Below are 121,292 nucleotides of genomic sequence, written 5' to 3'. Positions count from 1 at the left end.
CAATCTCTGATATCGGAATATATTCAATGTCTACCCGACAATATCTCAGTGCAAACTCCAAAATTGTTCGTCTATTAATTTTCTACGGTTCAACACATTAGCCTATAGAACATAGTTTGGCTGGCTTTATTCATTTCTGCCAGTTAGTGCTTTTTCCCCTGTGTATAAGTTACACTACATGCATTATTGTGTTTGACACTGAGGATAGCCTATCTGAGACAGTGGTCTGGTTTAAATGAGTTACGTTGTGAAATTGAGAATGGCAAAGACTAAATCGTTTAGTCTATTTCTTTGTATTGTGAAATTGAAATGAGATATGGACTATTACAATCAATAATATGTTGAAATTAATTAAAAGTAATCCATTTGCCATTTGCGCCTAGGCTATTTCATTGTATCGCCTTGTTAGGCTATGCGCAGGGTGTGCCAACTTTTTATGAGATAGAGAGACCCCCTTAAAGACAAAAAGATAATTCGAGCCCTGGATTCAGTTGCACAGAATCAGCTGTAAGGGGACATTCTGAGACCGCTCTCTGAAAGTTACACAACACAATATTGTAGCGAGATCTTGAAAAGATGCGAGTCAGATAATTTTAATTTTCAACCCTTGCGACGCTGACAAGGCATGACCACAAGATGTACTTCATTTATTTAGACTCATGCATGCAACACACATACATTCACAGTAATCCTACGTATGACACATACTCACACAGTAGACAGATATACGCATGCATGCACATGCACACACACACAGGCACATAAACTGGCAAACACACAAGCACATGCACATGCACGCACACACACACACATAAACATAAACATGTACACGCACACATGCACACAATTCAAGAATTTCTCAGAATTATGAACAGGCAAGATGGGGGTGGGGTTGTATAAAATGAATATTACATGTGAAATCTATGAACTAATCATGTTTTGGTACTTGTTATCTAGCAGATACCAGTGAGAATTGAGTGTGTATAATGCAATTCAGTGAGACAGTTAGAATCATATATGCCTTTCAGCGTGACTTATTTTTGTGGAAAACATGTGCTGGACTGGGCGGCGGTCATATTTTGTACCGCTCTGTGGTACATCTAGTTATAGGCTACATTTGCAAATGCAGCAAACTTATTTAAGTTTGCCATTAAACCATTGATCAAATCACAGCACTGGCACCTTAACATAAATGTTAATGTTACCGTTAATGTGGGCAAATATCATCCCTCGTCCTCCTCATCTCTCCTCACTGTTCCTCTCCTTCTGCCTCTGTTCAGGAAGAATTTTCTGATGTCCATCTCTGAATAGTTTATCAGAAGGCTATGTTTAGTTTTACAGTAGGACAGCTTCACAAACAGTATACTGTAGGCTACTTTTACAGGACTCTCTCTACACTATACAGGCACTTGCAGAGAAGGGGGGCTACAGGGGCTCATATATGGATGCGCTGTATAAACTACGTGGCGGGCCACTTCTAATAAAGATTGAATAATGACCTCGTGGGCCACAAATAAGCAGCATGCGGGCCAGAGTTTGATATCCCTGACATAAAGCATACTTGTGCTTCATTTATCCACACATCCAGCTAAAGTTTTGACAAGCATTTCTACCAATTGACCTTGTTCCTAGCTTTGCTGTCTCCATCCTTTCTGTTTTTGTTGTTTGCAAAAAAATATATAGTGAGCCCTATTTATTGGTAACCAGCAACAAGTGCAATTTGTTAATCGCTGTCATTCTCTCTCCTGCCAACAAAAATGTGTTACGTTCCAAGTAGCAGTGCGTAATTCTGCTTCATAAAGTTGAACAAATACATTGGTCATATAAATAGCCAGTTTATGGTCTACAGTGTAGAGTTGGTGAGTTATGGTAGGCCAACTTGGAGTGAATATACAGACGGAATTCTTTGTCTACTCGTAGCCTGGCAGGTGCGCACGTAGACATAGCCTACGGCCGAACACTGCAAGCGCCAATGAATCATGCTCTCACGACAACCACGTTAACTTAAAGGAGAATTCCGGTGTGATATTGACCTAAAGTGTATTGAAACATGATACCGAGTGTGAACGTATGTCTCATAGCCCATCTCGGCTTGTCCCCTGCACTCAAAAATCTGGCTGGTTAGCCGATGCTACCAACAGCTTTTTCAATAGTGGTGCTTCGGCATCGGGTTAGCCATGCAAATAAATCACTGTTTTACACCCATTTACGAGGCTCAATGTATCTCCACACTTCATTGGTAGACTTCCGAGGGCCCTGACATTTAAAACGAGACATTGAGAACTTTGAAAAAGCACTGGTAGTTTACCTACAAGACGATTTATACAGACAGTATCCAGACCTCTCAAGTCTCACGCATTGAGCGTGAGACACACGCATTTCAATGGCTTCACACACTCACACGCCACACATGGCATTTCTCACTCCGAGAAATTATTAACTTGCCCGCACAGAAATTTCTAAGAGCTATATTTTACAAACGTGTCACACAAACATTTACAAACGTTGCTGTCTGTGCGCTCATTCAGCTCAGAGAGCTGCTGTTCAGTTACTAACCTATCGGCCAATCAGAAAATAGGATTTCTCAATCAGGTAATAGTTTTGTTTTGATGTGGGTCCATAGCGGGAGACTGCTGGTCAGCTGGAGTCGTGGAGTGAAATTAGCCCCGGTGCTTCGTCTGATAATTTGCTGCGCAGATCAAGATACCGCGGACCGACAAAAAAAGAAAATAAACATTTCTGCTATCGATGTCATTAAACATGGAGCCATACAATAAAGTGGTGGTATGAGCGTTCATTCAATGCAAAGGCTCTGCGCCAGAGAAACTGAAACTAATCGATGCGTTGGTATCAAAGCTCGCTTCAACCTGTTGAATGCTATTTAATTGTTTAACGACACTTAATAGAACAACGTTGATCTTTGGAACTTCCATAGAAACAGAGCAGAGACTGTATAATACACTGTATAGCACTGAGTATTGTATAGTCAAATTTGAATATAACGTAGCTAAAAGCTATTGTAGCCTTCTTTCTATCTGTTAAAGATCCAAAAAAGCTGGTATTGTGTTTCCTGAATCCTTACATTCAGGCATTCAAATTAAACTTCATTAAAAAACATGTATTTATTTTCTCCATTTCCTACCAATGTATGATGCTTGCATGAGGGAAACATCCCAAAACAATAGCACCCATATAATTGTTGCTGTTTTGAGAAGTATTTATTTTCTTATGCAAGCATCATGCAACCATGCAAAAGCAATGAAACTAATTATATCTTAGTCATAGGCATACTAATGATTGTGATAATGATAATGACAATTTGATTTGGAGGGAGTGGGGTTGGGTACGTGTAGATGAGCCCTATGACCCCAAAGTCTGCCATGACTGGGCCTCAGGTCAAAGAAGTTTGAGAAAGGCTGGTCTACATAACCTGCATCAGATTGAGGTTTGCAGTGATGTGCCTGAAGGCACGGGTTGAGGACCCAGTCAGTTACGTCACAATATGCACATTTGTTTAAATTCATACCTACGTAATCACCATGACTAAAATTTTACTTTTTTTTTTACTTTGAATCTTGAAAAAAAAAATATTGACCTACCTACCGACCCATTTTTTTTTTTTTTTGGCTATTACTGCAAACAAGAATATTTTTAAGGATGGCCTCATGACTGTGAAAATGGCTGACATTGAACCACAGTGCTTTAAATGGGAGCCCCCAGTATCAGTCATCAAGGCATCAAAATCTGCAGAAACACTTACAACACACAACATCACTCATAAACACACACACACACACACACACGGACAGAACCACCACTGTTCAACAGACCATTTTGGGGCTAAATGTGCTTTTTCTCATTTGGTTGTTTTCTGTTTGTTTAGAGCAGAATGAGCCACTGCTGTTCAATTTGTGTGAAATTATTATTATAATTTATGTTATTATTATTTATTATTATTTACAATAGGGTTCTAGAATAAATAAAACAGTGTGTTTGAAATAATGGAATTTGTGCTCTCTCATGAAGCTGGGTCGATGGGACATGGGTCTGTTGATCGGGGGGAGGTGGCGTGGCAGAGTTCAAGTAGTTCAAGCAGACGTAGGACTTTCATGTACTTCGATCAGGGGGGAGGGGGCGTGGCACTGTGCCAATGCCTCACTCCTTGCAAACTTCAAAACTTGAGAGCCCTGCAGTATCTTCACGAAGTTTAGCGTTTGCAGCCATCTTGAATTTAGTCACGATAAGTCGAGCAACGAGTAAGAATGAACAGGTATGATAAGGGATCAGATTCCAAAAATAATTCAGTGGAAATGCATGGATTCCAGTTTCTTCCAGTAGCAGCAACTGGAATCCATGCATTTCCACTGAATTAAACTTCAAAACTTCAAAGGCTGTGATGTCATAATGGCCTAAAGGCAGCTGCGCTTGTTAAGCTCCCAGAGTAGTTCCCGGGCTAATTAGAACACTGACACAGGTGTCACCTGTGAAATCAACTGTCTCAGCTTCTAATGCATACAATCTGGTGCTCCCTAAAACTACACATCCTGTTTAAGTGTTTCCCGTGTGTCAAAATAAAAGTCACAGCCATATCTCATGCTTTGTGCATTATATCTCCAGAACGGTTTGACGCATGTGCTTCAAATTTGGTACAAGTGTTTGTATGACTCAAAGATGAAGTGAGTTGATGTTGGAGGTCAAAGGTCAATGGTCAAGTCAATGAACACTCTGAGTGCGATATCTCAAGAATGCCTTGACATACATGCCTGAAATTTGGTATGAGTATTTGTATGGATTCAAAGATGAAGTGAATTGATGTTGGAGGTCAAATGTCAAGGTGAAAAACACCTTGAGTGTTATATCTCAAGAACGCCTTGACACACAAGGTCTTTTGGTACGAGGGTTTGTATGAACTCAAAGATTAAGTGATTTAATGTTTTTTTTTCAGGAATTTCCCCACCAACTTTAGCAGCTTTCCATCCACTATTGTAATTCCTTTGGCATTACATTCTAGTTATTTGTGAAATTGTGCAAACAGACTTTTCAAATCATTTGAGAAGGAAGGAGTGTAGCAAGCTCCCAAATTGACGCCCGTCTGAGAAATTGAGTTTTGGATAATGTTCAGCTTCGGCAGCTTTACAATGACTGAGAAAGCCTAGAGACGATAGCAACAAGTTCATGTGTTGAATTTGTTATTACCCAGTGTACTTTGTTGAATGGTCTCAATGTTTTATTGTTTTATTTCAAGTGAATACTTACTAGAGGAGTAACTTATTTCAAGTAGGCTATGCAGTTGCAGGAAGTGTGCATTTAGTTTCCATGCTTATTGTGTTTCCAGTGAATAAATCTACTGAAATGGCCACCATCTTGGTGAAGTGTGATGTGTGAGATCAGAAAGCAGAGGTTGATTTTAGAACGGTAGCCTAAGTCGATGTTAATGACGCAGCGCGGGCGGAAGGTTTCGACAATTGACCGGGGAGGGTCATGTCTTTTTTGAAAATACAGCCGGAGGGTCGTCGAAAATGTTCTTTTCTTGCAGGCAGGGGAGGGTCATGCAACTTTTGATTGAAGCACTCAAAATCCCTCCGGTGGCCTCGTTTATAAATAACGAACAGTCCCTTACTAAGGCACGTGCCCCAGTGAATAGGTCTAGTGACGCCCCTGCCGCCCATAAACGCAATTTACGAATGTCCACAACTGAATGGCAGCGCCTACATACAAGCGCAGTCGAATGAAGTTAACTGATGACAACATTAAAAAGAATCAAATGTTCAGCGATCATGAAATAATACCATACATGATAAGATGTAAACAAGCAGGGAGATAATGAAGATCAGTAGTTCTACTCAAACTACTTGTGCTCGTATATATGGAAGATTGGTCAAATCTATTTTTTTTTTTTTTTTTTCTTTTATTAATGCAATAACAGTATATACAAAAATTGAGACTAGAGACAGTAGAACACAGACATAAAGGAAAACATCAACAAAAATAAATAAACAAATAAAAATAAATAAAATAATATTATAAGAAAAAATAAATACAAGACATAATACAAATCATATGTTATGATTACAATGAGAGGAAGAGATCAGTCTTTCCACACTGTGTGAAGGACACATAGGAGTCTGTCATTTTTTTTGTTGTCTTTAACCACTCTGAGTGAACTGATGAGCAGGTTTACTTCTGCCGTAAAGGCACAAAAGGAACGTCGTGCCTTCTGCCATTTTTGTTTATGGAGAACAAATTTAGAGTGCAAAATAAGGAAGTGATACAACATATTCAAGTGAGCTGTTATCAGGGTTTTCATAATAAAACAAAACATCTTTAATAGTTAGAGAGTAGGAGTCAAAAAGATGCCTGGATAAGTTGTTGATAAACAATGTGGTTTCCTTACAATAAAAAAAAAGGTGTTGCAGTGTTTCATCCTCAATACCACAAAAAGAACAAATAGCACTGACATCTGCATATTTAGCTATGCTTTCACTGGATATACCTTATGAAGAATTCTGAAGTGAACTTACTTAATTTTATTAGTGATACAATATTTATAAGGTAACAGCCAAGCTTTATGCCAGTTGATGTCCTGAACAACAGATTGCCAATAGAACTTGCCCCTTGGTGTAATTCTATTTTTAACCTGAAGGACCTTGCGAACATGTTTATTACTAAACTTTCTGTCCATTATATCTATCCCATTCAAAACTAGCTTATGTTGTATTATATCATCTCCTCCAAAAGATAGATGATTCTTTATCAATTGGATTAATTATTTTGGAATAGCCTTTATAAGCAAGCTAAATTCCCTAAACGGGACAGGGAAGTTATGACGTGACATAAATTGTTCATAAGTCAGAATTGCACCAGATCTGTCAAATAAAGAGATAACATTGTAGATTCCATGATCATACCATTTAGAGAAAAATATGGACTTGTTTTTAATCAGAATGTTAGCATTATTCCAAATAAGTGTTTTATGAGGTGAAAAATTGTGGCTATAGCATAGTTTCCAGGCTAGAAGGCATTGCTGATGAAATTTAGATAGCTTAAGGGGAATCTTGGATGGGAGATAATTACATTTTAAAATAAAAGAAAGGCCACCAACTTGGTTAAATATGTGACTCGGAATGAAAAACCATAAAGAGTTGAAATTAAATAAACACCTCTTGATCCAACCAATTCTAAAAGAGTTAACAGTATCTGTGAAATCCAAAACATCTAAACCACCCTGGGCTTTGCAGTCTGAAAGTATCTCTTTCTTTAGTTTGTGGGGTTTATTTTTCCAAATAAAGTCAAGAAAAATTTTATTGATTTATTTTTAAATTTTATCATTAATGAATAAAGAGAGGGCAGGATAGACAAAATGTGACAAACCATCTGCCTTAGATAATAGAGTTCTGCCAAATATACTTAGGTCTCTCTGTAACCAAGAGTTAAAGATACTTTTTGACTTGATCATCTTAGACGTAAAATTTAATTGTTGCCTGTCTATTATATTCTTAGTTATACTAATTCCTAAATATTTAACAGTGTGTTTTACTGGGATGTTGTTTATGATTGTGTCATAGATTGGTCAAATCTAGCAAGTAGGAAAGTTTACGTGAATGACGTGAAAATAAAACATGCGAAAGGCCAACGAAAGTTAAGGTTGATTTTGGTAGTAGCCTACTTTCAGCTCCCGCGACAGGCAGTTTGCACTTTTACATCATTGCGGCCTGTTTGTACATACCTCGCAATGATTTTACACGCACATTGCGAAACAAATACGCCTGAAGTGGGCGCAAAAGCGTTAGTACATCTAGCCCTCAGTCGCGGTGGTTAAAGTACTAGTAAAGTTAACATGAACTTGATACTATTATCAGTCACACACACTGGAAACCACAGAAGGCAAGTTAACATGCAACAGTTGCCATATGGTGTGCTTATGGGGGGTTAAGGGTTAAGGCTGCCAGTCTTATGACATGTTATTTTCTATATTTTTGATATGTTGCTGAGTGGATCATAAACGGCCCCAGCAATGAAGAAAAGTGATTGATAATGATTGACTGACTATTATTGTGTTACATGCTTCAAATGTAAAGCACTTTGAGCTGCATTCTGTGTATGAAAGGTGCTATACAAATAAAGCTTATTATTATTATTATTATTATTATGCACATAACAACACTAAAAACATGACTTTTATTTCAACCATAAACAGTCCCATGAGACTTTGTGCTAACTAGCTCAAATCAGAACGATGTCTCCCCCTTCTGGTCGCTACAATACCTTTAGAGGACGTTCCCAGAACGTCTTTTAAAGGTTTATATTTTGTGACCTTCAGGGAACCTTTAGAGAACGTTCCTGGAATGTTGCGTGTTTGCTGGGTACTGCTGACACCCTGTTTTATTCCATGAATTAAAACACTTCAAGCAAGAGCATGCAACGATTTTCCATATTATTTCCTCAGCAGACACACACCAGACACCAGAAGTAAACAAGAGACTCAGACACAAAAGAAGTAAGGACGACTCTAAGGAATGACGGCCCTTCAAATTCTCACACTCTGCCTGATTGCAGGTAAGATTGATGCATAGACAAAAGAGAATGCAGCTCTGTCACAATTTCTCTCAGTGGAGTGTCTTTCCAACATAAATTATGTAATTACCTTATAATGGGTAGTGTATTTTATAACTTTATAGTTAACAGCTATGTAAAGCTGGGGGTTAATCGACAAGCATGCCATCTGACAAAATAAAACAACAACATGACCGTGCATGTCATCACCAGCTGTGGTAAGCTGCATCAATGTGAAAGGTTTTGTGGGAGGAACCGTCAAGATCAAGTGTGAATACGACACATCGTACTCAAGCAACGCCAAGTACTTTTGTAAGGGCCAGAACCCTGCCTGTCAGGATCTGGTCAAGACTTCTACTCAACAGTCATGGGTCAAGCATGGCAGGTTCTCCCTCAACGACAGCAGTATGGGTCACTTCACAGTTCAGATGACTAACCTCAGCCTGCAAGACAGCGGGATGTACCAGTGTGCTGTGGACATTTATTTGTCCTATGATCAGTACACTGAGATAAACCTGGTGGTAAATGGTAAGAGCTCTACTATGGTTTTAAATTTCATTTATAAACAGGCTATTTAATAAATCAGCTTTAAATATGTATTCATGTTATATTAATGTGATGTGAAACTAATCAGCATCAACCATCATTAAAACTTGCATGGTTGTAAAATGTTACTGATAACTTTGCGATGTAACTAGGACTGTGTAATCTGTACTGTTACGTACTGTGTTGTTGTTTTTTTTATATAATATTGACATTTACAGGAGGTTTGACATTTTCTTGACAAATTCTTGAATTGATCAGACTCATTACCACATTTATATTTCCAGAATATTTATTGTTGTTTGTGTTGCTTCTGTTTCAGATAAGGCTAGAGACTTGAAAGAGACATGCAAGGTAATGTTGAGGTGTTGGAGTTTTTTTTTCTTAAAAAGTTGAAGGTGGACTTATTATCCTCTCATATTTAATATATATAAATATATATATACCCTTTCAACAACAAAAAACAGTGCTTGAACACTTGAACATTCTATTTGGTTCCTAATCTACTTCCTCTGCATTAAAGCAACACCAAAGAACTTTCCCTCTGTTGCACGCACGCTATTTGTTTATCCAGCACCGGCTTTGCAAATAACAATGTCCACAGACAAGGTAGAATATGTTGCATGATTTATGAAAGTATGATGTATTGCGACATCAAACGCAAGTGAAATTTGTAGTTTCTTATGTCTAATTCCATCAACTACAGATCCGCTACCCGATCTGGCAAACTTACATAGTGCGGTTATAGCCGATAGAGGGCTGCGAAGCGAATACAGAAGTGCCGTTCACCCTGTTACAAGTTGATGACCACTGAAACTATTTTGGAAACATTATTTTAAGGTACAAAAAACTCTTTGGTGTTGCTTTAAGATAACATATGGAATGTTAAAACGGAAGCCTTATGGGGCCAACTATGATGCTGATTATGGAACTCTCTTGAAGGGGTCTATCAGAGCCTTATAGATCTATATGACTCTGGGGTCTATGTTCTGTATACTTTTGCATTCAGAAATCACTCATATAACCATTGCAATAATGTTAAACTCAGTTTTAGAGTAAAGTCTGATAGTCACTTTATCATGAAAGTAGAGACTTCCATGTATGTTATATTTGCAGTGTAGGATAAGGTCAGTTTCACACTGTCAAATGCTAACTTACTGAACCCCCATACAGTATTCCATGAATTAAAACACTGTTTACAGGGCCCAGTTGGGTGTTGCCCCTATGAACTTGCAAGTTTAAAATGCTGAAGGATTTATTAGTGTTTTGAAATTGAATAAAGAGTTGCACTGTTGGGCATAAACAAGATGTTTCATGTCAGAGTGATCATGGAAGGAGCAGAATATAACAGCAGATGCCATTGCTAATGCTCCACCTGAGATAAATGTTCTGGCTGGAACAGCCTTCTGTGGCATATAGTCCATTGTTTTTTGCTGTCACTCTGTAGCAAAGTTCTGGTGCAGAACATTAGGTCGGAACACGGACCCAATGACCTTCAGTGACTTTTGTTATCCTTGTTGTAGGAGTATGACGTGGCGTGCATACTGCAATTTCTGAATGAAATGGAGCAGGAGGCTTATGAAACAGCAACTCTTCCATTAAAGGTAAGGGCCGCCTTCAAATGATGCCCCAGGTAGTGAGCATAAGAGAGCATAAGATACCATAAGAACATACATATAGGTTGCGAGTTTGACAACGTACTGTATTTTGCAATAGTGCATGCAGCCAACAGTGCACTGTGGTCAGAGCGAAGTCAGATGCACTAAGTGGGCAGTCAGGCCAAAGTTAATTAATAAAAGATAGATAGATAGATAGATAGATCAGAATTTAAAACTGGTTGCATGTGATTGGTTTATTCAGTTTCATTTCTCTTGAGAAGTCTTGGCAATTTCAGAGTCCCCACCTTGACGCAGCTTCCCGCTACATATCTGCATTAAAACACATCAAATAAGCCGTGGAGACAGTGTTTTTCATTGATCAACTACTACAGAGCTTGCTGCGGTCTACGCTTTAGCCCCATATCGCAGTTAGCTAAACACTTCCCAAATAGCATTTTTTTAACCAGTAATATTGTTCAAAACAGCACCAAACCTCGTCAGTAGCTTGCTCAGGGTCCCTACACATAAAACGAAGCACCAATAACGTAGTTAGCGAACCCGGAGTTTATTACAGAAGACTGTTAAAAACACTTTTGTCCCTCTACCAGGATTTGTTGTACTGTCACGTTTGGTTAAACTATTATGCGTGCTGGGGTTGGAGGAGCTGGTAGGGGGACAGTAAGTCTCCACGGCTTATTTAATGTGTTTTAATGCAGAAAAAGTCCCTGGGGTCAATTTTTGTCGGAGTTACACTTTAAGCCTTCACAGTTTTGAATTTCTACAATGGATCATAAAGCTTTTGTTTGACCTAGCAATTCTTTCTCTGCATTGGCCTCCTCCCTCCCTTGGGACAGGAGGTGTCCAGTCTGCTGGACAGTTTGCTGGAGGCTCCCCGAGAGAGTCTGGCCTCGAGGGGAGAGGACGTGCTCCAGTCCACTGAGAAGCTGGTGTCCAGACTGGTGGAGCCCACTCACACTCAGTCCCGCAGAAACCTCAGCACCAACACCACAGGTACGGGAAGGTGTGTGGGGTGTGTGTTTGTGTGTGGGGCAAACTTTTAATAGTTCAAGTTAGTTATAGTTGACAGGGATTGAGCACATGCTTTTATTCAAAGTGACATGTTCTCTCAAAGGGTTCGGAAATCGAACATGGGTCGATCGATTGTGAGCCGGTGACATTGCAATGCTGACTTTTCCTCTGTTTCCCACAGAGGTGGGGATCCTGAGCATCGGGACAAACACCACCCTGACAACACTCCGTCCGCTGGTACACTCCGACGCCTCTCTGGATATTGACCTCCTCGGAATCGCCCAGAACAACAACGGTACACCACACACCATCTCCACACTGCTATTGACAGGACTACAAGGCTAGGTCCTCTGAGACAAACGGTATACAGCTGCTCGTCCTCTGACATGATGGAGCAGTGGAGGTAACATCAACACCTGATCGGCCAACCTGCGGGCTCGATTCTTGAGTCTGTGTCCCTTTAAATAAAAGTGTCTGCTAAATACTAGTGAACTTAAGGACAATTCTGGCACAAAATGAACCTAGGGGTTAATAACACATGTGTACCAGGTTTGACCATTCTCTGGGATTTGTTTTCATGCTAATGGAATGTGACCAGCTTTATTGCAAACTGCTAATTAACGCTAGTCTTTGGGGCGAGGGTAAAGGAAAAATAAATCGCTATTTCTATACCACCAATAAAGGCTCAAAATAGCACCACACTTCAACGGTAGCATAATGAGGGTCCCTACATGTCAACCGAAACATTGAGAACTCTGTAAGTGTACAGACAGTTTATTAAAAAGATTGGGTAACACTTTACTTGACACTATGGACATAAGAGGGACATGACATTGTAATGAACACATGACACTGTCATGACACATGAAACCTAACCCTAATCCTAACCCCAACCCCAACCCTAACCCTAATCCTATCCCTAACTTGTTATGACAAAAAACGATTGTCACTTAATAACAGAAGCGTTATGTCATAAATGTTTATGACTTGTTTATGACACGTTCATGACAGTGTCATGTCACTCTTATGTCAACACTGTCAAGTAAAGTGTAACAAAAGATTGTTTAGAGAGACAGTAGCCTACCATTCACGTAAACATGCCTGATCAAAACAGTTAACTTTGTTTTGACTCTGGCCTTTAGGTGCTGCATCTGTGGTCTTCATGGTCTACAAGGACATGCAGGAGGTCCTCAATGCCAGCTTCTTCAACACAGGGCCAGGCCACAGTACATCCGCCATGTCTAATGTGGTCTCTGTCGTCTTGCCCCATATACTTAACAAGACCCTCCTGAGTCCAGTGAACCTCACCATACATCTCAGGGTTAGTTTTTCTAATATAATGAATATTATTATAACCAGTACTCACTGCTAACACCTTGGGTTGAATTACATTTGTTTCCCATTGTTATGCTGCTAAATGATGTTGATATCAGACATTAGAGATCAGGGGCCGTATTTATAAAGCCTTTTTTCTTACCACTAGGAGTACTCCTAAATCGCACTAAAAGATTTTAGCTAGGAGTTTTCTCTTAAAAGTTATTCACAAAGCCTTTCAGACCTATTCTTTAGTAAGAAAAAATAACAACTCCTAAACTAAGAGTGAGTCTTCGTTGCTATGGATGACGTCATTACTCATGCACGAGCTTGACTGAAGTGACCACCTTGATTGGCTGATGATTGTAACGCGGGATTCCAAACACCTCCCTTACGATGATGAGTGACAGGTCTGAGAATGCATGCGCTACAAAAAGCTGTTTGTGAATAGGTCTTAGTGAGTTAGGAGTCCTCTCGACTTCTTTTAAGCTGTCCCAGACTTAGGTGCTACTTTAAGGTCTAAAATGCTTCGTGAATTACTTTTAGTGAAAATAATTAGGAGTCATAAAGTTAGGAGTGACACGCCCTTATTTTTAGGAGTTGCTCCTAAATTCGCCACTTAGGAGCTACTTTTAGCCTTAAAAGAGTGACTGTTTCAGTGTTTGGTTAGGGGGAAAAAATGGAGTCACAGAATAGTATTTTACAGTTTTACTAGTCTGTGTCACTCACATTTACAACGTATGTGCACACAATCCCAATGCCAAGCAGCTGTTCCCATAACAACAACAACACTGCTAGACTAAATCTTCACAATAATAGTTTCCTTACTGTAACAGTGTGTGAATATGTTTGGTAAGGTAGACACATCCACCGTCCTTTAATTTGATAATTTGTCTTATTGTGAAATTTATTGGGTTACACTTTACTTGACAGTATCGACATAAGAGTGACATGACACTGTCATGAAAGTGTCATAAACAAGTCATAAACGTTTATGACATAACATTTCTGTTATTAAGTGTCATTCGGTTTTTGTCATAACAAGTTCGGGTTAGGATTAGGAAATTTAGAATTATGTTTTTTGAGTTAGGGTTAAGGTTAGGGTTAGGATTAGGGTCAGGGTTCATGTGTCATGACATTGTCATGTGTTCATGACAGTGTCATGTCCACTCTTATGTCAATACTGTCAAATAAAGTGTTACCATTTGTCCATTGTTAAAAAAAATGGTCCTTGTTTTTTGCAAATATGTTGGGGTTGTTTTTGTCAGCGGACGCGCCCCAAAGACAAGCTCTCCTGCGTGTACTGGAACGTCAGTGCCTGGATCGAGGACGGCTGCCACGTCAGTGAGACCAACCCCACACACACAGTCTGCTCCTGTGACCACCTCTCCACCTTCGCCCTGATCATGACAGTTGATCACACACAGGAGGTAATATATTTAACCAATAATCCCAGAGAGGCCGTTGGTTACACTGATTTTAGAACAGCTATGGGGCGTTGTTAGGCATGACACACAAGCGGAGTAAAACCCTCTTAGCTGTTCAAAAATCAGTATAACCTACAGACTCAAGTGGCTTATTGCTTTTAACGTTTACTACATATACTGTATCTGACAAGATTTCATAAAATAAAGGCACAGCAATGAGAAATGTAACAATTTATTAATAGATAATGATTATTCCGTCAAGAAATATATTTCCTCTATATGAATATACTGTAGATGTTGAGACGCAGCTACTTAACTTTTGTATCAAGTTATTGTAGCCCAGTAATATAGAACGAAATGTGGTCAAGGTGTATGTTTATGCTGCCTTTTATAACGGCAGGATTTCATTTGAACAGGATTCAGTCAATCATAATCAAGAAACTATCCGTTTTAGAATTACATTTTAGCAATATGTATTCCCATATGTCAGAGTGCACATGGCAGCCCGGGTTCGATTTTCAGCCAAGGTCACTCCCCATCAGTTTTAACACTTTATAATGCAAGATCAACAGTCTCTCTCAGAAAATGGCAACAATATAGCTACATTTCAAAACTCAGTAACTGTATGCATTACAGATAAATACATTTTACTACATATCTGGCACAGTGAACGATGACACGTGTGCTTCTTTCCCAGAAACACCCTGTGGTGGACGTGCTGAACACCATCTTGGTGCTGATCAACCTGGTGTTCCTGACCCTGGCTGTGATGACCTTTGCCCTCTGTCGCTGGAACCCCAGGGTGTCCAACGTGTCTCGTCTCAACCTCTGTGTGTGTCTGCTGCTGGCTCATCCCCTCTTCCTGCTCACCCAGAGCTTCCTCCACCTCATCTGGCCCCATGAGGTGCTGTCACTGTCAACCCTACAGATTTCTTAGTGCTCAATTAGGATTGTCTCATAGGCAGTAAACTGAAGATCTCACCCTCTCTCACTCATGTAGACATTGCAATCTTGATGCTGTCTTACAGTATTGTGTCTGAATTTGTCACTACAGAATATGGGTTTAGAGTCTGGAGACAGCCACAGGCATCAAAGCATAGACTTATCTCAACATCTTGTTTAGAAACTTTATTATTATTATTGTTGTTGATGTTGTTGTTGTTGCTGTTGTTGTTGTATGATCCTCATCCCTACCACCAGATACATGACAAAGTTCTGAAAAATATGGTTTATATATGTTGGACTCACCTTTACATCATATCTCTCTCTCTCTCTCTCTCTGTGTGTCTCTCTCTCTCTATCTATCTATCTATCTATCTATCTGTTTATCTCTAGGTGTTGTGTAAGCTGGTGGCGGGAGTCCTGCATTTCCTCTTCCTGTGCTGTTTTGTGTGGATGTCCATAGAGGCCACGCTGCTCTTCCTGTCTGTACGGAAGCTTAGGCAGGTCAAACCTAACGAGCGGGCGGGTCTACATTGGAAGCGCAGCATCCTGATTGGCTATGGGATCCCATTGGTCATACTGGTAGTGTCTGCTGGAGTAAGACCTGATGGATATGGCAGTGAGGAGTGAGTAGGAACTTTAACGTATTATTTTTTAACAAACGGTTTGGTAATAAGCTCATTAACCTTTCTGCATTGGTAGAACCATGTACTAACTTTGTGCAAATACTATTTTCTTTCAAATGCTATATTGATTTATATGTGACCCTGCAAGGCGAAACCAGTCGTCTTGCGCACAGAAAATCCACGATAAACAAACGTACCGGTTAAAATGTCGAATTTCACGTTTTTGCATAATTCGACAGTATACAGTCTACACTTTCATATTGTGAACAAATTTCATGGATAAACATACGTTTTGACTGTTAAACCCTGACTATATTTAAGTGAAGATTAAAGCATTAGCAGTCATTCCATTTGTCCACGCCGCTATAAGGTTTTACGGTAGAGCTAAAATGTTGCCTACTGATTAGGCTACTCGTTACTCAATGTGTAAGCTCTCTATCGTTCTTGGCAGATGTAACCGAATATGAATGTGAAAGACTTGCCTTTCAGGGCACGAACGGTCAAAAGCACAAACTTTTAGAAATATACTGGCGTCATTTTACGGACCAGGAGAAGTTTTCCATTGACTGAGCAGTAGCACACTTTAAAACTTAAAAGTGGGCCTATAGCCTACACAATCTGTGTACATAGAGCTTCTTCTCGCCTTACTTCCCCCGAAATGCATTAATTATATTCTATAGTATAAACTTATGACCGTCCCTGGTATTAACTAGGGGGCAGTCGGCAGAAAAAGACACTCACTCGGTTGATAAAACTGGACATAATCAGTCATCCGCTAAGTCAAAGTCAATAGTAGCTGTGTCCTCACACTATCGCACGTGACAATTTACTTAAAAAGGTGATTTTCTCCCCTCTGGCGTATCATGCCAACTTTGGATGCGGTTATCTTAGCGATACTTTTTGCAATACCCTCGATATACATATCGTTGCAAAGCTTAGTCAATGGCCGTTTATGTGAACACATTAACTTAATTTTGTAAATTTTACCAAAACGACTGGTTTCGCCTTGCAGGGTCACATATTTTTAATCTTTTTTCTATTTTTACGATAAGAAAATGATATTGTTTATTATTTGTAATTTTATTGTGTGTCAATGGCTGTGTTTTTCACATAGTTGCTGGCTCAAAACAGAGAATGGGTTCAACTGGAGTTTTCTTGGTCCCGTGTGTTTCACAATTGTTGTGGGTATCAAATTTAGAATAATAACCAGTACAAAACAAAACAATTAGTATATTAGAAAGCTATCCTACAGGTAGGTGAAGTTGAACAATTCTGAAACGCTATTCTCTCTCTCTCTCTCTCTCTTTCTCTCTCTCTCTCTATCTCTCCTAATGTAATTCTAGGGCAACATCATACTCTTCCTCATCATCTTCATCACTATCTACTCCACCCTGAAGGAGGCACGCAGTGATGCGTCAACGGTCAAATACAACAGGTAACATTATGCAAGGTGTCACCTATGAAAACACATGTACACAATCACACACACATACAAGATATAGCCCACCAGTAGATGTATAGCATATATCCAAACAGACGGACACAAACATACACACACACACACACACACACACACACACAAACACACACACACACACACACACACACACACACACACACAATAATTGTTCACCTCTCATTCGCACATCTTCCTTTCTCCCGCAGAGTCCTGCTGTTTAAAATCATGATGCAGTTCGTCATCCTCGGTTGCCCCTGGATACTAGGCCTGTTAGCGTCCCGCAGTCATGTTCTAGAAGTTCTCTTCCTGTTCCTCACCTCACAGCAAGGAACCGCCATTTTCGTGATCCACTGCCTCCTCAATACAGAGGTACAGTATGGGGACATAAAGAAATATGCAGAAAACTTGACATGGCAACTCACAGGGAATGACACATGTTTATGATTATTATGGGTTAAGAACAAGGCACTTAACTCCAAGTTGCTCTGGGGACAATAGCCCTTATAATATAAATGTTATGCAACAGGTGCAAATGTCTCAAAAGCGTAGGGGTTACAAGTAGAGGGGTTTAGCAGTGACAGGGGTTACAAGTAGAGGGGTTTAGTAGTGACAGGGGTTACAAGTAGAGGGGTTTAGAAGCAATAGGGGCTTAGTAGCAAACAATCATTTTTGCAATTAGGCCTTTATGAGTGTCCCACTATTTATTTTTTGCTATAATAGAGGATAATGATGCTTCAGACACGCATAATCAATCTCCCTGTGAGTCTGTGCTCAGTCTAAGTGGAAGGTGATAGACGGTGAAAAAGTTAAAATGTGTGTGTGTGTGTGTGTGTGTGTGTGTGCAGGTGCGTAACCAGTACAGGACATGGTGGAAGAGGTTTGGTCCAGCCGGTGAGCAGAAGGGCTCCTGCAGTGGCACCTCAGGGTCCGTCAACCTGAGCCAGCAGGCCAGTGGAGACACCGCGTTCAACACACATGCCATCACGCTCACCACACTGTCACTCAGACCTGTGGGAGACGGCATGGTCTCATGGGGCAAGACCGACTAGCATTCACACACACACTCACACACTTTCTCTCTCTCACACACACACACACTCACTCTCTCTCTCTCTCTCTCTCTCTCTCTCTCTTTCATACTCGCACACACACACACACACACATGTACTCATACACAGACACACACAGTCAACACACACACACACACATGTACTCATACACAGACACACACAGTCAACACACACACACACACATGCACTCATACACAGACACACACACACACTCTCTCTCAGTTACAGTTGTCTAACAACATCAGAAGCTTTCAATGAGAGGAGAGCAATCATTTAAATTTGACATGGTTATTCATTGCAAAACAAGTTACACAAGAATATTTTTAGAAATTGGTATATTTGCAACAAAAACCTTAATTATGCTTATTACACGGCTCTTCATAATGCTGCACTTGAATGGGCCTTCCCAACGTTCGGTGGTCTGCTATTTCTCGATAACAGATCGTTGCGAAGTATATCAGACTGCTGTCAAGGAAAATGGGTTTTGTGCTTCTAATTCACGTCTTTCATATCACTATGCATGGGCTGGAACTTCATTCAAAAGTGAAAGCAGACGGTTGATCAGCTGTGCTCTAAAGAATGTTTGATTCAAGTTCAGCGTGTGCTGTTACAAACTATTTGTTTCTCAGCAAAAGCCACCATGAAGCGGTAACAAAATAGGCTATAGCCTAGGATATGTAGGCTAAAGAGTCACATCGTGGGGAGTTTATGGTTTCGTTTTGGCAAGTAGCCGTGTAATAAGCAGGATAATGTATAGAACGGCGGTCATTATCGGGAAATAGGTCCCTTCAGGGCGGAACAAGACCCCTCCGCTGTGCGTCGGGGTCCGGTTCGCCCTGTCGGGACCTATTTCCTGATAATGACCGCCGTTCTATACATTATCCCTTACATATCATATCCCATATACTGTATACATAAAATTCCTGCATTTTCTTGCAGTGCAGACTGTGTCCTACCGATCATTAGGATTCAAAATGCTTCAGATGGGATATTTACTCATATAGACAGATGATAGGACTTTTTTTCCAATATCATCCCTTCTTGAGTGTTTTCTTCAGAGTTGTCCATGCGCTGATGCTTGTTTTTATCATTCTACATACATATCAGGGCTTAAAATTCATTTTTCAAAATAGGGGGGAGTCCCCCCCTTAGGTTATTCATATAGGGGGGATTTACACAATTGGGAGGGAGGGGGGGGTTCAATTCTGATACCAAGTCAAGAATTGCGATTTCGATACTTTGTCGATACTTTCTTAAAGATTTATTTGATTTGGGGGCCCCCACCACCTTGACGTCATCAGTAATATTGAATATACTGTAGTGGGATCATTCACAACAGTGGCCATCCTAGATTCTGCTTGACTCTCTCCACACACACAAACACACACTGAAAATGATGGCTTATGTAATATGTTTCTATTTCATATCTTTTTAAATTCATATAGAGTGTATTTAGTTAATAATGTATAGTATTTTACTAGTAATTACTAGTAGCTAAACATATTTAGTAATTTGAATGCTTCATATTGATTTTTAAACTATTACACTTAGGCATATCTTTAATGTGGTGTGTAGGTATAATTGAGTGCACATTGGTGATGTGTAGGTGTAATTGAGTGCCTGTCACTTTAAGAAATATACGTGAGAGTAATTAGCCTCCATCCTTACGGTTTTAGGCTAGTGAATAATAGTTGCGCATTGAGCGTAAGGATATGTAGATGAAATTCATTATGTCTTCTATGTCATTAGATAAAATAAATGTTCAAAAAACTAACAAGTCGAAGACAATCTTTCTGGGATCAAGTGTTTTGCAATGTTCACTAATGATTTTAATGAGCATTACTGGCAGACGTGACCTGAGCTAGCAGGATAGTTACCAAGGAGCTCTCTCCAGATGTAAAAGTTTGCCATGGTTGCGTAGCCTATTTGCGTAAGCGCAAAGTGGTTCTCTCTGTGTGTGTGTGTGTCTGCGTCTGCATGAGGCTATGTTCAATTCAAATCGGTAGTTGATCCGTCCAGTCAATAGCACCGCATTCACGCCACTTCATGATTAGACAGGCTCTAAAAGTGTATGCGGGAATTTCTCGCATTATGATGACTAGAGTTGCGGGACTTGAACAAATGATGTGCAATAGCCGCAATCCCGCAGTGAAGTTTAGGCACTGACTGTATAAAACCCAAAGAATGACATTTTTAGATACTTTTAATTTTTGAACCTTTTGAAACAATGCGCACACCCTGATTCTGAAATTACCCACACAATGTTGTCTAACGGCGTAGGGGTTGGGGCAAAGCAGAGTCAAACATGAGTGTGTGACCAAAGAGTGTGATGCTATGGCTTCTAGGAGTCTGGGTGAGGAGGTGAGACATGATCAGGATGTTATGAAGCAAAGATGACAATCATGATAGCACACACAGCCTCTCTCTCTCTCTCTCTCTCTCTCTCTCTATCTCTCGTAAAGAGAAAAAGACACTGTGTGTGCCATCTGTCATCATATGTTTTCTTTTCACTCTATCTCTATCTATCTATCTCTATCTATCTATCTATCTATCTATCTATCTATCTATCTCTATCTATCTATCTCTATCTATCTATTCTATCTATCTATTCTATCTACCTGTCTGTTTGTCTGTCTATATATTATTACTATAATAAACGTTCTGGCTCGTTCACTCTTATTCAGTTATGTTGCTTGTTATTAGTTTGTGCGAAATAAATAACTCTCATGGTGCATAACTTGAGTTGGGGTGTTGTTTATTTATCATGAAATTGGTGACATGTTTTTTGTAACGTGTAATTTTGTCTTTTGCCTTATCTGGTTTCAACATAATATCTGTAGATGACAAGACAGCATCAGTTCCTCTTTCTCTCTTGTTCTTGAAGCTTGTGTTCTTATACAGATACAGTGTAGTGTCTACTGTAGGTGCAATTGCTTAGAGTTTTTTATCCAGATAAAAATGGATATTAAAGTGAGGTTTCAATTAAAAAAAATAATATATATATATATTTTGCAGCTGATTAATCTTTAAAAGATCTGGTCAAAAAGGGGATCTTTTGAAAGTAAAGGTTGTCAGCCCTGGTCTAGGTCAACTGTTTGTTGGATTAAAATCAGGGACCTACAGGCCTACACTTTGATGTGAAAAATATTCAGAGAAGGCTTGCATTTCTCACCACACTTGAGCACACCATGCTTTCATATTTAAGGCCTAAATTTTACGAAGAATATTTATTTATGACAATAAAATACTCTTTCTTTGATCAACTCTGTTGTCCAGCTTCATTTTATGTTACGGCTTCTTAGCCGACCGTAACACTAATAAGGAGCCTGTCACTGCCGACCATAACGGCAACAGTGATGGTGCATTTCTTCATTGGCTGATGACTGACTGATGCGTATATCCTCGAAAGGTCAAAAGAGTGTTATCCTTTGTCTCTACTTCTCTGTGTCATGCACTTATAATCGGCAGTTGCTGTGCGATAGAAGGCAGTTTTAAGAATGCCGGTTTGTCTCAAAGCTGGGGGAATGACCACCAGTCACCTCTTCTGTAAGTAACTTTTCACAAATGAGTGAAGCCATTTCATCATGGGAGTAATTGAGACTGTAAATCAATGAACGAATGAACAAAAATAATTGAATGAGTGAATGTCTATTGGTTGCAGGAATCGGTTGTGTTTATACAATATGATCTCATAAAATGTAATACCTGCTAGTACTTAATTCCAAGTACTGTAGGATTTTTCCTATCTTTGAAAATTAAGTTAAAACAGGACAAGCAGTTAGGATATTTTTATGTAATGAGGCCCCAGGATGCCATTGTACAAAAGAAAAAAGTCCATAATGTTTTCAAGAGAGTGATTTAATGTGAGGAATAAAAAAACATGCATCTTTTAGATCTGTAAACATGTTAAAGGACCAAAAAATAACACTCGTTGGGAGAGAAATACCCAGTGACCGACATAAGCAAAAAAAATTGGAGCGGGAGCCAAATGTAACCCCTGTGGCATGCATACAAGACATGTATCGTAACTGTACTTCCTGTCTTATAGCCCATGGGCCCCTAAGTGGGCACGCCTGTGACATACAGACAAGACGTGTATCGTAACTGTACTTCCTGTCTTATAGGGGGTGTCATGCTTCTTCTAAAAGTCGGAGAAGTCACCCTTTCTACTGAACTTGGTAAGGAAATAAGAAAACCATCACAGATCATTTGCCCATGAGGTTTCAATTAATATAAAGAGATATAACAATGGATAGATAGAGAGAGAGAACAAGATAAACATATGGTTTGATAAATGCATCAAATTAAGTGTGAATATGTATGGACCCTTTCAAGAGAGTTCCATTATCAGCATCATAGTTGGCCCCACAAGGCTTCCTTTTTAACATTCCATATGTTATCTTAATGCAGAGGAAGTAGATTGGGGCCCAAATAGAACGTTCAAGCATTGTTTTTGTTTTTATTGTTGAAAGGGTCTATACTGTTAACTTTTCAACCTTGTTTTTTACTCTGCCATACCTCTCTACCTTGTCCTTATGCTATGCTACGGTTTGTTGTTGTTGTGTTAATGAGACTAAAATGTGACACCATTTAGGGATTGATCAATACATAATGGTGACAGATAGTCGGACAGATAGATTCATTTCCATCTATGTTGACAGCCTCTTCTAGAAACTCAATACACGGGTTGCTTTCAGACATTTGCAGGTCCTACCGCAACCTCTCGGACCCATGGCGCAACTACGCCTTTTCCTCAGACAGCTTCCCGGGCTATCCCAAGTCCGACTCAAGCCTGGCCGCGGGCTGGTACCGCTTCACCGGCGTCGGCGGCAACGTCCTGACCCAAACCTGCTCCTACAAGAGCACCCTCAGTTTGGGGGGATCACGGAAGTCCCTTTGCCTGTGCGAGGGTCAGAGCTACCCTAGAGTGGGCGAAGGTGTGAAAGCCATGAGTCTCTGCAACCGTGCGTGCAGCACACCACACTGCAGCCTCTCCATAAACGTGACTGCGTGCACTGGCGGGTTCTATCTCTATCAGCTTTTCCCCACAGATGGTGTGTTTGTCACAGGTAAGAGTTCACTACCTCCATTAGATTGGTGTGCTGTGTGTTGTTGGGTAGTGTTTCTTTAAAAGAGTAGCTTTGGAAACAAAGGAAGAAAAGCTTACACGAGTTTTGTTTACAAGAATGTTAAGCTTACAAGAATCCAAACACAAGTATGTTTTCCTCTCTCCAGTTGCATTTTCCTATATTTGTACTTGTCTCACTAAAAAAGCTAATAAAACGCAAACTCACTTAAAAGAGTCAAAACTGTTAAAAACAAACAAATGTTTTTGTTGTTTTTCAGCATCCTGGTTTTGTTTCTAGTGAAAGCATTTGTTTGCATTTACATTTTCTTTTGGTCTCCAGCTTCACTCTTGACGTGTTTGTTCTTTTTTTATACATATTGTTTGTTTTTACCTCTTGTTTATAATATTTTGAGTTGTCTTTGCCTCATGTTGTTTATTTTTTTCTTTTTCAGATCACAGTTCGTGTGAAGCGTCCTCTTGTGGTGAGAACGCTGTGTGTGACTCGGTTGGCTGCGTCTGTCGGCCTGGCTTTGGGATTCCCTCCAAGTTCCTCCCCACAGGAGACTCTTACGGTTGTCAAGGTGAGGCCATTGTCATCAGGGCCCTCCAGAACCCACAACTCACTGGTGTTGGACCAGTTGTCATTTATCTATCTAGATATTAGTTATTCTTCTAGATTCAGAGGGAAATAATGATGGTAATAGGATATATTTTTAGATACATTTAGGATACATTGTACTAATTGTGTGTTAGAATAAAAAATGTTATCAACACCAGAGAAAGAGAGAGAGAGAGAGAGAGAGAGAGAGAGAGAGAGAGAGAGGAAGACAGATGGATTTCACAACTTTTGGTATGTTTGCATAAATGCAATTTCCTGTCATATTGGGCAACTTATACCACGGCACAATATCAGTGGGATCAGCATCTAGCACGTCTGCAATATATGGCACTCTAGTGGACAAAAGTGGACATTGCTCATGATCATTTTGTTCAAAGAAATGGCATAGCAGCAAAAAAATACGAACCTGTTTTTGTTTGTTAGTTGTGGCCTCGGCATGCCCACAGCCCTGCGAAGCAAACGCCCGATGCCAGTACATCCGAGACCAGTTCAAGTGCGCATGTGAGCCTGGCTTTAGAGAGTCTGGGTCGGGCTCTTTCACCTGCACAGGTGAGCAACAAAAGAACATAATTTCTTCACTCTAACTTTATCTATTTCACCTAAACATCACCTTGCCTTTTGTAATCATGGAGTTCACATTACCAGATGCAAGTTATAGAAGTTATCAGTACAAGCTAACTCAAATTGATAATTTTTTTTTATGTTTATAGGTTATCAAATCAGTTGAAATGCTTTTAGGATTATGAACATCATGTAAAAATGCCTCTCCTGTGCTCCTCTTTAGATGCGGATGAGTGTGTGGAGAGCCCTGAAATCTGTGGTCGTGATGGATTAGCCTTGTGCATCAACACACCTGGCGGCTTTCACTGCGAGTGCCCCAGTGGGTACATCCCTACCCCTGACCTCGACTGGAGGACAAATATCACTGTGTGCAAAGGTGAGAAGACCATTAGAACACAACATAACATAGGTAAGGGATAATGTATTGTCCAACAGGTCATTATCGGAAAATAAGTCCCGACAGGGCAAACAGGACCAGTACATTATCTTATTACACGGCTTCTTGCTTAAATGAGTCAATGAGCCGTGTAATAACACTACATAACACAGCACATCATAACAGCATATCCTAGCAAATCATTGCAAAACATAATTGAACAATCATACAAATAAGAAAATAATATAACATAACAACATATAAATAACATGTTGTAGCATAATGTAAAATAACCTAATATGACAAAACATCTCATAGAGTAAAATATAAAAAAGAGATGAATATAGATAGAATATAGGCAGCAGGTTACACTAAACAGGAAGAGATGCACTCATGACCTGCATCAAACCCAGATCCAGGCCCACAGCTATATGATTTGTCTTTGGCCAGAGGTTGTTGTGGTTTTCTCAGCATGTTATGTCAATGTGAATTATAACAACCCCTTTTTCTATTTCTCTTTATTTCTAGAGTTGAACCTGTATATACCCATAGAGAAGGTAGGCTACATGATGTTATTGATTTGCTGTTTTGTATCAGACACAATTAGCATTGCACATGCTATATTGCATGTTTACTAAGGATTTCAATTTGGTGAGGGTAGGAGAGTGTTGACCACTTGGCATTGTATCTGGGTTAGGGTTAGGGTGTTGAACTAGCATGGTTTAATGGGACCCACTGTAGGTCTGCTCTATATCTGGGTTAGGGTGTTAAACTAGCATGGTTTAATGGGACCCACTGTAGGTCTGCTCTATATCTGGGTTAGGGTGTTGAACTAGCATGGTTTAATGGGACCCACTGTAGGTCTGCTCTATATTAGGGTTAGGGCAGGGGTGGGCAAACTGCGGTCCGCGGGCCGGATCCGGCCCGCCAAGCACTTTCATCCGGCCCGCCGAGCATTTCATTTAGTTATCAGGCTCGCTATTTTTTTCCTGCGACGACGTTGGTTAGCTTTACTGCAAACTGCTTTTCACTCTCCTTAGAGAACATTATGTCAATGTCAAAACATCATGTTAAATAGAGATAACATCATGTTAAACTAAGTTAACTCTTAGTTATCTCCTTTGCAGCAGATCTAACGTGAACATTATGCGATCCATTTAATTGGGAACGCGTCTGCACTCACGAGAGGGAGAGAGAGCCGCAGGTTCCAGCTGGCTTGTCATTGTTGATAATTGATATCTCCTTCTTATAAGAAAGTTTTAAAAGGAAATCATGAAGGCAACAGTAGTTCCCACTACTGACCATTTAAAAACTGTGAGAGGGCCCAGCTGTAGGTAGGCCTACAGCAGTGTTTCTCAAACTTTTCAGACCAAGGACCACTTAACCAATAAAAAAACCCTCACGGACCACCTAGCTAAAAAAAAAATAGTACCTACTTCAAAAGTATATCACACAATAGCCCTACTCACTGAACCACCTTGCTTTTTGTCTTTGCACCTTGCTTATTGTGTCAGAGGATTAATATGATTTAAACTGGCATAGCTTACATAGGCAATATTGCAGAACTGTTTGGATTTACATACAAGTTGGTTCAAAATTGCATCTATACTATATTTTACCACGTCTGCTCGCGGACCACTTGGGATAGCTTGCGGACCACCAGTGGTCCCCGGACCACACTTCGAGAAACACTGCCCTACAGCACTAGCCATAGCGGAGCAGGCAGAAGATCATTGAGAAATAAACGTGAATTAAAGCGACTGTCTTAAAGCGACAGTGCACAATTTATACATTTGTTAAACAGCATAAAATTAGCAGCATTTTTAAGCAATTCATATTTTAAAACAAATACGTTTCATACTAAATTATAGGCTATAAAAAAAATATTTTTTTATGTGTGTGTCGTGGGGGTTGTTGTGCGGCCCGCCGGCCAGTTTTCAAAACCCAATGTGGCCCTTGAGCCAAAAAGTTTGGGTTAGGGTGTTGAACTGACAGGGGAAGAGCCTGTAGGTCTGCTCTATATTAGGGTTAGGGTGTTGAACTGACATGGGAAGAGCCTGTAGGTCTGCTCTATATCTGGGTTAGGGTTAGGGTGTTGAACTAACATGGGAAGAGCATGTCTGCTCTATATCTGGGTTAGGGTTAGGGTGTTGAACTGACATGGGAAGAGCCTGTAGGTCTGCTCTGTATTAGGGTTAGGGTGTTGAACTGACATGGGAAGAGCATGTAGGTCTGCTCTATATCTGGGTTAGGGTTAGGGTGTTGAACTGACATGGGAAGAGCATGTCTGCTCTATATCTGGGTTAGGGTTAGGGTGTTGAACTGACATGGGAAGAGCCTGTAGGTCTGCTCTGTATTTGAAGGGGAAGGCAAAGGGAGTGGATCACCTGCTTGGGATGATAGAGAATATGACATCAGATGGACTGCCTGTTAAGGTAAGACGCAAATGCACACATTCACACACACACAGACACACATACACACACACACACACACACACACACACACACACACACACACAGATAAAGCTACCGTCTGTAGCATCTAGTGGTGAAGCTGATTATTGTCAATGCATTTTAAAAGGAGAATTCCGGCGATTTTTCACATTGATCTCTCTTTCTTGAGGTCACAAGTACTATCAGTATAAAAAAACAATTGGTTCTACCAAGCTCAAGTTGCTGCAGCCAACAGCTAGAGCTACACAGCTACAGTTCTACACATTCTTCATGAGCCCTCATTTGTATACCCCTAGAGTAGCATTGTAGCTGCAGTTGTACACGTTCTTCATGAGGCCCCATCTTCATACCCCTCAGTGTAGAATTCTAGCTGTCTGGCTGCTCTAGCTGTTGTATGCAGTCAGAATTAAGCAATAAACCCCGAGAGGCCGTAGGTTACACTGATTCTACAACAGCTAAGGGGCGTTGTTATGCACGACGCGCTAGCGGAGTGTAACCTATGGACTTGAGTGGCTTATTGCTTTTCTAAAACTGTTACTTTAAATACCTGGCAAAGTTTCATAAAGTAAAGGCACATCAACTAGAAATATAACTATTATTTCTAGATAATCATTCTTCCACCAAGAAATACATTTCCTCTATTTGAATGGTTGCCAAACAAAGTCGAGGCGCAGCTACTTTAACTTTTGTATCAAGTTATGGTAGCGCAGTAACATAGAATGAAATGCGGTCAAGGTGCATGTTTATGCTGCATTTTACAACGGCATCGAATGTGATTCAGCCAAGGTCCGGAACTATCAGTTTTAGAATTCGCTTTAAGGTTATGTTGTCCTGAAAGATAGTCATTTTGTGACAATATTAATTTAGATTCATATTTGTAGTGTATCTATACCTTGTCAAGCTTTCATGTGGGCAGCCCTCACGGGATCAAAAAAGTATATATACTATACTATACTATGTTCATACGGCATGCTACTTTCTGCAGACAGAAAAACTCTAAGCGTCTTTGTCAAAATTTTGAACAGGATGCAGGGGACCTTCCAATGAAGCCAAAAAAAGTGCATCAAAATGTGTATATTCAAAACCCAGAGAGGAGAGAGAGAGAGGGGGGGGGAGAGAGAGAGAGAGAGAGAGAGAGAGAGAGAGAGAGAGAGAGAGAGAGAGAGAGAGAGAGTTGGTTTTCCTCTGGCCACCTTTCCCCATATTCCCAACAGACAGTGACCTTACTGCTGGACCGGTTGGCGGACGATGATCACAGCCGCCCAGTGCTCCACCGGAACAGCGTGCTGGACTCCATGAAGAAGCTTGTGTCCCAGCTGGTGACCGGCCCTCTCGCCTGGAGAAATGCCAACTTCACCAGCAACCCCACAGGTGGGCACCCCACTCAGTATGTTAGCACAGGTGTGCACCCCACTCAGTACAGTATGTCGGCACAGGTGTGCACCCCACTCAGTATGTCGGCACAGGTGGGCACCCCACTCAGTATGTTGGCACAGGTGGGCACCCCACTCAGTATGTTAGCACAGGTGTGCACCCCACTCAGTACAGTATGTCGGCACAGGTGGGCACCCCACTCAGTATGTTGGCACAGGTGTGCACCCCACTCAGTATGTTAGTACAGGTGTGCACCCCACTCAGTACAGTATGTCGGCACAGGTGTGCACCCCACTCAGTACAGTATGTTGGCACAGGTGGGCACCCCACTCAGTATGTTGGCACAGGTGTGCACCCCACTCAGTATGTTGGCACAGGTGTGCACCCTAATCTATGAAGCCCATAAGGGGACATAAGCACAAAAAAAATCTAAAGTTTAGTTTCATGTGGGCATGCCACAGTCAGCAACAAGCTCCTGTTCATTAGATGGGCAAGGATGGCATCAAAGGAAGGAGGGAAACAATATAATGGTGACGACTTTCAAGCAAAGCAGCAATGTTCTAATAATGAAGACTTAGATTAAATATAGTACAACTAACTCCTGTACTGTAGTCATTTCTCTAGCTGTCACTCCAGTATGCCCTATAGGCTACATCAATATACAGCAGGCTTTCATGTGCGCACACTAAAGTTTTGCGTGCTCAAACAAAAAAAGTTTTGGGTGAGCACCTGAAACTTTCATGTGTGCATGCAAAACTTTCATGTGCGCACATGAAAGTTTTGTGTGAGCACATGAACTTTATATATTGTTTTGCTCATGTCCCCTTAGTTCGGGACTCCGCACCAATCAGTATGATAATATAAGGAAACGTAAACAAGGTTGTTGTCCCTGAAAACAATTATTTCTAAAAACAAAGTGATTTGGGGAAACTCTGGTTTCACATTTGCATGTAAACAGGGGAAAACAAACTGTTTGCATTGTGACATGTAAACAGGGGAAAACAAACTGTTTGCATTGTGACATGTAAACAGGGGAAAACAAACTGTTTGCATTGTGACATGGAAACAGGGGAAAACAAACTGTTTGCATTGTGACATGTAAACAGGGGAAAACAAACTGTTTGCATTGTGACATGTTGTTCCCTCCTTTGTTTGAAATCTCTGATTGGCTACCCATTTGCTTGAGGGGTTCAAGACACTGTTCCCCAGGAGGAGGATTTGGCCTTGGTATCGAAAAAAAAAAGTCCATTGAAATAAATGACAGTCAAAATGACCCTTCTTATTCTAATATTTCCATGATGTGTAGGCAGCACGCCCACACAGGTCCCATTCAGTCCTGACTTATCCTCCCTCTTCCCTCATTGTAATTTCAGAGGTGCAGATCCTCTCTGTCGAACCAAATGATGATCTGAAAGGACCGTCTGTACTGAGGACATCAGGCGTTTCAATGGACATCAACCTCCTGGGAGTTGCCAGGAACAATGATGGTACTAATGATCTCCCAAATCAATGGAATTAACTCAAATGTCTTGTCGCCACATTGGAGCTGTATTACATTAAATACACCAAATATTCATACTTTAATTTGTGTCACAAATATGCTATAGATAATGTACTCATATAGCTAAGAAAGTGGAACTACGATGTGAAGCATTGTGGCTTGCTTTAGACCTACTCAAACTTAATCGGGCAAAACTTGACAGTCAAACATCTGATGGATGTGTTTTAAATGTACAAACCCTTTTTGTCGTCTAGTGGGCAATTCCACTATTGTGTTGGCGTTATGAATGTGACAGTTTTACGTGGAATTGCCCTAGTACCCCATATCATAATATTGAATATGTGTCATTTGTTTAAAAGAGATATTATATATCTCTAACGTTTATACTGTGTAATGTTGTAGGCATGGCGACAGTGGTGTTTATGGCGTATAGTCACATGATGAACGTCCTGGATGCCAGCTTCTTCCGCACGAGGAGGAACACCACTAAGACCATGATGTCCAGAGTGGTGTCCGCCACACTGCTTGGTACAGTGAACACCACACTGCCCAGTCCTGTTCAGTTCACGTTTGAACACATCACCGTGAGTGCAGCACTTATTTTCCTCAAAAAGCCTTTTATTTATTTATTTATTTATTCATTTTATTATTTATATAAAACCTATACATACATCTACCAACTCCATTTTATTGATTATTTAAGAGTAAAGCAGAAATAGACTTAGAGATAGACAATAGGCTCTGAGACATCAATGCCAATGTCAAACCTCAGTGCCTTAGTAATATTTTCCTGTTTTAAAGGAGATATGTATGGTTTTTGTAATTGATGTTGTTGTTATTTAAAGCACCCAAAATGGCCTAGAAGTGAATGTGAAGCATTAACAGTTTTCACATGATGTAAAACATACACGCTCTGTGTTGCTTGGAAACCGTTCTCCTTATTGTGAGTCAGTGAATGAAAAAAAGATTGAAGATGTTATGTTAAGGTTAAAGAGCTGCATTGTGTTGCGTTACTGTACACACATGGTGCTTAGATAGGAGCCATAGTGGTACAGTGGATGATATAGTCATATTTTTGATCATGTGAAATTTGTTTGTCATTCTGATCAAATTATTAACATTTTGTGTTGTCTGTTTACATGGGGTTCCATTCCGATCAGATACTCTCAATCACTTTAGAATATTTGATTAGAAAAGCCGTTGGTGGTTTGCTTTTGCTTGATAAGCTACAGCGGGCAATCGAATTGACCAAATATGTCGGAATACATCGGAATAAGAACGGAAAACATCACCTCTATCGTTCCGATTAAATTTATAATCGGATTGGCATTTTTATTCCGATCAAGGTGTTCATAATATGAAGTGTCATTTCTATTCTGATTGAGCCATTATTCCGATTCTAATTGGAATAAAAGTGTCCATGTAAACTGACCGATTGAAAAAGTGAAGTTAGAGGACGTCTCTGTTTTGGCCTGGTTGACGACAGGCCTCAGAACACAGAGGGAAGCCCTCCTGCGTGTACTGGAACGTCAGTGCCTGGATTGAGGACGGCTGCCACGTCAGTGAGATCAACCCCACACACACAGTCTGCTCCTGTGACCACCTCTCCACCTTCGCCCTGATCATGCAGACAGTCGATACATTCCTGGTGAGTTTTTTATATTGTTTTTCACTATGTTATCCACCATGTTTGCTTCATGAGTAGTCATTACATAGTCTCTAGAGACAAGGGTTATTTTAAGTTACTGTATGCAAAGGATGTATATTTAAACACCTGGAAAAGCTGACCGTTAATAACCTTCACTGTATTAACTCCATTGACCAGCATGCTTTGTGTTCATGTTGTGAAATGATATTCTGATGGACACCAATCAAATGTCTTTGTTTGTTTTGCTTTTATTTGAATTGTATAAGCATCCAATGATTTTTGATTATTTGATTATGATTACACGAAACTGCGTGGAATCTGAAGGTTCCATCTCCTCAGTGAGGAGAAAGCTTGTCAGTCCCAGTTTGCCCTTAGATGCTATAATTGTCCCTTTGGGGGATCTGTAGGTTTTCTATGCTATCTGACTTTTTTCCCCAGAGTGATCCAATCTTGGACATTCTGAACACCATCTTGGTGCTGATCGGCCTGGTGTTCCTCACCCTGGCCGTAATGACTTTTGCCCTCTGTCGCTGGAACCCCAGGGTGTCCAACGTGTCTCGTCTCAACCTCTGTGTGTGTCTGCTGCTGGCTCATCCCCTCTTCCTGCTCACCCAGAGCTTCCTCCACCTCATCTGGCCACATGAGGTGCATTTCTTACTGCCACCTTCACTTCCGATTGTTGAACATTTGAGGTTTAACATAATGCATTTTCACTTCAGATGATTGGGTCATTGCAGGTTCAATTGGATTGTTGTAGGGTTAACTAGTGTTAATTAAGTGTTAATTAAGTGTTAATTAGTTACATTTCAGTTTTATCTGGGGCATCACTTTGTTCACTACTGCACAGTCATATAATCATTTAGTGTAAGAACTGCAACGGTACATACTATTTAATCTTAGTGACATTTAGCTTTGATACTTAACAAAAGGCTTGTAGCTTCATGACAGTTTCATTCTTTAATTTGAAGACGTTAAAATCTTAGTGGAAAACCTACTGTCACTCTCTCTCTCTCTCTCTCTCTCTCTCTCTCTATCTATCTATCTCTAGGTGTTGTGTAAGCTGTTGGCTGGAGTCCTGCATTTCCTCTTTCTGTGCTGTTTTGTGTGGATGTCCATAGAGGCTGTGCTGCTCTTCCTGTCTGTACGGAAGCTCAAGCAGGTCAAACCTAGTGAGGGGGTGGGGCCACACTGCGCAGCTCTCTACCTGATTGGCTATGGGGTTCCCCTCTTCATTGTGGCTGTGTCTGCAGGTGTAATGCCAGAGGGATATGGAAGCCTGCAGTAAGTGGCCTAGTATGCGGCATTACAAATTAATAGAGAGTGGGATTTTGAAACAAAAGCATTATATCATAGCTATATACTGTAATGCAATTATTCTGAAGGTAGTGGCTACACGACACCATATACCATAAGGTGACATTAAGATTCTTTTAAAAAGCAATATGGAAGCTTGTGTTGTCCCTGCCAGTTGAAAAAAAAACAGATACTCAGAAACTCAAACCGCAATACTAGTTATGACTTTAAAATGTCTTTGAACTACACACAACTTTGTTTATTTGTTTGTTTGTGTGTGCAGGTGTTGGCTGAGCACTAAGGCAGGCTTCATCTGGAGTTTCCTTGGCCCTGTGGCCTTCATTCTCACAGTAAGTAGGACATGGTCATCAGGGTTGTCTTTAGGCTGATTTAGTATTAGGGCAATTCCATGGAAAATTATTTTTTTTGTAACATCCATAACACCAATAAAATGTGATGGTATAGTATGATGTGAATGATTGCATGACATTTTAACATTTGCTATTTTTGGCTGAAAAATGTACATGAGAAAAAATGCACAAAAAATGAATGTTATCATTCACATCATACAAACGCCAAGGCATTTCACTGGCGTTATGGATGTGATAACAAGTCCAAAAGGCCATTTTCCATGGAATTGCCCATTAGCTGTTTCAATATGTTCAAGATACTTTGAAATGAAAATAAATTGGACTAGCGTAATGCTCTACAAAATTACTTTTTTTTTTTTTTAATTATTATTATTTATTTTGTCCCCAAATTACCATTAGCTCAATGTTGTTTTCTGTCCCACCGGAAATGCTAGGGTCTATTTGTAATTTATTTGAGAATTTGATCATGTTGTGATTCCTTGTTATTGCTGTGGAATCTATGGAAACAGTATGACAGTAAGATACTTCCTTCTCCTTCTCCTCGCCTTTTCAGGGAAATATAGTGCTCTTCTTCATCATCCTCCTCACCCTCTTCTTCACTCTCAGGGGGGCGCAGAGTGCAGGGTCAAAGGTCAAATACACCAGGTGAGATACGATCAGCCTTACTGTACACACACACAGCTGAGGAAACACACACAGCTGAATGGATGCTGAAAGACACTGGGCCTGTGCATGACTTCCATTCAAATTTCTAGGAAATCTTTGATAAGCAGGCAGGCATTTACATTTTGATGTGTTTGGCATGGTTTGAAGCACTCTAAAATCTTAATCTTCTATGTGTTTGCCATGAGTTGAAGCACTGACATGTCATAATTTCAATGTGTTTGGCATGGGTTGCAGCACTGTAAAATCTTGATTTTGATGTGTTTGGCATGATTTGTAGCACTGTTAAATCTTGAAAACATTTCAATGTTTTGTTTCTTGAATTGCTGGATCAAACGTATAACCATAAAGAAAGGAGCTCTTTGCATAAATTGATTTTATTGCACACGTGATGCTTTTTGGCATGACCAAGTGAAAAAGCCAAGTGACCCATGTACTCACTACAAGCTACGTTACACAGCAGCCAGCATGGTAAACAAACAAAAAAAATGTCAAACTCGTTTGTGTGTCAATGCAGGATCCTGGCAATTAAGCTCCTGTTCCAGTTTTTCTTCCTTGGCTGCCCATGGGTGCTGGGGTTCTTCGTAAGGTCGGGCCCAGCAGTGGAGGTTCTCTTTGTGATGTTGAACTCCCAGCAGGGAACCTTCATCTTTCTGGTCCACTGTGCCCTCAACAACGAGGTGAGAACTGGACCTCAAGAGTTCACTCACCATTGGGTGTGTTTTTGGGGGGCGGATAGGCCTGTAGGTGGAAGTTTGTTTTGTTTTGTGTACGATGTGGACCCCTTTGCACACAAAGACACACACACACACACACGCACAAACAATATTCTTGTGATTAAAATACTGACACAACTAGCTGCATATAAAATACTGACATAACCAGCTGCATATAAATATAAATATGTGTGTGTGTGTGTGTGTGTGTGTGTGTGCCCAGGTCCGGCTCCAGTACCGGAGCTGGTTGCAGGGCTTCCTCCGCCACAGGGAGTCGTCCGCCTTCACCTCCTCCACCACTGTGTCTCCGACCTCCAAAGACGGACAAGCTTCCGGCGTCCAAGACACTCCCATATAGAAGCTTCCGGCGTCCAAGACACTCCCATATAGACTGTCCTTGTTGCCCCTCTCTCTCTCTCTCTCTCTCTCTCTGTCTTTTGTGTCCCCCTGCTCTTTCTCTCCTCTCTATCGGGCACATTTGCTGTGAAATTATGGGATATTACATATGTTTTCTGAACCTATACTTTCATTCATTTAGAGGTTCATTCACATGGAAAATAAAGCATGCTCATTATGTTGATAGATGGATGAATGAATTGGTCTGATTTTGACAGTCTGTCTGTAGAATTGTCCTAAAATTATCTGAGTGTCTGAATGTCAAAAATCCTAATCTTTTCAATTATTTACATATTATTATTACTTTTGTTATTATTATTGTTATGGTTCTGGTAGACACTTTTGTCCAAAGCAACATACAAATAACAACAATACAATAGTTGAATTTAACAGTAAACAATTAAAAATTATGGTACACTACACCAAACAGCAATAATAAACAGCAATGTAAATTCAAGCGATAGCCTAATGAAAATAAATAAATGCTATATACAAACCATAACGCATAAGAAACGCTTAAGCTTAATAAACTAAGTGCATGTTGAACAGATATGCCTTTAGACCCCTTTTGAAAGACCCAAAACTATCACTATGGTTGTTATGAAGAAGAAGTAAAAGATGAAAGGCTTATTTCTGCATAACTGTATAACATTTTGGAGGTCTACAGTATGATACTAAAATAAATTTAAATAAGTATATATACTCATTTGATCCCGTGAGGGAAATTTGGTCTCTGCATTTATCCCAATCACTAATCCCGGCGCAGTGAGCTGCCTGCAACAACAGCGGTGCAGCGGGGGAGTAAGGGGTTAGGTGCCTTGCTCAAGGGCACTTCAGCCGTGCCTACTGGTCGGGGTTCGAACCGGCAACCCTCCGGTTACAAGTCCGAAGAGCTAACCAGTAAGCCACAGCTGCCCCTGATGATCCAATGCTCCACATATGATCCAATGCTCCACATAGCCTACCTTAGTCAAACATACACAGCAGTGGATTTCATTCCAGAATATATCAAACTTGTTGCTAGGGCAATAGGGATTGTGATGTCAAGATGTCAGTAGGCTTCTAATGGCATCTAGGAAGGGATTGGAACTCTGCTGAAACTCAACGGGGTGTTTCAGTCTGTTGGGAGAACCGGTTTCTTTTGAGCGATGTGTCTGTGTCTCATTATTGTAGTGGCAGCATGGTACTTCATCTCACAGAGTGCAGGTGCCAGCCCTCTCTCACCACTAAGAAGTGTTGGCACCCAGAGGACGATGTGAACGAGTGCGTCCGGAATCCCCGCATCTGCGGAGACGAGCACGCCATCTGCACAAACAGACGCAGAGGATTTCTTTGCGAGTGTCCAGACAGTTTCATCCCATTAGTATAAATTGGAGAGTCAACGTTACCATCTGTAAAGGTAGGCTAAAATGAGAACACTCACAAAATAAAGTTAGCTTGTGTTTCAATCTAACCAACACTATTCGTTTAATGAGCACATTTGTTACAAATGTAATTGGTGATGTAATTGGTGATGAAACTCATGAGATGATTTTATATTTGTGATAGCCTGATATATTGCCTAAATATTAAAACACGATTGTTTTGCAAAATGTTATCAACTATTAAAAGAGGACACAGAATTGAAGGCAAAATAAAGAGTGTGTTGCACCTGGTCTCCATCAAGATTTTTTTTTTCATGCTCACCACCTTTTTTTCTCTTACAGAATTAGACAAGGTATTTTATATTTTATATATTTATAATATCCGATTTTTTTTTTTTTTTTTTTTTCGCATGTCCAAATTCAAGGATTCCCGGGACACTGTAAGACCGGGGTACACGAAACTTGGTGGGCATGTAACCCCACATGGATAGCATGGAACCTCCTTTTTTCGTTTTGATCTGTAGCCCCCCCGCTGGACTGGACCCCCGAAAGGAGGGTAGGGCAGACACAGTTTTCTGTGAATATCTCGAGAACCGTAGGGTTTAGGAGAACCATTTTTTTTTGTATGTTGATCTCAAAGGGCCATGTCAACCCATTCCATAACCACTCATTTCATGTATATAGCCACCTAGTTAAACACAAAAAGTAAAAATGAGGTGTTGTAATCGCAGGTATCTGTGACCTAACATAGTCAAAACTGCACTAAATTGGAAGTGTAGGATCATTATGACACCCTCTGAATGCACGCCAAGTTTCGTGGAATTCCGTTCATGGGGGCCACACAATAAATTAATTTATGTTACTATACACCAACTGGCCTGTAGGTGGCCGGAGACAGTTTTCTGTGAATATCTCGAGAACCATAGGGCCTAGGAGGTCCACCTTTTTTTTTTGTATGTTGGTCTTAAGGGGCATGTCAACCTATCCCATTACCACTTATTTCATGTATAGCGCCACCTAGTTAAAAATTAAAAAGCAAAACGTTAGGTGTTTTCATCACAATATCTCTGGCTGACATGGTCAAAACTGCACGAAATTGAAAGTGTAGGATCATTATGACACCCTCCGAATGCATGCCAAGTTTCGTGGACTTTCGTTCATGGGGGCCTTACAATAAAATAATTTATGTGTACATTTAGTGACCGTGACACCAACAAGGATTCCGGGACACTGAAAGACCGGGGTACACGAAACTTGGTGGGCATGTAACCCCACATGGATAGCATGGAACCATCGCTTTTCGTTTTGATCTGTAGCCCCCCTGCTGGACTGGACCCCCCGAAAGGAGGGTAGGGCAAACACAGTTTTCTGTGAATATCTTGAGAACCGTAGGGCCTAGGATGACCAATTTTTTGCGTATGTTTGCCTCCAGGGGTCATGTAAACCCATTCCATATGCACACATGTGAATAAACAGATACACACGCACACACATACATTCACAGTAATCCTACGTATGACACATACACATACTCACACAGTAGACATATATACGCATGCATGCACATGCACACACACAGGCACATAAAACAGGCAAACACACAAGCACATGCCCATGTACACACACACACACACACATAAACATAAACATGTACACGCACACATGCACACAATTCAAGAATTTCTCAGAATTATGAACAGGCAAGATGGGGGTGGGGTTGTCTAAAATGAATTTTACATGTGAAATCTATGAACTAATCATGTTTTGGTACTTGTTGTCTAGCAGATACCAGTGAAAATTGAGTGTGCACAATGCAATTTAGTGATAGAATCAAATATGCCTTTCAGCAAGATTTATTTTTGTGGAAAAAATGTGCTGGACTGGGCGGCGGTCATATTTTGTACCGTTCTGTGGTACATCAGTTATTGTTGTCTGTGTTTAATGTTCAATGTAGCTCCCATGAATGCAAGACAAATTCCCTCCAGGGCAGTAGGTTCATTCATAGCTTTGTACAGGTTAGAGTAACCTACTCAGTATGACAGCCTGCAATTTCAATCCTAATACACATCACTATAGTCTACCTCCTCCACACTGACCAGAAGAAGAATCGCTTGCCATATTAAAAATAAATAAATAAAAGTAGCTCTAGCTCTTGTGTCTGAATAGCCGGCTTCAGACCATCTATTTGAGGGCCACCTGGTGATACTAGCAGGCTACAAGCCTCAAAGCCCCGCTCTAGCACCAAGTGGCCCAATGTTTAGGGTGGGCCAGAAATCAGGTGCTAGTAGCACCAATATAGACCCCAAGTGGCACCAGTTAGCACCCGCACCTGAGGTGTGAAAGCAATTAGCCCCCTGGCACGGCCTGGCCTAGCTCGCTTTGGCTTGACGGTCTGAAGGCGGCTATTGTGGGCTCGAGGAGCAGAAACAGAAAGAAAATGTTTTGAACAGAAAAACAAAACAAACAAAAAAAACACAATTTTTTGTTTTTTTCTGTTTTGGTTTGGAAACGATAAAGAATAATGATAAATGTGCTTGAGTGTGATGATGATGAATGATGAAGTGCTTGAGATGGTCAAGAACATAACATCCGAGGAGAGACTACCACTGAAGGTTGGTCTAGGGCTGTCACCGATGTTCACAAGACCACCTGGACATCACCATTGGTATAAAGATAAATGCATTTAGCTGATGTGTTTATGTACCTAAATAAGCGCATATATAATGAAAAGGAATAAGTAAATAGCAAGACACACGTGAACATCAACAACATAATTATAACGCAAGAACATACCATCTGAGTAGAGACTACCACTGAAGGTTGGTCTAGGGCTGTCTCAGTCCCAGTGTGCTCCAGAGACTTGTGTGGTGGTGTAATAAAAGAATGAAGTTGTAGGTTCTACTCCTGGCTGCTACTGTTATGCTCCTGAGCAAAGCACTTCTAACCCTGAGTTTGGTCTGTAAGTTGCTTTTGGTATAAGGATCAGACATTAACTGATGTGTTTGTGTACAGTAGGCCTATACCTAAATATGTGGATAAAAGGGATAAGTAAGACACATGTGAGTGTGGCATATTCTGCATAAACTGAAGAAAGTCTGAGGCCGAGTTATTATAAGCAGCGCTGGTGCTGCATGGGTCATATTGTCAAACTTACTTTCTTTTTTCCCCCACTGATTTTTGGTTGACCATTCCTGGGACACTGAAACACCAAAGCAATTGTGTGCTAATGTTTTGTGATGTGAAGGTTCAAAGTTGAAATGAATTTGTATCACTACTACATTGTTTAGATGTACACCAAATTATGTGAAATTGCAGTACACATTTCACCATCTCAAGAAATACATGTGTCAATGTCTTGTGATGTAAAGGTTCAACTTTATGAAGTTAGACATGCTGAATCACTGCCTCAATCTTTGTGTGCACGCCAAATTTTGAGCAATTCCATCCATTGGTGGGGCTGCAACTTACACTCTTTAAAATGTTCCTGCATTGCAAGTACATAATTTAGGTGTCACCAAAGTGGAGATGCGTAGGCGTGGTATCGTATCGAAGTCATAAATTTGGCACTGTGACAACACTCAGTTCCTACTGTGTATTTCTTCTCTCTCCCTCCCGATATGCAGACGGTCTCCTTGCTGCTGGATATGTTGGGAGACGACGATAAGCAGCGCTCGGTGAAGCACAGAGACGACGTCCTCCGGCCAGGAAGAAGCTGGTGGCCAAGCTGGTGGAGCGCACCTCCACCCAAAGCTCCATGAGCTTCACCACCAACAGCACCGGTGAGGGCGCGACTGCTGTTGTACATACAGGCTAAATGAATAGAGACGCAAGCTAGATAATAAAGGAAGAAATATACTGTATATAAATAAGGGACCAATTTATTATTTTAAAACATACTATTACTATTTTATTAAGTGTGCTTGCAAAGCAGCACACTTATTGTTCTTCTTAAGTTTTATTATTATTATTTTTCCCGTCTCCCTAATTTTTTGTCAGCCCTAGCACCTAGGCCCTTTGAGACAGAGACACCGTTCCAACTTTAAAACGTCCGGTCAGTACCGGTGTAAGTTGGTCGCGAAGATGACGTCAAATTTGGTCCGAACGCCACGAAACTTGACATACATTATCCTTGGACCAAGCCTCACAAATGTTAGCGGAAGGATTTTTGATTTTCGAAAAGCTGCGTTTGTCCGTCACAGCCAAACTAAATCGGGCGGCTAAGTTCAAACAGGAAGTCGCCCATATCTCAGGAACACTGTCACATATCGATACCAAATTTTGTATATGAACTGGGGACTCCAGTGTGAGGGTGCATAGACAAAAAAAAAAGAAATATTCCATAAGTTTCCATCATTTGGCAAACCACCCACGGGCATTTGGTAACTCACACCATTCACCTTCTATCACAATGCCTTCAATGTATGCACAATGTCTCAGAGCAGACACAATGTCTCCAGGCAACCTTGCCCAATCATGAAATCCTTGCTCTGCCATGGGATAGTATGGACTTACGAACTGAAATAGCTAAGAGAACAGTAGCTATATATAGCTTACATAATAGAGTTGTTTTCACATTGACGGTAATCAAATTAAATTTTTCATTATTGTTACATATCATGATGGGAGAGTATTATTAAAAATGTTACAAGTATGCAAATGCATATGTTTACGGCCATTTAGGTTTTACTGTGTTGTTTTGTTGTAAAGACATGCAAGGCATTCTGGGCCGTAATGAACAGTGGTCGGCAGCACTCCATAGGCTACGTATTAATATGAATAGGTATTTCTGTAAACCTAGGGATAATAAACAGCTATCTCTGTTACAAAAACGAGCTGGTAATCGCTCATTGAAGAGGGTACTATGATAAAAAGATTGTTTTCCTAAAAGCATGGAGTTGACGAAAGAATAAACAATCAATGTCACGCTAATGTTAAATAGCCTAGAACTATCTGAACGCTTAGGTGGCAACGTTGTATTACATTTCACTAGTGTAGCCTACTTGAAATACGGTGTGAGATTCCCAAGTAAGGAAGGTGCAAATATTATGTAATTTATCATGGGAAATTATTGGAAATGTTATTTTGTTTATTCTAATTGCAAACCACACACATCCATTCGAATCACACGCATTACACATTTAATACTGAAAGACTATCATTTCGTTTATTTGATGTTGCCTTAGCAACACAGCCTTCAGAGCAAAGATTCTAGAACAGGGCGTCAGAGAGAGACGTTTTGAGTTTGTGGCCAAGAACCTAAAATATCGGTTTCCATGTGCTGGATGGTGTGCGTCCTTTATGAAAAAAGTAAGTGTTTTATACAGTTAACGTTACAGACATAATGAGTCATGTTGTAGTGGTCAACATAAATGTGCCCCTTCTGTTATTAGAATGCTAAGCGGAGAAGCATGCTAAGCAGAGATTTAGTATCATTAATTCCTTGTGTGGCTAGCTATAGGGAGGAGGAGATGTAGCAAAGATTGTTAAGGTGGAGCAAGATGTTTCATCAGGAGCCACTTCCGGGAACCCGGATCGCACGAGGGGGGGGTCAAAATCCCCCTTTATGCAGAGCAGAGGCAGCGACTGCTCCATTGAAGTCTATGGGCATAGCTCAGAATTTCACCACATATGCTAAGGTCTTGGTTCTATAGAGTTAGGGAATGTGAATTTCGGGCACGTTTTCATGATCCTCAAACCCTTCTGAACATTTCAGGTACATTTTTTAGCATTTTGAGCATTCCAGTCTGGAGAAAATCAACCTTATATCAGGTGTGCGCCGGTTATTTATGCAGCTGCTGTTGGTCGGTTGCAATGTATGGCACAATACGTCATCGACACGCCTCTTTATGCAGACAGGATTCGATCCCTATTTCGCGCCCATAGACATGAACTACGACGAAGTATCTTGCTCCGCCTTAACAATCTTTGGATGTAGTGCTATGTTGCTAATTGGGATTTATGTTATTTAGCGTAATGCCATGGTCATTTGATATGAGATGCTTGCACTCAGAATCTCGTCCACGCGGTAACTTTTTTTACTAACAGTAATTCACGAAGCACTTTAGCCCTAAAAGTAGCACCTACGTCTGTGACGGCTTAAAAGAAGTGGCAAGGACTCCTAACGCGATGTTTTGAAATGCGTCTACTATTGTCTACAGGAGCTTCCAATCACGAGGGAACTTGCATTGTAGGCATAACTCAAGCGGCAACATTCTAATCTGAACGATGAAGCCTACCCGGAAGTTCGAAAAACTGCAATACATCGAAAATCCGCTAGGGACTGGTCCCAAAAGCGAGCAAATGTCCATAGACTCCCATGTTAAAATGTCCGTTTTCACAGCGTAAATACATGTTTTTAAAGCCTGGTCCCATGGACTTTTATTGTACTTTTCGGTAGTTTCCCAGTGCCTGACAACTGTGAGGGGGGTGAATTTTTTTCTAACTCATTAGTTTAGATCACATTTAGATATAAAATATATGAATAATTAAGGGCGTGGTCGGCTTGATTGACGGCTGACGTCGAGGCATACAGCAGCAGACGTTGCCAGCTGAGTGGAAAGTGGAAACCCTGAAACTTTGACGTCTCAGCCATGATTATACACAAAGTTACCACATCCTTTCTGAACATCTTTATTCAAAAAGCTGACATAAAATGGTTTGCTAAGCTATTAATTGAAGCCTACTAACCGACACTTTCAGAAGACTTCGTTCCAGTTTTTTCAGGTAAGTGACATTCATTCCACTACTATTTCACGTAGCACTAGATGTTAGCATTATTTAGCATCGAGTGGGCACTAACGTTAGGCTAGGTTAGCGTCATATCGCCTCAAATAAGTTAATGTCGAAAATGATGACCGAATGGCAGAAGCACACACATACATTTAGTTAACTTGAATAAAGTTAACGTTAGTGAAAACCATTGTGCTCCCTTTATGAGTTAGCTTAATGTTGGTCATACTAGCCAGGTGTGAGTCAATGAACAGACAGCTCTAAAGTTAACGTTAGTTTCACAAAAACATACATTGGGGCAACAAAGCATGTTGTCAAAAAAACCTTTTGTAAACACGCTCTGTTGGAATGCTTAGTCCATTGACAATTTATACAGTCTTTTGGGTTGTCACGTTTAAGATAAAAAAAAAAAAAAAACTTCTTCAAGCATTAGCATTAAAAGGCTTGTTGTCGGCTAGCTGAGGCAAAATTGTGAACCGCTATGAACCATTGACCGTATACTTTGAACATGGAGCTGTGATAACAAGCGATAGTTATAACTGACGTTTGAAACTCTTATTGATGCCATTTATTTGTTAAACACAAATTTGAACGAACACTTCTTGTCTATGCAAAGTTTCCCTGTAGGTAATCCAGACAGGCTGGGTGCTGGAGGGCTCTGGACTCCTAACTTCAATTCTCGTCTGTGCAGTCGACACTCAGAAGCATGACTTCAGCACTGATTCCATGGTACTTTGACATTTTTCATACATTTAATTGGAGCAACCTACTGGTTGTATATTCCAGACATCGTTACCATATACTGAACAAACATGAATGCATTTCAGACATTTAGAGTGGCCTTTTATTTTGAGCAGTCCAGGGCACATCTGTGCAATAACTATCAAAATAATTTATCATTAGCATCTTTTGATAAGTCACACACAGAAAGTAGTTGTATTATGCCTTCAAATCAGCAGGTTTTGGTTGGATACAGATTGCATAATTAAACAATATGGCACCAGTGGCTGGCTACTGTTTGACTGGACCTTGGCCTAACTGTTAATAACTACCTCAATAGGGTGTAGATATGAGCTTACACTGTTTCACTGAAAACACAAAAATAAAAGAAATATTTATTCTACATTACTTTAAATACACCACATTTGTTTTTGCTTATTGCCCGCATAAACAGGGAATGTGCAATAGTTGAATACGCGTGTCCTGTCCCCATTCAGCTAAGTGTTCTGTGAGTTTGTTGTTCATTATAAATATTGGGAGTGAGTCTGCAAATCTTACTTTGTTATATATATTGCCTCCTCAGTCTATGATTGCCACATAAAAAATATATTTTTTTAGCTTAATTTGTGAGCACTTGTTCATAGTTTACAGTAAGTTCAAGAATGTGACATATACCAATATTTCTGTTTTCAGATCTGGAACATTTTGAAATCCTACCAGATGGGGCAGAAGTCATTGAGCAGTGGCAGCTTCTGATTTCAAGGACTTTGTTCACCTTTATTTACAGCATTTGCATCTGTGTCTTTAAAGTGATCTAATATGTATTGACTATGTACTAGCTTAGAACATATTAGTTTTTGTTATTTTAGTTTCACAAATTCAGTGGTTACCTGTAATGCTCAAGATATACAAGTAAAAAAATCACCTTTACTTCTGCATCTGGGTCTTCAATTCAACCTACTGACTGAAGCTGACGGATTTGTATAAATGTTTTTGAAAGCACAGGCAAATTGGTTTGGCATGAGTTTTAATGTAATTCACAGTTCAGAAAAGTTCCATAAACATTTCCAAGTGCAAGTTCATTGCCATCAACAGTAAGTTTGCTTTCTGATATGTAAAGAACAGAAATGGGTTTGGCATAAGTAAAGGGTAGGTGTAACAGTCCATCAATAGACATAAAGTGAAATGTACTGTATAGTCTCAATGGGTTCAATATCACCACACCCCAGCCAAACCACTTCACCTGGACCTCTAGTCCCAGGTTAGAGCCCATGGACCTCCTTGCCGCCTCCTCCCCATGGCGAACTGCCAAAATAGAAAGGTAAACTTTTCATTAGTACCTATATATCTTACAAGATAATGCAAACCAACACTACTTGTTGTAATCAACAAAAGTACAGTTATTGTACAATGCTGTAGTACTATTGTGCGATTTGAAATGGGTCTTCAGTGACAAACTACACTAATATTGGCATTGTTATGCCAAACACCGGACACTAACTGGATTTAACGTTTTGATAATAGCCTGAAAAGAAGGAAATAAGGCAAGCTAACCGAACATGAACGCTGGATCGTGAAATGGCCACCGATGAAAAATTTCAATGTCATCTTAGACCAAGCTACCACTGACAACTTTAGAGCTTATAGCGATTTCAAAACGTGATATTAAGAGTTAATCAAAATGAATTCATGATGTACAAGTTAACTAATACCCTACTACGATTTTGTTATCAATTCACACCACACGTTGACAGAATACAGCGAGCTGGCTGATGTTATCGTAAATTAACTAACGTTACAATGATGGCTGCCACTGAGGATATGAGATGCTAACGTTAATCACAAAACAATAAAGGCAAAGATACATTTTTGTCAGTATGAGTTGCTGAACCTGTAACGCTAAACTGCTAAATTACTCTACGTTATTTTACCGTAACTTCAGCAAGGGAGGGATAGCTAACGTTAGTTTATTTTACCTAGAAGCTAGAATCTGCAAACTCAACTCTTCATTGAGAATGAAGAGTTGAGTTTGCAGATTCTTTTCAACCGTTCACCCGAATACCTTTCAGCATACAAAATTAAAAAGTGTCTGAACATGGCATTAAGAAACATACATGAACTTCACGTTAGCAGATCAAACTTACCAGCAAATTATGTTACAGCAACGTCTGTGCCAGTCCATCTTGTAGGCCTAACGTTACAGATAGCTTAGCTGAGGCTGCTCGGCTGACGACGAGGCGGGTTCACCGGCTTGCTCAGGAGGTGGGCGGGTTAGATTTCCAAAGGTTTTCCAAGATGGCGCCGCCCATACCCCCCATAAACGGCTTCATAACCGTTCTTCAGAAAATCTATGGGTGACGTCACAGACGCTTTGTCCATATTTTTTACAGTCTATGGCATAACTAAGGGATGCAATAACACCACCAACAACCAAAACTAGCCTACTCATTGTCAACATGTACATGAAATGTAACGTTTCATGTGGATCAAATTAAAATGTTTTCTTTGCAAACGTAAGCATAGGCATATGGTGACAGATTAATTTATTAATGCTGCTGTGTGAATCACGGTAAGCGCGAATGAAGTGGCCACTTCTTAATGGGACCCACTGTATGGAAGTGGGATAAGTAAAATAGAGATGTTTTAAATAAGATAAGGTTAATCAGAATTCTACGATATGCCCGCTTGACAACGGCAGAGATAGAACTGGCCTTTGGCCATAGCAACCATCCATTTAGAACGACTGGCCTTCATAGCAACCAAAGATCTGAGCTGTGTTGCAATGTGAGGCAAAGTATAGAAAGGTGATGAAACATACAGAGACAGGTCAAGAAATATAGTGCAATGTAGACAGTAGTATACAGTTGATTTACAGACGGTGGTTTAGAGTAATATGAAGTATTCCTTTATTCTGAGATAGGCTACATCAATAGGCTCTCAAAACAACCCCAGGCTCACAAAACAATCCCAAACAGACATACATGCACTGTATTCCTCGGGCTTCTTCCGACTTATTACAGTGCATGCAAATGCATTGTATTGTTATTCCACGGGCTTCTTCCGACTTATTACAGTGCATGAAAATGCACTGTACTGTTCTTCCTAGGCAACAACTTCTTATTATTATTATTCCGCTTACCACTTTTTCCGTACGCTATTTCTCTTGAACAGTTTAACTTAGAAACTTCATTCAAACTTTGTAACGTGAGGTATTCAAACGGACGAAGCTGCTATGTCTTTTTCAACTTTGAAACTTTTATACTTTTTAAACTATTAAAGAAAAAACGTTTTAAAAATCCCCATAGACTTAACATTGCCGACAGACATCATAATAACGGCCGTTAAGCAATTAGAATCCTATGGCAGGTGTTCAGGCCACCTGGATCAACTGCCAGTCTCAGGCTTTAAGCATACAAACTGGCCCTATTAAGACTACACATCCTGTTCAACTGCTTCCTCTGCCAAAAACTGTTTCAAAATAAAAGTCCTCACTACAACATTTCACTGTTAAACAATTTAACCCTTTAAACTACTGAACTTTTTAACTGTTCAGCCATTGTAACTGTTACTTGTCATCAACTATGACTCCTACCCACTGTAGCTAGTTAGCATTGTTAACATTTTTAGCAAAACTGCTAAAAATGATTAGCTAAGTTAGCTAAGTAACATGGTTAACATAGTTAGCATGTTAGCATTGTTAGCATGCTAGTTAGCATAGTTATCATAACTACTAAAAATGATTAGCTAAGTTAGCTAAGTCGCATGGTTAGTATAGTTAGCATGCTAGTTAGCATAACTACTAAAAATGATTAGCTAGGTTAGCTAAATCACATGATTAGCATAGTTAGCATGTTAGTTAGCATAGTTAGCATAACTACTAAAAATGATAAGCTAGGTTAGCTAAGTCACATGGTTAATATAGTTAGCATTGCTAGCATAGTTAGCATGTTTAGCAAAACTGCTAGAAAATTTTTGCTAAGTTAGCTAAGTAGCATGGTTAGCATAGTTAGCATTGCTAGCACTGCTATAAAACATTAGCTAAGTAGCATGGTTAGCATAGTTAAAAATCTTAGCATAACTGCTAGCAAACATTAGAGCCATTCCAACTTTCAGTTATCGTCAAATATCTACTTATACACAGCCATTAAACTATTTGAATATCAACATTCATTAAACTGCTAGAAAACATTAGCTAAGTTAGCTAAGTAGCATGGTTAGCATGTTAGCATTGCTAAGACTGCTATAAAACATTAGCTAAGTAGCATGGTTATCATAGTTAAAAATCTTAGCATAACTGCTAGCAAACTATAGAGCCATTCCAACTTTCACAAATTATCGCCAAATATCTACCTATACACATTCATTAAACTTCCAGTCTGTCAACAACTTTTAAACTATTTACCTTCAACTTTTAAACGGTCTACTTTTAAACTATCTATTAAACTAGCTGTCTATCAACAACTTTTAAACTATCTACTGGCTATCAACAACTTTTAAACTATCTACATTCAGCTTTTAAACAGTCTACTTTTAAACTATCAACTTTTATTAAGCTATGCAGCCACCATGTCTATCCTAGCATCACCGTAGTAACCATCTCTGTATTATCTATTTTAACTATGATACATGATATTTTACATCACAACTTTAGCATTTTCATGCACTGGTAATTCCTTGGAATTGCATTTCTAGTTATTATTGGTTAAACTTCAACACGTAGCTCTTGCTGCAAATTTTCGTTCTATGACTTTTCATATTTCTACGACTTTTACTTTTTGAGATATTCAATAAAAACTAAACTTTAAAATTCTCCATAGACTTAACATGGCTTTATGACATCATAATAGGCTATTAAGGAAATAGAATGCAATCAACTGCACCTGTGCTCTCTCACTGACTGCCTGCAGCAACTTGAATGGAACCTCTTCCTGTGTGTCCCTCTCCATTCAACTGAATAGCTCACTTCTCATCCTAACTTTCTTTCACTTCTTTTTCTTCACTTTCTCTGACTTTCTCTATCTCTCTATTTCTCCCAATTTCAATAACTTTTAACTATTCTTACTTTTTTTTCACTATTTACACATTGAATAGCATGGTAACCCTATGACCTTATGACCCTAGCAACAGCCTAGCAACCACTTTTATAGCATAGCAACCACTATCATTATCCTAGCAACAGCCTAGGAACCACCTTAAATATCCTAGCAACAACCTAGCAACCACTTTTATAGCATAGCAACCACTAAAATTACCCTAGCAACAGCCTAGCAACCACCTTAAGTACCCTAGCAACAACCTAGCAACCACTTTTATAGCATAGCAACCACTATTATTATCCTAGCAACAGCCTAGCAACCACCTTAAATACCCTAGCAACAACCTAGCAACCACTTTTATAGCATAGCAACCACTATAATTACCCTAGCAACAGTGTAGCAACCACTTAAGTACCCTAGCAACAACCTAGCAACCACCTTAAGTACCCTAGCAACAACCTAGCAACCACTTTTATAGCATAGCAACCACTATAATTACCCTAGCAACAGTCTAGCAACCACTTTATAGCATAGCAACCACTATAAATACCCTAGCAACCAACCCAGCAACAACTTCGCATGCACTGTATTTCTTTCAGGAAATGCTTTTCTAGTTAATATATTAGTATATATATATATATATATATATATATATATATATATATATATATATAATATATATAAATATTAGTCAGACAGTGAAGGGACTGAGACCAAAACTGGCTTATCACATTTATTCCTTTAGGAAATGTTTAAACAAAACATGCCTTCAGGCACTGGCATACATAAAACAGCATCTGCACAAGCAAAATAAAAAGAAGTAGTTGAATGGGCTATATTACATGCATGATTTCTATACCATCACTGTCAGCCCTACTAGCAAGGGAGCCGTGCGACATGGAATGTTCAGGTGCACAGAACGAGTTTATTAATATTCTGAGACTCACTAAACACTCACAGACGTAGACCATACGGAGGTAATGCATAAACATAATGCTAAACAAAATGTATATTAATTTCCTGCTAGACTGAATTGCACTTTCCATGAGCACTAAGCTAAACTACACTGAATGCATGGAAAGTTGCTAGCGGAGTTTACAGCTAGTCACGTTAGACTCGTGTATGAACTCGTGGTCATAATGAAAACATTAATAAATGTTCTCTAAGTTGCTAGAATTGCTACCAAATCCTAACAATACATGTAAAGTAATATAATACAGGTGGTATATCAAAGTTTTCAACGTAAACAACATTTTACAGTTACAAAATTAAAACAAAGTGGAGAGTGCTTTATACAGTCAACCTACCCAATGCAAAGCATACCGCTTCTGATCAGCTATGGCAACAATGCAAGGACAAAACGCAGCAGAGCTGCAGTATACCGTTTCTCCAAAGGGGGCTCTAAAACACCAATCTCAAAAAAGCTGCTTAATTACGGCGAAAATCACATACAAACACTAAACTATATTTCTAACTCTGTTACACCCCTCCCCTGAATTTCACTAAATTCAAGCAGCAACCAAATAGTACTTCCAAAGGCAAAGAGTACACTACTTTCAAACACTAGACAGAGGGTCACCAATTACAGGACAGCCAACCACAAAGGTATCCAATAAGGATGAAGTGGAAGAAGAGGTGTGCAAACTCTCACACAACCAACCACTGGCAGTAGGGTGCCCTATACACCCCACAATACCATAAAGCCATAAACCATAAATTCCATAAATTCTCCACAAAGCTAATCAGAAAAGCTAGATAAATAATAATATGTCATTAACTTTTATATTAGTATATAGTTTGTAAATAAACAGTTAACATTTATATGATGTAAGAAATAACTGTTAATTAGTGCCAAAAAGACATTTAGTTAACTATTAACCAGGGCTTTGAACTGGTTCAAAGAACGAAAACGAAAACCGGGAACTTTTTGTATTTTACAGGGAACAGGAACGAAACCGGAAACGTTATTATTTTTTATGTTCTGGAACAGGAACACTTATTTAAAAATAATGGTAACCGGTTAATACCGGTTTTTATTTCGTTTCTCAAAGTTTTCGTTGCCTAAAAAAAAAAAGTAATTATTTTCCTGCGCACGTTACCATGACGGCTGAGGTTCACTTCCTGTGTGACATCACATCAGACATTCGCTGACTGTATGGAGAGAGAGCGGTGGATTACAAAGTCTCCACTCCACATCTTAAATAAGGGGTAAATTACGATCCATCGTTAATTAAAACGCTCATTCCAAACACAATAACAATAGCTATATTTGTTTAACTCCACGTTAATGATGGACTAGCTTAACATTTGGCTAAATGGTGCCAAAACCTCTGTTTGCCTAATGCACAGGTGGCTTGTTACGGTATGAGTAGGCCTACTGGATGGCCTTTCCCCCCGACAGTTGGAATTTGTTGTTGCCCGAGTGGCATAACCACGTGTCTTAATCATGTTGTTACGTTTGTGACATTTTCTCTTTTAACAATAAACTACACATTTGAAATAATTGTAGGCCTATTTAATTATTAATATTATTAATAATATAATTATTATTATTTAATAATGGTTGTAATATTATTACAGCTGACAGGAACGAAATTAACCGTTCCGGGAACAGTATTTTTTTGTTCTAACCGGTTCGGGAACGTCAATTTATTGGTGGAACTCATAACCGGAAACGTTATAATTCCGTTTCTGTTCGGAACGAACCGATTGAAAAAAAAAATCGGTTCAAAGCCCTGCTATTAACACATATTAATACAATATTAGTTATATCATGGCCTAGGGCAACCAGACAGCGATAGAGGACGGAGGCGTGAAATGTTTTAACAATAACGAGGGTTTATTTTATAAACCACAACGAAAATGAACGATAACACTAGACTAATGTATAAGCAGGTAGTAGTCAGTTCTCAGTAGTGTGGTGCGGGCGTGTGTTGGGTGTAGGAAATGTAGCGTATGCATGTTGCGTGTTAAGGAAATATAAGGATCAAAGGAAATATAAAGTAAATAGAGCAGCGGTAGCCGGCACAGCAAGCAAGGCGCAAAGCGACAGAACAGCGGGACCGAGAGCGAGAAGTAGGCCGTGATCTAGGCGACCCCGCCCACTTCATCAGTTCTAATTGGGGAGACACATGCAGACCATTACAGACAAGGCCTGGCGGCCGTCACAAGTTAATAGATTTGTTAAAATATTAACATACAGATTTTATGCAAACAACTAATATTGAATTAATGATGAAAAAACTATTAACTTGTGCCAAATAGATATTTTAGTAACAATTAACAAATATTAACAAAGGGTTAGGTAATTACTAGTTTTCTATTTATTATGGCACCTTATTATGGAGTGTTACCCCAGATTGGTGTCGGCTACGCTAGAGGACGTTGAGGATGCAAACCCAACAAATCTAATCAAATGCACCCTCCAGCACAACTATGTCAATGGTTCTCTTGCACCCAGATGCTCCGTATGCAACCAAACTGATCGTCGAGCAGCATTTACAGGGTGTTGCGTAGATCTGGAAACGCAGATCTAGAAATGCAGGGAATTATGAAATATTCTTCAACACTTAAGTATTGAAATTTGGGTGAAAGTCCTAATTAAGTGTTGTCCATAATCATACATTCATAAAAAAAAGTAAACAAAAATCAAACAAAAATAGAGATCTTGAAGAAAAATGATCAGTATGGGAAGTTTTTAATGTGGGAAAAGGGCAAGCACCCTAATTAACACGAGTAGAAACGATTTCTAAGCAAAAAATATTGTCCACAGTTGTGCACTTAGCCCTTGTTGCTTTGTATTTTCTCTATTGTAATATAATTGACATGCTTTGGATAAATGTGTCTACTAAATGAATAAATTTAGCCTAATCAAGGAGGCCTGTTCAAGTTATACCTGAATTTGAGTTGTGTGTTTACCATCTGTATACAGTGTACATCTGTATACTGTGTACTGGAACAGCTCCAGATGGGAGGTGAACGGCTGCCATGTTAGCAGAACCAATGTTAGCAGCACACCGTCTGTCTCTGTGAGCACCTCTCCACATCCTCCCTCATCTTGGAAAGATACGGAAAGGTCAGGGGAAAAAAGAGTAATGAAGACCCTGTCAGATTATGCCAAATAGTTGGTACAGTAGTATGTCTGTGTTATCGCTAGCAGTCTCTTTGCAATATCAGTAAGGTAGTCATTAGTAATGCATTAGGATACATTGGCCTAGTTTATGTTGCAAAGTCTTAAGTCTAAAGAAAGCTAATTTAATACAAAATTGATTTGGTAATTTAACACCATGACCAAGACCTTAATCACAATCATTGATAAATCAGCTAAATTGTCCCCCATGTCACACAGTAGACTCTAGTCCATGCTTAAGAACTTTGCTTTTCCACATTTCAATTTATGGTCCATAAAGTTAAAGTTATATAACATTGTACCTGTAAATCTATAAAATGATATATGTAAAAAGTTTGTACATGGTCCACACAGACCAATTTGATTAGTTACCGTATATTATACTATCTTCTGATTGGCTGACAAGGTGGCTAACAACCATAGTAAACTACTAGTTGAATGAACTACGAAGCAGGCCTTGCAACATTGGAATCAATTATACAAAAGCCACCGTAACCACTGTCAGTATCCAAAGAAAGTAGTAAGACAAACTGAACAAGTCGGCTTCTTTTTTAAATTGTACTGCATGTTTCCTTTGCGTACTCTAAATACATGACTATTACGTACATATGTGAGGGGGATAAGCGGACAAACGATATTCGAGGTGTCCTAATAGACAGAATTAATGGACGAGGATAAGAACTCAACGACACAAAGTCGAGTCCAAGTCCATTGGTTCTGTATAACGGGATACCTCAGTGGTAATCCCTTATGTAATATATAGTAGTTACTTAACCCTTAAAGGTGTAGGTTTTTGAACATTCTAAGTTCCGCAACAATTGAAGGTTCTAAAATTCTATGTTGAATTCAATGAACCCAGATATTCTTTAGAACGTTCATTTCCCAACATTCCCGTCACACCGGTATGACGGTACTCCTTTAAGGGATAATCACTATAATTCACATAATCACAACCTGGTCTCATTAGGGAAATGTTCCCCTGGGAACGTTTTGGCAAACCCAGCCAAACGTTCCACCAGACACGTTTCTGAGGTGCAAACTAGCCAGCAACCCAGCGGGGGTGCTAAAGAGAGACGTTTAGACGTTGTTTACTACAGTTAGGTCTGGTCAAACTAAATTGAAGCTTACACAAGATCAGCAGTATTCTTTGGTTAGCAAACCAAAGTTTTGGATTAATAGTTTTGGATAAATAGGATTAATAGTGCCTATAATAGTGCATATTTTTTTACTTAAGGCATTAAGATCAATTTCCAAAAGATGATTTTATATTCCTCTTTTAAGTCAACTTTAGCAGCGGTGCCAATTATTCTGGAGGGTACTGTGTGTGTGTGTGTGTGTGTGTGTGTGTGTGTATGTGTGTGTGTGTGTGTGTGTGTTCAGTTTTAACAGTTTTCCACTTAAGTTAGTATGTGTGTGTTTGTGTTCAGTTTTAACACTTTTCCACTGAAGTTTAATTTCAACATTTTGCTATGTTGTACTTGTTGATTTTGTTTGAAATATTTCTGTTCTCATACATACCTTAACAAACACTGTTGATTTTGTTAAATAAATCAGAGTTGTTAAATCTCTAACAAATCTCTGTCTCTCTCTCGCTCACACACTCTCCACTTGAGCTCAATGTGCTTATGTCTTGTATGACTATCTGCCTTTTTCAGTTCCCTTAATCAACCAAGTGTTTTTATTTAGAATTAGTATAGTATTTTATGGATTAAAACACAGATTTGGATGAACATTAGTCATGATATAATTGCTGTAATTTTTAAATAAAGTAGCCAAAATCACTGTATATATTACATCACTATTGATATTATTACTGTACTTCTAGTTACAGTATGAACCTTAAGTACTGTGATTTAAAATACGGTACACAATTCAATTACTGTATACATTACAGCACTGGTATTAATACTGTAGTTTGTAATTTACAGTATCAGACATAAGTACTGTGATTTCATATACGGTAAGTGTACTGTAGAGTGAAATACAGCAACTTACTGGTTATTTGCTGCCAGCAAGTTGCTGTAAATTTTACGGTAAACTTTTTACAGTGTGGGGTGGATCCACAAATTTCACTTTCACTGGCATTTTGATTGGTCTGTGGTCTGTACTTTCTGATTGCCTAAAGTGTGTCTTTTTGTCTAGTAACTGTAATACTGAGTTCATTTGCAAAAACAGATGAGTGCCATTTTTATGGATTTTCAAAAATATAGTTTTTTATTTGCTTTATTTTGATAAATAATTAAAACCAATTAATTAACAGTATGATTGGAATACACAACAAAATATGGCTTGCTTGATGTTGAATATTTTTTTGCAAACAAACTCTCCCTCATCCCATGTTTATGTTTTATGTAAAGATTCACTGGAAGCATTATGTTTATGTTTATGTTTATGTACAGACTCACTAGATGCATTGGGTTTGTGTTTATGTGTAGACTCACTGGATGTGTTGGGTTTATGTTTATGACCCCTGCTGCATATCTACCTTTTAGATACAGACTCACTGGTTGAGTTGTGGGAAGAGGTCGTCTGCACCAGCTCCTGCTAATGTTATCTACGCTGATGAGCCAACCGCGGTAGAAGACAACACCACACCCCTTTCCATCGAACAGTTCCCTTAAACAGATGGAGGAGCAGGATTCTCTTTCTCAAGCACACATAAAACAAAGAAACAAAGATAAAAAAAAGATTTTCCTGTTGATAGAGAAACATTATCTAAGTCAATGGGCCTACATCTCTACTATCAACTGTTATGTGTAGAGGCCAACACCACACAAACACACCTCTCCACATCACTCACCTTACACCTTTAGGCTGTTTAAACATGAGCATGATTCTCTTTTTCAACGACAAATAAAATACAGAAACAACAAAGATTCAAAATGATGAACAAAAAAAGATTGCATGCAGCCATGGTAACCTACTCCTGAGATTGTAAGAAAATGTATTATGACAGACTCCCTGTCTCAGGTTCACTTTCAATGTCATCTGAGTAACTTATTATAAACTAGATGTACCCAGGGCCGGAGTGGGGCCACTTTTCAGCCCGGGAGTTTCAGGCCCAAGACCGGCCCACTTTTTCCATAGTGGTGGAAATTGGATAAATTAAGCAACATTTCAGCTCTTACTATCCTGTAGTTTTTATTAGTACCATGGTTCAACAAATGTGTAAAGGTTATATATAATTCACTTTGTGCACTGTGTGTGTCCGCATGTTTTTATGTGTTTATGTGTGTGTGCAAGCTTCTAATTATAGCCTAGTATATTATTCTAGTTATAGCCAAACTTAAACGTAATATAATGTGGTAACTTCCTACTGTAATGCCAGTATGCTATTGGGAACACTAAATTAACAACATCTCAACACTACAAGAATGATCCATAATTGAAGCCTATGGGCAGGCATTCAGCCTATTTTAAATAATTAATTTGATAATATTTCCCATCTTTGCAGAAGAAAAGTTTTGTGTGAAAGGAATTAACGGCCAGTCTCATATAGACGCCTGTCTCAAATAGATACTATCTCAAAATAATTAGATAATATGTCAAAATAATTAATTGTGACCAGCATTCTTTGTTTTGTTTGTTTTACGTGGCGGAAACAGGTTTCCATACAGACTAGATCTCCCTGAAAGAAGATTAATTTTAGCCAACAATGGCTCTGCTTGCCGCCTACTAAAAATGCGTTACTAGAACGTTGATGATTAACTATGCCGTCATCTTACCTGTGTCTGCTGTGACAATGGAACGCTGTGGAGGTGTTGCGTTGTCTGCCTCGGCACTGCCGAATTGACGATGTTTGGAAGATTTCCAAGAGTGAATATCTCGAGTGCGTGAGACATGCGTCTGAGAATTGCACTGATTTTGGCAACATTGTGCTCCATCTTTCCATGGTGCGCCAATGCCGGTAAGACAGACTGCGCGGGCTCTCATCAAGGATGTAAGCCCGTGAAAGAAGATGTTGACGAGTGCGCTTTGGACCCCGACATCTGCGGCGATCACTTGGCTATCTGCACGAACATGCACCGAGGCTTCCACTGCGAATGTCCAGATGGATACTTACCGTCACCTGGTATAAACTGGAAAATCAACGTCAGCGTCTGTACAGGTCTGATGAAAGCTCTCAGTAAAACGAAATCCATAATTTTCAGTTTAGCACATCGATCATGGGGTTATTTGAATGCTGCTGAGTCAATGTATCCTGAAGTTAGTTTGATTAGGCCTGCCCTGCAACATAACGATTTTGTAATTGTTGAAAAACAAATCTCTCCTCTGTTCTCCCTGCCCTGCACAGAATTGGATTCTATGTTACCTACCAAGAAGGATAAGGTAAAAGTTAAAAGCATACATACACACACACACACATATAATATATATATATATATATATTATATGTGTGTGTGTGTGTGTATGTATGCTTTATAATATATATATATATATATATATATAAGACAGATATATATATATATATGTGTGTGTGTGTGTTGTACCAAAGTCCTTTTAGGCAAGTCCCTCCACTCGGCGGCCATGTGGCAACGCTTTTTGGGCACTCGTCGGGCATCCATTTCGGCAGAAATGCGCGTGCGCAAGGCTTTACGACACGAATCTTGCTCCAGCGTGACATGATTGGCATGATGTCTTCACAACACACCATAGGATTGGCTCAATGTATTCACATGTTGACGTTTTGCTGCGGAAGGGGTGGGATATGTGTCGTAACATTACAAACTAACCCCATGCATTTCTATGGAGGATTTTTTGAGTGCTGTGTCTCCTCATTAGAAAGTCTCTGGTTGTACGTCATGTCTGATGTCTTTGTTGTCTGTCTTCTGAATGGACCCTGAGTCTGCCAATAAAGTTGTTGTTGTTGTCTAATTGCAGCGTTTTAGAGTGGACAAGGTGCTGGAGATGGTCAGAAACATGACTAGTGGAGGCTTACCACTGAAAGTGTGTTTAACTGTGTGTACGTGTCACTTCAATCTTACTTTGTAAGACTGTAACTTGTAACCTTGTAATCTTGCTACATACTACAGCCTTAAAAATGAATGCATTCAATTTGGTGTCAGATGGGGAATTATACGGTGGCCCTGAAGTGCCAAACACAACGACAAAACAGAAAACACAACGGCAAATCAAAAAACACAACGACAAACAGAAAACACAACAGCAAATCAAAAAACACAACCAAATTAAAAACCACAACGGCAAATCAAAAACCACAAAGGCAAATTAAAAATCAAACTTCAGGGCCACCGTAGAATTATATTCTGGAGGACTACAGTATGTTATTAAACCTGCTAGACTATGCACGGTGTACACCACACCCGCATACAGAAACATACGAACAGTTTGTAAGACACTGCATCCCCATTGCTCTCTAAGACATGTAGGCCTATCTTACCGTATGTGGTTAAATCATGGGTTAAAGTGGGATTTGGCAGGTAGGGGGTAACCCTTAAATCTAGTGTAGCAGTGCAGCATGGGAAAATGGCTCACCTCAAAGTAACTCTGCGAGCTCTGACGGACTGTTTCTGGATCCCATTGATCAAAAGGAGGCCCAAACCTGAGTGCTGGCAGCTTGTTCGTTTGTAGTTTGTTGTTTATGGTGGCATCATTATTGTATTGTTCGCGTCAGAGAATCCCCTTTTCACAGTCAGCACTGTTAACAGCAAGTGATTTTACTGCTTGTTGTAGTCTGAGCAGTCCCTCCATCACAGGAGGCTCTGGATGCTCTTTACGTCTGCAGAAAACCTGATGTCAAAAATGCCACGTGATGTGTTTATGTCCTCCTCCACATAAAACTGGTAAAGGTGATGGCTTTTGACATGAGAACGTTGGTGTATGCAGTCAGTGAGTGCTCTGGGCTTTCAAGATGGGCTTTCACACACACACCCACACAGGGATGGAGAGAAATTGAGTGGCGTGATATATTTTCTGCAGAGAGAGCATAGCAATGAGCTGTGGTCATATTATGTATATACTGTACTAGTATCAGTTTTATGTGAGGTTCTCAAGCACTGTGTATCTTTCTGTGTAGGGGACTTCATCATATACTGTATGTATTAAAACAATTCACTCACTGCTAAAAAATTTCAGAATTGTGAAGACCAATGTGATTTTCTATCTCATGACTGACAATATAAAAATATGCCTAATTAAAATACTAAATTTGTACTTCCTGCAGACCGTCTCCCTGCTGCTGGATGAGCTGGCCGATGATGACCGCAAGCGTCTGGTGAAGCACAGACACGAGGTGCTGTTGTCCAAGAAGAAGCTGGTGTCCAAACTGGTGGAGCGCACCTCCACCCGTGCCTCCAAGAACTTCACCACCAAGACCACAGGTGAGGCCTGGAGGGACGATGCCATCGTCACTGTCACTCTTGTTAACACTGCTCGACAGGTAAGGCCTGGAGGGACGATGCCATCGTCACTGTAACTCTTGTTAACACTGCTCGACAGGTAAGGCCTGGAGGGACGATGCCATCATCACTGTCACTCTTGTTAACTCTGTTCGACAGGTAAGGACTGGTAGGACGATGCCATCGTCACTGTCACTCTTGTTAACGCTGCTCGACAGGTAAGGACTGGTAGGACGATGCCATCGTCACTGTCACTCTTGTTAACGCTGCTCGACAGGTAAGGACTGGTAGGACGATGCCATCGTCACTGTCACTCTTGTTAACGCTGCTCGACAGGTAAGAACTGGTAGGACAATGCCATCGTCACTGTCACTCTTGTTGACACTGCTCGACGGGAAGACCTGGGGCCCTAATTTAAATATTGGGCAAAGTCAGTCTATGAGCAAAAAGTTATTTTGCATCAACTAACAACATCATGTGACTTGCAACAGCTTTAGCTGACCCACCGCTGTTTGCGGTTCGGATCTTTCTCATTTGCAAGTAGTTTTAAGCAAGCTTTAGTTAAGGCCTATAGAGTGTCCCAGTGACTTCCGTTTTACTTCCGCTACAAGGGACCTATCTTTCAAAAAAATATGAACGGGAGTTAATGGAGAGATAACAATTATTTGTTGGTCCAGTTTGAATTGTGCCACGATTTTCACATATGATGTGTGTGAATTTAAAAGATAATTTTTCACGTCAAGAAAGTACTGTTGTTCGATAGACTTCAAAAGTTATGTTGGTTTTGTGCGAATCCGCTCAGTGGACTACATCTCTCGTCTTGAACGTCACCAACGTAATTAACAATAAGATTAGCTGTTATATGCTAGTTAACGGTTGCATCTTGCTGCCTGCAATATCACTTAACAGTATCTAATGTACAGTCTATGGACGAATACAACTTACCTGATGTGTTTAATCCTCTGACTCATGGTATTTTCATCGGCAAGGAAAGCCCAATTAAGACCTGTTGCTGGTATGCTTGTACAATCTAGTGTGGCTGTGAATGAGCTAACGTCACTAGCGCGACTGATGGGAATTACGATCTTTCACAATGTTGTAATTCAGTAGTTACGAAACAAACTGCAAATGTCTTTACATGAAAATTTGTCTTTAAAATTGACAAACATCTTATGGGTAATTCAAGGCACAAGTCAACCGGGACCAGAAAATAATTTCTTTTTCGCCATAGACTGGCGTTCAAAATTTTTTGAAAGATAGGTCCCATGGAGGCAAATGGAAATGGCGTCACTGGGACACTCTATTCACACCAATAACGATAATGATAACGATAACTATAAACAAATATTGTTCTCGTTAATATGAATGATGACGTTCACACATAAACTATAATGATAACAACATGAAGAACGATATCATTGGGTATCACTTTCAGAGCGATTTTGAGAACGATAAAAAGCTAATAGCCAATCAGAACCCATCAAGTTTTAGCCGTCACATTCATTGACACAAGGTAACACAAGATTCCTTCAACTATGTTAAGCGACCTTGGGTTTGAGAAAGGCGCTATATAAAATAAACGTATTATTATTATTATGATTATACTGTAAGTAGTAGTAGTAGTAGTAGTAGTAGCAGTAGTACACGGGTTTGGCAAGGCAGGGTTATAGTGGAAACAATGGAATCTAAAGTAATCAAACACTGAAAGCAGAGTGCGCTTATACTGTATGTAGCAGCCTTCAGTGTTTAGCACAGGCCCAAGAGGAAAAGCAAAAGACAACATGGAAGTACTTCTGCCTGAGATCTCATAAGTGACAGCCATTCCATGAGTATACTTGGTTTTTTTAGACGAGCAAATGTAAACCTGTAGATACAAGCTTAACACTTACGAAAACAGACTAACGAGTTGTTTGTTTATTTGTTTGTTTGTTGTTGTTTTTGTTTCTTTCTCAGAGGGGGAGATCCTGAGCATCGGACCGAATGCCTCACTCACTGGCTTTCCCCAGCTGAGGATTCCGTCCGCCGATGTCTTTCTGGACATTGACCTGGAGGGCATCGCCCACAAGAACAACGGTGTTGGTCAAGTGTATTCGATTTATATATACCAACATATTATACAGTGTATACGAACACTGTATAATATGTTGGTCAAGTGTAGTGTAGTCAAGTCAAATGTATTCGATTTAACACTGTATAGTATGTTGGTCAAGTGTAGTGTCAAGTCAAATGTATTCGATTTAGCACTGACTATGTTGGTCAAGTGTATTCAAGTCAAAGGTATTCCATTTAGCACTGTATAGTATGTTGGTCAAGTGTATACAAGTCAAAAGTATTCCATTTAGCACTGGGGCATGTTTTCCAAAGCCATAGTTGCTAACTAAGTTAGCAACTTTGTTGGTAATGCAATTTCCCATTGCCAACCAACTAAGTTGCTAACAGGTCAGCAACAATGGCTTTGGGAAACGCAGCCCTGTATGTTGGTCAAGTATAGTGAGGTCAAATGTGTTCAATAACACTGGATGGTATGTTGGTCAAAGCAACAACAAAGAGAAAAAGAAACTGCTTAGAACACAGGCAAAACAAGCTGAAACTGGTTTCTACTGTATGGTCAAACCACATCAGCTAACACTATGCATTAAACAGCAGATATATTTACTGCACATTCTTGTGTTTTTGTGGAATTTGAACTTCAGTTCATGTATAGATTTATTTGTCACGTACACAGTTATAACAGTGTACAATTAGCAGTGAAATGGAAAAAATATAATAAAACATATAAAAGATTAATAGTAGTTAATAATGATTGGGAAAATAAATAATAACATCTGTCCTACAATTTACTGTCTGGATTTGATTATCCAGATTAGTATCATTTATGAATTGTATGTTTGTTTGTTTGTTAATCACCACTAGGATCAGCATCGGTGGCCCTCGTTGCCTATAGCGACATGCAGGACATTTTAGAGGTGGACCTGTTCTCCACTGAGGAGAACACCATGAAGGCCATCATCTCCAAAGTGGTCTCGGCCACTCTAGAGGATGTCGTCAACGCGGAGCTCTCCAATTCAGTCAACTTTACTCTCAGGCATATTAACGTTGGTACACAACATGCCCTGTAAACACAAATAAACACAACAAAACACACAACAGCAAACAAACAAACAAAAAGAATCATGCTTAAATCGTGCTTTCACATTATTATCTGTTATTTTACATGTAAAGGTAAGGATAGTTATTAACTATATTAATGGATGGTAATTACTGATTATTTGTTCGTTTGCTTATTCAGTCATTCAAACCGAAAACTGAAAACACTGTAGCTTGAATAAATTGGTTATCGTGATAACGTGTTTTAAAGAAACAACGAAACCAGCCCCGCCATCTTCTGAATATTATGTTTAGCTGTTATCACTTATCAGGGGATGCATTTGGTTATGCCTGAGTAGGAGATGGAGACAGTGTGTTGTCCCTGAGGTGCTCAAGTATTGTTTGTTTTCCAGAATCAGTCGCTTGATAGTCTTTTGGGCCCCCAAGGACTTCAAGGCAGCGATGCCACAGTCGACTTCAAGACACCTAATCCTAACCCTTGCCTAACCCTATAGTGCTCTCCAGGCAGCGCTGCCTTGAAGTCGATGGTGGGTGCCCAAAAGACCATATAACGAATCAGTCACACACTCACACACAGTCACACAAACACTAATGTGCCTGTTTTTTTCCCCCTAATATATTATATATTTTTATATGATTCTGAATTGTCTGTGTTTTCACTTTGTTTTGTGCTTCCATCATTTGTGAATCCTTTGCACTCTGAATGACTTGTGTTTCAAAGCTGCTATACTGTATAAATGAAGAGTTCAGATGCAAAACCCTCTAAATCCGTCTATGTATACTATGTGTAGAGAGCATCCCCTCACCATCTTTATCTCATTTTTGACATAGGTGGCATTTAGAGGCTTTTGCATCTGAACCCTTCAAATGAAAATGCCTTTCCTTGCCTTGCCTTGATAGATTTCCCACGTAAAGCGTAAGCTGTACTGTGTGTACTGGAACATGGAGTGCATGGATCGAGGACGGCTGCACCGTTAGCAGAACCAACAGGAGCCACACCGTGTGCACCTGTATGCACCTGTCCACCTTCTCCCTGATCATGCAGACGGACGACAGAGCCCAGGTTGGGGATGAGGAGACAGAGATACATGATGATACATTGATAAGTTGTTTTTGTAAAAAAAAAAAACAAATATGAAAAAAATAAAAGATGCTTTAATCATCCTAAACACCAATGTGGTTAAATAGTCATTGGTTAAGTCCTTGAAGGCCAGGTGCTGCATTAGACGTTTGAGAAATTTATGTTTACCGTAATTTCCCAACTATTAACTGCGGCTTATACATTGATTTTGCGATATTTCTTCAGCTATGAGGTTAATACACCGAGGCAGTTAATATGGTATTAATATGATTTTGTTTCTTTTAACTTGCATAAAACACTGTCCTGCTGCTTCTATACAATGTGGCTAATACACAGGGTATATTACTGTATGGAAGACTGGGATGCCAATCGGGGTTGTACACCTCAAATGGTACAGACGCCAGAGAAGTTCTGATCTCCTGGTGGTGCTGAATTGGAAAGACTCTTAACCAACAATTAGTCCACAATTCAAAATGGCTGCGCAAACAGAGAATGGACGTCTAGTATTTTTTTTTATTTGAACCAACTTTGATGAAAAGAGAGGGAAAAAATTGTGTGTGTGTGTGTCACACAGGTTGGTTTGTTCGCCGCTCTCAGGCCTCGAACCCGCCACCTTAACACACACTGGCATGGAAGTCGAACGCTCTAACCACTGAGCTAAAAGCCCAGGCTCCCAACTCAGCGGTTAGAAGCGTTCTTAAGGTTAGGGGTGTGAGGATTTTGTCGAGGAAAACTGGTCCACTTCTGGAATCCAATCAGCAATTAATCACTTAACTATTTACTAATTAGCACTCTGGAACAAGGCGTCCGAAGGAGACAATGCAGACAGGAGATCTCTGAAGACTGTTGATCTTTATTCACCGTATTGCATGGTCTAAACGATGTCCAGACCATGATAATTTACCCGCGCAACTAGCATGCTAGCTCAGTTCGCCTCCGTTACATGTGCATACAGTGTACATTTTTTGGTTGTGTGGTGTTAATTCATAATGGCTGGTCTGCCATTCTGCCAGTCTGCTCCTCTATCAGTGGATGGTTGTGTGGTGCTAATTCATAATGGCTGGCCTGCTCCTCTATCAGTGGTCAGCATTGTGGATGGTTGTGTGGTGTTAATTCATAATGGCTGGCCTGCTCTTCTATCAGTGGTCAACATTGTGGGTGGTTGTGTGGTGTTAATTCATAATGGCTGGCCTGCTCCTCTATCAGTGGTCAGCATTGTCCGTGCGCTCTGACCCCCAGGACCCTGCTTTGAGGCTGCTGAACATCCTGACTGAGATGCTGGGGCTGCTGATCCTCACGCTGGCCGTGGTGACCTTTACCCTCTGCAGGAAGAACCCACAGGTGAGCAGCCCGCCACGCCTCCACCTGTCGGCCTGCCTGCTGCTGGCACACCCCTTCTTCCTGGTCATCCAGAGCAGCAACCACATGCAGGAGGTGAGTGTCGGGGGAGGATGATAATGATGATGGTGATGATGATAGTTGCGGTGGTGGTGGTGAAGGTGATGATGGTGGTGTTTGTGATGATGGTGAAGATGTTGAGGATGTTGATGACGTTGTTGATGATGATGATGTTCATGCTGCTGCTGATGCTAATGTTGATGATGAGGAGGATGGTGGTAGTGAAGTTGATGCTGCTGCTTCTGATGATGGTAATGATTATGATGATGAGTAATGAATAATAATTGATTGATCATTGATAAAGATATTGATGACCCCTCAGGTGCCGTGCGGGGTGCTCTCCGTCTTTGTGCATTACTTCTACTTGTGCTGCTTCCTCTGGACGTCCATAGAGGCTGCAGTACTGCTCCTGACCACTAGGAGGCTTGAGCAGCTCAACCAAAACACACAGCAGCTGACCTCCTGGAAGCACATGTACGTGATTGGCCACGGACTACCCCTGGTCATCGTGGGCATGTACGTCGGAATGAAGCCTGATGGATATGGTAGCCAGCAGTAAGTTTCTTTAAAGCTGCATTGTGTAATGTCAGTGTTAGCTTCTAAATATGAATGGCAGCTGTGGAGAGATGAATAAGACAAACTAATGAATTCTAAAGCTGATTTTCATTTGAATTATCATCTCCCCTAAATACGCAGTCGTATTGTATGCCACAGTGGTCCAGAGATCAATTACAATCAGAGACTTTCTAATGAGGAGACACAGCACTCAAAGAATAAATCCTCCATTGAAATGCATAGGGTTAGTTTGTACCACCAATATGGCAGTAGTCTACACATATCCCGCCCCTTCATGTATGCCTCCCCATTCAGTAGAATAGGAAAAAAACTGCCCGATAACTGCCCAAAGTGTAAGTCCAAGTATAAGTCAAAATACCAAGATGGCCGCCGAGTGGGGGGACTTGGGGTTTTTTTACTCATGATTTGTCTTATATTTTTCATTTTATTGAATTTCTTAGTTTCATTCAGACATGTAAATGTTTTGTCATTGTGACCCAAAGTGCATTAGCTGGCCTATTACTACTGCCCAGGGCATTACCAAGATGGCCACTGCCCTATAATTGCCCAGGGCATTACCAAGATGGCCACTGAGTGGGGGGACTTGCCTAAATAAAAGGGACTTTGGTACAATTGCTGATTGAAGATGACTAGGATTGTATGATTGACAGCATCTTAAGCTCTTGAGTCTACTCGTCACTCAAATCAGAGGTGCTTCAGTGCTACTCGAATGTTGTGTACCTAAGTTATGTGGCTGTTGTGCACACAGATGCTGGTTGAGCCGTACAGACGGGTTCATCTGGAGTTTCCTAGGGCCTCTAGTCAAGTCGAGTCAAGTCAAGTCGGCTTTTATTGTCAATTTCTTTACATGCACTGGTCATACAAAGAATTGAAATTTCGTTTCTTACTTTCCCATGCAGACATAGACATGCTTTAAATACAGACATAGACATACTATAGACATAGCCATAGACAATAAACATTAAATTAAAGTGCAAGACTGAAATATAGAACATGTATGTATCAAAATAGAAATATAGGACATATATATAAAAAAAAATAGAGGTAGTTGTGTTGTATATTTATATAGTCTTAACAGTTACATGAAGTTTAAACTTGTGCTTGTGTGACCTGTATATTTACATTGATATGCAGTATGCACTAATTTCAAGTATATCAGGATTGATGTGAAGCAGCAACACGTTAGGCTGTGCAGTCACAGTGCAGTTCCACAGGGCGATGTTGGGGTTTAGGGTAGACAGGATCCTAGTTTCTTATGTTCCTGGCTGGCTGGTGGGGGGGGCTGTCAGTGATGGGAGAGTGGGTAGAGTGTTCATCCTGATTGCTTGGTGGATGAAGCTACTTGCCAGTCTGGTGGTGCGGGATGAGGCTCCTGTACCGCTTCCAGAGGGCAGGAGGCTGAACAGTTCGCGGTGCAGGGTGGGTTGTATCCTTGACAATCATTAGTGCTTTGGCGGGTGAGGCGGGTGGTGTAAATGTCCTGCAGGAGGGGAGTGGTGCACCAATGATCCTCTTAGCTGTGTTAACAGTGCGCTGGAGGGTCTTCCTGTTCTGATCTGTGCAGCTTCCGCCCCACACTGTGATGCTGCTGGAGACGATGCTCTCGATGGTCCCTCTGTAGAATGTAGTCATGACAGGAGGCGCGGCACTTGCCTTCTTCAATTTGGCGCAAGAAGTAGAGGCGCTGCTGGGCTTTCTTCGCCAGTGATGCTGTGTTGGTGGTCCAGGAGAGGTCGTCGCTGATGTGCACCCCCAGAAATTTTGTGCTGCTCACTCTCTCCACAGCATCTCCATCGATGGACAGTGGTGGCAGTTGTTTGTGGCCTCTCTGAAAGTTGACAACAATCTCCTTGGTCTTGCTGACCAATCTCCTTGGTCTTGCTCTATTAGTTATCCTCGCTGTAAGTACACTAAGACATGATATGTCCTTAAAGGTGCTTTAAGCAATGTTGGCTAACGTCACTTCTGTTGACGTTCAAACAAAACAGAGAGCCAGCTCGCTACTCCCTCCCCCTCCCTCCCATGCATTTAAAAAACTCTTCGGTGATTGGCTGGAACAGTTTATGTTTTTATGGTCCAGGCTGGACCAAGTTGTTTTTGTTGCTGTTTTTGGAGCCTGGGCTGTCCACAGAGTCTGCGGTTTTTTACAGTGTATTCAGGGTACAAGCGGATGTGACAAAAAATGTTTTAGCTTAGAAACTGTATCACATCGCTTAGAGCACCTTTAAAAGTACATGATGTGTCCTTAAAAGTCTGTATTAAATTGTGTGCTAATTATGTAACTAACAGCCATCATTACGCTCCCTGTAAGTCGCTCAAACTGTACTTGACCTTGATATGAACATAGGCCATTGACCAGACAAAGATAACACATAACATACAGTTTATGTACCATGGAATTTATTATGACTCAATGCTTTAAGACAGAAGGATGCAGTTGCTATAACATAGCATCCTATGTTATAACATAGCATATAGCTTGTGATTGAATCTGTAATGATACAGAAGGGTGAGATAAATGTCATGCCTGTTATGTTCCTTAATTGGTGAATACTATGCTCTTCACTGCCATTTTCATCATCCTGCAGCTGTCAGACAGTGTCATGTCGAAAGTCAGATATGTCAGGTAAGAATAAGTACTCCTAGTCCATAGTTGTGACAATATATAATATTAAATGTGAACTTGAAGAGCTACATGTGAAACCATCAATCCCAAAACAAACCAAAACAAAACCTACTGTGCGCAACAGAGGCCTGGTGTGGAGAGCCCTGATCCAGACCTGCATGCTGGGCCTGCCCTGGCTGCTTGGCCTTTCTGCGCCTGGCAACAGAAGCCTTGAGGTCCTGATCATTCTCCTCCACTCTCTGCAGGGGCCTGGCATCTTCCTGGTCCACTGTGTCTTCAATACGGAGGTAACGCTCACCAAGCAGTGCACCACACAGCAACAGCTGTCCTCACTGCCATCAATGCATTTAAAACTAAGACTGTGACTATGATTACGGCCCGAGTGTCCACACTGACCAACGTGTACAACGTGTGTGGACATTGCTGTTGCCTGCGAACCAGAGCAACATTTAAAACTGTAGTGTTGGCCCAATCCTATTAGCTAGAACAATTATCTTGATAGGCTAGTTATCATTGCCGGTGTAGACGGCCCTATAGGGTTAGCCATAGTTTAATTGATACACAGGTGTGTCCGTCACCAGGTGAGGAGGCAATACAGCAGGTGGTGGCAGAAGTTCAGGCCCTCCGGTGATGAGCCAGGCTTCTCTGGCGTTGCCATGGAGACAGAGCAGGACGGTCTGCCCTCACTGGTGACAGATGATCTCTTCAATCATGCTCAGGCCCTGATTGGTTGAGCAGTGGGGGACATGCAGCATTTACCTTAGTTTAACTTAGTGTCACAATTCCACAGATTGATAAACAATAAAGATGTAATGTGCAAAATGGTGCAAAGCAAAACAATCTGCATGTTTTTGTTTGATTTTTGAACAAGGTTTTATTTCAGATTTTCTCTCTAAATGTTTTTTTTTTCCCCAAACATTACATGCTTATGGAAAAATGACCAATCGTCCACTAATCGTGTTTTTCGAGTCGACGGCGGCTATTTTCTATACAGATCCTATGAAGTTCAACACTCCGCGCCCTCGGTGGAAAAAAAGCCCTTGAGAGACCCCTCATATTATCATATTCTTTCATGAGATCCATATATAATGTCATTCAAATTATTATTTATATTATGTAATAGTAATATAATATTAGAGAGTGTGCATTCCTGAAAGTGCTACCTGAGTACTTCAGTAGTAAATTAATGGGAGGCTTTTATTGTGAAGGGGAGTGCTAGCTCGTACTTCTGGGTTGATTTATTGTGAGGTGATATTTCAGATTTGATGAACTTCTATGGTACAAAAATTCCCCACTGCAGAAATGGCAGAGAATGATGCTCCTGTCAACTGTTCCATCTGGGCGTTTTTTAAATGCAAATGTTCCATTCACTGGATCAAGTAGCGCTTCTGATTAATTAATCGAAAATCAATGTGTTATTTTGACAGCCCTAGTATGAACATCTCTTTTGCTTACACATTTGTCTTTAAATACAGCTGTACGTAGAAGCTTTTCCTTTACAAAGCAAGTGTCTGTTCTGATTAATCAGTAAGTCACAAGGTCAGTTTCAAGGTGTCAGACACCAAACAGGACGAGGACCACAAAAGCGTCACGTTAGAAAGTTTATTTAAGGGTTGGGGGTTACAGGGGTTTCAGGGTTCGGAGTTCCAGAGTCTGCGTGTGTGTGTTTCCCCAATAGCCGAAAGCAGCAATGGCAGGAGCTGGATGATCCGGGAAGTCCTGGGGAAACACACACACAACAGCAATTGAAACGAAGCAGCAGTACAGTCAAGGACTAGGCGGTATCGTGAGAAGAGGGACGGAAGGCAGGTCAAGATTACCGGGCTGGAGATCAAAGAAGTAGTCGAAGCGGGTCTGGGTTCACAGGCAAAGAGTCAGAGTCGTTTCCCAAGACAGGCAGGTAACTGGTGCGGGTTTGCAGACGATCTGACAAGTGTGGACTGAAAAGCAAGGCTTTAAATACAGGGCATGATGAGTGGTGAATGCAGTGCAGCTGGTAGGTAAACGAGGGCAGGTAAACGCCGGGAGGGCGGAGGGGAGCCGGTGGAGGGCTAGAATTCCTCCCGAAGCGGACCGAAAGTGAAAATCCTCATCCCTCGGAGGGAGCTGGAGGGTCGTGGACAGAAGACGGGACAGGTACCGGTGACAGGGTCAGGCACAGGACAGGAAGCCGGGCGGGCAGGACGGTTAGGGGACCCCTCTGGGGCGGCCCCTACGGACTGCAGGTTGATCAGGATGCAGACGGTGGAAGTCGGGTGATGAGTGTCCGGGTCCACAATCCGACTGGCTGGCACCCAGGTTCTCTCCTCAGGCCCATAGCCCTCCCAGTCGACGAGATACTGGAGGCCCCTACCTCGCCGCCTGGACCGGAAGCAGGCGTCTAACAGTGTACACCAGCCCACCGCCAACGAGGCGAGGGAGGAGGAGGAGGAGGAGGAAGCGGCACGGGACCAGCGGGCTTTCATGCGCCGGCTTGACTTTCGAAACATGGAAAGTAGGGTGCACCCTCATGGAGGTTGGCAACTGGAGCCGGACTGCGGTTGGGCTGATGACCCTCTGGATAGGGAACGGGCCGACGAATCGAGGTGCCAGTTTACGCGATTCCACCCGCAGTGGGAGATCCTGGCTGACTGCCACACCTTCTGGCCAACACGGGTAGGCGGGTGCCGGGCGATCTTCGGGCGTTAGCCCCAGTGGCATATCTGACAGCTGACTTGAGTAGCGTGGCACGAAGCTTGTGACCAGGTAATGACGGCAACGGGCGGCATAGGCGAGGGCAGACGGGCAGGACACATCTCCCTCCTGGCTGGGGAACAGGGGGCTGGTAGCCATACACACACTGTGACATACCAGTGGCAGAGCAGGTGAGGGAGTTGTGAGCATACTCTATCCACGCCAGTTGTTGTGCCCAAGCCTGGGGTTTGCGAGAAACCATGCACCGAAGCGCCTTCTCCAGCTCCTGGTTTGCCCGGGCCGATTGACCATTGGACTGGGGGTGGAACCCAGAGGTGAGACTCACTGTGGCCCCTAGAAGACGGGCAGAACTCCTTCCAGAATGTAGAGGTGAATTATGGACCTCGGTCAGAGACAACATCCCTGGGCAGCCCGTGTAGACGGAAGACATGATCAAGAACAGCCTGGGCTGTCTCTCTGGCAGATGGCAGTTTAGGGAGGGGAATGAAGTGTGCCATCTTGCTGAACCGGTCAACCACAGTGAGAATGACCGGGCCATCCCACCTGATGGTGGGAGGCCAGTTACAAAGTCCAAGGAGACGTGGGACCAGGGTCGTGGGCACAGGCAAGGGCTGGAGTAAAACCCGCTGGGGCCAAGTGGGAGGACTTGTTCTGATTGCAGGTGGGGCAGGCACGGACGCACTCCCTCGGACATCCTTTCTCAAAGAAGACCACCAGAAGCTTGGGCAAGGGAGATGGCAGGTGCGGGCGGAGCCCGGGTGGCAGGCGAGGCGGAGTTGTGTCCCCACTGTATGACCCGGGACCTCAAATTCTCCGGGACCTAAGAGACGACTGCCTGGGCATGCACTGGGACGGTCACGGAGGGCCTCTTTGAATCTCCTCCCTCGATATCCCATGTCAGGGCAGCTACGACGCAGGGATCGGGCAGAATTGATGCAGGTTCCTGGGAAGGGCGCCATCCTTATGAAACTGACGGGAGAGAGCGTCCGCTTGGTGTTCAAACCTGGGCGGTATGACAGGGTGAAGTTGAATCTGGTGAAAAACAAGGCAGGGGTGCAACTTGTTGTCCTCCTCTGCCCGTTGAGAGAGTATGGCCCCGACTCCCACGCCTGAGGCATCCACCTCGACAACTTAACTGCCGGGTCTGAACCGCATCTGGAGGATGGGGCAGTGGTGAACCGGGCCTTGAGGGTATGAAAGGCTGTGTTGGCCTCTGGGGTCCAGGAAAAGGGGTGTTTGATGCTGGTCAGAGCTGTGAGGGGAGCGGCAACGGAGCTGTAGTTCCGATGAATCTCCGTAGAAATTGGCAAACCCGAGGAATTGCTGCAACTTCTTCCTATTCCCCGAACTGGCCAGGAGGTAACTGCCGAGACCTTGGCGGGTCCATCTGGATATTGCCTTCAGCGAATATGTATCCCAGGAATGACACAGTCTGAGCATGGAACTCGCATTTTCTGCTTTGACATAAAAGGAGTTCTCCAGGAGCCGTTGAAGAACCAGCTGGACATGACGAAAGTGTGTTCGACAGAGTTCTGGAGAAAATTAAGATGTCGCCCAGGTACATTTAAGACTAATTTATTCAGCATGTCCCGAAGCACATCATTCACCAGCCCTGGAATACCGCTGGGGCGTTGGTGAGGCCAAATGGCATTACCAGGTACTCATAATGGCCGGTGTGGGTGTTGAATGCAGTCTTCCCACTCGCCACCCTCCCTTACTCGACTAGGTGGTAAGCATTTCTAAGGTCCAGTTTGGTGAAAATAGTGGATCCCTGGAGCAACTCAAAAGCAGAGGTGAGTAAAGGCAGAGGGTACCGGTTCTTCACTGTGACATCGCTCAGACCTCGATAATCAATGCAGGGGCTTAAGAGAACCATCTTTCTTTCCCACAAAGAAGAACCCGCACCAGCTGGAGAGGAAGACGGGCGGATGAGTCCAGCTGCCAGGGGAGTCCCTGATGTAATCCTCCATAGTTTTTCTTTCAGGAGGGATAGTGAGTAGAGGTGACCTTTGGGTGGAGCAGTCCCAGGGAGGAGATCAATGGCACAGTCGCACAGACGGTGTGGGGGGCAGAGATGTGGCTTTGGTCTTGTTTGAACACCTCGGAGGCCATGGTAATATTCAGGGACATTAGAAATGTCGGGGCAGTGCTGGGGGTACTGAGCGGGGGCAGCGAGGCAGCACGCAAACAGGTCAGGTGGCAGGCATTTCCCCACTCTTTCACAGTTCCGAGGCCCAATCGAGGTGAGGATTGTGGAGACGGAGCCAAAGGGTAGCCCAGGATTAGGGGTTGGCCTGGAGAGCTGAGCAGGTGGAAGCGGATGGTCTCGGTGGTTTCCTGACACCATCATTGAGATGGGGGCTGTGATGCTGGTAACTGTGCCTAATTACGCGGACCGCCCAGGGCCGGGCTGGAACAGGAGTGGACAAGCGATGGCTTTCCAAGCCCAGCTGACGAGCAAGTCCTGTGTCGATAATGTTTGCTTCTGCGCCAGAGTCCACCAGGGCTGCCAGGGTGTGGGTGGAATCAGACAGGTGAAGACAGACTTGGATGAGGGGGTTTACGGCTGATGGAGGGCTGAACGTTCATTGAGCTCATCCCGATTCCTCCTACATCTGGTGAGCTCCGGCCTTTGCTGGACAGGTGGCGACTTCGATGACCATCACCACCACAGTACAGGCACAAGTTGGAGGTGATGCGTCGCTGGCTCTGCAGGGGTTAGGGAGGCGGCCGATCTCCATCGGTTCAGACTGGTCCGGCTGGCTAGACGGTGTGGCAGGTGCGACAGAAGGGCAGTTGGGACACTCCGTGTGCTGGTGGATGGACTCTGGCGCCTCTCTCACGACGGCGGACCTGGATCCCTGCGGGTCGGCGGACAGCCAGAGCAATGGCTTCATCAAGAGTGGGGGTTGATCATGGGAAACCAGCTCGCCCTTTATGTAGTCCGGCCAGGCTGTGGAGGAAGGCATCCACCAATGCTTCCATGTTCCAGGAGCTCCGACTTGCCACAGTTCGGAAGTCAATGGAGTAATCCGCAACAGTCCTTCTGCCTTGGCTAATACTCATCAGGGTCCGAGATGCCTCGGCTGTGGTGGATTCCAAATCGAATACCTTGAGCATCTCCTCTGCGAATAGGTTGAAGGTTGCACATGCTGGGGTCTGGCGCCGAACTCCGCCGTTCCCAGAGTCGAGCTCGGCCCGCCAGGTGAGTGATCACGTAAACCCCGCCCCTTCAGTGGCAAAAGTCCTGGGTTGCAGGGTAAACTGGACACGGCAGCTCGTCAGGAACGCCTGCACCTGGGTTGGGTCGCCGCTGAACCGCTCTGGATTCCCGATCCTGGGTTCTGGGGTCCGGCAGCCACGGCAGCAGTGGACTGGGCAGGAGACTCGGTGCTGGGCGGTGAGCAGGCTGGCTGGGGCTGGGCCGGTGGGAGCAGGCAGAGGAGAAAGGTTGGTGAGAAGTTGAATGATCATTGCAAGTTGTTGCTGTTGCTGCTGGAACTGCTGAAGCTGTTGGTAGGCGGCTTGAAGTAGGGAGGCAATGTCAGCAGTGTTGCGGTTTGCCTCTCTCTCTGTCTCTTCCAGGCGTTGCATGGCGGTGGGTGGTTCTGGTTGGCCGGTTTCCATGTTGGTTCGACCCGGCGCTGGGTCCATGTTTGGTCAGATCGCACTGTCAGACACCAAACAGGATGAGGACCACAAAAGCGTCCCGTTAGAAAGTTTATTTAAGGGTTGGGGGTTACAGGGGTTTCAGGGGTTCCGGGAGTTCCAAGAGTCTGCGTGTGTGTTCCCCAATAGCCCGAGCAGCAATGGCAGGAGCTGGATGATCCGGGAAGTCCTGGGGTAAAACACACACACAACAGCAATTGAAACGAAGCAGCAGTACAGTCAAGGGCTAGGCTGTATTCAGAAGAGAGACGGAAGGCAGGTCAAGATTACCGGGCTGGAGATCAAAGAAGTAGTCGAGCGGGTCTGGGTTCACAGGCAGGCAAAGAGTCAGAGTCGTTTTCCAAGACAGGCAGGTAACTGGTGCGGGTTTGCAGACGATCTGACAAGTGTGGACTGAAAAGCAAGGCTTTAAATACAGGGCATGATGAGTGGTGAATGCAGTGCAGCTGGTAGGTAAACGAGGGTGAGGCAGAGCAGAGCAGGAACAGGTGGAGGTCATCAGACTTCAATCAGCGCGTGTTACCAGGCAGAGAGAGAGCTCATGACACAAGGCCTGTTGTCTGTTATCAAAGCCACACAGCTCCATCTAGTGACACAACTATATAATTACTCGCATGGCCTTATATTATTGTAATATAACTATATATTTGGATCTAAATATATCTGGCAACTGTTCGCTCCGATTTGTTGCCGTTTTATTGAAAGAAAGCATATTTAAAAAACACTAAAGTCCAATCAACCTTCCCCTCATAAGTGTGTGTGTGTGTGTGTGTGTGTGTGTGTGTGAATACATTTTTATTCCCTGACTAAAACTGTTATCAAACAATGTAAATGTAAAAGTAAAGCACAACTGCATAGTTGAATAAAAAATATTTTTTTTTCCAGATAAATACAAAGTGAAACTGAAAGTGAAAAAAAACAATATTGTAGTATACCATCTATGACATATAACAATATTGTAGTATACCATCTATGACATATAACAATGTTGTAGTATACCATCTATGACATATAACAATATTGTAGTATACCATCTATGACATATAACAATATTGTAGTATACCATCTATGACATATAACAATATTGTAGTATACCATCTATGACATATAACAATATTGTAGTATACCATCTATGACATATAACAATGTTGTAGTATACCATCTATGACATATAACAATGTTGTAGTATACCATCTATGACATATAACAATGTTGTAGTATACCATCTATGACATATAACAATGTTGTAGTATACCATCTATGACATATAACAATATTGTAGTATACCATCTATGACATATAACAATATTGTAGTATACCATCTATGACATATAACAATATTGTAGTATACCATCTATGACATATAACAATATTGTAGTATACCATCTATGACATATAACAATGAAATGATTTGATATTGATCATTAACTAATCAAGTGTGTGCATCCATTTGAGCATGACAAAAGCTTATTCATGAAACACTCCAATCTACCTTGCCCTCATAAGTGTATGTGTGTGTGTGTGTGTGTGTGTGTGTGTGTGTACGTGTGCGTGTGTGTGTGTGAATAAACTCTGACTAAAATAAAATACTTTGTCATCAAACAATGTAAATGTAAATGCAAAAGTAAAGCACAACTGCATCACTGAATAAAAAAGTATTTATTTTTCCAGATAAATACAAAGTGAAACTCTGAATCAAATGCAAACAAATAAAGCTGCTACCAGAATGGCTAGTCAGAGGTTTATCTTATTTCACTGTCAACACACCAACCAAAATTACAATATTGTATTATACCATCTGACTACACATAATAATGAAATGACAGAAGACAAAAAAAACTAAAACTCTAACTAAACACTTACAACTCTAAATTCAACCAGTGTAATTATCTAAACTAACAGAGACGAGTGGATTCAAGTAGGCCATGCAGCTTATTCCTTAATCCTGCCCTGTAAACCAACAGAGATGCCAAATAAAGTCAGTTTCCCATAATACCCACCTGCAAGGTCTGCCAGTACCCCTGTACAAAACCCCACTATCAAACAATCACTAATAATGATCTTAATGAATCTTTCTGCTCTTAGATTCCTGTCAATCACAGCAAGCCAACTGTGTGATTTAAAGTGTGTTATGACAGCAAGTGCAAGACAGAATACCAAACAAGGACATGTTCTGCCTGCTCGAGTGGCGTATAAAAAGAGAGCAGCCCCTTGTTCAGGGTTCTTTGTTCTTCTTTTTCCTTTTCATTTTTCGTCGGGTCGAGCCACAGAGACTTAGACACATTTTTCTTTCTTTGTATTCTTTTTATTTGTATTTAATAAAAGTCAAAATCCTAACCTTTGGTTAGAGGTTTGTAAAAAGACCGCCTAGCGTTTTCTCATATTTTTCTGGCTCCTGTGTTGCTGAGAACCCCGGACGCCTTGCAACAGTATAGTATAGTATAGTATAGTATAGTATAGTATAGTATAGTATAGTATAGTATAGTATAGTAGTATAGTATAGTATAGTATAGTATAGTTGGGCAGCCGTGGCCCACTGTTTAGCACTCTGGACTTGTAACCGGAGGGTTGCCGGTTCGAGCCCCAACCAATGAGCCGCGGCTGAAGTTCCCTTGAGCAAGGCACCTAACCCCTCACTGCTCCCCAAGCGCCGCCGTTGTAGCAGGCAGCTCACTGCGCCGGGATTAGTGTGTGCTTCACCTCACTGTGTGTTCACTGTGTGCTGTTTGTGTTTCACTAATTCACCGATTGGGTTAAATGCAGAAACCAAATTTCCCTCACGGGATCAAAAAAGTATATATACTATACTAGCTCTAAAAATGCATCTCCATATCAAATACACATTATATCATTTTAGTTCTAAATTGATGATCAAGCAGTATTGGTGTTGTTGCGTTTTGTGTCCACTCTGGTGTCTACGGGGCTCCCGTAACACAGTAGAGATCGCTACTCCTGTAAGTGTGGGTGCGCTTGTCTTCGGACTGTGAGGATTTCACAGGGTAAAAGAGGAGGTATGCGTTTTGTGACTACTCTGGTGTCTAAAGGGATTCCCTTTAACACACTTGAAATCGCTACTGTGTGTTCGTCTTCGGATTGTGATAATATCACACGGTAAAAGAGGAAGTATCTTTCAGTGTGTGTGTCTGATGCGAGGGCCCCTTTTTAACAGGTTTAGGATGTACGAGAGGGTTGACTTGATTGAGAGACTCTCTGTATCTGAATCAAATTCCCTAATTTGGGGTTTGGGGGCTAAGGAGGGTGGACCACTTCAGAGTCCCTCTTTATCTCTTAGTCACTGTTCCCTATTCCCTTGACTCATTAACTTCACTAAAAGAGGAAGAAATTCAAAGCTTTATTTGCAAGAATTGTTTGTTATCAAAATCTGAGAGAGGGTTAAAAACTCGCTACAGACGTTTGTCTGCCCGTCCGGATCTGAGAGAAAATCAACTACCCTATTATTTGAGGATTCTTGTCAAAAATTAAATCTCTTTAATGACAGTTCTTGTAACGGATCTATAACAATTTGTCAATTTCAAATGTGAGCGCTCATTCAATGTCTATGTGCGTCTGCGCAAGTGAAACTGAACCTAATCATAAAGACACCTTTCTCAGCAACTTTTCTGTTCAATCAGAAGAACGGCATTACGATCCACCCGACGTTTCCCCGGTCTACCCCGTTAAACTTCAGGCTCTCGTGTTTTGCTGAATGATATACTCAGCAGATCACCCTAGTAGATAACCAGAATTACAGTCTCTAGAATTGTAGGTCAGAATGTAAACTGGGCCACAGATGGTAAGCACAACTGCATTAGCTTAAAACTATCTAGTCGAATATAGCCTAACCTAAAACTAGCTTAATTAAAATGCCACAGCCCATACTATTTTTTTTAGAATATAGATATTAAGAGAATAAATCATTATGCAAATACTTTTACTTTTAATACTTAAAGTACATTTAAAAGCAGGTACTTTTTACTTCTACTTAAGTAGGGTTGTCATTGTGGTACTTTTACTTTTACTAAAGTAAATATTTCTCTGTGTATTTGTACTTTTACTTAAGTACTGAGATTCAGTACTTCCTCCACCACTGGTGATGTGCATTTAGACCCCAACAGATCCTAGACCCTAAGTTTCACAAACAATTTTTCACAACAAATACTTTTGCTTACAAAGCCTATTCTATTTTTTGTCTGCCCGGGAGCATAGGACTGTCCTTCCTAAATGCCTGGCGGAGTTCACTACTCCTGTGTGTTCAGTGCGTGCACAGTATATTTTTTGCCCATATACAGTGACTTAGAAAGTAGCCCTCAAACGGACGACTACTTACCCTGAGCGAAGTAAGTCTTTAGGACGTGGCCCCTGTTGCAAGGCGTCCGGGGTTCTCAGCAACACAGGAGAGGCAGAAAAATATGAGAAAACGCTAGGCGGTCTTTTTACAAACCTCTAACCAAAGGTTAGGATTTTGACTTTTATTAAATACAAATAAAAAGAATACAAAGAAAGAAAAATGTGTCTAAGTCTCTGTGGCTCGACCCGACGAAAAATGAAAAGGAAAAAGAAGAACAAAGAACCCTGAACAAGGGGCTGCTCTCTTTTTATACGCCACTCGAGCAGGCAGAACATGTCCTTGTTTGGTATTCTGGCTTGCACTTGCTGTCATAACACACTTTAAATCTAACACAACCTTTTTATATCTAAGGAAACACATTTTCTGAAAATATTCCTTAAGTCTGCGCAAAACACTTTAAGTTTTATAAGCAAACTTTCTTTTATGTTTAAGAAAAACACTCTCTAAATTTAAGCAAAATCACAACAGGTTATTCTAGCAGAAACAATTTATGCTTTTAATTAAGAAAACATACTTCAATTCACTTCAAGTTTCTAAGTTTTTAAACATTATAAGTCTAACTTGTTTCACACTGGTTGTCTATCATTATCTTGCAGCATTTGCACATTTTTATTTGTTTTAGAGCAAGCTGGATTTAAGCAGTTGTATGACTAAAAATATTTTAATTGTAAATGATGAGACATTCCACGTTTTCACTCTTCTAGTTGCATATTTCTACAGTGTGATTTTAAAAAGTAGGTCTATAGCAAGTTACTTTGTAGGATGATTGATAGAAGAGTATTCACAGGTGTCCTGCTATATACTGAAGGTGACGTCAGCCTCTGCTGCTGCCTCCTGGTTCTTGTGGAAGTTCACAGTGGAGTAGATGGGCCCATCAGAGGGGTTTGTGGGTAATTGGACAGTGGAGTAGGTGGGCCCATCAGAGGGGTTTGTGGGTAATTGGACAGTGGAGTAGGTGGGCTCATCAGAGGGGTTTGTGGGTAATTGGACAGTGGAGTAAGTGGGCCCATCAGAGGGCTTTGCGGGTAATTGAGCATTTGCAAACACAATAGCCTCTGGGTTCATGGGATGGCTAATATGCTTCACTTCTTCATAAACACAATCCACTGGGCGATCCTGGCAGAATGGAAAGAATACAAAGAATCGAAGGTTTAACAAATGCAAATGATGAAGGCTTTAGCAGTTTTTGTTTGTTATTTGTCATGTTTGTGGTTTGATGTGTTTTTTTTCACCCACCTGTCTGGCACTGCTGTTGACTGATGTGGAGGCCAAACCTGAGGTAGATAAAAAGTGACATTTATAATGTTGAGAAGTTCATCCATGACAAAGTCAAAATGGTTTGTTCTGTTAGTAAAATACTTATTCTGCACCATATCAACATTATGGACACTATGACATTCTTTGGAATACTTCACACCTTGTGACCGAGTACACAAGTTACTGGTCTGATACATGCTGTGAGAACAAACAAAATGTATTTGGGGCATTTAACTGTGACTGTGGGAGATTGCTTCTCTCATCTACTGGATGTAAAGGCACTAATATGTCCACTTGATCTAAATCATCGTGTTCATCATGGTGGGAAACACAAGACCTGGCCAACAGATGCAGTTCCATTTTCAGACAGATGGGGGCATCAAAACAGTGAATCTTTGAATCCAGTGAATCAAAGAAAGGGGAACTTTTTTACTACAAGGTGTTTTTTCATCTAAATGATAATAAGCAAAGGTGAAATCATTACATGACATAATTCAGTGTAGACTCTCATCACATGACTCACAGATGGATAATTATGACCGCCGCGCAGCGATGGCGGTGGTCATATAGGTTTAGTCAGATTTTTTTTTTTTTTTTCTTGAAAAGGTGTTGTAATCGCAGGTATCTGTGACGAAATTGGAAGTGTAGGATGCATGCTAAGTTTCGTGGAATTCCGCTCATGAGGGGCCACACAATAAATTAATTTATGTTACTATACAGGGTGTCCGCGGGGTTGTAAAAAGTATTAAAAGGTAGTAAATGAAATTAGCCAAATTTAAGGCTTTTTAAAAGTATTAAAAAGTAATAAACGTCATCTGATGAGGTATTACATTTTCGAACCACTAACTATAATGTTTTCCATTTGTGTTAAGTGCAGGCCTATCTCCTAAAATTCGTGTGAATTTATTTATATTATATTAATTATATGTGCGAGTAGGACCTGAGCGATATGTCAGTGTGCGTTCGCGGTAAAAACTTTTAGCGTCCCCTCAAACTCTATGCTCAAACTGGATATACGTCTTGCTTACTGCCTAAACTTGTTGCCAAAAGTTCGCTACCATTGACGATGTCATGGGAAATTAAATTTTTTCTGACATTTGGTTAGAGGACTCGAGATTCAAAGACTGGCTTAGGCTAGTTGGTAATAGCCAAGAGGCGTATTACCACGTCTGTAAAAAGGCAATAAATGCCCCTGGATGGGAGTGAATGCCGTCAGGTCACATATTGAGTCTACCAGAGCTGTTTTTCTACCACTCTGGAGTCTACTAGCCAGCCAAGAAGAATGGGCGGACGTAATCAGAGGTGGAAGAGTCGACTGCCTGGCTCATCGGCCACGTAGGGCTACTGTCTCCACATAAATATGCGTCATTGAAGCTATCAGTAGGTCTACGCTACCAGCTGTCATTGTCATCCAAAAAAGTAATCATTTGCGCCATCGCGTTTTCAATGACACAGGCTGTAAGAGCAGCAGACATAGCCTAAACTAGGCCTACATACAGTATTACAATAACCCATTTTCAAATTAAAAGTCCCCATAAAGGCAGAAGGCCTTTTCATTCAAACAAATATATAATTAAATAAAAGGGGGGAAAAACAAGAATATAACATGTAAACATATGCACATGTTATAAGGGGTTATTTGCAATGAGCTACCCCTACCTTGACTACAGAATAGAGGTTAAATATAGGCCTGACAGTGTTGCTTTGTTTAGGCTATAAGATAAGGTTTAGGCTATAAGATTTAACATTTTATACCCTCAGTAAATGTCATGTTAAGGTTAGTTTAACAGGTGTTACCTTTACATTATTCAAAGCTTGCTCAGGAGCTATAGGGTTACTCCCTTGATGTAGTATGTGATGAGATCAAAGTCCCAATAGACTTGCAATTAGTTGAATATAAGAACCTGTATAGGTTTGTATAGGCTGTATAGTAATATGCTATCAATATATTATAATATAATATATTTTAAGTCAATTTGTCAATTAGTTTCCACAAAATTCCCCAGAAGTCCCCATTTAAGGGGTTATTTTTCAAAATCTTCGTCACAGGGAGCATGCAGGCCCAAAAGTATTTTATCACATGGGGCCCACATTCTCCAGCAGCACCCAATTAATAATTAGTATTTTTGTAAAATGTGACAGCCTATTTTTGAATGTGATAGCTTATTATATGAGACAGCAAGGGTGTATGTGTGTGTGTACTGCGTATGGTCGTGGGTCTTTTTAGAAGAAAGTCCAGTTTACTTTTTCTTATTTTCATTTGTCATTTTGTCTTGATTGAGATAGAATGATCGTGAAAGAAAGAGTGTAGTGCTGGAGAAGTGGTGTGTGCTCTTCCTACACATAACAATGAAATAACTTTTTTATCTTAGGTTAGGATTAAATAACAAATAATTGTGTATAGGCCAGTGTTTTTATTGAAGCAAAAAAGGAACAAAGTATCCAGTGTAATAATAGATACTTGATTTGAATTGTAAGCATTGCTACACTTTCTTATTCAGAAAGTCACAATCTGTTATTTTATAATTAGTCACCCCCAACACTGAATTTCGAAAGGTTGCCGCTAGTTGCAGCTCGAAGTCGTGTTGGTATTAAACAATATTGTGAAGGTATTTAAAAAGGTATTAAAAGGTATTAAATTCAACTTAAGAATTTCTGTATATACCCTGCTATACACCAACTGGCCTGTAGGTGGCCGGAGACAGTTTTCTGTGAATATCTCGAGAACCGTAGGGCCTAGGAGGTCCACCTTTTTTTTGTATGTTGGTCTTAAGGGGGCATGTCAACCCATCCCATTACCACTTATTTCATGTATAGCGCCACCTAGTTAAAAATTAAAAAGCAAAAAATTAGGTGTTTTCATCACAATATCTCTGGCTGACATGGTCAAAACTGCACAAAATTGAAAGGATAGGATCATTATGACACCCTCCGAATGCATGCCAAGTTTTGTGAACTTTCGTTCATGGGGGGCCTTACAATAAAATAATTTATGTGTACATTTAGTGACCGTACACCAACAAGGATTCCCGGGACACTGAAAGACCGGGGTACACGAAACTTGGTGGGCATGTAACCCCACATGGATAGCATGGAACCATCGTTTTTCGTTTTGATCTGTAGACCCCCCGCTGGACTGGACCCCCCGAAAGGAGGGTAGGGCAGACACAGTTTTCTGTGAATATCTTGAGAACCGTAGGGCCTAGGATGATCAATTTTTTCCGCATGTTTGCCTCCAGGGGTCATCTTAACCCATTCCATGTGCACACATGTGCATAAACAGATACACACACACATACATTCACAGTAATCAACTAAATGACACATACTCACACAGTAGACATATGTACGCATGCATGCACATGCACAAACACAGGCACATACGCAGGCACACACACAAGCACGCACACACACACACACACCCACACCCACATACATAAACATAAACATGTACACGCACACATGCACACAAGAATTTCTCAGAACTATGAACAGGCAAGATGGGGGTGGGGTTGTATAAAATTAATTTTACATGTGAAATCTATGAACTAATCATGTTTTGGTACTTGTTGTCTAGCAGATACCAGTGAGAATTAAGTGTGGATAATGCAATTTAGTGAGACAGTTAGAATCATATAAGCCTTTCAGCGTGATTTATTTTTGTGGAAAAAATGTGCTGGACTGGGCGGCGGTCATATTTTGTACCGCTATGCGGTACATCTAGTTTATGTGTACATTTAGTGGCCGTACACCAACAGAGTTTTCTGTGAATATCTTGAGAACTGTAGGGCTTATAGGATGACCAATTTTTTGCGTATGTTTGCCTCCAGGGGTCATGTTAACCCATTCCATATGCACACATGTGCATAAACAGATACACACGCACACACATACATTCACAGTAATCATACGTATGACACATACTCACACAGTATACACATGCACACACACAGGCACATACGCAGGCGCACACACACAAGCACGCACACACAAACACACACACATACACACACACACACACACACCCACACACACATAAACATAAACATGTACACGCACACATGCACACAATTCAAGAATTTCTCAGAATTATGAACAGGCAAGATGGGGGTGGGGTTGTATAAAATTAATTTTACATGTGAAATCTATGTTTATATATTGCAATTTAGTGAGACAGTTAGAATCATATACTTTCAGCGTGATTTATTTTTGTGGAAAAAATGTGCTGAACTGGGCGGCGGTCATATTTTGTACCGCTCTGCGGTACATCTAGTTAGTGTTCTCTTTAGTACCAAGTGACAAGTGGAAAAGCGGCAACCCTTGTAGTTTTGCACACATCTCTACACTAAATAATGATGTCATGGTTAGTGGGAAGTGTGCAAAACAGGATCTTACTGCAGGCCTCAGACACCTCAGACTGTGTCAGATGGTGAGAAAACTGTCAGAGGAATGTGATGATAATGGAAATATCTTCCCAATTTTATAAGTTGCAGAAGAGGAAGATTGTGAGTCTAACAGTAAACAGGGAAGTTGACAAAGCTGCGTAGTAATGCTGACTGATGGTTCTGATAAGTTGACTTATGCACCACAACTGTGCAGATGTGTTTGACTATATAACTCACACACAGACACAGACCAACCTTGTGTCCTCGTTCTCCTGTGTTTGATGCATATGAGGACAGCAATCCCAAGCACCAGCACTGCTATGGCCAGACACACGGTCAACATGACAGGAGGACCTGAGGGAACACATGAATGGGGTGTTAAGGTACTTAAAGACAATGACCAGCTAATGTCCACTTTATAAAGTTGACTGCAGCAGTTGACAGTATTTAGAATGTTCAGAAAACCAACTTCAGTCACACTGCCCAGACAGTAACCCCTCATTTGGTTTCAGAATGCGTCTTGGGTGATCAGGTCACAAGTGGTCTGCTGAGACACATCGCTGTTTATACACGTACCCAAGGTGTACAGACAGAGATGTTGCTGACCACTTGTGTTTAGATTCCTTTCATCACAACTCCCATTGTCCAAAAAGCACATAACTCATTAGCGTTTTCATTGAAAAAGATATGCAGTTAAATGTGATGTGAGATGATGAGACGTGAGTAATTGGATCACAATGCATTTTGGTGGTTGTTTATTAGAACTGATCATTTTGATCACCCAAGACACATTTAAAAAATTTAAATAGAGATAAAATTCTGAATGTCAAACAAAATCCCATCTGACAAACACAGACGGATGCTGCACACTGATCAAACTGGTGTTGTTGGTTGGAGCTGGTTGGTACTGGGCAGGGCAGTGTCCAAACACGCTTAAGCATGACAAAAGCCCCTCAATCACGAGGTCTGACCATGCAATGTGTGTCAGGAGTCAGCAACTTACAGAATATTTCACACAGATATTTTATCAGTGGAAGTTGTCGATGTTGATGGCAGTATTGCAGTTGTTGCATGAAAAACATCTGATCATGTTGTTGTTTTTGTTTATCATGATGATGATGATGATGATGATGATGAAGGATTCAGTAAATAATGTATCAGAATGATAAAATAAGTAAAATAAATCCTCACCAGCATAGTCAGATTTCTTATCAGTGGAAGTTGTCGATGCTAATGGCAGCATTGTTGTTGCTTGATGAACATCTGATTACGTTTTTGTTGTTGTTGATGATGATCATCATAATGATGATGAAAAAATATAACATGTTACTGATGAAGTTGAATAGGTGAGATATGATGGATGTGTATAATGAAGTTGGAACTCACCTGTCTCTACCTCCACCTTCACTGCAGTGGTGTTGTATCCTACATTATCACTCCATTCCACACACCAGTATATCCCAGCATCCTCTGCTCTCAGATCAGTGATGGTCACAGTGAAGACTCCAGATGTTGGCTCGTCTCTCAGAGAGAATCTGTCTTCTACTGTCATGTCTGTTTGAACTTTGACCCCAGTATTTAAACATTCTGACGGTGATGGTCCTTTGCAGAAATATTTCCTGTTCTCATCTCTTCCAGTCTCCTTCCTGTGATACTTGCAGGTGATGGAGACAGATTTGCCCTTATATCCAATGATATTCTCCACTATCAGTCAAGACAAATGTGTCACAATGGAATTATCAACTGCATAGTCGTGTTAACATACTCTCAGTCACTCTATAAACGAAGTATGTAACTAAGTACTTAGTAACTAGGAGCACTAAATATGTCAAAACCAATATTTTTCAATACACTTCTATGCTTTAGCCAATATCTGCAACTCATATGGATATTGTGCCTTTTTCTGTTTACTCCATACTTCCCATTCACCAACATATCCAGTGAAATTCAAAATAAATGTGCCAATTGTAAATACTTTCAATTACTTTGTAAAGGCAATATGAAAAAGTAATCTGTTTTAATACTTACATTGTTTAACCAACACCTGAAGCTCATTACGGATATCAGAAATGTTTCTCTTAACTCCACACTCATACTTCCCAGAATCCTCAGCGTTGAGTCCAGTGATGGTCACAGTGAAGACTCTTGCAGTGGTGTCATGATACAGAGAGAATCTCCCTTCTGTAGCTTGTGTCTGGGACCGGTTGGTCTGAATGAGAGTCTTTGATTCACTATGGTGAGGGGATCCCACTCTATTCAAATACTTTTCATTCTCCTCATATATTCTCTCATAAGGGCATCGGACCCTCAGTTCTCCTCCTTCATATCCAATCAGAGGAGTCACATGCAGCACTGGGGAGGAAGTAGAGAGTGGAGACGGAGAGAGATGATGAAGCACAGACACAACAGACATTGATGTAAACAACAAACAACACAGATGGAGAGAGATGATGAAGCACAGACACAACAGACACTGATGTAAACAACAAACAACACAGATGGAGAGAGACGATGAAGCACAGACACAACAGACACTGATGTAAACAACAAACAACACAGATGGAGAGATTCTAAGGGCCCAGCACTGACAGGGGGCCCCAGACAGCAGCCCCCTCCCTGATAATACTATATAATACTAGCCCCTCCCCCCTGATAATACTGCATTATTGGGACCCCCAGCAGCACCCAGACACATAATGCAAGTAAGCATTGAGTACCCAACTTTGTGACACTGCCCAGAGGGCAGATTAATGCTAATTGACAAAGTAGTCAATTTTGCATTTGCATTGCACCAAATTAGAAGTATATTTACTCTCTAAAATAAATTTGCTCATCAGTTGTTCTATAAAATACACATACCAAAAAAGCCACAATAAAGAGTAATGAGAAAAAAATAAACATCATAAACAACAATGTAACAAATATAGCCGCAAGCGGCAATGGCGGGCCCGAGCACCTGCGGGCCGCAACCCGTGACATGTCAGAATCCAACAAAGCACCGATGTGGTGCGTTTGTGAAATGTACATGTTTGAGGCGTGTGCTATTTGTTTTTGTATTTTATTTTCTGCCACATTTACTTGCTTGGCCAGGTGGGGGCGCAATGCAAGGCAGGCCCGTTGGGTGTCATCATAATCATTATATATATTAACCTGAGAAATTTCAGATCATTCATTTTATAGTTTTTTCTGAATGCTAAACGCAACTGTGATTCTTATAGCACAATTTCTTAAACTATTAATACTTATAGCAAAACCATTCACTGAGTTCGCAAAACTAAAAGCACAAACACTGCTTTGCACTCAGTTTGCAATTTTGTAACACACACTTTGCACAACTGTAGGCACAATTCACAGCACTTACACTATTTTGCCAACTCTCTGGCACACTTTCTCATGTGAAAACTGTTTTAGATAATTAGTTCACTTTGCAATCAGCCTAAGCACTATAAATAAGCCACAGGTAATGTACAATGGGTACAATGGAGGGAACAGGAAGAGTGAGAAGAGAAAAAAAAATAGCCCTTTTACAGCAAAAAAAAAAACAGTCTACATGTGGGGATATTGTCATGTCAGGCCTGGATACGTCATTCCAGAATATATTTTTCCCGGTGCCTTGGACTAGGACATTGCATGTGATGTAGACGGAATTTGGAGAGAGACGACCCGATGTAGACTGATTTGTTTTGTCTCAGTGAAATTGCTATTTTGTGTTTTGACTTGTGTTTGTTTTGATGTGTGTAAATAAACACCAATACTTACAGTAAAGTTTGGATCCCTGTATGTTTACAGAACTATGACAAAAGTATGACCTCAAACTGACATAGTCTACCTTGTGCACAGAGAAAGCAAAAGCCAGATGTGTTTTTTATTCGGACCATCAGTGTGTAATTGGCACATTGTGTGCTTATCATTACAGACATCCTCAGACTAAAGTGTCAGACTCAGAAAAACATCTGTCATCTTCAGACAAAACTGCCTCAGCGTCAGGAAAACCTCTGTCATCTTCAGACAAAACTGCCTCAGCGTCAGAAAAATGTCTTATGTGGTCCAGGTGGTGGTAAAATGTTTAACCCACTTTTCCATAGCTCATTGAACGTACCGTAGTCCAGTGTTTCTCAAAGTGTGGTCCGGGGACCACTGGTGGTCCGCAAGCTAGCCCAAGTGGTCCGTGAGCAGACGTGGTAAAATATAATATAGATGAGTTGTTTGCAATATTGAACCAACTTGTATGTAAATCCAAACATTTCTGCAACACTGCCTATGTAAGGCATGCCAGTTTAAATCATATAAATTCTCTGACACAATAAGCAAGGTGCAAAGACAATCAGTGAGCCTATTGTGTAATTTACTGTTGAAGTATGTTTTTTTTTTTTAGCTAGGTGGTCCGTGAGGCTATTTTTATTGATTAAGTGGTCCTTGGTCTGAAAAAAGTTTGAGAAACACTGCCGTAGTCCTACGAAAAACAAATTATTTTGCTGTAGGTAGTACGTAGCTTACTCCGGTATGTGCCTTACAGCAGCTGCTAATGTTACTAGCTAAGTGAGATTAGCTAAGTTACATACATCGATTTCCTACAATGTGTATACCATTGGATCACTTTCTACCTTTACTTATAATTTCTACATCTAACCACGCACCAAATATAACATGCCAGTGTCAGAATAAATGTAAAATATTAAACTCACCGTTCTGTATCCGTCGTCTTCTTCTGTCCCCGCAATAACTTTTCATTTGAGACTTTTTTGTCTGACTGTTTTTTCTGACAGCGTTTTTTCTGAGACCTGATTTTCTGAGACCTTACTCCACTTTTTCTGACAGCATTTTTTCTGAGACCTGACTCCACTTTTTCTGATAGCATTTTTTCTGAGACCTGACTCCACTTTTTCTGACAGCGTTTTTTCTGAGACCTCTTAGAGATGTTTTTCTGAGGCTGTTTGGTTTGAAGCAGTTTTATCTGAGGATGACAGAGGTTTTTCTTACACTGAGGCAGTTTCGTCTGAAGATGACAGATGTTTTTCTGAGTCTGACACCTGAGTCTGAGGATGTCCTAGAACCATGATGTGCCAACTTGCTCTTTAAAGTTGTGTTTAGTCAAAATCCTTTGGCAGCTGGCTGCCTTACATTTTTTTATCAAACCATGGTTGATACTTTGTTCATTTTTGTAAGGGATTTGGATTGATTATGTCAATTTATTTCAACATCACAATTTGAATGGACTGAACTTGCTAAATAAAGTAAAGTCAACAAAAAATACACATCTGTGTTAACTTAAAAGAGCAAGTCATCACATAATTTGGCCTAACTTACTCAAAATCCTTTCGCAGCTGGTTGCCCTTACATTTTTAAGTTGGCTTGACTAAAAATGTTTTACAGTGTGTGGCTGGTTGAAAGGTTAAAAATAAATTTCGGCTATTTAACAAAAAACCTGTATTTTAACCTGTCTTTCACCCAGCCAGCCACACTATTGCTTTGTTGAAATTGACACAAAATGTGTTGTCCCTGAGCACACACAGCAGATGCCATTTTAACACATCACTTTTTAGAATGAAGGTTTGTAAGCAAATATAACTCAAATAATCAAGAAAAAACATGGTAAACTAAAAAACACTCATATCATTGTGCTTTTGTGATTTCATCGGGCAAACTTCAATAAAATTCAGTTGACTCAGCAAGTAACACAAAAGTAAACAACAGAGAACACTGAAGTAGGCATGATGACATAATTATAGGCTGCAATACGTACCGAAGGATTTCACTCCAGTGAACTGATTCATTGGAGAGTAGACTCCACACCAGTACACAACTGCGTCCTCCTCAGTTAGCGCACTGATGCTCACAAACAATGATCTTTTCTCTCTGTCATAAGTCATAGCAAATCTGTAAATACAAAGTGAAACTCTGAATAGTGACACTGACTTTACAGCATGTCCATGTGTCTCTCTTTCTGCTCTTAGATTCCTGTCAATCACAGCAAGCCAACTATAGCTCTAAAAATGCATCTCCATATCAATTACACATTACTATTTTTCATTCTAGTTAGTATGAAGCTGCAACAAATAATATGTGGTACATAGCAATACAATAAAATAGGGATATCAGTTAAAGTAATTGATAGATCAAGCAGTATTGGTGTGATTTTAAAAGTAGGCCTATACCAAGTTACTTTGTAGGATGTTTGACAGAAGAGTATTCACAGGTGTCCTGCTCCATACTGAAGGTGATGTCTGCCTCTGCTGCTGCCTCCTGGTTCTTGTGGAAGCTCACAATGGAGTAGGTGGGCCCATCAGAGGGGTTTGTGGGTAAGTGGAGAGTGGAGTAGGTGGGCCCATCAGAGGGGTTTGTGGGTAATTGGAGAGTGGAGTAGGTGGGCCCATCAGAGGGGTTTGTGGGTAATTGAATATTTGCATACACAGTAGCCTCTGGGTTCATGGGGTGGCTAGTATCCTTCACTTCTTCATAAACACAATCCACTGGGCGATCCTGGCAGAATGAAAGAAAACAAAGAGAATCAAAGCAGAGATGATGAGAATGTTCAACATACAAATGATGAAGGCTTTAGATGTTTTTGTCTGTTATTTGTACATTTTGTGATTGTGATTGGTGTGTTTATTTTCACCCACCTGTCTGGAACTGCTGTTGACTGATGTGCAGGCCAAACCTGAGGTAGATAAAATAACATTTATAATGTTGAGCAGTTTATCCGTCAGAAACAAAGTCATTCAATACTTATTCTGCACCATATCAACACTATGGACACTGTTATCAGGTGATTGAACTACTATTCATTCATTCATTCATTCATTCATTTTAAACTTGGCATTCTTTGGGATAGCTCATACCTTGTGAACAAGTACACATATTACTGGTCTATCATGTGCTGTGTGAGAACAAACTAATTGTGTTTGGGACATTTAACTCACTGTATGTGAGAGTGTAAAGGCTCTAATATGTCCACTTGATCTAAATCACCGTGTTCACCATGGTGGGAAACAAGACCTGGCCTACAGATGCAGTTCCATTTTCAGACAGAGGGGGCTTTAAAACAGTGACTCTTTGAAGAGGTCAAAGAAAGGGAAACTTGGCAGTGCATCTTTTTTACTACAAGGTGTTTTTTCATCTAAATGATAATATGTGAAGCTCAAATCGTTACATGACATAATTCAGTGGTAGACTCACAAATGGATAATTTGTATTTTCTTTACAAAGTGACAGTTGTTTGGAAACACAGCAACGCTTGTAGTTTTGCACATATCTCTACATTAGATGATGATGTCATGGTTAGTGGTTGGTGCAAAACAGGATCTCACTGCAGGCCTCAGTCACCCCAGACTTTGTCAGATGGTGAGAAAACATGTCAGAGAAATGTGATGATAATTATAATGAAAATATCTACATCATTGTATTAGTGCGGAAGATGGTAACAGTAAACAGAGAAGTTGACAAAATGGCGTAGTAATGCTTGCTGATGGTTCTGATAAGTTGACTTATGCACCACAACTATGTAAGTGTCTTTGACTGTAGGTTATAACCTACACACAGACCAACCTTGTGTCCTCGTTCTCCTGTGTTTGATGCATATGAGGACAGCAATCCCAAGCACCAGCACTGCTATGGCCAGACACACGGTCAACATGACAGGAGGACCTGAGGGAACACATGAATGGGGTGTTAAGGTACTTAAAGACAATGACCAGCTAATGTCCACTTTATAAAGTTGACTGCAGCAGTTGACAGTATTTAGAATGTTCAGAAAACCAACTTCAGTTCCACACTGCCCAGACAGTAACACCTCATTTGGTTTCAGAATGCGTCTTGGGTGATCAGGTCACAAGTGGTCTGCTGAGACACATCGCTGTTTATACACGTACCCAAGGTGTACAGACAGAGATGGTGCTGACCACTTGTGTTTAGATTCCTTTCATCACAACTCCCATTGTCCAAAAAGCACATAACTCATTAGCGTTTTCATTGAAAAAGATATGCAGTTAAATGTGATGTGAGATGACGAGACGTGAGTAATTGGATCACAATGCATTTTGGTGGTTGTTTATTAGAACTGATCATTTTGATCACCCAAGACACATTTAAAAAATTTAAATAGAGATAAAATTCTGAATGTCAAACAAAATCCCATCTGACAAACACAGACGGATGCTGCACACTGATCAAACTGGTGTTGTTGGTTGGAGCTGGTTGGCACTGGGCAGGGCAGTGTCCAAACACGCTTAAGCATGACAAAAGCCCCTCAATCACGGTCTGACCATGCAATGTGTGTCAGGAGTCAGCAACTTACAGAATATTTCACACAGATATTTTATCAGTGGAAGTTGTCGATGTTGATGGCAGTATTGCAGTTGTTGCATGAAAAACATCTGATCATGTTGTTGTTTTTGTTTATCATGATGATGATGATGATGATGATGAAGGATTCAGTAAATAATGTATCAGAATGATAAAATAAGTAAAATAAATCCTCACCAGCATAGTCAGATTTCTTATCAGTGGAAGTTGTCGATGCTAATGGCAGCATTGTTGTTGCTTGATGAACATCTGATTACGTTTTTGTTGTTGTTGATGATCATCATCATAATGATGATGAACAAATATAACATCTTAATTGAATAGGTGAGATATGATGGCTGTGTATAATGAAGTTGGAACTAACCTGTCTCTACCTCCACCTTCACTGCAGTGGTGTTGATGTATCCTACATTATCACTCCATTCCGCACACCAGTATATCCCAGCATCCTCTGCTCTCAGATCAGTGATGGTCACAGTGAAGACTCCAGATGTTGGCTCGTCTCTCAGAGAGAATCTGTCTTCTACTGTCATGTCTGTTTGAACTTTGACCCCAGTATTTAAACATTCTGACGGTGATGGTCCTTTGCAGAAATATTTCCTGTTCTCATCTCTTCCAGTCTCCTTCCTGTGATACTTGCAGGTGATGGAGACAGATTTGCCCTTATATCCAATGATATTCTCCACTATCAGTCAAGACAAATGTGTCACAATGGAATTATTATCATCTGCATAGTCGTGTTAACATACTCTCAGTCACTTTCTAAACGAAGTATGTAACTAAGTACTTAGTAACTAGGAGCACTAAATATTAGTAATGGGGACGAGACCGCCTATGCCGAGTCCGAGTCAAGACCGAGTCTTTGAAGGGTCAAGACTGAGTCTGTTGGTTTTTAAATACAGTCGAGTCCGAGTCAAGACCGAGTCTTTGAGGAAGCAAGTCCAAGTCGAGACCGAGTCCTTTAGGAGTCGAGACCGAGTCGAGACCAAGACCATAAAAAAATTTCAGTTTTAATATTCATAATTTAATATCACCCCAGTTAATAATCAACAGTTAGGCCTACAGACTAAGCTAGATTGGGAATTGTTTAGAGGAGCAGTCTTAACGTCTTAATATGGACTATGCTGACCTACAGACACTCACCGGCAGCAGAGCCATAGAGATAAATAAACGGCTCTGACTGCAGTATCTTTGCATTGCACCATGGGATGTCATTTTCAAATAATGCCGGTCAACATTGCATTTTATTATTATTGTTGTTATGTGTTGTCTGTTTTTTTATATGAACATAAAAAATGCGTTGGTCTCGAGGACTCGGTCTGAAATTACGAGTCCTTCTCCTCCCACTGTGGTCCGAGACCGAGTCAAGACCGAGTCTTTGAAGGAACGAGTCCGAGACGAGACCGAGAAAGCAGAAATTGGTCTTGAGACCGGACTCGAGTCCGAGACCGGACTCGAGTACTACATCACTACTAAATATGTCAAAACCAATATTTTTCAATACACTTGTATGCTTTAGCCAATATCTGCAACTCATTTGGATATTGTGCCTTTTTCTGTTCACTCCATACTTCCCATTCACCAACATATCCAGTGAAATTCTAAATAAATGTGCCAATTGTAAATACTTTCAATTACTTTGTAAAGGCAATATGAAAAAGTAATCTGTTTTAATACTTACATTGTTTAACCAACACCTGAAGCTCATTACGGATATCAGAAATGTTTCTCTTAACTCCACACTCATACTTCCCAGAATCCTCAGCGTTGAGTCCAGTGATGGTCACAGTGAAGACTCTTGCAGTGGTGTCATGATACAGAGAGAATCTCCCTTCTGTAGCTTGTGTCTGGGACCGGTTGGTCTGAATGAGAGTCTTTGATTCACTATGGTGAGGTGATCCCACTCTATTCATTACTTTTCATTCTCCTCATATCTTCTCTCATAAGGGCATCGGACCCTCAGTTCTCCTCCTTCATATCCAATCAGAGGAGTCACATGCAGCACTGGGGAGGAAGTAGAGAGTGGAGATGGAGAGAGATGATGAAGCACAGACACAACAGACACTGATGTAAACAACAAACAACACAGATGGAGAGAGATGATGAAGCACAGACACAACAGACACTGATGTAAACAACAAACAACACAGATGGAGAGAGACGATGAAGCACAGACACAACAGACACTAATGTAAACAACAAACAACAGATGGATAGAGACGATGAAGCACAGACACAACAGACACTGATGTAAACAACAAACAACACAGATGGAGAGAGACGATGAAGCACAGACACAACAGACACTGATGTAAACAACAAACAACAGAGAGTGACAGCATGACATAGTATTTTACAATACATACCGAGTCACAGACACTGAGCCATACAACAAACACAGAGGACAAAAAGTCACAGCGTGACATAGGCTGCCTAGTTTCTTGGTGTTTTATGCCGCCAACGTTGTCTTCAAGGCAGCGCTGCCTGGAAGGCACTAGGGTTAGGCATGGGTTAAGGTTAGGATTTAGGGTTGGGGTTAGGTAGGATTAGGTGCTTTTAAGTCAGCGGTGACAGCGCTGCCTGGAATAATATCTTGGACAATCCGGTCATGGTTGCTACGGAGCTCTACATGCCTGAGATAGCATTTGCACAAGTTGCATATGGAGCCTGCATCTTTATATATAATATAATATGGAATGATAAAACACCATCAAGCGGCCTACAATACACATTGAAGGCTATAACATCTCTTTCCACTGGAGACAAAACAACAAACAACACAGAAGACAGAGTGTCAGCATGACGTAGGCTACTGTACATACCGAAGGCTTCAACTTTATATATCCACAGTTTTCCCAGATTTGTATAGTAGCCTCACACAAAAGTAAACAACAGAGAACACTGAAGACGGCATGATGACATAATTATAGGCTGCAATACGTACCGAAGGATTTCACTCTAGTGAACAGATTTACTGGAAAGTAGACTACACACCAGTACACAGCTGTGTCTTCCTCAGTTAGTGCACTTATGCTTACAACATATAAACGTTCCTCTCTGTTGTATGTCATGGTGAATCTCCCCTTTGTCTGTGATGTAAAATCAAACATTTTGTCACAGTTTCCTCCCACCTTACAGAAGTACTTGCTATAGTGTTCATACTCCTCAGGGTACTGACAGCTCATGTCCACAGATCCTCCCAGAGCTCCAGTCACCGAGATCAACTCCCCATCACACAGAGCTGCCCAACATTCAGATGGCAAAGACAATAATCACATACAACATTCATATGAGGATTAGTTACATTTACATGCATTAATTAATCTGCCAGTACTGTGTATGTTGGATAAGGAAGTGCAGTTTCTTTGTTAAATTAATCTGTTACACTACACTGTGAATGGCTGTATGACGGAGTATTAGGGCCACACATGAAGAAAAAAATATTTTTGCCATGGCGAGATTAAACTCGACATGTTGACATTAAAGTCGACATTAAACTCGACATTTCGAGAATAAAGTTGAAATATCATATCTACTTTAATCTCGACGTGCCGACATTAAATACAGTTTAAACAGCCTACAGTTTATGAAGCCTCCACTAACACACAATATGCAACAACTGAATAGGCCTACTTCAAATAGGTGTTTCAGATAGATTGCTAGATTGCAGATAGATTCAGATAGCGTAGATTGCGTCTTGTCTGTTAACAACTCATTGCTCAAGTCGACATGTTGAGTTTAATCTCGTCATAGCAAAAATATTTTTTTCTTCATGTGTGGCCCTAATACTTTGTCGTATGGCTGGTTTTCTTTAGGCATAATCACCTAACTATGCAAACACAGACAAGTGTATTTGGGTCTATGTCCATGTTAAGTAGAGCAGTTATGAAATAGAACAACTTGTATTGAAGATTAGTCATACTACTGTATGTGTGTGTCTTCAATAGGAAAGTACATTTGCGATGTGGACAGCAACACTATCATGTGTTATTGTAAACTCAAAGAATTGTCAGCAATAACATAACAAAAATAATAATAACAATAATATTCCCACAGATATATGAACTATGCATTGTTGAGGCCAAAATACATATAGATGTAAAAAATTAAAACTACAGCTTCCTGTTATGTTACTCGTGATCATGCTCTAATGTCAAACACTGTTTTATAAGAACAGACAGTTACCTGAGAGCAGGTAGAGGGTGAAGAGAAGGAGCCTCATCTTCAGCTGCAGTACCTGACCTCAGGTGTTCCAGAAACGTCTTCTCTGTGTCGATGTTTTCGGTGAAGTGTGTCCGTGTCTCTGTCTCTTCTGCTGCTGCAATCTAGGACATTTTGGAATAAAGTCTGTGACCGATAGAAAGAGAGCCAGAGGATATATTGTACGTGAGGAAATTACATAAGTGTGATTCTCTCTCTCATTATGACCGCCGCGCAGCGAAGCGGCGGTCATATAGGTTTAGTCAGATTTTTTCTTTTTTTTTTTTCTTTTTTCTTTTTTTCTTTTTCGCATGTCCAAATTTCCGTCAAGGATTCCCGGGACACTGAAAGACCGGGGTAGACGAAACTTGGTGGGCATGTAACCCCATATGGATAGCATGGAACCATCGTTTTTCGTTTTGATCTGTAGCCCCCCCGCTGGACTGTGAATATCTTGAGAACCGTAAGGTTTAGGAGGACCATTTTTTTTTGTTTGTTGATCTCAAGGGGCCATGTCAACCCATTCCATAACCACTTATTTCATGTATAGCGCCACCTAGTTAAACACAAAAAAGTAAAAATGAGGTGTTGTAATCGCAGGTATCTGTGACCTAACATAGTCAAAACTGCACGAAATTGGAAGTGTAGGATCATTATGACACCCTCTGAATGCACACCAAGTTTCGTCGAATTCCGTTCATGGGGGGCCACACAATAAATTAATTTATGTTACTATACACCAACTGGCCTGTAGGTGGCCGGAGACAGTCACTAAATAATTTATGTGTACATTTAGTGACCGTACACCAACAAGGATTCCCGGGACACTCAGATTCCCGGGACCCCAGATACACACGCACACACATACATTTACAGTAATCATACGTATGACACATCCTCACACAGTAGACAAATGTACTCATGCATGCACATGCACAAACACACATACACAGGCAAACACACAAGCACGCACATACACACACACACACACACACACCCACACACATAAACATAAACTTGTACACGCACACATGCACACAATTCAAGAATTTTTCCCGTCATCTACTTCCTGAATTTTTGGTCAACGATACCCGGGACACCGAACCACCGGGGTACATGAAATTTGGTGGGTAGACTAGACTTTTACGGAAAAATTTTGTTTTGTTCCCACCACCCCCCGCGCATCGTTGCAGTGAGACGTTGGAAGTTAAAAGTGGGTTGGAAAAACAATGGATGCTTCCTACAAGGACTGTAATTTACCGCAGCGAACATCTAATAAGGATAGGACGATGTTCACATGAAGTGTAATTCCCATTTCTTCTTGAAGCCGAAATAAATCTGAGGATGTTTATCGGACATGCTTGGTTTTTACTGCAGGTACGTTAATCTTGTAATATCAATAAGGACCTAGGTAATGTTACCGTTAGCATTGGTTGAGTGATGGAGGCCAATTTGATTGATTGCATTTGTAGAAAACTATAAATGCGGTTATACCAAGCAAATTGATAGCAGCACTGTTTGTATCTTTCGACTGTCATTTATCAAAGTCAAAGTCAAAGTCAAAGTCAGCTTTATTGTCAATTTCTTCACATGTTCCAGACATACAAAGAGATCGAAATTACGTTTCTCACTATCCCACGGTGAAGACAAGACATATTTTACCAATTTAGGTCCACAGACAAACATAACATTCAAGTAAACAAAAAATTAAGTAAATAAGTAAATAAGAGGGCACATATAATAATGAAAAAATAAGAGCAGCAAAATGTGGTTGAAATTGTGCATAGACAGTCAATAAAAATACTAGTGCAAATTCAGGCCAATAAAAGGCTTGGGTAGTTCTGTTTGACCTAAGTAAGAAGAAAGTGGCATAGTGGTGCAAGTTATGTAAGAGCAGCAGAAGCACTTCCAATTTATTGCACTTCCAATTTATTGCACGTGCTACAAAATCATTCTGTGCAATGGAAGATTTACCAACGTTACACTGGTCTGATACAGTTTTGCCTATACATGCATGACACTGAGACGCCTGTTTATTTTGTTTTAAGTGCGTGCAGGGGTGAGAGGGGAATCGATGTGCTTTGATTCCAGCTTGGTAGTTGTAGTCTGTGAAATTAAAAAGCACGTGTGTGAAGTATCCAAACAATGACACCTTCATTTCATTATGGCTGCTTTAGCAACACACCTTAAGCTACTGTGTAGTGGGTCCCATTTAGAAGTGGCTTCATTCGCGCTTTCCTTGACTCATGGAGCTGTGTGAATGTTATTACAACTTTTCGCCACGATATGGCAGTTTAAGTCCGCTTGATAGCGTAAGCCATTGGTTTCCAAAGGAGATTTTATTTGTGTCGCCAGCATAGCCTATTGACGATTTATGTTGTAAATAGGCCTACCTTATAATCCTACCTGTAGCTTAGGGAAGCTAACAGCTTTCTATTAGGATAAGTTACAGTTTTGTCATAACTCCCTGATGCATTATAGCATTTAGAATAGCCAGAGCGTGTATATCTCAATCGGAAAATTAAACAATATCGGGTGCCTATAGACTAGGCTGGGTGAACCCAGCCTGATCTGCCCGCTATTTATTTTTTGATTTCTCAAAAGATTGAGCTTGGTCTGGTGAAAGCCAGACAAGCCATGGACCTCAGTTACACAATGCAAGGGAACATGAATCAGCCTATATTTGCACGAACAATAACGGACAACAGCTCTTCAACTTTGGCCCGTTAAAATGTGTATGAACAGTCTAGCGACGCATTTCATCAAGGCCCATTTGGACATGTCAGTTATTTGCACCACTGGTTAGATGTAAAACAGCATTTCGTTTCAGACTACTGTTACTTAATTTGTGCATTAACAATAACGTTTCAGACTACTGTTACTTAATTTGTGCATTGACAATAAAGTATTACATGAACTAAAGATAACTAAAATCTCATGTAGAAGAAGAAACATTCACAAAAAAATCCATCCATCCAAAAATGACCTTTGTTTTTGATAGCTGTTGAAAACGGCATGGAACTGACAGAGATATTTTTGTTTATAAATACATAAAAAAAAAAAAAAAAAAATAACATTATGCTGATACATTTTGCTTTTACATTTTGAATGTAGCCTACAGGTGTAAGTGACCTTTCATCAATCCAGTTGCAATGGATGAACTGTGATGAACTGCCCTACTTGTGATTGTTTAGAGATTTTAAAGCTTTTATAACAAGGCTACACCTTCTTTGGCTATTCTACAATCTATTCACCTTTTCAGCACCAGTAGGCTACTTTCTGTGCAGCCGCACACACACACTCAGGCATGCCAAACAAGCATACACAAAAGTTTCAAGAGTGGGGGATGGAGTAAAATATGGAGACAAATTGAAGTGTGATTTATTTTCGCGGAACGGATGTACAGGACTGAGCGGCGGTCATATTTTGTACCGCTATGCGGTACATCTAGTTTGAGTACATCCTGGCTGTATGTGACATGTGTTGTCCTCTGGTTTAACCGTTGCAAAGCTGCCATACTTCTATTTTGACCTCATAACCACAGCCCACACTAAGTGACCATTTCAGAGAACTGACCCGTGGGTGTGTTGCTGAAAAGAGAGCTGTGACGGTCTTGAATAAGGACGTAGTTTGATGTTAACTGAGAGAGAAGCACACTCTAATTTGGACTAAACTCTGTGACAAATAGAAAGAGAGCAGGAGGCAGAAGTGTGATTCTCTCTCTCATTTGAGTACATCCTGGCTGTAAGTTTGATGTTAACTGAGAGAGTAAATACTGAATTAACTTCTCCAATTAATTAATTATGAATGATCACAAAATGGTTTCCTGATAATGACACAACTGCTATTTGTGTAGCACATTTTACAGAGACAGTTCCATGTGTGTTGCTCAAATGAGAACAAAACAATAGTAAATGGAAGTGATTTAAAAGCATAAAAGGTCAGTAGAAGAGGAGGAGCCTTAGCTTAAAGTATGTTGATTCAGGTATTTCCAGAACCTTCTCCCCTGCTGCTGTGATGCTGTTTTTGATGAAGCATCTCATATGTCTCATATCTGTGAGGTACCTCAGGGGTTTGTGATTAAACACAAACAGGGTTGTATTGAGAATAATGGGATCGGTGTGCCCACCCCTTTAGCCATGCTCAATGTATCTATCTGTCTATCTTAAAGAGGTGCGCACATCAACACCGACATGAGTGGGGCGCCCTCTGCTTTTGACGTTCGATTACTTAGACCCCATTATTTTCCATACAACCCCACACACCAGCGCCGAATGACGCCACCTCGGAGTAGATTACGATTGGTGTCTATTTTTGTCGCCGCTGTTCAGGAAAATCCATTGTGGCGAAATTAATCAACTTCTGTGTAGCCTTGTGATTTGTGTCACCAGTGTGCGGGGGCAAACAACATTTCCACTTGGGATGTGTCGGCGCCAATGTGCGCACCCCTTAATCCGTACTCTAGCTTCTATGATACACAGGTGTGTGTGTCCCCAGGTCAGGAGGCAATACAGCAGGTGGTGGCAGAAGTTCAGGCCCTCCGGCGACGAGCCAGGCTTCTCTGGCGTTGCCATGGAGACAGAGCAGGACGCTCCAGGCGGTCGACAGAGACGGTCTGCCCTCACTGGTGACAGATGATCTCTTCACTCCTGCTCAGGCCCTGATTGGTGGAGCAGTGGGGGACGTGCAGCATTTACCTTAGTTTAATTTAGTGTCACAATTCCACAGATTGATAAACAATAAAGATGTGCAAAATGGTGCAAAAGAAAAACAATACACATGTTTTGTTTTGTGAACAAAAACGATTTTATTTAAATTTAGCTTTTCATTTACAGATATACATAAAAGACGACTCTTTAAAAGTTTTTCAAAAAAACCCTTTCATCAGGTCCATATTTTATGCAGTAATAGAGTGCGTAGTTCCAAGTGTTCAGATAGCATGTATTCCCGAAGATGCTAGCTCACTTAGTATTTCAAGAGGTACTCTCTTTTGCTTAAGGTTAAACACACACACACACACACACACACACACACACACACAGACACACCCCTCACACACACAACCAACTACCTCAACACAAGGTTTCAACTTTGGAATCCCTGGCTGTAAATCAGAGACATTTCATTGGTAAACCGTTGGGGTTGAGCAACATGTAGCCTGAGACTGTGTGCCACATCACCATGGAGACCAGCGCCACAGACGACACACACACATTTGCTTCTTCTCTCCACTGACTAGGGCCGCTCTTTGACTGCAAGGCCGCTAAAGTATAACGCTACAATACGTAGCAGCTAACGCCACAGTTTCAAGTGCAAGCAATTCCATAAAGAGATTTAGAAATTATAATTACTTTTTTCTCTTCTTTTTTTTATAAAAAAAAAGCAAATATAAACAGCAGAACAGAAAACATACAAAAAAAATGTAAAAACAAAGAAGTACAGAATGACTGATCTACTGTGTTTCACTGGTGCAATACTGGCAGTGACCACATGGAGGCAGCATATCTCAGGGTCCTTAATCAGCTGTTGCAGAATGAACAGCTTCCTTGTAAACACAAGCCCTAGACACAGGATGTCAGTTTGATAAGAGTCAAATATATTCCCATACTTATTTATATCAAAATAAATATATGTGGCCTTTGAGTCCATCCTTTGTGTCAACAACAGCAACAATAAAAATAATAATCTAGCTTGTCCTGTCAATCCTGTGATGGGGCTGATTGGTTGGCATGCAGCCTTCCCAATCTCCATCTTGGTGCTTTGTTTGCGGGCAATGAAGCGAAGTGGGGGGGTCAAGAAAGGGGGTGGTTCACGACGCAGGCAGCACCTGGGCGATGGTGTCGCGGGCGCTCTGGCTCAGCCTCTCGGGGAACTTGACCTCGAACTCGACCACGAGGTCGCCGCGACGCTCAGGGTGCTTGGGCAGGGGGAGGCCCTCGCCCGTCATGCGCCGCTTCATGCCGGGGTGCACCACCGCATCCTGCATCGCCACGGTGACCGTGCGTCCGTCCAGCGTCGGCGCGTTTACCGTGCAACCGCAGAGAGCCTGAGAGAGAGAAAAGGAGAAATGTTATTTTGTGCCTTTTGAGATTAATGCGTCTTTTTGTCTCATTCGTTAATGCGTCTTTTTGTCTCATTCATTAATGCGTCTTTTTGTCTCATTCATTAATGCGTCTTTTTGTCTCATTCGTTAATGCGTCTTTTTGTCTCATTCGTCGTTAATGCGTCTCTTTTTGTGCCAAAATTGGCCACATACACATTTCCTGTTTGCCATGACAGTAAAGCTCTTTTTTGAGAATTTTGAGAGGAACGGAGAGAGAAAGAAATAACAAAAATAACAAACTAGAGGAGGAGTGGGGGGGCAACGAAAAGAAAAGAAAGAAAAAAGATGATCACAAGTATTAAGGAGCTAAAGGGGGTAGAGGGGGTGGGGGAGATCATGCATCTACAAATGTGTCATAAACTGCAATTCCCAGCACACCTCACCCTGAAGGAGAGAGAGGGAGAATTAGCTAATCTCAGGGCACGGTTGATGTGTTGTAACAGGTGTGGCAGAAACAGGTGTGTCAGGGCGGAGAGGCCGGAGGAGACATTCCCCACGGGGTCCACTGAGACCGCACTGTCTAGTACTACTACTACTACTACACACACACACACACACACACACACACGTCCACTTGTCAGGCAGGATGAGAGACGGGGAGACGATAGAGAGAGGAGGGGGCAGAACCTTCATTAATAATCATGTACTGATACAGAACTGAACTGCACTTCAAAAGTTATAAAAAAAGAAAAGGAAAAAGTTTAAAACTAATACTTAGACTTAGTCAAATACCTTTCAAACTAGCTGTGAGAAAGATGATTGGAACTGGATCACTTTTAACAGCTAATGTAAACGTAGCCTTGTCAAAGAATATTCTCGACTGCCTGGGACGACTTGGTCAGCAGACTCATGTCAAAAATGACGTATGTGCTTTTCACAGGCTAGCTGCTATGGTGCCAAAACAAAGAATGTTTACAGATACAGAACTGAACTGCACTTCATTCTCGTTTTCTCCAAGAGTTAAAAATTAAAAAAGGAAAAAGTTGAAAACTGATACTTAGCCAAATACCTTTCAAACTAGCTGTGAACAAGACGACTGGAACTGCATTCACTTTTAACGGCTAATGTAAACGTAGCCTTGTATTAGGGGTTTGCACGGCGTGTCATCAGATTTGGACGTTGCCATATTGGAGATACTCACCTCATTAGAAAGCATTAGGCACTGAAGTAAATTCCTAACATTGTCAAGGAAAATGGTTAGTTATTGCCGTGTTTTAGGTTGTACCAATAGGTCAGACTGAGAAAAACATCTGGTGTAGGTATCGACTTCCAAAAGTTATTAAAAAACCAGGGAGAAAGGAGAATAATGCCAGAAGTTAACAGAGGAAGGGGGGCGCTTGTGGTTGAACTTGGTACTTCGTCTCCCTCACCCAACTCTTATGGATCTGCGCTGCCAATAAACAGTAATTTCTCGAAACATCGCACATTTTCTTGTGGTCCAAGTCCTGCCCTATATGCCTTTGCATCTTAGACGCATTTTGATGAGTTTTTCTGTTGTTTAGACACGGCTACAATCACATAAGATATCCAAAGTGCATAATACTCCATTGTACTTCATTCACCGAGTATCGCCAATATGGCCGCGCGTGCTGGGTTACCATGGTTACCGGCCAGAACGTGACGTCCGTGCAAACCCCTAATTAGGGCCTACTGCCAAAACAAAGAATGTTCTCGACTGCCTGGGACGACTTGGTCAACAGACTCATGTCAAAAATTACGTATGTGCTTTTCACTTAGTATTAGGCTAGCTACTATGGTGCCAAAACAAAGACTGTTCTAGTCTTCACTTTTTGTGCCAAGTCATTAAAGACGTTTCTGAGATGCCTTTAATGCCTAAGAGGTCAAAGGTCACTCACCTCCCTGAGTGTGATCTTGGCCGGGTAGACGATGTCGGACCCGTCGCGGCGGAAGACGGCGTGCGGCTTGTCCTTGACGACGAAGACGACATCAGCGGGGATGTTGCTGGGCGTCTCGTCGCCCTCGCCGGGGAAGGTGATCTTGGTGCCCTCCTTCCAGCCTTTCTTGATGTCCACCACCAGCACCTTGTCCTCGGGGCGCGTTGTGCGCCCGTCGGGGTTCAGCCGCTTGCGCGAGATCTTCATCTTCTTGGTGCAGCCGGTCATCACCTCGTCCAGACTCACGCGCAGCTCGTGGACCACCGGCGGGTCCTTCTTACGCTGGCCAGAGCGAGAGCCCATGCCACTGCCACCGCCCATTCTGCCCGTGGAGAAGGACATGCCGGGCATGCCGCCGGCCATGTTGGCGAAGTTGGCGAACGGGTCGTCCGTGTCCATGTCCTCGATGCCGCTGTTGCGGCCGGCGCCGCCAAAGAGGACGTCGAAGGCGCTGCGGCCGCCGAAGAACTCGGAAAACATGGCGTGCGGGTCGCCCTGGAAGGTGTAGGAGAAGTTGGGGCCCATGCCGCCCATCCCTCCACCACCAGGGACGCCACCCTTCAGACCTGTGGCAGAGAGAGACAGAGAGAGAAAGAGAAAGAGAGAGAGAGAGAGAGGGAGGGAGGGAGAGAGAGAAAGAAAGAAAGAGAGAGAGAAAGAGAGAGAGAAAGAAAGAAAGAAAGAAAGAAAGAAAGAGAGAGAGAGAGAGAGAGAGAGAAGGAAGAGGTTTAAAATGTATCTACTGAACCAGCATTTTGTTTTTTACTATTACCTACCACACCTGTGATATTTCAACATCCAACATAACCATAGACAACCTATCGATTCCTCTAATTGGATCAAAGGCAGCAATGGAGAGAGGGAGTGAGTGAGTGGTAGGAAGACTGAGGAGAGAAAGTCTACAGAGTCTACTGTAACTTGACTTAGCAAAACAGAAATTCAATAAAACAGGAAGCGGATCATCTACTCATTCACTATATCTAATATATAGCCAATCAGTATATGGTGGTTATTCACTAGCCTACTTTATGGCGTCTAATCACTATGTAGTGCACTATGTACTATGTGTGTGTGCGCGATGCAAGTTAATGTTTGTATGTGTGTGTGTGTGTGCGTGCGTGTGCATGCACTGGGGTGTGGCTCACAAGAACTACATTAAAACCAGGGTGGGGAGTTGTGTCTACATAAACAGCGTTTTATTTTGTATCGATGACAAATCTGTTAAGGGTGTTCTAACGCTAAAATGATAACTGGGGCGCTGGAAGAAGTTAGCTAATGACAGCTCTAACGGTGACAGTTATTACACTGTTGGTACAACGATGATTAGACAACATTTAGAATTTCACAGGCCGTATACAAATAAAACATTAGCTTCAGCAGATTAAAGACAGCTCTGTGTGAATTTCATTCAGAATCGCGTAAGGATTTGCACTGTGTGTGACTTGTGCGCGAGTTCAGTCGGTACGTTTCCGTTCATGAACTTGCGCTGACAGGGCCCCGGGCGCGCATGTTCAAAGCGTCCGCCCATATCTGACGCGTTGACTGACTCGAAGTTTCCAGCAGTCTCGCGTCTATCCAGAGGGCGAAAGCCGACGGAACTTGTCTGGGGATAGGGTTCCCCGGTTTTCACTTGACATTACCTATTTAACCCATAATGTTAACAGTAAGGTTACACATGGATGGATCGTCAAATTTTACACCAATGCGAGTCTGCGTCGTACCAGGCCAACTCCATGCCAATGAATAATTTGCAGGTGCTTGCAGCTTTGCTATTCTGGGTCAACCGCGTTCGGGATTAAAGTCAGCTTATGCATGCTGGATCTTGCACACACTCGCCCAATTCTACACATCATGAATGTCCACCAAATAGAGTAACTAGTTGCGAATTTACAGTCCGATAACGTCATTCACGTTCAACGTTACTTTTACTTTGACAGGAGGCCAACCGGACAGGTGATGTTTGATAACTCTGTGGATAAAACAAAACAACTCACCGTCTTCCCCATATTTGTCGTAGATGTCTTTCTTCTTTGGGTCGCTAAGTACATCGTATGCCTCAGCGATTTCTTTGAATTTCTCCTCAGCGTCTGGCGACTTGTTTTTGTCCGGATGATAGCGCAGCGCTTGCTTGCGATAAGCCTTCTTGATCTCATCGTCGGACGCCCCTTTCTGTATTCCCAAAACGGTATAGTAGTCTTTACCCATTTTCACCATCGGGCTTCACTTCAGCGAGCCAATCACCACAGATAGATACAAAGTGTGTTAGCTAGTTAGCTAAATTAACTTGCTGTCAAGTTCGACGACGGCAACGTTCGCTCCGCACCGTGCACTTTTGTGCGCGCGTTGATTCGACCTAAGGTGAAACGTTAGTTTTGAGCAATGATATATATATATATATAAACTTAATTTAAGTAAATTGCACTTGCGACTGCCGAAGAGCTGGTGCGCCCAGGAGCTGTATGACACAGAGTAACTGAACTAACATTTACGATGCCCAGTTTATGAGGACCTCCCTCACAGCCACTCATTATGTAGACATGCAGAAACTTCGAGAGTATTCTGCAAGATTCAGGATTCTAAACAATATGTCAACCCCACCCCTTCTGTTACGTCACAATATAACAGTAGAACATACACGCCCCACTGATCACGCCCTTGTGAACTACCGAATGGTGCACCTAGTGGTCAGGAAGTATTTTGTTTATGGGTTAACTTATCGCATAATAAATAAACAAACCCTTAAGACATACAATGGAAAATGAATCCTCCATAATCATGTTAACATTTATAGGATTTGGGAACACAAAATTAAATGTAATGAGCAATGGTGTTATGCAAGTAAGTAAGTAGGCCTAAGTAAATTTTATCGTACAGGATCACGAAGTGCTTTACAAAAAAAAAAAGCATAGTAGTGAAATAGAATCGAAGGATGAATAAATACAACATATATTTAAACTTAACGAAAACAAATAAAATGAACAGGGTGTTGTGAATCTAAAACAAATGAGTCTTCAGTGGCCCCTTATGCAATTGAGTTATAGTACATAAGAAGACTTTTTGTAAGGCATCTTTAAAGTACCCATACACCACTGTGGCCATTCAAAGTGCTTTAAGTCAGATGAGTAGGCTACTCAAAGTTAATGCTTAGCCTAATGCAAATGTGGCCCTTGCAGTGTTTACACTGAAATTCAGATTTAAATAATTTACAATCAGCACTTGCCCTTCAAATGTTTTGAAGGTCTATCTGTTGTAATTTCTTCTACCAAAATATTTGCATGCAAACCTTTGTTTTTATTGGAGATGAATAACAGCTAATAGTGGACAAAAACACCTAACTGTATGTACTCAGAGCGGCCAAAGCGTCCAAAGCTTCCCTGGACTTTTTTGACAAGCGTCCTTGACAGAGCGACCAGAGCTTCTTTGGAAGCTCAAGTCGGTGGCGGTGTGTACGTACAGTAATAGGATTTTGGCGTCTGTAGGCGCGTCATTTAATTCAATTAAACCATGTACAAGCATTCGTTCAGATTCATCGGTCCATCCTGCAATGCCTCACACACATTGGCTGCTTTCGTGGGACATCGTGGGATGTTTCTGACGCTAAACCGACGCGCCGACAGCTCCTTCGTCTTGTGATTGGCCGATTCAGCTGTCATGCAACTTGGATGAAACTGGAGTTTAAACTGTCTGCCACCATGAAGCACTACGAGGTAAGACTGGAATCTGTATCGTTTTTTTGCAAAATTGCAAATAGCCATCTAATAGTGTGTCCTTACTTCAGACAGAATTTCGATTGTGTAATCAACCCACATTGTGGGAAACTTGCTTAACCATAGGTTATTGTCGAAGAGAGGCTGTAAGCTTAGGGAAACAGACAGGCTATTGTCACCCTGTAACGTTAGGGATTGCCACATTGTGGTGGAGATCAAATTAAATTAACGTCAGTGTGGTCTGTGTGACTCTTGAGGCAGATTAGCATCTCTTAATATTTGACATGGCCATATTTGGACTATTTAACCCTGCATGAATAGCTTTTACGGATTACAACAGGAAGTCAATTTAGTAAACCTCAACGTGAGCTGATATGCCTGATAGCTAATAGCTAGCTATATTGTGTCATCCTGGGTGTGGGTAGCATAGCCAGCCGTGTACCTAGACAATAAATCATCAAACAGCAAGCTCGTAGTGATGCGCCCAATAGTTTGGTAGTTCACTTGATAATAAAGAAGACTGTTTGATGAGTTTTTGGTGCCCCCAGTTCAGTGGTAACATTGGCGTGAAGCCATTCATGGACTTATCCGATAGCCAAGAACATGGTTAGCTAGTTTACAAGATGCGACCATGCATTGCTAGTGTAAAGGCGTGGGGATGTGGATAAAGCAGGTGATTTTCGGTGGTGGAAGGCAATCTGTACACTGTGTTGTGCAAGCTGTAACGTGTGCAGGTGAGCCACCAGAACCGGTGCGACACCTTTTCCTGGACTTGCTTTACCTGTCTCCCCCGACACATACATCAAATACAGGTTATTTATCTACACGCTAGCGTTACTGTGGACATTCTCGGGATGCTTTCGTGTCGTCGTTAACGTTAGCCCAGCGACTGTTGACAGCCCAAGTAGGCTAGCTTCCTTGCATTGCGTTAGAGAAAGGAGTTCAAGGTTATCTCAGAAACACACATTCATCCTACCCCGGAAATGGCTGTTCAATATTGTGTAATCTTTGTTAATATTCAAACTGTCGACAAGTTAGTCTATCGATTTCTGCGTCAGGAAGGAAATAGGCCTACAACCAAGCTGGGTTTTTTCCACAGTAGTGTCAAGTCACCTCACTCAGATTTAAGGATATTGTCATATATCCCCGTCCATGTAATTATTAATTTATAAACTTGAAGGATGTTTATTTTCGTTGTTATCTGATAATTGCATCACTTGTAGCCTATGTTTTGCAACTGGATGCTTCAAATTGCACCAGAAACAGCCATGTAATGGAACAGGGTTGTCCACACGGGTGCGATAGAGTGCACTACACGCATGAAACATGATGACTCAAGTTTCGTAAGGTCGAGTGAGCAAAAAGAGCGACCATGCATTATTCTGTAATTATGCCTCTTTTCCACATGCATAACTTACTGCAGTATAACTATTGAGAGTCGCCATGCATGCGATGTGTCTCAGAGTGGTAAAATACTCACCCAAAGTGAAGTTTTGATGGTTGACGTTATGGGGGAACCCTGCGGTGAAGCTGATACCTGGTCATAGCACGCAGGCCGTGGTCCGTGGAGAGCTCAATCCCATTGTACACAAACGTAAGCATTATTTTGACTCTACCTCCGAAGCAAGCAAATTTGTGTGTCTCTCTCTCTCTCATCAGATTGTCCACAGCTTGAGTGCATGCGCCTGTGCATATCTGTGTGCTGTGCGCAAGCGCTATCAGAATAGATCTCTTGAAGTAATGGCATGACCAGCAGGACAGTCGTGTGAAATTTGAGCTGAAAATTGTAACGCCCCCCATATCTCCCCCATATCTCTCTCTCTCTCTCTCTCTCGTCCCCCACTTAACTCCTATGCGCTGTTCGTTATTAATAAGATGCAAGGCTCATATTTGGAACATTGATTGACATGAAGGAAGTAAAATGGTATGTGCATGTGTGGGTGTGTTGAGGTATGGCTTTAGAGGTGGAGGGTGGGGGTCTAATCTGAAATGTTTCGAGATATCAGCCATCTATCAGATCCACATGAGCCAGTAACTCTTACACCCCTATGTGTCCTGTGTGTGTTTGTGTTTGAGTGTGTGTTTGAATGTGAATGTGTCAAATATTTGTAATAGTAACTGCCAGGCCTCCCTCCAGGGTCTGTGTGGAAGCAACTGCTCTCTTAGGCATAGAGTAGCCTGTTGCTGTCAGACATACAACTCTGTGTATAAGAGGGGGCATATAAAAACAACCGTGTGTTTGTGTGTGTGTGTGTGTGTGTGTGTGTGTGCGTGCGTGCGTGCGTGCTCATGGTTTAGAGGGGAGTGTCTCTGCGAGAAGAGTAGTTGCAGTGTGTGTATGTGGGACCAAAAATAATCATTCTGTACTGCCGTCTGGTAGAGTGTTTTGTGTCATGGTGGGGTGTTTCCATGTGTTGCCATTACACAACCAGAATGAAAGCTATAATTAGCATGTGTGTGAGATTCGGGGCTAGCCCCTGGGGTAGTGCAGGGCAGGGTTGGGGTGGCCGGTGGGTGGTGGAGGGGGTCTGTATCAGGTGGAAGGTCAGAGGTGCCTGTTGAGGCCCGACGGGATGGTTCCCCTCCACAGCCACTCCACTTCACCAGCACTCGCAAAACACTCGGGACGCACCTCCCTCCATTAACCGTTATGGAATGTTGGAAAATGAACGTTCCAAAAGAATATCTGTGTTTCTTGAATTCAACATAGAATTTTAGAACCTTGAATTGTTGCAGAACGGAATCTTATGTTAGAATGTTTAAAAAAAAAACACACACACCTTTAACCTCCCTCCAATAAATCCAACTGGTTTATTTGGAGATGTTAAACAAAACACCAGGGACCCCCCCCCCCCACCCCCACCTTTACATCCGTAAGAGTTGGTTGGTTGATCTGGAAGCTTCTCTGTGTGTTTGGAGATGAGGCATGTTAGAATAGGACAGTTCAACCGTGGGTGTGTGTGTGAGCACAGGAGATAAGGGAAGGAAATATAGAGAGTTGAGATGACGTCATCAATGAAGTAATGGTGGGGGGTGGGAAACTCTCTGAAAGACCCAATTGCTCTCTCTCTCTCTCTCTCTCTGTGAATGAGAGAGAGAGAGAGAGAGAGAGAGAGAGAGCAGCAGAAAATGGATGAGGGTGGGAACATGAAACAGGGTGGAGAAGTGGGAGAGTGAAAGGAGGAGCCGAGAGTGGAAGAGGAGGAGAACGAGTGTGAGAGGAAAAGAGGTCTAGAGAGAGAGGGAGAGAGAGAGGGGTGACGAGCAAGTGAGGAGTGAGCGAGCGAGCGAGAGGGAGAGATTTATTTCCACAGCTGAAAGAGCGTGCCACTCTCAACCCACACCGTGGTGGCCTGACTCGAGAGAGTGGGGGAGAGAGAGGGCAAGAGAACGGGAGAGAGAGAAAGAGAGAGCAAAGAACTGAAGTTTAAAAAGTTGGGAGGCGGGGGGACAACACAAAAGAACACAGAGACAGAGGTATAGAAGTGAAACACCATCCAGAGCCCTTAGTGGCAGAGGACCGAAAGCTAGATCGTCAGACGGACAGACAGAGGGACAGACAGACAGAGGGACAGACAGACAGAGAGACAGACAGAGCTAGATCGTCAGACGGACAGACAGAGGGACGGACAGACAGAGGGACAGACAGACAGAGGGACAGACAGTGGACATGGATGCTCTAGCCCTTGAGGCCACGTTGCCCAGAAAGTCCCAGAATGGGGCTCTGGCTACTGGCCCCCCCATCCCCATGCCTGCTAAGCGCAAGCCGGCCAAGAAAGCTAAGAAAGCTGTTGTCTTTTTCGAGGTGGAGATCCTGGACGGCAAGACCAAGGACAAGCTCTGCTTCCTGGACAAGGTAAGGAAGACACACTTTTTTTTGGATTTGTACATTTTAAGGAGATTGAGAATTTAATGATTTTGTAATTATTTATTTTTATTGTTTATTCCATGATCTTGTTTTGCTTTTGATTTTCATCTTCTGAATGGTGTGTTGCATTTACACTGATTCATTTAAGCAAACACTTCTCATCCAAAGTGTTGTTGATATGTCGGATAGTTTGAAATTACACCGGAGAGAGATTTGGCCGGACACACACTTTAATCACCTGCGATGTTTACAAGGCCAGCCTAATTTATGATCGCTGAATAAATAGCACAGGCATATTGTACACCGCCACTGCTACTGCATGTCGGCTAGTATAGCCCTCAGCAGAAGTTTACATTCATAAGCCGTTTGTGTGTGTGTGTGTGTGTGTGTGTGTGTGTGTGTGTGTGTGTGTGTGTGTGTGTAAATGGGAACCCATCCAAAAGTTAGCTGTGGAACCCAATATGATTAGTTTGCCTTTGCAACCAAAAAGAGACCTTTTGGAATGCAATTTATATACTTTGGTGACTGCTCTGTGGAGTTGGTGTGCGCGTGTCACTGTCTGCTAGCCGCATTACCCCATGGGTCTGCACTACCTGACACCTTTTTGGATGGGTTTAAAAGCGTCTTCACACTTTAGGGTAGGGGTGGGTGGTGGAGGGGGTTGCGGCTCTACCGGGAGTGTCCGGAAGCCATTCCAGGGGGATTAGCAGGGGATCTCTGGACGATTTCTCAGCCTAACCAATGCTCCAAGCCATATGGCATCTGCCTACGTGAAGAGGGGAAGCCCTTGCCTTTGTGATGTCATGTGGAATGTGGTGACGGGAGAATTGTGATGCAATTTAGGGTTCTTTTTGTGATGTCACTATAGTCACAAAGTTTAAATTGGAATGCATAGACCAGTCGGTTCTATGCCTGTATCTCTGGCACCGGTCTGTCCAAACATGACCTGGACACACTGGGCACAGACTTGACCCTTGACCTGCTACAGATAAGTCATGAACCCCCGTCAGTGCGATGGTGCAACATGACTACAGGCGTGATCACCTCATAGGGTATCCCTTCTTTTTATAACATCAGGAGAATGACTGACACTTGGGCTACATGCCTGACAGACACTGGCTATTTGACTGGTTTAGACCCCTGTCACATGATGTTTACAGCACTGCCTGGTCTACAGTTCAATTAGTCAATATAAGCAAATACATTATTCTTATGATTGTCACCATTAACAACATTGTAAAACTTTATTAACTGTTGGAGATATTGTATTGTAGGATGACTGTCCGGGCTTATTCTGAGTGTCAGTATAGGGTAGGAGAAACAGTATGTGTTTTTACTTGATTGTTGGTTTATTCATATGGGACTGTGGACTATACCATCAGATTATGGGTGATTTCAATGGCATGTGAACAGAGCATCAGAGAATTAATGACATTATTGCACGTTGTGTCAGTGACATCATAAAAGGCTCAACAATTTTGAGGGAAGAAAACGTTTGGTGATGTCACAAGAGGATGATATGTTTGGGGATGGCCTACCACATTTATAGTCTAGGTCAACCCACCCGAAACTGTAAGCAAATTTGAATTTGCTCTGCAAGTCCATGTCGAAAGGATCCAACTGTTGCCCAAATTTCCAATTTTCACGTTTTATGATTTCCAGGGCCATAACCAGCAGTGAAATTAAACTTAAATTGGTGCATTAAACTGTTACCAAATCATTCAGAAGTGCAGTATAAACATATTTCTTGTACATTAAGGTTTTTTACAACATCATTGATATTTTAACACAAAACCCATGCAACATATTGATCTTTTAAACCATTGTCTATATATATATATATATATATATATATATATATATATATATATATATTTTTTTTTTTTTTATCCCTATTCATGTACCGGTAGTGTTTACTATGGGATTGCACCTGAGGCCAGGCCCAGGGCAGTGAAACTGGTTTGTAAGTATAGTATAAATCATCTGTTCTTGTCTAGTGCTTCAGTATGGTCTCTCGCTCTCATTGTCTATTCACACATAGGCAAACACAGAGACGCAAACACATCACTCTGTCACAAACACACACACAGACATTCACTCTGACTCACGCTCAGGTTGAAATTGCATTCTTTCTCATATCTCCCTCATGTATTAATTGGCAGGTGGAGCCCAATGCTACCATCGGAGAGATCAAGTCTATGTTCCACAAGAGCCGTAAGTACAAGATCTTCTATTGTAACCACGGCGACCAATCACAAGCCCCATTTGACCCCCCCCGGATCCGATCAGAGAGCAGTAACTTAAGGTCAGCCAATTCCACTCAGATGGTTGAAGCCAGCCAGCCAGTCAGACAGTCTGTCTCCCTAACCTAAAACCTTAGTTCCATGGCCTCTGTAGAGTTCGGTGTCAGCCAACAGGATTTTCTCATTAGCGCAATCTCCGCAGCAGAAGATAGGAGGACTAATGGGTGAAATTAGCTGGCTCAGAGTATAGCTGCTTTTAACTCGTCATCAGACCTCGGTCGTCACACACACACACACACACACACATACACATCACACACACACACACACACACACACACGTCTGGCTTTCTCTGGGAACAAGTCGACGTTAAAAGGGTTTAGGATTTAAAAATAAATACAGCTGTGTAAGGGTACATACCCTGGCCAGTGGTGGAATGTAACGAAGTACAAATACTTTGTTACTGTACTTAAGTAAATTTTCCATGTATTTGTACTTTACTTAAGTTGAATTTATAGTGCATACTTTTGACTTTTACTTCATTACATTTAACAGCAATTATCTGTACTTTTACTCCGCTACATTTCTACAACACCATCGTTCCTTTTTACGATACATTTTATGATTAGATTTTTTTTCTCTCTGACAAACACGTTTGTTTTACCAGGGGCGGGGTTGCTACCAAAGATTCTGGAGCGCTACGTGCCCAGCTTCTAAATCTTTGAAACATAAGCTTCTAGTCTAGACCAGGCAAAGCGTGAGCTTGTAGCCATCTGCATTCGGTAGACTATATTCACCAGACCCATGGCTACACTGGACATGCAACTGTGTTCTGTGCCTTTCTCTGTCTGTTATCTGCAGCGTTAGGGCCTCCTCTGCGATGAGATTGCTATCCAGCGGATCAGCGGTTACAGACTATGTCCATGCTTCTGTCACATCGCGTCTGATCATTTTATGCACAAATGAATGGTAGACTATTATAGAACCGCTGGCTAAAAAAAACGTAGAATTTTCCAGATTAAGAAATATTTCTTAATTGTGTGTGATCAAATAAAGAGGCATTGCCTACAATTGGGGGGGTAGAAATGTGGCTCATTCAATGTCTATGTAAATCTCTTAAAGTGAAACTGAACCTAATCATAAAGACACCTTTCTCAGCAACTTTTCTGTTCAATCAGCAGAATTGGCATTACGATCCACCCGACGTTTCCCTGGTCTACCCGTTAAACTTCAGGCTCTCGTGTTTTGCTGAATGATATTTTACTCAGCAGATCACCCTAGTAGATAACCAGAATTACAGTCTCTAGAATTTTAGGTCAGAATGTAAACTGGGCCACAGATGGTAAGCACAATTGCATTAGCTTAAAACTATCTAGTCGAAAGTATAACCTAAAACTAAGCTTAATTAAAATGCCACAGCCCATACTAATTTTTCTTTTTAGAATATAGATATTAAGAGAATAAATCATTATGCAAATACTTTTACTTTTAATACTTAAAGTACATTTAAAAGCAGGTACTTTTTACTTTTACTTAAGTAGCGTTGTCATTGTGGTACTTTTACTTTTACTAAAGTAAATATTTCTCTGTGTATTTGTACTTTTACTTAAGTACTGAGATTCAGTACTTCCTCCACCACTGACCCTGGCAGATTTTGAAAGATCTGTGTCTTTTAAGAAAGCACGAGTGATCAGGCACAACCCTTTTTTTTTTTTCTTTTTTTTATGGGATTCAAATTAAACCATTAGGCGTCAGAGAATAATGCACTACTTTTACATTACATTACATTACATTACATTTAGCAGACACTTCTTGACCAAAGTGACTTACATATGTCAGCTATATTACAAGGGATCACATTGTCCCCGGAGCAACTTGGGGTTAAGTGCCTTGCTCAAGGGCACAACGGTGGAAGCCGGGAATTGAACCGACAACTTTCAGGCTACTGCACGCTAGCCCAGTTCCTTAACCACTACACTACCACCGCCCCAGTACTTGCAGTCTGTTGTGGAGAAGTACCTTTAAGGTAGATGTGCCCAGTCTGTTGCGATAGTTATGGAGAAGTACCTTTAAGGTAGATGTGCCCAGTCTGTTGCGATAGTTATGGAGAAGTACCTTTAAGGTAGATGTGCCCAGTCTGTTGCGATAGTTATGGAGAAGTACCTTTAAGGTAGATGTGCCCAGTCTGTTGCGATAGTTATGGAGAAGTGCCTTTAAGGTAGATGTGCCCATTCTTCTGGCCTTCATGTCCTGTACATTCTTGGGTTGTCTTACATGAACTGCATGTGTGAGATCTCCACCAAAGGGGCTCAATGATATTGAGGTCAGGAGGCTTTGATGGCCACACCAGAACCTTCACTTATTTTTACTGCAGCCAGTGGAGGGTGGAGGCATGAAGGTACACATAGTCATACGGAACCGTTAAGGCACAGGACGTTAGGTTCAATACAGAACACTTTTTTTTGCATGTGGACCATGTTTGATGTTCGAGTTGACCATATGTCAGTCTAGTCAATTAATGTCAAAAAAACATATTTTCGAAATACTATTCCCGTTGTGTATCAGCAATATTGTCAGTGAATGTTTTCATACTGGAAATGAAACGAACCGTTTAAATTTGAAAACTGTTTAAAACCGAGGTACCGTTGTGTGTTTTTTTTTTTTTTGTTCAGTTACACCCCTGCTGTAAACTCCAAGTGCATCACATGCACAGCTTTCGGGCTGATGAGAGTAAATAGTTCTTTAATATTTTCTGATGATTCATCTTACCATCATCAGAGATCCATCTTTTTGCTCCATTGCAGGCATGGTGCACAAGAGCTACGAAACTCAGTGACTATTTATACACAGGCACCAATCACAATCAAACATGTCTTAGGTGTGAAAACGTACCCCTGATTGCCAATTAAACCAGGGCGTGTCAACATGCGTATTTATTATCTGGCCAAACATTCAAAAGTATGTCAACTTTTGATCAGGGCCATACATTTTTAAAAAGGGCACACGATAAAAAAAACTGGCCAATATTTTTCCAAAGTCTGCCTTATGAGCACAACTGTAACACAGTAAACAGTAAACAGCAAAAACAGCAACAAATACAACGACAAAAACAAAATCACACGAAAATGTATCCGTTTATCTCTTTGTCTAGCATGATTTATAGCTGTAGAGGTGTAGGCCCACGTCTTATTAGATAAGCCTTCAAGAGTCCATATTGGCATAGAGACGTGAAACGATTAAAACCCAAAGTATTTTATCCTGTGTGTTGAACCCATGTGCTAAACTCTGATACCTCATGACAGTCTTACTTCTGTGTTTCACCGCCTCTGCTGAGGTTGCATCACACGCGTCAGGTGTTGACGTTTGTGATAGTAATCCGCCTCAATAACCGAACTGCAGTCTTGTGCCTGTAAAACTGGTCAAAGTGAAGTAGACTTTAAGGCAAACCACAGCTAGTCAGCGGACTTAATGGAAAAAAACAATATATGTGTGTATGTATGCATCATGCATGATTATGCATTTGAGCCAAACCACAGCTAGGCAGCGGACCTAATGAAAAACACATTATGTGTGTGTGTATGTATGCATCATGCATGATTATGCTTTTTTATCTCCAGATCCCCAGTTTTACCCAGCCAGGCAGTCGATCCGCCTCGATGCAAGTGAGTGTGAACCTTCAAATGGCTTCAGTAGTTCTGTTATTTGGTGTGTGGTTGAGATTTGGAAATGTATATACGTTTGTCACATTATTTTGTTCAGTCTTGATTTATGGATGAGTATTACACGGCTCTTCACAATGCAAGTAGAACGCGCCATTGACTTGAATGGGATTTCCCAAAGTTCTAGCGGTCATTATTTTCGACTAGAGGACCTCTGACTCCATTCAAAAGTGAAGCAGACGTTTGATCAGCTGTGTTCTAAAGAATGTTTGATTCAAGTTCAGCGTGAGTTGTTGCAAACTATTTGTTTCTCAGCAAAAGGCACAATGAACGGTAACAAATAGGCTATAGCGTAGGCTATGTAGGCTAAATAGTCATATAATGGGGAGTGTATGGTTTTGTTTTTGCAAGTAGCCGTGTAATAAGCAGTATAGTATAGTATATATACTCTTTTGATCCCGTGAGGGAAATTTGGTCTCTGCATTTATCCCAATTCGTGAATTAGTGAAACACACACAGCACACAATGAGGTGAAGCACACACTAATCCCGGCGCAGTGAGCTGCCTGCATCAACAGCGGCGCTCTAGCAGTGAGGGGTTAGGTGCCTTGCTCAAGGGCACTTCAGCCGTGCCTACTGGTCGGGGTTCGAACCTGGCAACCCTCCGGTTACAGGTCCGAAGTGCTAACCAGTAGGCTACGGCTGCTCCTGCAAGCGGGGTAATGTTTAGAACGCCGGTTCGCCCTGTCGGGACTTATTTTCCCAATAATGGCCGGCATTCTAAACATTATCCCTTACGTATGGTGAGTGGCAATGTTGGGACACTAATGCGTTGGTGAAAGTTGAGGGACAACCTGCTGGTACAGAGTAGTCATGGCAGTCTGATGTAAATGTATGCCAAATGTATTCAATCTGTATGGTATTAGAATGAGGGTAGAATGGATGAGTATCTGTGGTCGTGGTTGTGTTGGAGCTTATGTCTATGGTGTGACTGAGTGCATTGTGGGCTTGTGGTGCAGAGGGGAAGTCACTGAAGGATGAGGACGTCCTACAGCACCTGCCTGTGGGTACCACGGCAACCTTCTACTTCAGAGACCTGGGGGCCCAAATTAGCTGGGTTACGGTGAGTGTACACGCACACACACACACACACACACACACACACACACACACACACACACACACACACACACACTCACTCAAACAGAGATGAATATGCACACACACACACACACACACACACTCAAACAGAGATGAATATGCACACACATACACACACACACACACACACACACACACACACTCAAACAGAGATGAATACAGACAGACATACACAAATAATGTGCGTATTATCACAAATATACATGCACACACAAACCTCTCACACACAGAGAGACAAATAATGTGCGTATTATCACAAATATACATGCACACACAAACCTCTCACACACAGAGAGACAAATAATGTGCGTATTAACACAAATATACATGCACACACAAACCTCACACACACAGAGAGACAAAGAGAGATGAATACACACACTCACACACACACACAAACGCATCTCTGCCACGCTTCACAAATGCATCTAATCACTACAGCGGGCCAGATAGGCATGTGTGTGTGTGTTTATACTAGTGTGTATTTGTCCTTGTCAACACTAATCACAACAGCAGGCCTGTTGGGCTGACTCATCTCTGTGTGTGTGTGTGTGTGTTTGTTTATTTCTTCAAAATGTTTGTTTATTTGTACGTGTATATCTGTGTCTGTGTGTATGTGTTTGCGTATCTGTGTGAGTTTTGGTTGTTGCGTGCGTGCGTGTGTTTTGGGTGCATGTGTTTGGCAGTGTCTGTCTCTCTGTCCTGTCTGACTCTCTGTCCTGTCTGACCTCATGTTCATGTCTGTGTCTCGCCCTAGTGCTAATTTGTTGTGGCACACCAGGCTCCATGCGCTTTCACATTAGCTCGAGAGTGTGTGTATGTGTGAGCGAGAGGAGGAAGAGAGAGAGAGAGAGAGAGAGAGAGAGAGAGAGAATAAGGTGGGAGAGTTATAAGAACTTGGGAGTGGGGTTTGAGTGTGTTGCCTGGTTGCTATGGTTTCTTAATTGCTTTGCTAGGTACCTAGCTAGCAAAGAAAACTGAAAAACAAATGTTAAACTGTTTGGCAGTTTCACTAACATAAAAGGATCTCTAGTTATCAAGGAGAGAGAGAGAGAGAGAGAGAGAGAGAGAGAG

At 41.3% G+C, this 121,292-nt stretch overlaps 9 protein-coding genes and 3 long non-coding RNA genes across 19 annotated transcripts in view; 8 read left to right on the top strand and 4 right to left on the bottom strand.

Annotated features, from left to right (window-relative positions):
- The first annotated feature begins 12,871 nt into the window (after nt 1-12,871).
- On the top strand, nt 12,872-18,560 carry LOC125297952 (adhesion G protein-coupled receptor E3-like). The gene is made up of 8 exons (XM_048248534.1): nt 12,872-13,044; nt 14,306-14,467; nt 15,162-15,368; nt 15,800-16,032; nt 17,147-17,213; nt 17,376-17,467; nt 17,698-17,860; nt 18,337-18,560. Exons 1-8 carry the CDS (start codon nt 12,886-12,888, stop codon nt 18,538-18,540), a joined length of 1,287 nt encoding a protein of 428 aa, XP_048104491.1. The 5' UTR covers nt 12,872-12,885; the 3' UTR covers nt 18,541-18,560.
- An 11,620-nt stretch (nt 18,561-30,180) lies between these two features.
- On the top strand, nt 30,181-35,878 carry LOC125297953 (adhesion G protein-coupled receptor E3-like). The gene is made up of 10 exons (XM_048248535.1): nt 30,181-30,242; nt 30,389-30,502; nt 30,919-31,100; nt 32,003-32,164; nt 32,603-32,809; nt 33,213-33,445; nt 33,741-33,807; nt 34,382-34,473; nt 35,009-35,171; nt 35,431-35,878. Exons 2-10 carry the CDS (start codon nt 30,463-30,465, stop codon nt 35,563-35,565), a joined length of 1,281 nt encoding a protein of 426 aa, XP_048104492.1. The 5' UTR covers nt 30,181-30,242; nt 30,389-30,462; the 3' UTR covers nt 35,566-35,878.
- Nucleotides 35,879-36,444: 566 nt separating this feature from the next.
- LOC125297992 lies at nt 36,445-56,191 on the top strand. Its single transcript, XR_007194139.1, has 3 exons — nt 36,445-37,002; nt 40,591-40,746; nt 56,074-56,191. It is a non-coding gene; the product is annotated as an uncharacterized LOC125297992 (long non-coding RNA).
- On the top strand, nt 43,477-45,265 carry LOC125297990. Its single transcript, XR_007194137.1, has 3 exons — nt 43,477-43,690; nt 44,313-44,425; nt 45,110-45,265. It is a non-coding gene; the product is annotated as an uncharacterized LOC125297990 (long non-coding RNA).
- On the bottom strand, nt 45,427-46,680 carry LOC125297991. Its single transcript, XR_007194138.1, has 2 exons — nt 46,561-46,680; nt 45,427-45,721 (listed from the first exon to the last, which is right to left on the bottom strand). It is a non-coding gene; the product is annotated as an uncharacterized LOC125297991 (long non-coding RNA).
- Nucleotides 56,192-57,361: 1,170 nt separating the features above from the next.
- On the top strand, nt 57,362-64,057 carry LOC125297983 (adhesion G protein-coupled receptor E1-like). 4 transcript variants are annotated; one of them, XM_048248589.1, is made up of 8 exons: nt 57,362-57,689; nt 57,876-57,910; nt 58,463-58,528; nt 59,766-59,922; nt 61,894-62,013; nt 62,854-63,035; nt 63,441-63,575; nt 63,949-64,037. In XM_048248589.1, the coding sequence occupies exons 1-7, from the start codon at nt 57,422-57,424 to the stop codon at nt 63,540-63,542; spliced, it is 930 nt and encodes a 309-aa protein (XP_048104546.1). In that variant the 5' UTR covers nt 57,362-57,421; the 3' UTR covers nt 63,543-63,575; nt 63,949-64,037. The 4 variants fall into 4 exon arrangements, with proteins under 4 accessions (XP_048104546.1, XP_048104548.1, XP_048104547.1 ...); XM_048248591.1 differs by lacking the exon at nt 63,441-63,575 and having other exon boundaries at nt 62,854-63,039; nt 63,949-64,057; XM_048248590.1 differs by lacking the exon at nt 63,441-63,575 and having other exon boundaries at nt 63,949-64,032.
- On the top strand, nt 63,970-67,701 carry LOC125297984 (putative adhesion G protein-coupled receptor E4P). The gene is made up of 4 exons (XM_048248593.1): nt 63,970-64,111; nt 65,369-65,563; nt 65,850-66,082; nt 67,668-67,701. Exons 1-4 carry the CDS (start codon nt 64,061-64,063, stop codon nt 67,684-67,686), a joined length of 498 nt encoding a protein of 165 aa, XP_048104550.1. The 5' UTR covers nt 63,970-64,060; the 3' UTR covers nt 67,687-67,701.
- A 272-nt stretch (nt 67,702-67,973) lies between these two features.
- LOC125298615 (adhesion G protein-coupled receptor E3-like) lies at nt 67,974-69,569 on the top strand. The gene is made up of 4 exons (XM_048249409.1): nt 67,974-68,004; nt 68,650-68,729; nt 68,854-69,016; nt 69,311-69,569. The coding sequence occupies exons 2-4, from the start codon at nt 68,659-68,661 to the stop codon at nt 69,461-69,463; spliced, it is 387 nt and encodes a 128-aa protein (XP_048105366.1). The 5' UTR covers nt 67,974-68,004; nt 68,650-68,658; the 3' UTR covers nt 69,464-69,569.
- A 10,666-nt stretch (nt 69,570-80,235) lies between these two features.
- On the bottom strand, nt 80,236-90,952 carry LOC125298259 (polymeric immunoglobulin receptor-like). Its single transcript, XM_048248962.1, has 7 exons — nt 90,826-90,952; nt 87,111-87,434; nt 86,469-86,786; nt 86,274-86,345; nt 85,338-85,436; nt 80,677-80,714; nt 80,236-80,556 (listed from the first exon to the last, which is right to left on the bottom strand). Exons 1-7 carry the CDS (start codon nt 90,950-90,952, stop codon nt 80,236-80,238), a joined length of 1,299 nt encoding a protein of 432 aa, XP_048104919.1.
- A 62-nt stretch (nt 90,953-91,014) lies between these two features.
- Nucleotides 91,015-95,255, bottom strand: LOC125298372. The gene is made up of 6 exons (XM_048249073.1): nt 95,065-95,255; nt 93,748-94,068; nt 93,561-93,632; nt 92,628-92,726; nt 91,703-91,740; nt 91,015-91,562 (listed from the first exon to the last, which is right to left on the bottom strand). The coding sequence occupies exons 2-6, from the start codon at nt 93,914-93,916 to the stop codon at nt 91,242-91,244; spliced, it is 699 nt and encodes a 232-aa protein (XP_048105030.1). The 5' UTR covers nt 93,917-94,068; nt 95,065-95,255; the 3' UTR covers nt 91,015-91,241.
- Nucleotides 95,256-102,365: 7,110 nt separating this feature from the next.
- dnajb1b (DnaJ heat shock protein family (Hsp40) member B1b) lies at nt 102,366-111,355 on the bottom strand. 2 transcript variants are annotated; one of them, XM_048247177.1, is made up of 3 exons: nt 110,769-111,355; nt 105,543-106,147; nt 102,366-103,629 (listed from the first exon to the last, which is right to left on the bottom strand). In XM_048247177.1, exons 2-3 carry the CDS (start codon nt 106,113-106,115, stop codon nt 103,393-103,395), a joined length of 810 nt encoding a protein of 269 aa, XP_048103134.1. In that variant the 5' UTR covers nt 106,116-106,147; nt 110,769-111,355; the 3' UTR covers nt 102,366-103,392. The 2 variants fall into 2 exon arrangements, with proteins under 2 accessions (XP_048103134.1, XP_048103133.1); XM_048247176.1 differs by lacking the exon at nt 110,769-111,355 and adding an exon at nt 107,576-108,209.
- The window catches only part of tecrb (trans-2,3-enoyl-CoA reductase b), a 17,594-nt gene continuing 5,486 nt past the window's right edge, over nt 109,185-121,292 (top strand). Inside the window, exons 1-5 of one of the 4 annotated variants that reach the window (XM_048247179.1) lie at nt 109,185-109,288; nt 113,094-113,144; nt 115,319-115,370; nt 119,017-119,061; nt 120,077-120,180. In XM_048247179.1, the coding sequence (XP_048103136.1) occupies nt 109,244-109,288; nt 113,094-113,144; nt 115,319-115,370; nt 119,017-119,061; nt 120,077-120,180 (297 nt within the window). In that variant the 5' untranslated portion in view covers nt 109,185-109,243. Of the gene's footprint in view, nt 109,289-112,514; nt 113,145-115,318; nt 115,371-119,016; nt 119,062-120,076; nt 120,181-121,292 lie in introns of those variants that run through there. The other 3 variants (XM_048247181.1, XM_048247180.1, XM_048247178.1) reach the window with 3 other exon arrangements.

Source organism: Alosa alosa, chromosome 7 (assembly GCF_017589495.1).
Source record: "Alosa alosa isolate M-15738 ecotype Scorff River chromosome 7, AALO_Geno_1.1, whole genome shotgun sequence".
NCBI lineage: Eukaryota > Metazoa > Chordata > Actinopteri > Clupeiformes > Clupeidae > Alosa > Alosa alosa.
This window is presented reverse-complemented; position numbering and strand designations above follow the sequence as displayed.

Bases quoted from the DNA above. Each gene is read 5' to 3' on its own strand.
- LOC125298615 (XM_048249409.1), top strand. From the start codon at position 68,659: ATGCTCTTCACTGCCATTTTCATCATCCTGCAGCTGTCAGACAGTGTC. The intron at 68,730-68,853 runs GTAAGAATAAGT...TGTGCGCAACAG, and splicing joins TCGAAAGTCAGATATGTCAG to AGGCCTGGTGTGGAGAGCCC. The intron at 69,017-69,310 runs GTAACGCTCACC...GTCCGTCACCAG, and splicing joins ACTGTGTCTTCAATACGGAG to GTGAGGAGGCAATACAGCAG.
- LOC125298372 (XM_048249073.1), bottom strand. From the start codon at position 93,916: ATGACAGTAGAAGACAGATTCTCTCTGAGAGACGAGCCAACATCTGGA. The intron at 92,727-93,560 runs GTGAGGATTTAT...GTGTTCCCTCAG, and splicing joins TAAGAAATCTGACTATGCTG to GTCCTCCTGTCATGTTGACC. The intron at 91,741-92,627 runs GTTGGTCTGTGT...TATCTACCTCAG, and splicing joins CAGGAGAACGAGGACACAAG to GTTTGGCCTGCACATCAGTC.
- LOC125297953 (XM_048248535.1), top strand. From the start codon at position 30,463: ATGGACATCAACCTCCTGGGAGTTGCCAGGAACAATGATG. The intron at 32,810-33,212 runs GTGCATTTCTTA...ATCTATCTCTAG, and splicing joins ACCTCATCTGGCCACATGAG to GTGTTGTGTAAGCTGTTGGC. The intron at 35,172-35,430 runs GTGAGAACTGGA...GTGTGTGCCCAG, and splicing joins ACTGTGCCCTCAACAACGAG to GTCCGGCTCCAGTACCGGAG.
- LOC125297952 (XM_048248534.1), top strand. From the start codon at position 12,886: ATGGTCTACAAGGACATGCAGGAGGTCCTCAATGCCAGCTTCTTCAAC. The intron at 15,369-15,799 runs GTGCTGTCACTG...GTTTATCTCTAG, and splicing joins ACCTCATCTGGCCCCATGAG to GTGTTGTGTAAGCTGGTGGC. The intron at 17,214-17,375 runs GTGGGTATCAAA...ATGTAATTCTAG, and splicing joins CCGTGTGTTTCACAATTGTT to GGCAACATCATACTCTTCCT.
- LOC125297984 (XM_048248593.1), top strand. From the start codon at position 64,061: ATGCACCTGTCCACCTTCTCCCTGATCATGCAGACGGACGACAGAGCC. The intron at 64,112-65,368 runs GTTGGGGATGAG...TCTGACCCCCAG, and splicing joins AGACGGACGACAGAGCCCAG to GACCCTGCTTTGAGGCTGCT. The intron at 65,564-65,849 runs GTGAGTGTCGGG...ATGACCCCTCAG, and splicing joins GCAGCAACCACATGCAGGAG to GTGCCGTGCGGGGTGCTCTC.
- LOC125297983 (XM_048248589.1), top strand. From the start codon at position 57,422: ATGCGTCTGAGAATTGCACTGATTTTGGCAACATTGTGCTCCATCTTT. The intron at 57,911-58,462 runs GTAAAAGTTAAA...GTCTAATTGCAG, and splicing joins TACCTACCAAGAAGGATAAG to CGTTTTAGAGTGGACAAGGT. The intron at 58,529-59,765 runs GTGTGTTTAACT...TACTTCCTGCAG, and splicing joins GTGGAGGCTTACCACTGAAA to ACCGTCTCCCTGCTGCTGGA.
- dnajb1b (XM_048247176.1), bottom strand. From the start codon at position 107,795: ATGGTGAAAATGGGTAAAGACTACTATACCGTTTTGGGAATACAGAAA. The intron at 106,148-107,575 runs GTGAGTTGTTTT...TCTCTGCCACAG, and splicing joins CGACAAATATGGGGAAGACG to GTCTGAAGGGTGGCGTCCCT. The intron at 103,630-105,542 runs GTGAGTGACCTT...TCTCTCTCTCAG, and splicing joins CCAAGATCACACTCAGGGAG to GCTCTCTGCGGTTGCACGGT.
- LOC125298259 (XM_048248962.1), bottom strand. From the start codon at position 90,952: ATGACTTATGACAGAGAGAAAAGATCATTGTTTGTGAGCATCAGTGCG. The intron at 86,787-87,110 runs GTAAGTATTAAA...CTTGACTGATAG, and splicing joins TCAGGTGTTGGTTAAACAAT to TGGAGAATATCATTGGATAT. The intron at 86,346-86,468 runs GTGAGTTCCAAC...AAACGTAATCAG, and splicing joins GAAGGTGGAGGTAGAGACAG to ATGTTCATCAAGCAACAACA.